This window comes from Zeus faber, assembly GCF_960531495.2.
Source record: "Zeus faber genome assembly, chromosome: 16".
In the NCBI taxonomy this organism is placed as follows: domain Eukaryota; kingdom Metazoa; phylum Chordata; class Actinopteri; order Zeiformes; family Zeidae; genus Zeus; species Zeus faber.
In genome coordinates, this window is record NC_137202.1 from 23967803 (window position 1) to 24110302 (window position 142500).

General features: G+C 45.7%; 2 protein-coding genes across 2 annotated transcripts; one reads left to right on the top strand and one right to left on the bottom strand.

Annotated features, from left to right (window-relative positions):
• Positions 1–28335: 28335 nt before the first annotated feature.
• On the top strand, positions 28336–66129 carry LOC307242112 (VPS10 domain-containing receptor SorCS1-like; the record flags this gene model as incomplete). The annotated part of the gene is made up of 27 exons (XM_080016446.1): positions 28336–28971; positions 38050–38117; positions 38951–39050; positions 39810–39968; positions 43021–43094; positions 44775–44839; positions 45794–45912; positions 46183–46272; positions 46759–46938; positions 48805–48951; positions 50439–50541; positions 50977–51053; positions 53325–53416; positions 53525–53632; positions 53752–53869; positions 54026–54159; positions 55373–55489; positions 55945–56116; positions 56976–57162; positions 59266–59399; positions 59589–59712; positions 60287–60399; positions 60876–61010; positions 62763–62862; positions 63140–63251; positions 64472–64626; positions 66071–66129. The coding sequence occupies 27 exons, from the start codon at positions 28336–28338 to the stop codon at positions 66127–66129; spliced, it is 3678 nt and encodes a 1225-aa protein (XP_079872572.1).
• Positions 66130–72136: 6007 nt separating this feature from the next.
• Positions 72137–119940, bottom strand: LOC307242113 (VPS10 domain-containing receptor SorCS3-like; the record flags this gene model as incomplete). Its single annotated transcript, XM_080016447.1, has 27 exons — positions 72137–72201; positions 73391–73551; positions 73636–73741; positions 74937–75036; positions 75246–75380; positions 78707–78819; positions 79238–79361; positions 79831–79964; positions 80974–81160; positions 81988–82159; positions 82676–82789; positions 83336–83469; positions 83598–83715; positions 83979–84086; positions 87528–87619; positions 88225–88301; positions 88752–88854; positions 89802–89942; positions 91974–92153; positions 92340–92429; positions 98686–98804; positions 99770–99834; positions 100977–101050; positions 101190–101348; positions 101667–101766; positions 104887–104954; positions 119377–119940. The coding sequence occupies 27 exons, from the start codon at positions 119938–119940 to the stop codon at positions 72137–72139; spliced, it is 3603 nt and encodes a 1200-aa protein (XP_079872573.1).
• Positions 119941–142500: the final 22560 nt, after the last annotated feature.

Consider the following 142500-nt stretch of genomic DNA (forward strand, 5'->3'; position numbering starts at 1 on the left):
GTAGTGTCACGTTCAGTTCAGGGCAGAGAAACAGGAATTTGTGGGAAGACGGTTTTTTAACAATTCTGTGTTTTAATAATTTCCTTTAGGGTCGTAAACAGCACTTCATCATAATACGGAGTACATTTAAAAAAAAAGGTCTGTTGTTTTCCCAGCCCGGGCTTTATTAAAATGCTGGTTCACTGAACGCTTCACGATCGAGAAACTTACCGCACTAGTTTGAGCCTTAAAAATAAATTTGAAAACAAAAAGCTCACCATCTAATATACAGTCAGACAGTTTTTTTTTGTTGTATCCAAGAAATAAACAGTCGCAAACCCTGCATTTTTTTTCCGGATTTTTGTCTTTGCAACCATTTTTTACCCGTACAACACATAAAGACGGGTCTGGCGATACTGTCAGCCTCCGAATTTCAAAAAGGAGATTCAACATGTTTTTCAAAGTCTTAGACGTTTGCCCCCGTTGGAGTGCACTGGAGCACAGCGAGAAGCCGCGGCCGAGCGCTGCCTTTCTCAATAGTAAAGCTTATCGTTCATAGCGAGGTTGTGCTACGAGCAGTTGTCAACGACGAGAACCAACGTCTTCAGGGTTTTAAGCCTGATTCACACCGAATGCGTAATCGCAACCGAAAGTCGGATCCGGTTCCCCCTAGTGGATGTCGGATGAACTGTGCCTGAATTTTCGCATCACAAAATACACGTAATGTATGTCGGGGACTTTGAAGAGCACGTTTTTTTTCCCTAGAACATCTTGAGCAGTCTGCTCAGCTGGAAATGTACAGTTTTCCATGGATGAGAGTTTAAAACTCCCTTCATATAAGAGATCTGTTAATAGTGGATGTGGTGACATACGTGACTTATTCACTTAGTTTGAAGTACATTTCCAATAAAAAAAATCTTGACTGAAGTATCTTCCGGTCGTGTAGTCCACGTCCCCGCGGAGCCTCGATCGGACGTGGGAAAGTCCACGGCGCGTCGCGGCTTTTTCCCGGGCGGAATCCCACTCTCGGCAGGAAAGGAGGGACCTCCGGTTCGGCGTCGCCGTTTGTCGTATCCGGTGTGAAGCGGGCTCGAGAGGCTGAGAGAAGTAAACCAACGGAGCTGATCATCAGCAAATCGTCCGCCTTCCGTCCTTTGCGCGCTGCCACCACGGAGCGGCTTCATCGAACGCCGCGCCGGGTAAGGGGTTTTGGCCGAAGCCCATTTATTTGTCCGCGTACAGCATTTAGTGAAGGGGTCGCGGACATAACACCTCGTGTGTCACCTCAATTTGAGGCTATGTATGTCGTGTCACTCCTCATCAGCCTGGCACTTACTCAGCGAGCCGCAATTAAAGCCCCGCGCACGATATCGAACAAGGTGACACGGCTCAGATGACGTCACGTGACCTGCTGCCCCGCCCGCATCACACCGGCTCCATTTAAAAGTAAAAACATATTTGTTCATTTAGAACTAGAACCATGCAGGACCGGTTGGGTGCTGCCCCTCTCAACCGCACCCAGCGTTCAGGCGAACCTGCGCGCTGGTGCCTGATGCGCCGACCCGCAAAATGGCCGCTCCACGCGGGCTCGGTGGATTGTACAGCGATCTCGCTGTCCGTGCGCCGGTGAAGCCGGTGGAGCCGGCGGAGGCAAAGAGCCTGAGGTGACGGCACGAGTCTCCCTCCCGGGTACAAACCCCGGCATGCTTTTGGGCGACAGATGACGATTTTGATGCCTGTTTATGCACACGCACGCAGACACACACGCACAGGGACACACACGCACGCACGCAAAAGAAAGTCATTTTTCTCTGGAGCTGGAGTGTTGCACACCGCCCCAAAGAAACAAACAAACAGAATTGGCCAAGTAACAGATTAAAGGATTATTTAATCAAGTGTGAAACCGCACAATGTGAATATTCCGGAGGCAATAATTATTCAAAGAGACAAATCATTGCCTGGGTTGAACTGTCCATCATGTGAAAAAAAACAACAAAAAAAAACCAACAACTGAGGGATTCTATTTGGTCTCATATGCACAATGAGTAAAAAACTAGAAGTATTTAAGTAAGTATTAAAGGAGGCGTGATACTAGAGATTTAACTTGGTAGAAAATGATTGAGGTATTTATTGAGGTACGACCTCAGTTGTTCTATTTGAGCGGGGTTTATACCATTGCTTGAGAAAAGGTCACAGTACTAGCATTTCACAGGCGAGGTAAGATTTTAGGATCTAAAATATATTTCATTTCATTTGATGTATCTTTTATTCTTATTATTTTTTTCAACCAAGGATTGCTCCCTGAAAACATATTCAGATATTCAGATGATATTCAGGATCATGCCGCGGTGAAACCACGTCCGCGGCAAAGCATTTTATTCTGTGCACCCACACCCGGCGCATTCCTCCTCCGTCCGGTTCGACCCCCTCGCCTCGTTTCTCCTTCACGTGAGGCCGCGGGACGGAGCAGCCGAGGCAATCTGCGCCCGCCATAGATCGAGTAAAGTTGATCGATGGAAAAGACGGCTCCTTCGGCTGGGGGAAACGCCCGCCCCCTGGGGGTCGGGCACCTTATCAGGCCCCGTCATTACCGTTATCGCCGAGGAATATGGTTAAATGAAAAGCCTTAATGCCGCCGCCCCGTATATTGTCTTTGATTCATATTAGCCCGGCGAACCTTGCGGCGTGAACTGTGGTTCCCCAAAGACGGCCCTCCATCATCCTAACGAGTCCGTCCCCCCGCCGCCCGGCCCACATCCTTCCGCTAATACAGTCGGTTGCAAAAGGTATGAATTATCATCTGGGCAATTAAAGAACGACAAACACAGTTAGGATGGCCAAACACTTTTCTGTCCGCTCAACATTATATATTTATACTGTATATTGCTACATATACAGTATATATATAAATATATATATTGCAATTTTTTCGGGGCGTTCCAAGTGTGCGCAGATGCCTGCACCGTATTGGAGTTGGTATTCTGCACCATACGCAGTGCTGCTGCACGAGGCGATCTCGCGCCGAAGCCCAGATGCCGCGCCATGCGCTTTCGCGGCATCCGGCGTCCCACACGAGCGCCACTCACATCAATTCAAAGCCCCGTTTTGCGTGTTTATTTTTATTTTCCTCGCCCTAAAACGTCCTTAAAGTCCCTCTGCAAATATCCAATTTGCGTTTGATGAGCGGGCGTCCATTATCTGAATTTTAGTGCCGCCGCGATGGCTCCCATTAGTGTGACACGTGTGTGTATTAAGAGTCAGATTTATGCCTCACTCAGGGCTTTATCGCTCCGCAACTGACCCGTCATCCAACAAAGCAATTGAGTCGGATTTTGACAGCTCCTCAGCACAATTAAAGAGTCATTATTCATGCGCATTCCAAAAATAACAACATCAAAACTTCACTTTTGTTGGATATCCTCATTTGAAAGGCTTTTTTTTTGTTTTTGGGGGCGGGGGTCCATTGGTACTCAAAGACCTACAGTACAGCATCTGAGGCTGGCAGTGACTCAGTGGAGGCTTATTCCCTTTACAAAAGCTCTATTTGAAGTCGTCGGAGAACACTGCAGACAGCGTTTCTTTTTTGTTGCTTAAGCACACCCATGTGCGGCTCATATTTTATTCATAAAGTTTTGAAAAGTGTGCCACAGAGAAGGGCCAGGCTTCCTACGTCAGAACAAGAAGGAGAAGGAGAAGGAGAAGAAGAAGAAGATAAAAAAACAAAAAAACCCACAGAGGGCGGCTGGATGGTGCTCATGAAATTTTCAACCCCCTTTTCTGGACGGAGGGTTCAGACGTGGTGCCTTCAGTGATTTCGTTTGGCATTAGAGCGGGCCTCACATGCCCAAAATGGATGTGCTCGGTAGTTCAGTTCGACTGATGCGCGAGGGCCGTTCTTTAAATATATGAGACATGTCTGACACGCTTCCGGTTGCATCTTTCGGACCGACCCTGCCGCAGGGACCTGCTCCCCTTTTTCGCGTGAGATGTCGGCGAAAACCGAGAGAGTGAGAGGCGCCGAACATGGCGGTTCAGCTCAGTTTTTGGACTTTTTGTTGTTATTCACCAACAAGTAATGCATTAATAAGTGCTACAAAGCTTTGATACTCATACCACCCCAAAAAATCAGCAGATTCTCCTTTTGATAGGAAGATATCTCCCAGTGGGGCCTGCAAGAAATGAAACCCTTTCATGTGATTGTCACAGATCCATAGCAACAAGGAGGCGGGCGTGGCACGATGATGGGTGGTGTTAATATACAGTATATTAGCCTCTTTGGTGTGACTAAGATGGCCAAATACTGATGGCCTATATTCTTAAATTTGAAAATAAGGCAGTTTTAGTGCTTAGCAATTAAACTGCTGAAATAATCCAGAATGTACGAGTATAGTCCCATAACCAAAATTGAGACTCATTTAAAGAAAAAAATACAAGGGGTAACGTTGGCGGGTGAACTCTGTGAGAGACTTCTCTCACTCTACTCGTAATGACAGAATTCCGTGTAAAAAAGGCAAAACTCCCCAATCAATTATTTACGACCAAACCATTCCAGATGCTTTGTTGCACTTGCACAGCAGGACGGCTGAAACCTCTCATTTGAATACATTGACCAGCGGGGACCACACTGAAGACAATAGCAGCCCTCCTTTGGACTAAGTCAATTATATACACGCAAATTAATTTTCAAAATGACAATAAGTCTTTGTTGTCAAACAACTGACGAACCAATATTAAATTATTATTTATTCATTTTTCTTATTTGTTATATGACGCCTTTATTGCTCCAGGTGATGCGTCAATGTGGGGAATATTTTTCTGTGTTACTTAGAAACTGAGCAGGGACGCCGTGAATATTTTCAAATTTAACCTTAAAATACATACATTTGAAATTAGATCTTGTGTTGCAAGATCAAATTTGCAAGGCTGTACAAATTCCTCAGTTCCAGCTCTCAGCTCTAGTACTATTAGAACAATTTCAATTTCAATGAACGAATTGTTCCTGTGTCTTGCATCTATTAGTAGCCAATAATAATAATAACAATAATAACAATAACAATAACAATAATAATAATAATAATAATAATAACAATAATAGTTGCAATTATAACAATAATAATAATGTTTATAATAATAATAATGTAACATCAGATTTATTTTGTGAGGAATTGTTTGGAAGATGATCTTATTTTGGTATTGATTGTATGTTTTTACATGATTTAATGAATGGTTCACGGTTTGATGAACATATTTATATGTATGTCTGTAGTGATAGACGACAGTGTAGGCGAGGGGGAGTGATACGCCGCACGGTGAAGCGATGTCAGGTCTCTCTTGATAATGAGACCCCGTGTCTCAATGAGATTACCTGTCTAAATAAAGGTTAAATAAACAAAACATTTTGTCAAGGTTGTTCTAGGTGTTCTGGGGTGCTGCTGCTTTTAAAATATACTTAAACACACTATATATGTATACAGTACATACCTACATACATACGTACATATATATATATTTAAAATACACACATTCCAAGGATGAAGCTATCCCTGAGATGTTACTTACCCACGACCTGCAATAGATTAAATCAAGTTATAGTTAACTTACATACGCCAGCGTATGTTAGAGAATAATCGTGAGCACAGTTGTACAAGACATTTTAAGTGGTTCAGAGGATAGTGGTGTGCCATGGGATTGTTTTATTGTAAAAAAAAAGCGAAAACAAGGGTTGGGAAACGCTGGTTTAGAGAAAGTAGATAACTTTCTGTGTCATTCTCTCGACCGAAAATATGCAAAGCAAAATAAATGTGATGGTTCCTAACAGGGCTGCATGAGGCGCTTGTCTAGTTCAATCCAACCAGATCTGCCTTTGCCTGCATCACGTGGCTCAGAGCGTACGACCTACACACATGGAGGTTACAGTATGTTTCCATATCTCGCACCCGTACCGTACCACACAAAGAGCTCTTCAAAGACAATCACTTGATCATAAAAAAAATAAAAATACACTGAAATTTAGCATAATTGTGTGTGATTAAACATCCTATAATTAATATAAAAATGCCTACATGTGCTTTGCCAGATGGGTCATTATTCCAGTGAATTGAACAGCAGACAGGCTGTGTCAGCTCGGGTCAGCGCCTTCCGGGGAAACACACAGTGAGAAATGAAACTCCAAATCATAATGCGCAGTCAGTGGAAATGCTTGACCCAGCTGACATTAGTAGTCTCACTTTATTGCCCTCTTTTCCCGCAGCACACTTAACATGCAGTACTTTCTACAGCCGCTTTCCAACCTGCACTGAAACCAATCCACTGGCAATGTTCTGTATTCGTATCCGTCCATGTCCCCGTAAAAGTCGTTCCTAAATCTCCCCGATCTCGACCCAGTTTCATTTGGGAAAATGTCGCCATGGCTGTGAATGGTAGTGTGCGGAATGGAAGCAGTAACATTTCCGTAAAGTTGGGGTTGAGCTGAATCCAAATAAAGCGCAATTTGTGCGTTTTTACGGATATTAATTTCAGTACAAATATTTCAAAGGTTATTTATTTTCGGGTAGAAAAAAAAACAAACGTTCTGAAAAAGCTGCAGAGACGAGAAACTGTATTTCTCATATTCTCAAATTGTGTTATTTTCCGTCTAAAAAAACTCCACTCGGACCCTAAACGTGTCTTTGACAGTTAGGGGTGCGGTGCGGGGACATCAGGACATCAGCTCAGATCGGAGCGGACAGGGAGAGGTAGAACAGGTGGAGAAGGTTTGTTCTCCGCAGGCGGAGAGTGTAGGACAGGTTGAAAAACGATCACACTGATGTAACAACAGTGGGTTTGAGTTATTGCGTCACGGGGACGGGGGGCGTCTGTCCCCTCTCCGTCAGCGGAGGGAACCGAGTCCGTCCGGGAGGGAAGCGCTGGTCTCAGGGAGGCAGGACAAAAACAAACCAATCCAGGTCGTACCTCGGCTGCCGACAGATCGTCCGAACGCACGTGCACTGGACATAAGGTACCAACCCGAACCCGCTCCGCTTAACATATTTATCCTCTACGGGAAAATGGAGGGTGCGGCGAGTCACGGAGAAATTGACGATTCTCAGCAAGTCAGATATTTACTGTCGCATCAATAATGGAGAGTGAAGATACTGAAAACATCGACCACTCAAAGAAAGTTCTGAATCCCAAGATATCTCAATATACTGTCGGTACCAGGGACTCACGCTCCAGACTTCCACACACTCACTACAGAAGGGCTGTAATCCCTCAGTCCCAGAAGCAGAAGGAGAAATGGTATTTTTGCCAAGTGCCATTTTAAAAGTAAGTAAGTAAGTAAGAAAGTTTGAGATGTTGAGGTTTTGCCGCTGATACATATATTCATCAAAAATGTGTCGTTGACGATGGAATCAATGTTTGGCAGGTAGCTCCGGGAAAGTTGGACCCTTTTTGAAGATCGGGCTCTTTACGAGCGACTGGTTTAAAAGATTTGTTCAATTTGGTTGGATTCCGTCGGGCGTAAATTTTGCGCGGGCGTGACTCGCGGCTCACGGATCCCCGTTGCCGATCCCGTTCGGGAGTTATGGCGCCGATCTCAGTTGGGGCCGCGTGACTCCGGCTACGACTCCCGAGTCATTCAGGAGGTTTGCTCGCTACGAAAAAAAAAAAAAAAAAAAAAGGGTTGGCGAGCAAGCAGCGGTAAAGAGGAACATGAAATAGCTTGAAGATGCATTGTTTTTATGTTTCCTTAATATGTGTGTTTTCGCTTTTGAAGTGCCATCGCCCTCAGCCGCACCGGTGATTCGGCGGCTGCAATACAGGCCCCAACATTTGATCATTTCTGCATTTTGCCGCCATTCGCGACACAACGCCTCGGAGCAGCAGAGTGACCAGCGAGTCTTCATGTTCCTTCATGCCTTCCGTGTTCCTTCCCTGTATGGCGCCAGCAAGCTGGCCAAACATTTCAGGCCAATCCTGGTGATGCTCATTTTGGGCCGGAGCTGCCCCGTTTTCGTCGCCTACCGAAGTGCTCATCTGTGATCACTTGAGACGGCGAAGGCGCGACGCCGCCGGGAACGCCGCGCGCAGGTCCAGAACGGGGCGAACACTCCTCCCGCGCTCCAAAGACGGCTCCAGCAGCCAAGAAAGGATCACAAGTTATGAGATCCGGCTGCGGTGATGCGAGACTCCAGAACGATTTGTTCAAACTAATCTTTTAAACGACTAAGGGGTCAGTAACTCTGCCAAAAGCGTTGGAACTCGAAATGAATTCCTTTGCGAACAGCGAGGAATTAATTTGCTGGGGATCACATTCATGCGAAGAAAGGTGAAGGCGTGCGGCATAACTCCTATTGAATGTGAAGGATTTACACTCTACGTTCCACCAAACGGAATCATTTCGACAGAGTTAAATAATTCCTGTGAGAATTCCGTTCACAGCTCGGACCCCAACTGCCTCTACCGACTCGTTGGAGCGACTGAATCAAAGAACAAAGACAAATGAACTGCATGACCTTCGCTGGTGAAGAGCTGAATCGCCGAAAGGAGACGAACTTTCCACCACTACCCAGGCGGACATCGAGTCATTCAGTGGAAGTTGGGAGTTGTCGTTTCCGTTCCCTCTTTTCTGAATCCCAGAAACGGGGACGCGGGTCCTTCACCGAACAGCGCGTCGAGCGGAGACAAACGTGACTCGGTGGGGGAAAAAAACCTAAGTGACGGGAGGGAAATCAGCCACGAGGAAAAGGGGTTTTGTCCCACGAGCCGCCGCCTTTGATGCCGGGCGACGTCTCAATGCCGTCGCATCGAAAATGTTCTGTGAAGCAGCCGAAAACATCCGACACGTCCCGTCCCACGCGGGACGCGCGGGCAAGCGCCTCGTCTGCGCCGCGTTTTTACATATTTCGTCAGGCGATGAGGCCGTACGCCGTCATTGCCCCCCCCCCCCGGAGTGAATATAGCGGCTTCCAAAAATAGTTCCACGTCGTGACGTCAGCGCATGACTCCTCGGGAACAAGTCATTTGAACCCACCACCGGTGGGTTGCGTTTTTTTTTTAGCGACCGCGCTTTCTGACGTCGCCCCGACGACGTCTCTGTTCCCTCGCACCTCCGCTGAATCTCGACCGAGGGGGCTGCCAAGCCTTTGTGCCGGCGCGCGTTTCGCAGAGGCAAGTCCCCAGGGAGCGCCGCCCACCAGGTCGGAATTTCCCGTGCTCCTTTTTTCTTCTTGCTCTCATGCTCTCCTTTTTCTTCTCCTGTCGCTTGCTGCTCGGCGCAGGCAGAAACCCTCTCAATTAGCACATTCCTGAAAAAGGTGCAGCGGCAGCAGGGGGGGGGGGGATATGCGATTTACCGACGACGTCTCAGCAGGAGTTAAAGCCGGAGCCGGATCGTTGGTGACACAAGATGTAAGAACTACCGGAGACCAGCGCCGGCTGTAGCCACCTTGCCGCTCCAGGCAAGCTGTTGTCGGGGAGATGGGGGGCTGGGGGGGGTGATGGTGATGTCCCCAATTACGCAGGGTGTTGGTTTCATCCCATAAGGAAATGGAGTAAAATAAAATAACCTACGTCTAACCCCAACCCTAACCCGAGTGCCCCATTGCTGGGGCGCCGTAGGCCTACCATACAAAACGCCTTCCCCTCCTCCTCTGAACGCGTCTTTTTGGTCCAAAAGTTCTACGTCCTTTAAAGTATGCCTTAGCTATGCACACTATAACACACATTAACGCCATCTATGCCTTCCTCACCAATCAATTTAAAACACTGATTATCTGCCGGGGAAGAACTGCAAAAAAAAAAAAATAATGGATGATTTGACACATTAAAAGGCTTCCTCCGTTTTGGACACTCCGATGGAACGCTCCATCCTTCAACGCAGCCAAACAAGTTTTGCTCCTGGTGCCTTGCCCCCACGCCTCGATCTCACCTGGCAAAGAGTTGAAATGTGCTGATTTGGGTGTGAAATACCGCTTCAGAAATGCCGGTGTGAGCGGTTTATCTGGCGCTCGGTTGGATTTGTCGGGTTGATCAGGCAATTTCTGATCCGACACACGCGGCAACGCGTGCATGTGTGTGCAACCCAAACGGCGTCCTGCCACGCCTGCAGCCGAATAGCGCCTGCTCGTCTGAATTTTATCTTCGGTTATTTTGGTGCTGTGTTTCTGTTTCTCCCGGTGTGTGCCGCTGCCTCCTAATCAACTTTGCAGCGCTTTCCATGAAACGTGATGAAGAAATGACAAGCGAATGATCATGTATTACATCTAAATGTTGGCGATATAACTGTCTGAGTGATCCAGGTTTTTCAGGGTTTTTTTTGACAGAGAATGATTAAAAATAACAACGACACCCGTCGATCCCTCTCGGGCCCCTCCGCCAACCAGATACCATCTTCATATCTTCTCAAGCGGGCCTCGGGAAGTATTGATTTCTAATGACGCCTTTAATCTGAAATGACACAGCTCCGCGAGGCCCCATTAGGTAAAAGCCGTTCCTCCGGACCCCATTGATCAACGCTGTCCATCCAAACGGCCGCCTTGTGTGGCGTGAGTGTATTTCTTTTATTCTGATACAGAAAGTCGATATCTATCATGGACGCCCGCGCTGTTGTTCTTGGTCCCCCCCCTCCCCAGGGTCCCCTTCGGAGCTCGATATGAAGCGCCCCCGTGTCCGTCACTGCGATGCACCCTGGCAAGTCCCCCCTGCCGCAGGGCGACGCCGAAAGCCTATCCCACAGCGTGGGATAGGCTTTCGGCTTCCCTTTGTTGATGTGCCACTCATGGCAAAAACATGGCTGCTTCTGGGCCAGATCACATGGTAAATGGACTGCATTTATACAGCTCTTTTCTAGTCATATGGCTCAAGGCGCTTTGCGGTGCATGATTAACATTCACCCATTCACACACACATCTATGGCGGCCGCGGTGGCGGCGGCAGCGGCGGCCGTGTAAGGCCCCCACCGGCTCGACGAGAGCAGTCCGGGGGTGAAGGGACTTGCCCAAGGACACTTCAGCACGCTACCAGGAGGAGCTGGGGAGCGAACTGGCAATCTTCCGATCGCTGGACGACCCGCTCTCCCTCCTGAGCTGTGCATTTTGCGTATATACATAATGTATACACGCGTACGCACACACACACACACACACACACACACACACACACACACACACACACACAGACACACACGGTGCTGAGGTTACGGTTTGGTAAAAGCACACGCTCCACTGAATACCAACTGGGAGTAGTAGACACGAGGAGTCCAATATTTATACAATTTAAAAACCAAAAAAGCCCCCGTTGTCATTTCAGACCTTAAGCCATTAAGGTAAAAAACCTTCATAAGTGAAGACTGACGGCGCTGCGTCTCTCTCCTCCGGCAGATTCGCGGATCATCCAATCATTCCAAATATGGTCCCCGAGGCGCGATTCGGGGTGACTGCCGGTGATAGCTACCTGAGCCGGGCGTTAAAATGGGTCGTGAATCACGAAAGATAAGGGCCGAAATGAGCGTGCGGGCATGTGTGTGTGTGTGTGTGTGTGTGTGTGTGCGTGTGTGTGTGTTGGGGGGGGGGGGGGGGGGCACCGGGGAGGGAGGGCCGGTACCTGCCACCCCTCAATAACATATCCTCTCAGGGCTCTAACTCCAGATTGCATACATCACCTTATCAGCATTAGCACGTGCACGAGCACTAATGTTGTGTACTGTTTTGCATCTGTGCGTGTGTGTGTGTGTGTGCGTGCGCGTGCGCGTGCGCGTGGGCGGGCACGCAGGTCACCCTGAAGCCGCCAGCCCCAGATGTGCAGGAGACTTGATTGCGCGGAGTGATGAGCATGAGCCGCTTCCTCGCTGACTCGGCAGACTTTGGAACAATGCACGTGGGTCTCTCCCCCTCTCTCTCTCCCCCTCTCTCTCTCTCCCTCTCTCTCTCCCCCTCTCTCTCTCTCCCTCTCTCTCTCTCTGTCCCCGGCTAATGAGCTCTCAGTGCGCGGAGCATGCGCAGGCCACAACCCCTGTCGTATCTGTCCCCGATCTGACCGAGGCTGTTTTCCTACGATCCCGGCGGGAAGAAGCTTGACACGAAACACGGCGCGGGGCATCAGCGAGCGGCGAGAAGGGGTTCCCAGTTCCCATATCCCATCGCAGGGAGCTATAGGCTCTTTAGAGGCGGCGTTATACTGTATGTCAACAGACGCATAATCACACGGACTCAGATACGGGCGCGCGTATACAGGATTCAATTACCGGAATTGTCTTTCATCCAAAGCGCGGTGGCTCGCAATAAGGACAAGTATTTATAGTCGGTGGTTTATCGCTGCCATCGTCTTCTATTGCGGTGGTGCGCAATTGGTCTAGAGCCTCGGGAGCCTCAGATTGGCTCTTCAGGCTTCGAGCCACCCAGAGATGATTTAAGATTTGAGCCGCTTCGATTTCTTCCCAAAAATGACCGGTGCAGAATGCCATTATATGATGTGATGAAAATTGCGGACCTTTTACGGGTGATAAGGTTAAAAAAAGATCTGTTCAATTTTCCGACTCTTAAAGGGGACCTGTTATGCTTATGCCTTGTTTTCTGTCATACATATACAGTAATGTTACACTATGGGATGTCACAGATGTCTTTACATGGTCGTCGGCTCCATCCCATCCGCTGTGCGTTTCTCCAAAGAGAACCAATAAAAATTTGTGTGTGTTTATGTATTTATTTTCCTTTTTTTATTGCCCGACCTTTACGGGACCTCCGACGCGACGAAATTCAGAAAAAAAAACAAGGCCTCGTAGATATAAAACCAGTGAAGATTCGGCAACTGGATTGCTTATTTCTCAGATTTGTTAGGAAACTCATTTTGGTGGGCTGATAAGGTGAAATGAGTGAAAGCTACGGAGCAAATACAACGAACCCATTAAGCCGTGCTCAAACCCTATTGGCTCACAGAACTCGGGGCCTCGGGGGGGTGGCTCCACCCACTGAAACAGCCTGTTTTCAGACACGGTGGATTGGACGCACGTTAGAATGGCTCTAATGCATAATCTGAGTGGTATTTTCCGCAAAACCCTTTGAAAACATGTTTTGGGGACCCCAGAGACCTACACCGATTAGCCAAATCATCAATATGAGGCAGCAAGTGAACAGTCAGTTGTTGAAGTTGATGTGTTGGAAGCAGGAAAAATGGTCAAGCGTAAGGATCTGAGCCACTTTGACAAGGACCAAACTGTGATGTCTAGACGACTGGGTCAGAGCATCTCCAAAACGCCAGGTCTTGTGGGGTGTTCCCGGTATGCAGTGGTTAGTACCTACCAAAAGTAGACCAAGGAAGGACAACCGGTGAACCGGCGACAGGGTCATGTGGCCCATGGCTCATTGATGCACGTGGGGAGTGAAGTCTAACTCGTCTGGTTGAATCCCACAGAAGAGCTACTGTAGCACAAATTGGTGAAAAAGTTGACGCTGCTATGATAGAAAGGTGCAGAACACACAGTGCATCACAGCTTGATGCGTATGGGGCTGCATAGCTGCAGACCGGTCAGAGTGTCCATGCTGACCCCTGTCCACCACCAAAAGCAACTACAATGGACACGTGAGTGTCAGAACTGGACCATGGAGCAATGGAAGAAGGTGGCCTGGTCTGATGAATCAGGTTTTCTTCTACATCAGAGTCCATGCCTCGACGGGTCAGAGCTGTTTTGGCAGCGAGGGGGACCTACACAATATCAGTGGTTATTAGTGGGGGTTCAAATGTTGTGGCTGATCAGTGTATATTAACTTGTGTAAAAAGGAGCATAATAGGTCCACTTAAAACAGAACGTTCAGAGGAGTCGACTGGCTGTGAGAACCGTTTTTACCTGTCAAAATTATTTATTTGGGTGGAAGGCAAAGTAGGTAAATCAGTCGTTCTAAGTGACTCCCGTGTCACTGAGTGACGAACGGACTGTTCGCGAGTCCTGCGTTACTAATCCACTTTTTTTCCTGGATGTTAAATGCCTGTGCGATACGAGGCCAAAAGCCAGAATAAATAAATAAAACGCCAATGAAACCATACCAACCAGCTATGTGAGCTTCCAAAATACCGTTTAATGTAGATGGCAATACAATATTAGAAAGTGGATGTACCACCAGTCTAATGACTACATCTTCTTTAAACAAATTAGACCCGATAGTCATGGAACAAAAAATACATGTTTGTGTACGCCGCGACCATCTCTCATTTAAGTACCGGGGCGTGCCCGCACGATGAGTCATTTATTTTAACGCTTCGTGTTCATTGTTTCGGGGAGACGCGAAACAATGTACGTTTATGAGATGTACGTTTAAAAGCTACTCCAACTAATCCATAAACAATGGTTTAGCTGCGTTTGAGATTTCTTTATTACATTATTCATTTAATTCAGATTGTGTGTGCCTGTGTGCGTGCGTGCGTGCCTGCGTGTATTGGAACCGTATACGCGGTGCCAGGGGGCCGTGACCCTGACTTGCACCACGGCAGGTTGACGGAGGAGCTGACCTTGCCTTGCACTTCCCTCTCCACCAGCGACTGCCACCGCCTTATAAAAAAGTTGACCCGCCCAAATTCTAAAAATAGCTTTGCTTTTGCGTGTTGTCGGTCGCAAATACAGCGGAGGAAAGCTCCACATTTTATCGTCGCTGGTGAGCTGCCTCAGAAGCTAGAAGCAGAAGATGATTCATCGCCGACAGGGAACTTAAAATGACGTACGACGCCTTGGCTCATCCTGGAACCTTTTTGTTTTTGTTTTTGTTTTTCAAACGAGTCAGAGAATCAGGGGCTTTTAAACCTAGAGTAAATATTTTCACCCGCGTCGGAAACCGCGACAGCCGTTTGGGCACTCGACGGTCCGTTTTGGCCCCGGCGCCCACCCCCCCCACGCGCATTCGGACGGTTATCTGCGGCTGTTAACGGGCGGAATTTCTGCACGGGAGGCAGTTTGGAATGCAAATTTCCCACCCCTGCGCTTCCAATCGCAGCCTGGTAGCAATATCATAAAATATTCATTTTTTTTTTTTTCGCAGGAATCCTATTCTGTGGCGGTGCACAAAAAATAAAAAAATAAAATAAAATCCCCTCTGCCTCTCTGATAGAGGAGTACAAAGATAGACTCGCGTACCCTACAGTGCTCCTCTGCCGTATCGTGTACCTGTCAGGGAAATTACAAAGACTCTGCGCCGGGTGTCGGATTTCAAACGCCTAACCTTTTCCGTCTCCGATTTGTGTTTCTCTGGCAAGTGCTAAATATATGAGATGCCCTCTAGTATCTTACATGCGCGCCGTTTTTTGATCTACTCTAGTCGTGATATAAGCTTTGGTTAATAATTGATGTCAAGAAGGATGTCTCTCTCTGTCTCTCTCTCTCTCTCTCTCTCTCTCTCTCACTCCAAAGCCCAGCCTAAGGTTCAGAAACGACATTCCTGGAGATGAGAGAGGTCCTGGCTGAGATGAAATGTTCCACTTTGTGAATTACTGATACGCTGCGTGGGAGCCCCCCCCCCTCCGCCACCGACCCCTCGCGCCGATCGCGCAAAGTTCAGTGTTTCTCCGTTTGGTCGCTGTCCTCTCCACGAGCCGGGGCCAAAAAAGAATGCGGCGACACCATCAGCTATTGTCGCTGCTCCTGTGGAGTCCCCGTGTTTCTTTTCCGTTGATGGATGTGCGTAAGCAACACAAGTAACCTCCCCCACCCTCCCCTTTTCTTCATACGTATGTCGCACTCCCTGGGTGATTAGTTTAAGAGGAGAATAAAACTGAAAGGTAATACGCTCCTCAAGAGAGCCCAAATAGATGACAGATGAACGAGATCGGATCCGGATCACAAGGCACAATGGAGAGGGAGGATGGGGCTTGGCCGCCATGCAGCTTGTCCACGCAGACTGGGGAGGAGCTAAGCAAGGTATTTAACCCCCTTTCCCCCCTGAATATATTTTACATCAGATGATAGGAAAACTCCGATTATGAGCTGCTGCTTTTACCATCCAGTAATCTCGAATGGCCTCGTTATCAATGCATGCCGTCCACTAGGGGAGTCGATACCCTAATCAGCATATTCTCTAGATGATATCTGCATGACATTAGTGTCAAAGAGAACCGTATCGGATTGAAACGCTAATAGAATATAATAATTAATGAGGACATTTCAAAGGCGTGGGTTAGAATTCATTATCACGCCGACTGACCCTGCAAGTAGAATTGCCAACAGAGGAAACTGTTTTCCAACGTCTTCACAGAGTGTTGCGACGGGGAAAGCAAGTGGGTGTCTGGGAGGGTAACGGGGAGCTCACTCTTCTAAAGCCCCCTTTCCCACATGGGAGAAGTAACATCGCTGGATGAAAAAATATCCGGCAAAGTCAGTAGGTACTCATTCCCACATCGGCCTCCTTCACGGCAAAGTTCCGTATTGAGTCTGTTCCCACATGGGCGACTCTTCCGGATACATTACATCATTCCCGCGCAAGAGGTGGCTGATATCATGCAAGACTAGGCAACAAAATAGTTTTGAGACCAGCGCTCCCCATCTCCCCGCCCCACGGACTCTTCCCTCGGCTGACTGAGAGGGGACAGAGCCCCCGTGGCCAGATGCAACAAACCCAAACCCGATGTTATTAAATCCGTGTGATCATTTCCAACCTGTCCCACGCTCTCTGCCTCCAGAGAATGAACGTTGATAAATAAATATTGGCAACTACCCACTAATTGTGCTTTATGTGGATTGAGCTCCGCCCCTACTTTACGGCAATGTTCCTGCTTCCATTCCCAGGTGCTTCCAATCACAGCCGTTCTGGCAATTTGCCGTAAAATTATACAACATTGCGGGTAGATGTACGGCCTTCAGTGCAAGTGAGAAAGGGGCTTAAGTGACACGTTTCAGGTCCGGAAAATCCCGAGCCGCATCCTGGCCAGAGCCCCCCCCTACACACACACACACACACACACACACACACACACACACTCACAGGAGTGGACGCTTGCAGCTCTGGAATCAATTCAAAGCGATACTTGAAATACTGCATTGTCTGGTCGGGAGCAGGGTCCTTCAGTAAAATACGATTTGGCTGCGTCCTTAAAAAAGATGAATTCACTTGAAACCCGGCCAACAGAGAGGCATTCAGTGAACTAGTGCAATGATTACTCTCTTTTTTGGATCGTTGACCAAAAGTCAGGCGATGGGCAGAGAAACTGTCTAAAAAATCGGACTAAAATGCACTTTAATCATGACATAATAGCGATCCAGCGTAGACTTCATGGTTCCCAATAGTGCCATTGATTTCCAATAGCACTTGAATGCAACGTTTATTGTCCGGGTTTCATGTCTGGCTAGTTTCGTTTTTTTAACGACAAACCGGGATCACATATCTACTAAATGGGCTGTATATCATAGTTTTCAAGGTCAAAATCATCCCATCCTGAAAAATTAAAATAAATGGTTTCCAGACAATACCCCCCCGCCCCCCCAGTGAAGGGATGTTTAATGTGCATGTAGTGGCTTTTCTCCACTATTCATCTCATCTGTTTTCCCCTCTTGCTGCTCCCGGCTTTGCATCGCGGTAGATAAACAAGTGATTATTATTACGGGAGATGAAGGTAATAAAAATTAAATGAGATAGAATTTCAATCAAATAAAATGGCAAATTAAATTAAACATGTCATCGATGGCGCCACCATCAAATTTAATAAACGATTTGATGAAGCAACAATTAATTGAAATAATTGGACACGTATTTACAGATTAAAGATAACCATGTTGATTTAACAAACACACGGTCACCTGAAACAAAAAAATAGAAAATAAAAAAACAACTCAGATACTGGGTTTTAAATCACTTTGACATTTATTTGTTGCCTGACACGTTGATCAATTCATTTGGCTGCAATTCACTCTGTGACCAGTTTTATCGGTTTTTGCGGACACTTCCATCGAGCGCTCCATTGAGTGCGTTTAAGTGCCACGTGTCAAACGACAGGCCCCGCCCACCGACCCACAGCACAGCCAGGGGGGCGGGGCCTAGGGCAGCATCAGCATGGGGCGCTTCACCCCCCGCTCTCAAGTGACTGATTTGATAAAAGCGGCCGTGCGATGGAACCGCAATCAAAGGAATCAATAAAAACGCCAGCGCCTGAATAAATTAACGATACGACGCCTCTGTGTTGTTTTATCGAGTTGACTCTGTGTTTTGTGGAGATGGGAGTACACTAGCAGAGGAGGGACACCGGGGCTGAAGTTTTATTTGTTTTATTAAATAAAAGCGTGGGGGAAGTACGCTGCCTGCCTCTTCCGCGGCGGTCACCTGCCGCCAAACTTCGGTCTTAATTTCGAGTACTGACGAGCAAGGAAACTGCCGCGCCCTAAACTCCGTTGGTTTGCATCGGTTTGCGCCGCGCAGCATCCGCGCGCCGGCTCGGTGCGCGGAGGTCGATGACAATATCCCACCGCCTCGAAGCAACACCCCCTGGGTGACGAGCCCTACGGTCCCCAGCCCACCCTATCCCCCCAAGGCTCAGCCGCTGGCCACAGACACCTTCATCTTCAGCATGTCCTTCCTGGAGTCAGACGACACATTTTTCAAGGCCCCTGTCTGCACCCTGAGTCCCTGGCTCCTGAGGAATCGAATTCCCTTCCTCTCGCTGAGACATTCTCTGGGGCCATGTCTATACCGGTCGTGCTCCGTGATGTGTCCTGTTCTCGCCGGGCTTCCACATTCTCCGGGGACGGAAGAGAAGGCAGGGAAAGACTGGAGGTTTTATAGGACGAGGTGCTGAAGGTGCTCGGTCTCGTCAACAGATGAGGAGGTGTTTCTCCCCAGCCTAGCTCGGTGAGCAATAAAAACATTTGGACACTAGCACTATAGAAATTGTGAAAACTAAACAACTACAAAAGTTATTCCATTAAAAAATTTGTCCCCAGATGGTAGGTCAGAGGACCCACAAGGCTCTGAGGGATGATGAGAACTATTTGTGATTGAGACCTCAGACCATCAGTTACAAGATTGACCTGAGAGGAAAAGCCCAATCTGCCACGAAGACGTGAGGCCAGGGCCCCAGGTGGTCAACGCCTGGAAGAGGAGCATCTTCTGGGAGATCCAGTTTGTCCTCCCGCGGGGCTCATCCGAAAGAAGACACAGGAAGTGCCCCCGCCCCCATCGCTGCTCCGCCCGAAAGGTCCCACATTCACCACCCCGACAAGATATCTGGCGTTGACAAGTGTACGCAAGAAGTACAACCCAACATGTTCCCTTACCTGAGTTTGCTGGTGCCTGGATCGCCACATGTTCCCCATCAAGTGCTCCCACACAGTTTGGGAGGCTCCAGCTCTCCTTGACAGCCTGGACGATCGCCCCCCAACCTGGAGGGAGATGGTGCAGTGTTTCGTCCACCAGGCTGACCCAAATTACCTTGTGGACTATTGGCGCAGTGTCGGTCACTGTGGAGAAACCGACACGGTACCTGGAGGAAATGGTGGTAATGGTGGTGTAGGACTCACCAGTTGCCGGGTATCTGAAATAAATGGTATAATAATAGTGTTGGAAAGTAATGAAGTACAGACTTTTACACCACCTCTTTTCAAAGGACACATCGGCACTTTTGACTGTACTAAATGTAGGGTGTTTTAAATCTGGAATTATATTGTATTTATATCGATGTACATTACTTTAATCAGGATTTATGTTTATATCTATCAAAAACAAGATCAATCAGGATATGGTGGGCACTCATCTGCAGAAAAAAAGGAACAGTAGTACTTTTAATGCCTTATTATAAACTAAATGACTAAACAAATAAAAGTACTTTTACTTAAGTATTTTATTTAAATAGAATCATCTAAATGGTACTTTCAGTTTCCCTGGAGTCATTTTGTATGTGCATATTCGTACTTTAACTGAAGCAATAGCTCTAAGTACTTCTCCCTCCCTCCCTCTCCCTTCTCCCCTCTTCTCCTTTAATACTTTCAGTCAAAATACGATCACAAAACTATCATATTAATGCAATGTCTCACCTTCTACATCAGAGGGAATGTGTTCTAAGTACATAACTTCACTATAATGATGAAATATACTGTAGTTCTGAAAACTGTTCATTACATGTGACAAAATGAGTGTGGGGATTAGTCGGCTGACAACATGAAAAGAGAAGTTTGGGATCGCCCGCAGAAAGTAAAGGAAAATAATTAGAGTCCAAGTCATTTTATTATTTTATTTTCACATAATCACCCGCCTCAGACAAATCCCCCGACGTTCTGCCGGAGAGTTGCCGCCACCCTCGCGAGCCTTGGTCCAGCTCCCCGCCGACAGGCTGTCAAAGCGCTCCCCGCTCTGCCCGAGCCGCACCTGGAGTCGGTCACTGTGGAAGTGAATGCTGAGGTTTTCATGTAACCCGCGCCCTCTTCTTCTCCGCCGCTGCTCTCCTCCTTCTCTGAGTTGCCAACAAGGCTTTCTTTTGAAGCGGGGCTGAATACATTGCCGCAAGACGCTTCCCTCCCCCTTCCGGACCACAACCGCGCCAGTCGCTGCGGCCCCCGGCGGCAGCAGCCGCAAACATATGCCGCGCACTAAGCCAGAGCGCCGCGCATCCGAGACGGTTGTGTGCTTAGCGCCGGCGGATGTGTTGAAAGCCGGGCATCACGGTCGAGGGGCCCCACTCGCCTCAACGCCGTGCCGGAGAAAATGCTACTGCCGCACTTTCACCCCTCCCCACCCAAAAGGTTGCAGCGATTTTAAAATTCAGAAAAGCGTGACAATGTCGGCAAAGTTTTAAGCTGTCAAAGAAAGTGTAGGGTATACCTGCGGTTAGAGTTATGCCAGTGCTGGAGAGTGCACTGTCACGCTGACAGAAGTCTCAGCCGTCTGAGTGACATCTTCAAACCCACGGCAAAGTCTCGGCTGAGAAAGCCGGGATTGGGGTTCTGAGATGTGAGCGGGTCCCGAGGGTAGGCGTTGAGAATACTGCCGTCCCCGGTTTTGCGCTCCGAGAGGCCTAGACCCCGTGCACACCCGGCATTAACATGCGTCTTTGGCGATCTGATCACCAGTGGACAGCTCTAATGCCAGGTGAAAACGCACCCGGACCGCTTTGCGGACGCATTGAGATCCGATGGCTCGGACCACATTCGGAGCTGGTCCGGGCCGCGTGTGTGCGGTGACCAGACGTCCCGGTTTGTCCGGCGCTGTTCCGGTTTCAAGCCCGAGTCCTGACAGGGCACGAGGCAGCTACATTCCGAGCACGAAGATCCCACCGGATCGTCACCGAAGTGCCCACTCGCTCGCCGTCAGTTGTGTGCTTTCGGGTGGTTGTGTGTGTGTGTGTGTGTGTGTGTGTGTGTGTGTGTGTGTGGTTGCAGGGGCAGCACTTCCTATAGGCGACTCCGCCATGCCGTCGTCGTGCCCCCTTCCTCTCCGTCACCTTATTGAACAAAACAAAATCATCACGTGCATAACTGGGACGCTCTCTCAGTCCCCCCACTCAACCCCCCGCCAGCAGAGTGCCGAACGTGCGGTGCACTTGAGGGTTTCCGGTTTGTGGGGGGTTTCGAAAGGCCGCATTCTTTTCGCAGGGAAAACAAGAATGTGTCCTGGGCCACACGGACGGGCTCCGCTCGACTGACGTCCTCTGCGCGAGCGGAAGAACGTACTAATTTGCAAAACAAACGGCATCGTATCATAAGTCTGGTTGGAAAATTGAGAAAGTCCCCCCCGTTCACTAAATGAAGTCCCACGGCAACGGAGGGCAACGGGGAGACGTGCACGACGCGGCGCGGGACACACGTGTTCTTTCGAACTGTGACCGGATGCAGTGGGACAGAGCCTTAACTCAGTTGTGTTTAAAAATGTTGTTTCATACAAGCAGAAACTAACCCAAACATATAGCTCTGGAAAAAAACCAAAACACAGGAAAACCAGAGGGGGCGTGTACGGCGCACCGCTGTCCATACGTTTTAAATTTTTTCCATGCAAATACACGGGACCGACATCTCAGTCTGTATTGCTTTGATTTTGCCCGCACGGCAACATCTTCTCATTTGCAAATGACGCACGATTTTATTTGCAAAATGGGCAAGGAGGTGAGATCCGATCGCAAGCCGTTGCTGGAGATGCATGTGGAGACGCTTTCTCATGCCGGGCGCGAACAGACAGTACTCAGAGCTGGCCACTTGTGACCGCATCACCCAAGACGCATGTTAATGCCAGGTGTGAACAGGACGTTAAAGGAGCGGTCAGTAATATCTTATTCGCCCCTCAGGTAAATCGACCATGACGTAACGGCGAGGTGGGGGTTCGCAAACGTCGCTGATGGACGCCAGTCCGTCCAGCTGTTACCTCCAAGGCTGCAGAGATTTCAAGCTCAGTCACCGCCCGCTGAACTGCCCCCGCCGCTGTGCCTCCATAAACTGGTTTCAGTTTAATTTGCACAAGGACGGACGTTCAGTGACTGGCAGGCAAGACCTCTCTGCTGCGAAGCTTAAAAACATTCGTCCTTGGCGAAAACAGGAGGTGCAGCATTTCAAAGATTTAGAGGGAGTCCAGGGCTTTAAAAAAAAAAAAGTCAAAACCCAGGCGGACGTCTGACCGCGGTGACGTAGCGTTAGAAACTCAGGCTTGCCGTAGCTTGCATTTGTTGTTGACACCGTAAGTCTCTGCTCGCATAGATATGTTACCGCTGAACTTGACATTATTAGGCGGTGCGTTCCACGGGGACACTGTAGCTCACGGGGCTTCCCATAGCTTCCTTTTGCGCCCCACTGACACTGAATGCTCATTACGTTTTAAAGTGGTAATCCTTAACATTATTTTGTGGGGAAAAAAAACAACATTATATACCAACATGCAACATTATATACCTTATTTGTCTGGCACTGTATCAGTAACACCCATTCAATGTATTTTGCATTATGTATCTGCTTCTCGTTATGCTGTTCCCATAGTGGGTGGCATGGTCCACCTTGTCCCGGCAAGAATCCACTGAAGGGGCATGGTCCAGGAGTGAAAGGCAGTTGCGTGGAATCTGATAACCCGGCCAATCTGATAACCACTTTAATTCTCTGCTTTCCTGTTGTGATTCTTACAAGCGCCGGAAGCCGATAACGGGCGTCGGCCCATAACATTACGTTTTTTGAAGTTGAACGAACCAAGATACATATATATATATATATATATATATATATATATATATATATATATATATATAGTTTTTAATGCAGAATACCAAAAACAAAAAAACGACACTTCGATCCAGTCGTCCCGGCGCTCGGAGCCGCTTTTTCAATACTCTCTCCTTTTCGGGGAAACATATTGACCATCGCTGAGCCATATCTTAGCTGTTCTAAAGATCCCCGCTCTCCAGTTGTGATTGCTCGTAGAATCCTCTGACACTCTGCCCGTGCCCCCGTCTGATGGATGCATCGTATCTGACAGGGCGGCGCTGCAAGGGAGGACAATTGATTTATTTCTGAATCTGTAAGGACATGTTGTGTTTGATGCGTTCGGCGGGGTTTCCTGTAACAGGTTTCGCAGCCAGACGACCCTTTGCGACCCCGCCGAATGCAACTCAACCTCCCCCCGCAGGCCGAAAAGCTCCGCGGCGGCCGTGCGGAATATGTTTTGGGGGGGCTTCTAACTTTTAAGGGCGGAGAGGAGAGATATAGAAATGGTGAAATGGGGGAAACGGGCGGAAGCTCTTTGATCCATTTTTGATGGGCGCTGAATGAATTGCACTTTTGAGCCTCTACTTTCGATCGGCCATTAATAGCAGAACCGCCCGGAGGAAAAAAAAAAAAAAAGGACGTAAAATAACACGCCGGTGGAGCTTGTTTTCAGAGCCCATGCTTTTAATGCGTGTAAACGTTTTTTTTTTAATCACCTCACAAACCCCACAGGTCTCTGTAGGAGAGGGATGTTATTTTTTTTTTTTTAGCAGATCTGTTCGTCACCTTTGCGTTTGCACCTCTCTGTGGATAGCGCTCCTGGCGTCTCACTCATTTTGCCCGCGTGTCAGACAACAAAAGCTTTCAAAAAAGATTGCATCACGCACACCCTGCTCCAAAAAAAAAAAAAAAAACAGACAAAGGGATTGGTGAAATGAGGGGGGACGGAGCCCGCGCGCGGGGGGGGGGGGGGCATCATGGGTGGGCTTTTTTTTTTTCTACCTTTCAATAGAGAGAGCCGGTAGACGGAGCCCCCCCTTCACGTCCGTTCTGTACTCGTTCCGCGTATTGTCAAGGGGTAAACATCGCAATAATAACAGGACCGAAATGAGAGATGTTCTCGCCCCGACTCCGATAATACTTAACCCTGAGCTGTGACGGAGGCAGATGTTCGCTGCTCTGGTTGAACAGAAGGGCAAACGCGGCTCACCATGCATAACTAATATCCTGGCTGCCTTCATCCTCCTCCATACTGACGACTGACTAAACCCCCTTTATTTATTTATTTTTTCATTTGTGGTTTTTTTTGTTGTTTTTTTTCTTGGGCAACAGAAGGAGAAATGTTTTTGCAGTGCCTCAAGAGGGAGGACTGTGGAATCGAAGCTGGAAAGGGTTTGCTTTCCAGACGGAAGGAGGCGACACGGTGCAGCCCCCCCGACCGCTCCTCTTCCGAACGGCTGAGTCCGTTTCATCGCAGGTGGACCCCCACATTGAAATCGATGCCAGGGGAGGTAGGATCCTGGGGCCGAGGGGGGCCGAGGGGGGCCGAGGGGCCGGCCTGGGATCGCGCCACCGCTCCCTCCTCGGCTGGCGTGACGGCCTGTGAAGCAGCAGTGTCCTCTGGCCGAGGGACGTAGTGATGCCTTTCAGCTGGCGCGTCGGAGGGGCAGATGCGACACGCATCCAAATACGTAAGATGAAATCTGCCAGTCATGTTGCCATATAAGATGAGATAAGATAAGATGAGATGAGATAAGATAAGATAAGATAAGATAAGATGAGATGAGATGTGATAAGGTAAGATAAGATAAAATAAAATAAGATAAGATAAGATGAGATGAGATAAGATAAGATGAGATGTGATAAGGTAAGATAAGATCAAATAAGATAAGATAAGATAAGATGAGATGAGATGTGATAGGGTAAGATAAGATCCAATAAGATAAGATAAGATGAGATGAGATGAGATGAGATGAGATACGATACGATTTTGGGGACTTTATTAATCCTTGTGGGGAAATTCATGTGTCACAGCAGCAAAAAAAAAGTGCAAGTCAAGAAGGGGATATGAAGTAAAATGGAGATAGAAAATCAAATGTAAGATCAAAGTAACATATAGTATGTACTCATTGTTAGATTTAACATGGCATAGTAGCACTATGGTAACGAGTAGTAGTGACTAATACCATTTTTAAATCAAACTTAGCCCAGGTACCCAGGTAAAAAACGTGGGTAAACCAGCTAGAAATTGCCGATTGACCCCTTTCCCACTGCCAGGAGAAATTAAGTTTTTTTCCTGGTTCGTCACGAACGCATGTGAAGAGGGGCGCGGCACGGTTCCAGTGCGATGGGACATAAGAGCAGTAGAGGAGGCAGCAACTTAAACAGACAACAAGATGAAACCCTAAAACTTAGGGGGAGAAAAAAGTATTTCGAGCCGTTCAAAAGAATCGGATCGTTCATGAACGACCCAGCACTACGGTAGAAGCAGCGGGGGGTGTCCCGGCTGCCTCTTCGGCGGCCGCTCTCCAGGCGCAGAGATGCCCCTCCCATTTGGAGGCGGGCTTGGGGCGGTGCTGGAGTGGCTCGGGGTTCTGCCACGGATCGATCCCCACGCTCAAAACAAGTCATTAACTTCTCATTTTGATTTGGGATATTAAATGGGATATGAAATGATGGAATGATACACAGCTATTCCTGTCTATTTATGCGCCATGGTCTGTAACGTCAACACGCGTCGCATCGCACCGGTAAAGGGGCCAGAATTAGCTCGTCGACCCGGGTGTCCTGTTCACGTCAGAGCCGATCGGAGCAGGGAACACCCACTAACATCCGGCATTTGTCATCGGCGGGAAAGGTAAAACCCGGGTTTCAGTCCCGGGTCAAGTGACCTCGCAGAAGACCCGGGTTTTTACAGTTTTACGTCATTGTCTGTTTAAGTTGCCGTCTCCTCTCCTGTTTTATTCCCCCAATCACAGTGGCATCACGACACGCCCCTTTTCCGACCTGTTTGTGAGGTCGAAAGGTGAGGCACCAGACAAAAAAATTTCTCCCGGCAACGGGAAGGGCGTCAGTCGCCTACAATAAGCGGGTTTATCCATGTTTAAAACCCGGGTAAACCTGCTAATTTTGGTGTTAAAACGGTATAAGTGCAGTAAGTAGCAGCGGAGTAGCGGCTGCAGTGGCAGCGCACCAGCATCCCAGAAAGTGATAGTACAGTGATAGCAATAGTTATAGAAGTGTATAGTCAAGTAATGATTTATAATGCCGAGTGGTATTATAATGACCAAAGTATAACATTATATAGTATCATTAAGTATAGTATAATATAATACATGATGATATGGTAATAATTTAGAATAATAATATAGTATGACATAAAATGATCCACAGTTATTGTAACACTATTAGAACGATTCACACCTAAATCCATACTGTTATTTTAGATTATTTTAGATCATATTGTTCCACCAACGAGGCTAAATCTTTTTTTCTTTTAAGATCTTAAGCCCTGAAAACAAAGAGTCTGCCCCCCGCCCACCCCCTTATATAAATATTGATTTCTATTGATTTCTGAAGACTAGCACTGTCACACACGCACACACCTGCCTGGCTTTTTCGAGCGGAGCAGGAAGTCTACTTCAATCCGGTGAAGTATAAATCTACCTCCAAGCGGCGTTGGGGGTGGAAGCAGAGTTCACTCGCGTTCCATGTCTGCCCGTCAAACGCCGGCTGACAGGAATTCTTTATGACGTCCCGGCGCATTTATCCGGCCGGAGCACTGCATTACACTTCGGAGCGAAGCTTTTTAGCCACCGTCCGCCATGATTGAAATTCTCAATCAGCCATCAGTCTGCATTATAGACTGGTTTCCTCTTGTCTAGTGCGGGGCAAACTGAAACAGATTGAGACAGCTCGTGCACGCTGCATGGCTAATGGCCTCCCGTGAAAGCAGGAGCAGGAGTAAGAGCAGGGGCACGTCCCGGCTCGGAGTGATGGGGAGCTCGATACGGGGAGTCTCCTCGGTATCAGTCACCGGTCAACAACACCCTCCCCTCCTATCGACTACATGTTACCCAGAAATAGAATCTAATCAGAGAGTTTGGCCGGGGCTCTACGTCTGCTAATGGTTTAACATTAAGTCGCTGGATTACAGCCCAAAGCGCAGCCAATTCCATTCCGAATCCTCTGATCTGTAAATTGCATTGTGCACCGGTTTTTAGTTGAAATTATGCTTTTGTTGTTGTTTCCTTCTTCTCAGTATTCGGTGAACAATTTGGAGGTGCTGAAGGTCAGACGCGGGCGTCGCCTATGTCAAATAGGTCAGAAGAGGTTTAAAAATGTCTGATTTTTATATTTGCGATTAACCATTACTGCCGAAGTTCCTTCAGTAAACCATATGTCACACAATAAATTGTGCAACAAAAGGTCACTGAGTTCTGCCATATTCGGTGCATGTGGAATAACATTGTGAATGGGAATTGTGATAATCTACTTATGGGGGCCCCAGGGACAATTCAGAGATTTATCGAATTATTTATTTATTTGAATCCCTAGCTGACATTTTAAACATCTGGATTTCTTCCCCAGCATGGGGCACAGATTTCAAGATTAAGCATTTTTTTGCATCGTTTTCTTTTATAGTCTTATTTTTACCATGTTGTGCATTGTATGTAATGCACTGTTAAAAAGCTTAAATAAACAGTTATTATAATGTACTAATATTATTGTTGATATTATTATTATTATTACTATTATTATCATTATTATTATTATAATACATCCAAATATAATTCTACGTTAGTAATTATGCCATTTAAAGATGGAGGTTTTGTACAGTAACTTCTTAATTACCAAACATTAATATCTGAAAACCAAGGACCCTGGTGGCCACCTGGAATGATCATCACGATGCTGCATAATTATTATTGCGCCAGAATGTAAGCAAATTAACAGAACGAACGAGGTGCCATTCCAATCATTATTTACAGGGCTGCATAATTGAGGATGTGGTGATGAGTGCATGCACCTTTCCTTCCTCCATCCGTGCGGAGCAGCCTGCAGCCCCTCCTCTGATGCGTCGTGGCTGCATCAGTACTTGGGAACACTTGAGCGCGGCACCTTCCTCTTCCACAGCATTCCCACCGTCGGACGCAGCGCGGAGCTGACGTGGAGGACCCTCGCCAGTGAAATGACATGTGCGCTACACCTCATATGAACGCGGAGCAGCAGGCAGGATGGAGCCGAGCCTAGGTCCCAGCCTCTTCGCGAAGTGGATCTCCATCGCGGGTCTCCTTGCGTCCACGTCCGTGTGCGCAACGGGAGCGGAGGCGCGCTGCGTCGCGCCGTGCCAACCGCAGTTCGTGGGGGAAGTGTCGGCCGCGGACCCGCTCGATTACGACGAGACCCCGAGCGACGAGTTTGTTGTTGGATCTGACGAGCTGCGAACGGATCCCGAATCCCGTGGGCAGAGCGCGGAGCAGATCCGCGCGGACGCTGCGGGAGTTTTGTTATTATCATCATTACGCGCCGGCGGAGAAAGTTCATTTGAATCCGCGAGTGGAAAGCGATGCGTTTGTCCCGGAGAGGACGCGTCGTGGGATGGTCAGGAGAAACTTCCTCGCCTTCTCGCCACGCAGGCGGGGGAGGGGGGCGACGGGGCGAGCACGGGGAGCCGGCGGCGCAGACGGCGGCGCGGCGCTCCGGCGGCGGCGCAGAGCGGCGGAGACGCGTGGACCGAGTTCCAGTGGAGCACCGAGGACCCGTCTCTCCCGGAACACGGCGAGTTCCAGCTGGTTGGGTCCACCTTCCCGCTCACCGGGGACTCTGCCCACAACCAGGCCATGGTGCACTGGTCTGGACAGAACAGCAGCGTAAGTAGCCGCCGGTCTGGACGCGGTTGCCTTGGCCGTCGCGGCGTTTACGCACCGGTCTTGTGCCACGGAGGACGCGGGGTGATCGGAGAGCGGCGTTTGGCGTGTGACGCAGTGGGGGTGGCGGTTTTTTTCTGAGCTGTGTGTACTAATTTGAAGTCCAAAGCTGGATTGTTTTGAATGTATATAAGAACCCCAATCCCTTTCTTTACTCTGACCCTGCTCTGACCCTTTCCTCACTGCCATTACACGCCGCACTACACCCTCTTGTACGCACACATACTAACACACACGCACCGGTTTTTCCCCCAATTGGTTTTCACAAACCAAACAACGAACTAAATAATAAAGAATCACAAACACAGAAAACAACACTTGCCAGTGTGACACCATTCTTGACCTCAGAGGGAAACAATAGCTCACCGGTAGAAACACCTCGGAGAAAGTTAACTCAGTTATCAGTCACACATTTTAAAACAATGCGAATGATTTGAGTTTAGTTATGTGACGACTATTTACTTAGTCATTTGTTTGGTTATTTCTTTGTTCTTTTAGATGTGATCTCCAGGTGGCGCAAATGGCACAAAATGTCCATCTCTTAGAAACTACTACTCTATGTGTGTGTGTGCGCGCGTGCGCGTCTGTGCACGTGTGTGTGAGTGCGTGTGTGTGTGGGTGTGCGTGTGAAGTGCGCGCGCGCGCACGCGGCGTTTGTCTTTGCATCTCCTCCTTCCTCCTCCCTCTTCACGGCCTCCAGCGCCGAGACGTCAAACAAAGCCTCGGCTCGGAGACGACGCGGATCGAAATATCCCTCGCCACATGTCAGCCGCCTTCAAACTAATTGGTGTTTATTCACGTTTTCCCGTTGTTGCGCGCGGCGGCGTGCCCGCGGCGAGCGACTCTCGCGAAAAGGTGTCCTATTCTTATTTTGAAAGTGAAGCTCCTCGGCAATGGGAGAAACTTATCTCGTTGTTCCTCACCTTCCGCACGAAAACGCCTGAAAACAACGGGCGAAGGACACATACAAATCAACCTCCCGTGCCCCCGCCCGCGCTCTGTCTTTGGCACAACCTGACATCCTGTTAACCTCCCCTCCAGCTGAATTATAGTAACTCGCACCCGCAGGGTAATTGCTTTGTTTCCCAAACCTTTGGAGGAAACGCGCTCCTCTTGCTCGCGTTGGGCGTCGCCGCCCGTGAAGCCTTCGGAACGATGTCAAAGTCAAACTCCGATAGTTTGACCTTGATAGTGCCTCCCTCGCAGCCGGATATGTTGAAGCCAATATCAGGGTGGAAAACCTGGTCAGAGGCTGGTCAGAGGCTAGCCCTGTCGCCAGCGAGGGCGATATTTTAATTATCTTAAAAAATAATAAATATATATAAATGCATTATATCTGGGATGGAGACGTAATCGCTTCGCTCAGGAGGCTGGGTGGGTGGCTGGGTAGGTGGGTGGCTGGGGCAGTTGGGCGGGGTCCTAAAAGAAAAGAAAAGGAACGCACGCTCTGCTAGACGTCTAATCTCGCCTCTCTCTCCGCCGATTAGAGCCACTCAGAGCCCAGGGGTTGGGGAGGACTCCTCCAACCGAGTTCCGACGGGGTTGGCCCCGTCGCCGACATTTGTCCAAAGGGGCGGCGGCCCGTCCCGAGCAGCGCTTTTCTCCGACTCCGATTGTCGCGCATTTAGAGCTGTCGTCGCTCTGGCGCCGTCGCGTACCGGAGCGCAGCGCATTCACCGCCCCACCCTCCCGCGGCCCCGCCCCACCCGCGCTCGACGCGATGCGACAAGCGCCGCTCCATAATTCATGAGGGGGTCGACCTGTCACCCGCGACAGCACCGGCAGCGGCAACTTCAAACGCTCTCGCCGAGGCTCAACAGCTGCTCGGCGAGGAAGCGTTGCCTTTTGCGGATCAGGTGATGGGAATTGATGTGGCAGACAAACGCAGGTGGAGATTGCACCTATAGCAGGTGCTATTTTTCCACCCCGTGCTCTCATAAAGGAGGTGTTTTTCTTTTGTTCTCTGCCGAGGCCCCGATCGCAGTGTCAATAAACAAGCCAATAGGAATGGACGGTGCTCGCTGGTGCTCTGGCTTTTGTCAGGGGGATTAGCCATACTGTTTCATGTGGGATGGATTTTTTTTGTTGCTGGCGGGTGAAGGTTCATGGCTCATGGCTTTGAAGGCCCGAGATGTACCGCAATGCAATTATTTCTATTTTATATTTTCTGAATGTATTCCTTTGAGTTCACACTGGGATTGTTACAGGTTTTGTATCACCAATTTTTTGAGGCACACAGTAGGAATATATTTGCTATGTGTATTTTATACTTTATCCTCCTAAAGCATATATTTTATTCTTGTTGACATCATTCAAACTAGTGTCGGAGATTCTACTTAAGCATAAAAAACCCCATCCTTGAACAGCAGAGAAAATTGTATAAAATAAACATATAACTCCCAAGTTTCTTGCAGTGAAGAATAATAGTAGTAATAATAATAATAATAATGACTGTAATAATAATAATAGTAATAGTAATAATAATAATAATAATAATAATAATGACTGTAATAATAATAATAATAATAAAAAATATTTGTCCTATGTTTCCTGCTGACAGCACAGGAAAAAATGTCTTCAATTTAATAAATAAATAATTAATTAGTCAATTGACTGATTAATTAAGTAATTTAACTCCCATATTTATTATTTCTATTATTATCTTAAAATGAAAAAAAAGAATAACAAATGAATATAAAGTATATATTCATTTGTTATTATATATATATATATATATATATATATATATATATATATATATATATATAATGTTATGTTTCTATGTTTCCGAATAGCTATTCAAATACAATTTTCAAAATTTAATTTTAACCTGAAACCCAAAACAATATTGCGGTGAGCGCTCCTTCCACTTTCCTTATTCGTCCATACATGAAGTTGTGGCATATTTTGATATTCTGGTCAGTAACTTCAGATACAATTGCCTTTTTATGAAATCATCAATCTGTTTAATTGCGCCGGCTAAACGTGATGACAGCTTTATTGATGAGGCGGCTGAAATCCAACAGCTGATAAGCTCGGATCCAATGGAGGGGTTGGGAATAGATGGTAATATGCACTCTGTCTTTCCTTTAATTTGTCTCTTTCAGATGCTCCTCATCCTCTCGCTAATAGAGTCACCCCCCTCCCCAAATCCCCCCCATACGTCTTGTCAAAGGCCTCCTCACACACACCTTGATTCCATGCTGGTAATCGCTCCACTCCTAAGCCCCTCTCTTAATCCCTATTAAACAGCCCATTTCTTCCCTCAGAGCCACATTTATTTCAGTGCGTTTCTTCATGCATTTTCTTCTTCATCTCAGCGGCTTGGGCGTCGGGGAACCAAGGGCTCGGGAAATCAATTTGTTCGACGTTCTGACGTGTCAAATAACCCTCTATAGAACACCCCGGCGCGTGTTTTACACGCTAACCCACCGTCGTTTCAACCGCTTTCCCCTTCATCTGCATCGGGGCTGCAAATTGACATAGGGAGTTATTCTGTTTCTGTGCGGACGACACGTGCGGTCACGGAGGGACGGGGCCCTTCGCCCGCCGACGGTAGAAACGGCATCAGCGAGATTGACGTGGCTGGGGAAAAAAAAAGGAAAACATCTTTGTGATGGTACTAGCGCAGTGAATCCATCAAATCACCTGGGCTGCACCTTTAACCTTTTTTTTTTTTTTTTTTTTTTTTTTGGCACCGCCGAGGATGCAAATGGCGGCCGACATTAAAACTGGATCCCTCCCAAGGAAATGCATAAAGATAATGGCCCAACGAGAGAGGAGGAGGAAGTGTTCTTTATTTCCGCTGTTCAAAATGAGCCGCACGCATTATTTATCTTCAGGGGGAGAGAGAGAGCGAGAGAGAGAGAGAGAGAGAGAGAGAGAGAGAGAGAGGGAGGGAGAGGGAGAGAGAGAAAGTTTTTCGGCAAAACTTCCGGGAAGCCCTCCTCCCGACCCAAAAATAACCCTATAGCTAATCAAAGCAGAACCCCGAAATACGAACCGAACGAGCGGGGGAAAACCAATACACGCGCGTCGCGCCCGGAAGATCACACAACGCTGTTTGGTGAAATAAATTGCACAGAATAAGACTGGGATGCGACGCCCGCGTTTGGGGATGCGGGGATGATGAAATACGGACTGTGATCGGGGGGGGGGTTGTCGGTGACGCCGTTTTCGGTTTGCGGAGACGTCTCAGAGGTTGAAGCCAAACAGCATCCCATCATTCCGTACAGTAGGTCTATATTTGGCAGTGCTGGATTGTGTGCGCTGCCGCAGAAGGTGAGAACGCATTAAAATGATGATTAAAAGTAGAGGTGCAGCCGCCCTGTGGTTTGTCAAATTACCCATATAATTACTGTCTCAATTATGATGTTTTGCATTCCGCTTCTGATTTAATACTCCCATGGATTCCTTGGCAACCAATCAAGATTTACCGACCTGCAAGGTCAAGGCGTCTGAAAATGACTGCTATCATCGTCTACTGAGTAAAATAAAATAAGATAAAATAACATAATAAGATTTGATAATAGGAGATAGGATAAGATACGATTTCACAGGATAAGATGATATAAGATAAGATAAAATAATATAAGATGATAAGATAAAATTAGATAAGATAAGATTTGATAAGGTAAGATAAGATAAAACAAGATACAATTTGATAAGATGAGATGAGATAATATATTATAAGATAAGATATTAAGATTTGATAATATGAGATAAGATACAATAAGATATTATGATCTAAGATAAGACAAGTTGATATAAGATTTAATAAGATGATCTAAGATAAGATAAAATAACATAAGAGGATGAGATAAAATAAGATAAGATAATAAGATAAAATAAGATAAGGTAACTCTTTATGAATGACTTGGGAGAAACTCAGGCGTTACAGCAACAGAAAAACAGGAAGAAGTACGAAAATGAAAAACAACATAATACACGGGCACTAACAACTAACAACTGCACCAACTGGGGGTGTTGGGAGTGGTATCACATGTGTCTGTAAGGCAGTAATGTACCACGTTACTGCCTTACAGACAAACACCGACCTGCGTATGTGTAGCAGCGCTCGGCGAGGTCAGACACAGTTTGCTTTGCTTCTCTTTATTCACCGACCAAACTGGAAAATGAACGCTGGGGTCGTCAAGCCAAACAGCCACGTCCGTCAGAGTCCCCAAAACACCCACAACATAACCAGAAACCATTACACACATTTTGACCGCACGGAACAACGATGCAAAGCAGTTGCCTACGAAGGTAAAGTCCCTCTCTAGTCAATTCAGTGATTTGTTTCTAAACACTTGATACATGTTAGAAAGTCATTGCTGAAAACTTGAAAAGACTGAACGGTGCAGCCCCGAATTGTGGAGTTAGACCGTTAAACTGTTTCTCACCATTTTTGTGGTCCGGATTTTTTGGGCGGGGCTAAATCGGGACGTGTGATGTAACGGGTTGCTACCATGCATGCCCCCACACTATATAAACACCGGGTTGAAACCGCACGGGGTTCGGTTACGCTAGCATTAGCTGCATGCTAGCAGGCCGTGGAACCCCGACCTGGCCTGCGGAGGAGCCAGCATGGGGCCCCGCAGCCAGACAGCTGCACTTTGAGGTGAGAAACTAGACACCCAGGACAGGGTTCAGCAGAACATTTAAACATGGAAGTTACTCCAATGTAAGCGGTTAACATGATTGGGCTCAGCGTCTTCAGCGGACAAGCCCCTAGCGTCTCATAGCAGAGGGAACTGCCTTTTTTTTTTTAAACCAATTTTGAAAATCCTTTTTTTTCAAATTCATATTTCGCTGGGTGGTTGATAACATATTGTTCTGTGGTGTGTCAAACGCTCAACATATATTTACTTTTTCTTTACAGGGACTATAAATAAAGCTAAAAAACATAACTCTCCAAGTCTGAACACAATGCATGCTGGGAAACAGGGAGGCACAATGCTAACTTTGTGGTAATTACATGACAATGCATCTCAGGCGATGTTGCAGAGAAACGCAAACGTAAGGTAAGGAATTATGTAATAAAAAGTACTTTCTACACAGAGTATTTAGGGCATTTAAGGCATTACTTTAAAAAAAAAAGTAACAAGTAATGTGTAATTCATTACTTTTTTTTTTTTGACAAACCATGTATACATATCATGGTTTAATATACGTGTTAAACTTCCCAGAAAACACATTTTCTCACCTCAGGCACAAAAGCCTTAAGTAACACTTATATATATAAGGTTCTTGCAACAAGCGTTAGTTCATAGTTAATAAGGTCCTTATGGGATTCTTATCAGAAGGATTATTGTGTTAATAAAACCATGTGTTACTAATAGTACTTATTAACAGTTATCTATGCACTTATTAACAGTTAACTATGCTTTTATTTGTTAATTAGACTATAATAGTGGGAATTGCAGCATTTATTAGCAGTTATCTATGCAGCTAACTAAGCTTTTTGCAGCTACCGGATCTAAAGTGGGAACAGTACTTTATTAAGGTTAATACATCCTTTATTATGCTCTTGTTAACAGTTAAATATGCTTTTCGCATCTGGAATTTACACTTGTAGGACTACATGCGGGTAAGGTTGTTATGTGAATAAAAAAAATTACATACAAATACAATATTTTAGCAGTATAGCACAAAGACACTTTAAGGCAGCTCTTTTGAATTTTTGTTTTGTTTTTGTTTGTTTCCATCACTTTTTTCTCAGGTTCTATAAAACATAGCCTCAAACAGCCTTTGAATAAAAAAGTACAATTATAAGTACAATTATATATACAGTATCTTTCAACATTGAGGTAAATTGTATATTGTACACTAATCACATCAACACAAGGTGGTTGGGATATGTGAGCTGTGAGCTGACCATTGCGACCCAAATGCTGATGTGTGTATTTCATTTATTTCATTTATATCGCATCTTCAATTATAAATATTCTCGGAAAGTAATTGAAAATGACTATGAAACAAAATATTTATGAGCATCATGACGATGGAAGGTGGAGAAGGCACAGCAGAGGAGAGGAAAAGACGGAATCAGCGTTGACACATGAGAGAGAAGAGGAAAACCAGGGATAGATAGAACGGCAGAAGAGGGACAGAGGAGGCTGGGAGATAGACGAGAGAGAGAGAGAGAGAGAGACAGACAGACAGCATACTTAAGTGCATAATAAAGTATGTAATAATAAATGTATGATGCTGATAAATATGTTCACTGTGTAATTGTAGTTTTCAATTGTTTTCCAAGAATAGTTATCATTGAAAATGTTGTATAAATAAAATTAAATAAGTGTCACAATGTTCAGCTCACACGAGAAACTAAAAAAATAAGAATACAAACAAAATAAACACGCAAAGAATTTCGGCATAAGTGGAACTTGAACTTGAACTTGAAAGGGATGGAAACTGAAAAAATATATCAACATTTCAGAAGAGCCGTCTTAAAGTGTTTTTTTTTTTTGCTTTCACCCCCAAAATATTGTATTTATATGTCATTTTTTTATTCACATTTTTTTTATTACTTGTGACAGGGTGGAAAATGTCTCCAAAAATGACGACACAAAGAATAAAGTCAGGGTAAAATTCAATAGCTAATAATTAGCAGTAATTAACATGTTATTTATGAATATCTAAATCTATATCATCAACATCTAAATAATTTAAAAAACTGTTTTCTCTATCTATTATCACTGGCGGGGGTGGACAGGTTATGCTTGACAGAACCTATCAAACATGATAAAACATCAAATTATTAATAATTAATAACATACCATAATTTAACACGTTTCGGATTGAGGTCCTCTGAACCCTCGACTGACGGCGCTTCCTCTTTATGACGTCACTGAACTTTCGTCTTGGAGGGAAAATAAGGAGGGAGGCAAATAAATGACCATATTTTAATCAAAAAATAATGCGTTTATATTTGATCAACGTGTGCTGTGTGGATGAGGAAGCAGATCCACGCCGTCAAACGACAAAACTGTGACGGTAATATTTCATTCTGTAATATTTGACACGCCCGTTACATGACCTCTCTCATGCAGTATGTTAATAATTAAATTCATCGTTTTTTTCAGCTTGGCAAACACGTCGGCAGATTATTGTGTTGTATACACTCCATGGAATGACTCAGTGTTCTGTAGGCATGAGTCCTATAGAGCAGAGTATGGAGTTGATGGAAAGGAAATAACCTTAAATACACGTAAACTTAACGCATGCGTCCTGATTGAGGGTTCGATGCCTCCTGAGGCAGAGAATCTCAGTTCTTAACTTACAGGGGAAGCGGTTATCAACATTAGATTCAGCTGATTGTCATTGCACAGAGTGCAGGTACTGAGGCAACGAAATGCATTTCTCTATTTTGCCATCCTCGTAACTGACGTATGCAGGATCAGTGCGCTGCCACGGGGCGACGCCCGGGGAGCAGTTAGGGGGTTAAGCGTCTTGCTCGAGGGCACATCGGCACGCTACCAGGAGGAGCGAACGGGCAGTCTTCCGATTCGCCAGACGACCCGCTCTTCCTCCTGAGCCACTGCCCACACGTCCGGGGGCAATCGACCAAGCCGTCTCCAAATTTACGGCTTTCTTTCGTCCGTATTGAGCGAGGGGGGCGCGGGCACGGTCGCCGAACAACTTCGCTCGTTTACGACACTCTTCAAAAACGAGGCGTCGGCGATAATTTAGGAGGCGTCGGCGCTGGGCGTGACGCAAAGATGCATTGTCTACGCATTTACAGAGCATGCCGATTTGGCGCGGAGTAAAGCCTCTGTCCCGCCGCCAATAAATGGAAATACAAGCTTATTCGCAACACGCTCCGTCCGTCCATCTCAGTTGCGCCGGAACGAACAATAAGCTGAGGAACAAGAATGGGCACCGTTTTTTCCTTTTTTTTTGGTTCTTTTTCGTATTTTCGTACTCCCGAAAGTGAAGAAAAGGAGAGATGTGTTTTTTTGCCATTTAAAAAGGTGTGTGAGCAGCCTGACCTGTTATTCTGTTTGATCCGCTCCGTAGGTGATCCTCATGCTGACGAAATACTTTGACTTCAGCACGGGCAGAGTGACGGAGAGCTCTCTGTGGAGGTGAGAGCAGGACGCTGCTGATAATTCAAATTCCCCGACGCACCTTCTCAGCCTTTTATAGGAGGCGGCAGGTGGTGAAAATGAATCCCTCTGAACTGAAATGAGCCGTTCTGGAATTAAATCATAAAAAAACAACTGATGATGTCACATTGAACAAATTTTTTTTTTTCAAAATGTTATTTATATGCAGTACACTTTGGAGAGTTCACTATAGGGCTCGGGGGGTTTGACAGTTGCTATGGGTTGCTATGGGTTGCTATGGACTCCGGTCGCCATTTGTGGAGGATCACCTCCATTCAATGCGCAGACAATTAAATCAATTTGTAATTATAGAACCCAGAATCGCGATTCCTTGAACTTGCTGACATTTACGGAATGTAGAAAATTTGGAGAAAGGAAGGGAGAGAAAGAAGGCTGGAGGCTTCACACGGGAGGGCTGCGAGAGCTCCCGTGGCAGTTTTTCACCGAAAAAGACTTTTAACTAAAACAAACGCCGACCGACATTCACAGTCGACACGGTTGATCCCACATGGCGGCTCGCTCCAGCTTCACATCCTCTATCGAAGGAAGTCGACGTTTCATACTTTTAACAGAGAACAGGGCGGCGTAATTGAGAGCCAATGGAACGCTGAGAATGGGAAAATCGGTACAAACAGGGGATATTTTTTGTTATTCTTAATTAAAAATAATTTGAAAAAATTAGGACCGCCAATCATCTAGAAAATGACTTTCAGATTATTTTTCTCTCGCAATTTTCTGTTTGCCAGCGATGCTTAATGGCACCCGTCGGCGTTCTCTCTTCCCCGTTGTTTGGTTTTATCATTTCCTTTTAGGTCGACCGACTACGGAACCACGTATGAGAAGCTGAATGAAAAGGTGGGGCTGAAAACGATACTGAGCTACCTGTACGTGAGTCCCAACAACAAGAGAAAGGTACGTACTCACATCTGGACACTCCACCAACGGTGTTTAGCAATTACATTTTTTCTTTTGTTTTTTATTGTTTTTCCTTCATTTTTATGTTTTCGTCTATTGTTTAAGATTGTGTTTATTGTACACGGCCATTGCCATTTTTACTGTCCATTGTTTATTTTTAGATTATTTATCATGTTTATTTCATTGTTTATTGTAATTTTCTTGTCTATTTTGTAGGTTATGTTTATATTTTTGCTTGGTTTACATTCATATATTTATTGTTATTATTTATCCTTAGGTTTATTGTACATGACCAATATTTTTACTGTTCATTGATTATTATTTATTTTTCAGATTTATCTCATTATTTATCGTTCATATTTTAGGTTAATTGTTCATTGCCATAAGTTTCTCGTTTATTTTTTGGGATCTTTTTGCGAGTTATTTCTTAACGTTTAGATTTATGTTCATCGTATATTGCCACATCTTTGTGTCCCCTGCAAATAATTGTGAATTTTGAAGTTTATTCCATATATTCACTTGACCCAATTACCTGGCATGACATCATTTATTGCGCCGCTAAAGATTCCCAAACATTCAGTTTTCACACTTTGAAAGCAGAGTTTACGCCAGCAAGGCCACCTCGCTGCATCTGCTGCTCCATATACGATGTACGTCTGCTCCCAATCGCTGAATTGCACATCGGAGCGGAAGCTGCCAGGGTGAGCACGTCACTCCCTCAACCCCCCCGTGCCCGCTGTCTGGTCTGATCTGCAGATCATGCTGCTGACCGACCCCGAGGTGGAGAGCAGCCTGCTCATTAGCCTGGACGAGGGCGCGTCCTACCGGAAGCACAGCTTAGGCTTCCACATCCTCAGCCTCCTCTTCCACCCCGAGCAGGAGGACTGGATCCTGGCCTACAGCCACGAGCAAAAGGTGACGCCGGGCCCCAGGGCGGGGCCGGAGCGGGCGGATAAGGCACACTGAGTGACGGTCCTCTGGGGGGTGGGGGGGTTTTCGTTTTATCAATCTTTTTTTTTTTGGGCGCCCTGCTGCAGAAATGGTCCGAGGCTCCTCAGAGTCAGAATTAGAATGTGAATCTGTTCATTCTGGCGTGCACTTTTTCATAGATGAGGAATTTGTCGCGGTAAAGATTGGTGCGATAATGAAAGGACGCTTGGCATAAAATGCTGAGTAGTCTGAGACAATAAGGCAAGAATGGCCAAACGTGCAGAAATTGGCAAGTATCAAAATTACCAATTCAAAACATCAAATTATTCTAAACACAAATGTTTAGAATATGCTGAAATCCATTCTATGCCCAGGATGAGTTAAGTTAAAAGTTAAAAGGCAAAGTGGCAGTATGATTTCTAGACTTAATAAATAATACAGAAATATATAAATACATGTAAATATAATGAGCCTGTGTATTGTGTCACTGTAGCCGTGGCCGAGGCAGCTAATCACCTGCCCCTCGCCCCCCACCCAGATAAGCCACAAGGTGCAGCCCTACACACACACACACACACACGCGCGCGCACACACACACACACACAACTTACAGACTCACCCTTGTACGCACATGAACTCTCCCCCGCAAAAAATCCACACAAATGGAACGCCACAGACACACCTGCGGGCGTGCAGACACACACACACACACACACACACACACATACACACGTTTCATTATCCTCAGCTAGAACCCCGCTGTCCGCTCTACTCAACACAACGGTCGTCAAATTCCAAATTCTCGCCGCCCGCTCCTGGAGGAAAAAACACCCCACAGTGAGGGGTTGAAAAGTGAGATAAATGGTACCGCAGGGGGAAGACGAGAGCTTGGTTCAGAGCCAACGACGGACTGGAAATAAAGATAGTCTGAAGAACTTTTGCCTGGGGGCCATGCTGTACTCTTTTTTTTTTTTTCTTTTTAAGTGACATCTGTTTTCTTTTATGTTTTTTCCCCCTTAGTGCCTGAGTGAAATTAATCGTCCTCCTTTACCACCACCACCCCCCGCCCCCACCCTCCAAAACCGTTAATTTATTGCCCGTCATATCTCTGGGTAAAAAAAAACAAAAAAAACCCTTCCACTTAGCCCTCGGATGAGACCAAATGTTGCCAGCAAGCCCGATAAAACTGGTGCGTGGCGGGCCAGCTAACACGGCGAGATGCCACATTTTGGAGTGTCTGGATTAAAGTCCGTCTCCGCAGCGAAGGCAGCCTGATTACATTATGCAAAAATTTAATAAATAAAAGATCACAGGCAGTAAAATGAGCGGTTTCATAACGCCAATTAGACAGACGGCCCGCTGCGCTACAGAAGACAGACACCTGAGAGAGGACATCAGACTGCTCCGTCGAGTCTCCGTTAAAACAATCTATTCCGTTTGATTTCGCATCGGAAGGTAAAAGCGCCGTCAGTTTTGCCGGATGTGTTCGGTGATTGTATAAACAATCGTTCAAGTTCACAATTTTTCAACCCAGGCCTTATTAAAATGCCGCTTTCCGTCATTTATAATTGTTCTTAATACACAGAACGATGCTTTAGTGTTGAGAAAGGCGGCGCTCGGCTGCGGCTGCTCGCCGTGCTTCCATGCAATCCAATGGGGCAAATGTCCAAGCCTTTAAAAAGGAATGTTACATCTCCCTTTTCCAAAATGGGAGGTGTTTCCATGTCGTCACTCAAAAGACAGCCACGAACCGCCCGTTTTGTCAGATGTTTGAGGGTTTTATTGACTCTTGGAGTTTCTCGGCACTGCTCTTTTGCCTACATCCACAATAACAAGACTGGAAACGGGAAGTTGCGACGCTTCCTACTGGTAACCCACTGTCGACAAATTGATTTAAAAACTGTTTTTTCCTTCTATTAACAGTGACGGGGTAGATAGGTTATGCTTGAGAGACCCCATCAAACATTATAAAACGTCAAATCATCAATGATGAATGACATCATAACTCAGTGGCTTTTGAACTGAGCTCCTCTCGAGGCTCAAATGATGATGATGAGAAATGATGTCACCTGCTATTTATGATGTCACTTACAGCAACAGTTCACTCGTTTTGGAGGGAAAATAAGTTGTGTGACGGGCAGGAAAGCGAAAATGAATTGAAACTGAAATAAATGATCATATTTACTTATAAATCATATTTTTTTTATATATTGTATTAATATGTGCCGTGGGGATGGGGAAACAGATTTATTTTGGAAAATAACAAAATTGTAAAAAGTGTTCTGTTCTACCTGTGATGCAACTTCCATGACTCTATAAACGGACATGAAAAAAAACAATAGTCCTTTGAAAAAGTTACAGAAACATACATATTATTCACTTTAAATACAATGTTCTCATAAAGTTTGTTAATAACGAACAACGAGCACCGGCAGCTTGGGAGAAGTGCCGGTGCTCAAGAACAAGTGACGGTACGGCAAAGAGTAAAAATCCAGAAGTGAGTGAGGACCGGCCCCGCTGGGTACTGGCCCCAGGTGAACACCGGCCCCAGCTGGGTACCGGCCCCCCGGTGAGTACCGGCCTCCCGGTGAGTACCGGCCCCAGCTGAGTACTGGCCCCCGGTGAGTGCCGGCTCCAGCTGAGTACAGGCCCCCGGTGAGTGCCGGCTCCACTTCAGCCACTTAGTGAGAGATAAGATAAGATGAGATAAACCTTTATTAGTCCCACAACGGGGAAATTGACATCGTTCCAGCAGCAGAAAATAGAGAGCATATCAAGGTACACGCTTTAAACAATACTTAAAAAAATAGAATTAAAGACTTTAGAAGGAAGAAAGAAGCTCATTAGTGAGCAGGGGCCGCTGTCACAGGCTGCCACTCGCGCGGCGCCATTTTGCCCAGGTAAGTCTAAGGCCTGGGTTGAAAACATATCCCATCCTTTAATTGTCACAGAAATGGAGTCCAGCTGATGAATATGCTGGGGTGTACTGACATCACGCCTTGACAGCCAGCGGCTGCTGTTCCTTCTTTTCTTCCAGCTTTACGTCTCTGTTGAATTCGGGAGAAGGTGGCAGTTGGTGCATGACGCCGTCGTCCCCAACAGATTCTACTGGTGAGATCAGTCAATCTTTTACAAGCGACCCTCTGCCAAACAGCCGCGCTCTTTATGGGATGGAATGAGACGCACGGCCACAATGTGTGAGAGTCCATTGGAAGGATGATAAATAATGGAGAGACATGAAATATTGAGGTTTTATCCTTGAAATCTGTGTATGCTCCATCATATCTGCTTTTATCTTCCACTGTAAATTGTATTGCAGTAAAGATACTGTCTATCTATCTATCTATCTATCTATCTATCTATCTATCTATCTATCTATCTATCTATCTATCTATCTATCTATCTATCTATCTGTCTGTCTGTCTGTCTGTCTGTCTGTCTGTCTGTCTATCTACCTATCTATCTATCTACCTATCTATCTATCTATCTACCTATCTATCTATCTATCTATCTATCTATCTATCTATCTATCTATCTATCTATCTATCTATCTATCTATGTCTGTCTGTCTGTCTGTCTGTCTGTCTGTCTGTCTGTCTATCTATCTATCTATCTATCTGTCTGTCTGTCTGTCTGTCTGTCTGTCTGTCTGTCTGTGTAAGAAACAATTCCCTCCTCTCTCTTCTCAAGGCTGCCGCTAATGTCTGTTTAACGTAATTTGCACCAGAGTAAAACTCGCTGTAAATACTCAAGAAGCTCAAGAAGATGAGAATCCCTGTGGTTCTGCAAAGTTATGGCTCAGATCTTCCTTTAATGTTTCCAAGTCGTCCGGCGGGAGTATTCTAATTGTTATTTACATTTCACTGCCACCCGCGGTGCCTTCATGTATATATGGACATCATTATATTCATACCAGCCCGACGCTGAATTTTGTCAGTGGGTTCGGGTTAGAAAAGTCCTCCACCATCAAGATGTCGATGTCGACTGTGAATCAGGCTTTTTAGGGGATGACGAGCTACAACCACGGCAGACGGGGAGCCGCGTGGGGGCAAGGTTAGGACGATTCTAAAGGCTGACATCATCAATCATTAGAACGTTAGGGTGGGGCCCAATGCGATGTCTTTTCATGGGGCCAGAAATCCCTCGCGCCGCCCCTGACGCCAGATAAGAAGCACGTAACCTTTTTTCCGTGCCTTGAATCACACCCCGCATGTGGGGATGCTATCTCAAAGAATCGACGTGCATAATTCCCACCACACGCCAAGGCGCCACTTGGAGACAGTTAACACCATTGAGCACCGGAGGTCTATTTAAGAACAAGACCTACCATTCGCCAGTAGAGTGGGAGACAGAGTTTGACAGAAAGCCCATTAAAAAGGATGGCACCGGGAGCCAATTACATAGTGCTGAGGGAAGCAGGACCCGGCGCTTTTTATGTCGTATAGTTCGCACACCGCCACGGTATCGAAGATGATGAAAAAAAAAAAAGGAAAAAGAAACGATCTTTGGACTGGATAGCGCCGTACAAGTGGCTCGCTCCTCTCACCCTGGGTTTAACTGCCACCATTAAAAGTCTTTCCCAGTGTACTAGTTTGTAACTTGCCAATAGTGTTGTTCATAATGCCTCCCTATCTAAATCACCAAAAAAAAAAAAAAGAGTCTTTTTCCGGTTCCCTCGGAATTCCCAACCGAACGCACCGTTCGATGTAGGAATTGACCAAATTTGTCCCGGAAAGCAAAGAAAAAGGTTCAATTCCCGCCGCTCCTGACCTATTTGCCTTGCTGCCGCAGGTCCAGACTGGGCTTAGACAAAGAACAAGGAGTGATCCACTTGGAGATCAGCGTGTCTGATGCGCGTGAGTACAAAACACATCGTTAAAATCCTAAAATCCACATCTATTCATGTCTTATGAATGTCTCATGTCTCGTGTGCGTTTTACTACTGTTGCGGGGGGACTCCCGCTTCACGCCCAAATTTGCAGCGTGAAAACTCCTCTCATACGGTTAAAGCGAATTCATTTTTTTGGCGGGCGAAGGGTTGGGCTTTGTGAAGGGCCAGCGGTGTTAACGCCGTGTCTCCTGGGACCGCAGCTCCTTTGGCTGTGAAAGACGGGTCTTCTCCCTCCCTCCCAAAATGCGCCTCCGCTGATTGTCCATTCATTGTCATGTGATGATTACTCTCCACGTGTTCAGTTTGTTCTAGGTCGCACCTACCGTGCGACTACCCCATGATAGGTGGGAGCAAACTTGTCGGAGCATTTTTCCTTTTTCCGCACCGCCGGGAGACCCCCCCCCCCCCCTTCCCGCGAAAACGCTGCACAGGAGCGGGCCCGCGAGTCGTGAATACAAGTCTCACAGGAATCATTTCATTCTGTGGAAAAAAAATTTTTTTGGCAAGAAGTGTAAATCAGTCACATTCAGGATGCTTTGCCAAAAGCCTCGAGCGCTCTTGCTTTGGACTTTAATTTAGTCCTCAGTAAAGATTTTCATTTTTCCTCTGAGAGACATACGTGCCCAGTCTTTTGCCCGAGCGTCTCGCGATCCATTTAAAATTTGGCCGCCGCGGACAAATCGTTCGCGACATCATTACAACCATTAGTGTGGCGTAAAAATAAGCACAGTTCCGTGGGTTTGTCGAACTCAAGTAACCTGGCTGCATTGTGGTGAACTCCTTTTGGCAATAAAGAACGGCCATTTCACTCCAAGTAACTTAAGTAAGTGTTTTTTCTCGCAAATTATTTGGAGAACCACCCCGACTCACGCTCGAAGGACAGATTTATCTATTTTCATCCCCCGTCTTTTCACCGCAGGATCGCAATACATAACGTGCAAGCTGCAGAACTGCTCGGACGCGAACAAAGGCAAGCCTTTCCCGGGGTTCATCGTCCCCGATTCCCTGGTGGTTCAGGATCAGTACGTTTTCATCCAGGTGGGTTTTTTTTTTTTTTTTTTTTAACTGTCAAGGTCTGTCTTCATTCAATTACAGTTAAACGCCATGAAACTGCCGCGGCGGAATCGCGGCTTCGGGCGCGTTGCCTTTCCCCTCCCTCAGCTAATGGGGGTGATACCAACCGAGGCGTGTCCTCGTATTGGAACGCGTAACGTCCTTATGCGCTGTGTTTACTGCTAATCTGGCAACCCCTGTTTAATGAGGCGGATAAACATTTGTGCATAAATGAATTTTTTATTGCTTTCCTAGGTGCTAATGGGTGGTCAATCCGTCCATTATGTGTCCTATAAAAGAAATCCTTTCTATCCGATGAAGCTTCCTAAGTACACTCTACCAAAGGTGAGTTATTTTACAGTGTTGTTGTATTGAACGTGTTAACGGGAACATGGGTCAAACGAAGTGCAGCGTCTGTAATTAATGACGAATTTGAGTATGGCTCCGTTGATAGGGAATAGTCATTTCCAATTGGACAGGCCTGACCTCCCATAAAATAACTTCAATAAATACTCCTTGAACTGAGGTACTTCTGTGAAACTTAGAATTGAAAATCCGGTTCTCTCTAACTATAGACCCTTACGGTGCAGTTTAGTCATTTGAAATCCAATTGGTTTTTAGCATATATTTACATTCTGTTATTAAATGAGAAATTGACCTCTCTGCCATCTGCCTGTATGTATTTTATCTAATTGGATTTTATGTTGCATCAGAAAACCAGGACTTATATTCAAAGCTATGTTTAAATGAATAATTGAATGAAAAAAAAAAAGATAGTGATTCCCCAAATTTCCAACTGACCACAGCTTTCCGGGTTCAATATATTTAAAGGACTTGCAGATAATCAGCACGGACGACAACCAGGTGGTGGCGGCCATTCAGGACTGGCACCAAAACGACTCTTACAACCTGTACATGTCTGAGTCCGGGGGCCTGTTCTTCACGCTGGTGCTTGAGAACGTGGTGAGCAGCGGGGGGCCCGAGGGAAACATCATGATCGACCTCTACGAGGTAAGTGGCGCTGCTCCATGTCAGTGGGTGTGTGGGTTACATTTTCATACAAAAGGAATTTGTCGGGCTAAGGATTGGTGTAACAACAGCAAAAATAAAGCAATAAATAATATATTATAAAACCGTCTTAAAAAAATATACAAAAGTGTACAGAATGTACAAAATGTGATTCTTTGCACAGAATAGATTAAATTAAAAGCCTGTGGCAGGGGCGGAGTGGCAGCATTGTTGGTAGTATTGGTTGTGGTTATAAATATTAATATAGACATAGATGGAATATTCTGCACGGGATGAACATTAATGATATACAGTTATACAGGGCATGGATAACAATGGATGATTAGTTATACATTATTGCTATGTTAATACTTTAAGTATTAGTCTAATAATAAGTCTAATATTAGACTCCCTAAAGTCTTAAGTTATTCCAAGGTATTCAACTTTTTTTTCGTACGAATAATTTATACTTACACTGGCAGGGGTTCCCTATACATGTAAAGCCACTATTAAGGTAAACACTAGTGTTATTTATGAGTGTATTTAATTTTTTTTTTTCAATTTTCCATTCATCGCCGACTTGATGAAAGAGCTGCAACATGTCTGGCGGCGGCACTTTATGGCTCCCTGTTCCTGGGACCCGGTTGTAAATCTCGGCCACGGTTCTGCGGCCGTCCCGCTTTATGGGAGCCGTAAAAAGTTAACAAACAAAACAACATTAAAAAAAAACAAAAAAAAAAACAAACAGACAAAAAAACAAAAAAAAACAACAACCCTTGGAAGTGAGCCATTTTTTGGAGACTCCGCTTGCATGTCAGCTGCGGCTGGCTGCTTCCACTGCGCATCGTCCGAGAAGTCTCACCTCCAGGAAAGGATGGCGCTTCAGTGCACTCTGCTCTGAAAGCATCCGTCTGCCTCCCGACGATTCCTCTCTCTCTCTCTCTCCCTCTCTCTCTATCCCTCTCCCTCTCTCTCTCTCTCTCTCCCTCTCCCTCGCCCTCTCTCTCTCGCTCTATCCCTCTCTCTCCCTATCTTTCTCTCTCTCTTTCTCTCTCTCTCTCTTTCTCTCTCCCTCTCTCTCTCTCTCTCTCTCTCTCTCTCCCTCTCTCTCTCTCTTTCTCTCTCTCTCTCTCTCTCTCTCTCTCTCCCTCTCTCTCTCCCTCTCCCTGGCAACATTACGGTGACCTGAACTAAAACATTTAGCAGCCACTCCGAGGCCACCGGGCGCTCCCGCAGCGTCTGCCCCACCGGCTCCGCCTCATCCCCGCCGCCCGCCGGCGGCCCGCCCTCGCTCCTGCAGCCAAACATGTTCACGTCGACAGGCTCTTGCCGGCTCCGGTGTGGATCATGCTCGGCCGCGCCCGGCAGTGTCACACCGAGGCGGTCGCGCGGGCGAAACAACCGCCCGGGCGGGCCGAGCGACCCCACGCTGAACGCCTCCCCCCTGCGCACCGCATGACACTCACCAGGCCCCCGGGCCATGGCCCCGAGGCCGACGTCGCCGCCCGCCCGGTCCCAAATACGCACACCGGACGTCTCAGGGAGGCGTTCGGTGTTGTTTTGATTCCGCAGAGCCCGACAGACGGTCAAAAATAGCGCTCCGTGTCAGAGAGGAAAAAATAAAAAAACGTAGCCCACTACAGACATCTCTCCCTTTTATAACAAAACCCTCAGCTTTCTGTTTGAATAATTTATTTATTATGTGGGAATAGCGGAACAGTCGAGCCCCCTTCTCCTCCTCCTCCTCCTCCTACTCCTCTCTCCTCCCACACACACACACACACTCACACACACACACACACACACACACACACGACGCACACACCCATACACACACTATTGTTTTTCTCTCCTCTCTCATGTCTACAGGTAGCTGGCTTTAAAGGGTTATTCCTGTCAAATAAAGTCGTGGAGAACCAAGTGAGAACGTACATCACGTACAACAAGGGAAGAGACTGGCGCCTGCTGCGGGCTCCCGAAACGGATCTGCGGGGAAACAAGGTCTACTGCGAGCAGGCAAGTGGGCCGCTGACACCGTGGGTTGATTCCACGCAGGCTGTCTCAATATTAGGAACTGCGAAAAAAAAACAACCCACCATATCCCCGGTTGTATCATTTTTGACGTTTCTTTACAAAAACATGGGCCGCGCTGTAGTCGGATGTCAATCATGGAAAAGTATATTTTCTGCAAACAATAGTTTTCCTTTGATATAACTTTATTTATTTTTTTACATGGTGGGTTACTGTATACTGCCTAATCCGCTGTGCCACGTGAGTCAAACATGAGCAGGGCAATATTGAGAAAATCGAATCTAGAACGTTTTTTTTTTACAAGTACCTCAATATCGTTAATCTCATGATATTTTGGAGATGGCTATCGGTGCACTCATAAAGTATTTTCACACGAGAATAATTGAGAAACAATAATAAGTCAATGTGAAATATGAGAGAGCAGGTGGAATGGTAATAAATTGTGTTCCTTTACTGTAATGCAACTTTAAAGATAACATTTTACTATATCACAATATTACGAGAACCAACATCCTAGTTGATATCTAGAATCATGTTATTGACATTATAACTATGTATCACCCAGCCCTGCTTTGTAGTATACCATATACTCCCTAATCTGCTAAGCAGAGAGAGCAAAACCTCTAAAAACCGGAACTTCTTGGTTCCAGGAATGTTTGTCAAGGAACTAAAAGTTCCTTCAGCCCGTTGCTGTCTGGGTTTCCACCAAAATTAGGATGAAAAGGTGACAGCTTTGAAACAGAGATTTTAAAATAGAGACCAATAAAGGGAACCTGGAGCCACCACAACGAAGGCCAGCTGCTGAAAATCCCCCGCGCGGACCTTTTTTTCGGGTAAATGCGATACCGCAAGCCTGGCGGAAACGAACCTTCACTTTGGGCGGAAACGCGGTGGGCCGATGATGATGTGCCGAAGTGCAAGAACAAAAAACGAACTCTGCATGCAGTCAGTTTGTGGCTGCAGATTTTTTTTTTAAATGGTGGCTGAAATAAAATGCTGCGACTACTCGACCAATCAGAGATGTTCAGCGCTGCAAGCCCCACCCCCGAAGTTCCTGTACTTTTTGAAAAGTCGCCCCGAGCAGGGACTTTTTGGTCCCTGAAATAATGTCCCCGGAACTTAATTTAGACCTCGGTCCCTGCGGTGGACCACGCTGAGTTCTTCCAAAAGTTCAGAGTCCCCGGGGAAAGTTCCTGCGATGGAAACGTAATAAGCAGGATAATGTGCAGCCAGGTCATTATCACAAAATAACCCCCTTCAAAGTGATTCCAAGTCATTGGCTATTGACCAATCAGAATCCTGTATCCCACAGAACTGTGGAATAAAATGAAAATATCGCCCTGGCCCGCTTTGTGGTTTACTGTATCCCAGCTCAACAATAAAAGCCACTAAAAACACAAAGTCATCATAATATTTGACAAATAATTCATATTCTCCCCATCATAGTCATCATCATTGGTCCTGTCTTTCAGCTTTATTGCTCGCTGCATCTGCACCTCCACGTGTCGGAGAACCCTTACACGTCGGGGAACATCGTGAGCAAAGACTCGGCTCCAGGAATCATCATCGCGTCGGGTAAGGAAGTAAATGTTTTAATCGGTGCGCTTCAATTCTTCGTCAACCCTCAGTCCAACGGAGATGCCCGCGGGGGCCTCGTTTCCACCTCGGATTTCCCGATGATTGCCCGTTGTTCCCCTGCACCGTCGCTTCCGTGCGCAGTGAAAATCCATGGGTCGCGCCTTGGTCTCTGCACTGTAGCGGGAATGTTTTTTTTTTTTAATTATTATTATTATTGTCTTTCTGCTGTATCGACGCCGTGCAATTAATAACCCCTTGATTCCCCAGTGCTGGAAAAGACAACAAAAAGAGGCATTTTCACTATAACATTGCCACGATTTTTTCTTCCCGAAGAAAAACAAGCGCAAGAAAAACACCATTAAAACAAGCGGATTATTCAGATGAATATACGGTATAATCGGTATAAAAATACAGTGTCGTCTCACTTCTCAGGTGTGATTGGACCTGAACTGACCAGCAACAACGTCAGCGTTTTCATCACCTCCGATGCTGGGAACACATGGAGAGAGGTACAGTAGGAGTTCCAGGCATCGACGTTTCTGAACCGTCAGAAGAAAAAAAATATATAAATAAAAGGAGAAATATAAAAAAACTTCAAAGAGGGCGGGCGCATCAGATTTTTTTTTGTTTTTTTTTTTCATCCCAAGCCGTAGGATTCCATAAATCTGCAAAGACAAAAATCGAGTGATGAAACACTGACGACAGACAGAGTTTCATCACTTGGTGTAAATGCATGCCCTGTGATGTCGTTCCGACAGTCGTTGAGTTCTTTTTTTTTTAGTTGTTGATTTGTTTAGAAATCTAGAGCAAGCTGTTATTATAGACACTGTGTGTGGAGAAAGTTTTACCGTTATTTTCATAAATATGATTTATGTTTGGATAGACAAACATATTTAATGATAGGAGAGATGGAATGAGTTGTTTGCTTTTAATACTTATTTATTCATAGGCCTTGTCAGACGTTCATTCCAAAACTAACTAATTAAATTTACAGCCACTGAAATAAATTTGAAGATTCGATTTTTTATAAAATTTAAATCTAAAGTAATTTCAAGTTATTTAATTTAATTTAATTTATTTACATTTTTCCTTCCTGTTCTGTGCATTATTCTTCTGTCAAATCAAGTCAAGTCACACTTTATTTATGAAGCGCATTTCATACCAGGGCAACACAATGCGCTTCACAAAGAAATACAATCAAAGAAAGGACATTGTTGTCAGCTGGTCATTTCAAAAGAATGCCCCTGAAACAAAAGCAACAACAAAAGCAGCAGCAACAACAGCAGCAACAACAACAAAAAAAACATCAAAAACAACAACAAAAACAACTACAACTACAACACCACTAGCAACAACAGCAGTGGCAACAACAGAAACAACAACAAAAATAACAACAACTACAACTACAACAGCCGTAGCAACAACAGAAACAACAACAGCAGCAATAACAGCAGCAGCAGCAGCAACAGAAACAACAACAGCATGAGCATGATTCGAGGCGGGAAAAATCCGGGTTTGGGAAAGTAAAACTCCACCCCAGGATTTTGAGTCAACCATGCGGATTTGCTTACAAACATCAACCCAGAGGAGCTGAATCAGTGCCTGGGCTGGAGCAAAGACATGGCAGGATTTTCTACTTCCTGAACCTGGGATTTCCAGCAAAAGAAGTATAGTAGTGCGGAAGCGATTTCCGTTGTGTTCGCGTCAACCTCGAGTGACGAGTTTGCGGACCGAACAAGATAATATTTAAAGAGGACCTATTATGCAAAACTCACTTTTTCAGTGCATGTGGAGTGTGGACGGACATTTGCGACCCTGCTGGGAAAACTAACGCACAAACTGTGAAATAAGAGAAACCCAGTCAGTTTGTTGTGAGCTGCCTCTTTCAGTAAAACACGGCCTCAGGCGAGCTGCTGAGACACATTTGAATTAGAACCAACCTCAGTCTGAGCACCTCCACCCACGCCTGGAGCGCGACCGGCACCGCCCGCCTGGGAGCTCAGAGCCGAGCATGGGAACTGCTCTGTTGGCTGCGGAGACCAGCACAAATTGTTTAAAAGAAAGAGGAATTAATACCAACTGTCCGTGACAAAACTGCAGACGATGGAAATCTCAGTATTTAAATAATGATTCCGCTGTGTGTATCTTTCTTTCTGTGTGTGTGTGTGTGTGTGTGTGTGTGTCTGTGTGTGTGTGTCTGTGTCTGTGTGTGTGTGTCTGTGTTTGTGTGTGTGCGTGTTACGCACATTTTAGTATTTTTAGTATTTTTAGATTTTACAGAGCTTATTGTGCATGAGACTGTGTGTCATGACATTTCACTGCATATATGTATGACCGTATGTATTTGTATGTGACAAATAATCTCTTGAACTTGTAGATCTAACTTGAGCCACTGGATTGCTTATTTCTCGCCTCAAATTTGTTCCGAAACAGATTTTGGCGGAACGATGAGGTGAAATCAGTGAACGTTTACAGAGTAAATAAAACAGAGCCAGGAGTGAAGCTCGAAACCCCATTGGCTTAGAATTAGCAGCTTGGCTGCTCATTTACAATTAAAGCTACACACACAGAAAACAGCCTGTTGTGGAACTCGGTATAGAGGCATGTTGGAATGGCTGGAATGCATAATCGGAGAGGTATTTTCACGCAACAAAAACTTCAAAAAGATGTTTTCTGGAGACTAAGAGACTTATTAACGTATTAACTTGCGTAAGAAGGAGCATAATAGGTCCTCTTTATGCCATGTCCTGGAAAACAGCCTCCACCTTTCCCACCGGCAGGTTTTCGAGGAGGAGTACAGCGTGCTGTTCCTGAACCAGGGAGGAGCTCTGGTGGCCATCCGACACACCCCCCTGCCCATCAGACACGTGTGGTACGTCCCCCCTCCCCCCGCTTTCCCTCTCAAACCAGGCCTCTTTTCTTTCCCTTTGTTTCGACCTCTCCCTCCATATAACCTCCTTCCCCCCCCCCCCCCCCCCAGGCTGAGTTTTGACGAGGGCAAATACTGGGAACAGTACAGCTTCACCTCGTCCCCGCTCTACGTGGATGGGGTGCTGGGGGAGCCCGGGGAGGACACCCTGATCATGACGTGAGGCGGCGGAGAAAATACTTTTTTTTTTTGCTCTCCGGGTTTGAATGCCCCCCCTGAAATGTCCGCGCGTTGATTGTACTCCCCGAAAATAAAGTGTGGCTTGTCTCCCCGTGCAGCATATTCGGCCATTTCAGCCATCGTTCCGAGTGGCAGCTGGTTAAAATCGACTTCAGGGCTTTCTTTGCGCGGCGTTGCGGGCCGGACGATTACCAGACGTGGCAGTTGGAAAACGAGGTGAGACAACGGGGAAGAGTCGACGTCGCCTTTGAGCGAGCGGAGCTAAGGTTGGGATCGGAAGTAGGCGTCGGCTTTCACACACATCTTACCTGACGATCTCCTGTTATTTATCACCCGGGGTGGGGGGGGGTCATAAATAATGGTTTATCGCAGGGCGAGGTCTGCATCATGGGCGTGAAGAGAACCTTCCAGAAGCTGAAAGCCAACGCCCAGTGCATCAAGACCCGGGAGCAGCAGATATCTCAGAAGTCCCATCCCTGCCCGTGCACCGAGGCCGACTTCGAATGGTGAGCCGCACTGTCATGAATCGCCATTGGCAAAATATTTTATTTTTAAATATAATAATAATAATAATAATAATGATAATAATAATAATAATAACAATAATATGCTAATAACAATAATAATAATAATATAATAATATGATGATCATAATATTAAAAATATAATAATAATAAAAATATAATAATAATAATAATAATAATATAATCATAATAATAATAATACAAATATAATAATAATAATACAATAATAATAATAATAATAATAATAATAATAATAATAATAATAATAATAATAGAATACCGCCTAAAATCGAAATGCTTTTCACGTACTTTTCACCACCAAATTAATAGATAATGAAAATTCAGTCTTGTGTTGCAAGATCAAAATTGCCTAGACTTTGCTAATTCCTCTAATTCCAACCAGTTCCTACCAGAATGGCAGCTCTGTGTTCATCACATCGAGCTCAGGTTTTACATTGAGAGTGAGAACTATTAGTAGTGTTGAAAGGTTCGACCCTTTTAGAGATTCGGTTCTTGACGAGTCACTCAGTAAAGAGAACAGAATGGTTGATTCAGTTTGTGTAGTGCAGTACTAATATTAATTATGCCAAATGCCCAGAATTATTTTCCCCTTGGACTTTAATTTGGTCCGCGTTAATTATTTTCAGTTTGGCTCGCCGACTCATTTGCCGGGGTGACTCCAGCCTCCCGAGTCATTTCAAGGATTTGTTTGCGACTATGGAATCATTTTTCCAGTCTTGCATCACTAACTACTAGAAGGGGGAGAAAACAAGCACAGTTCTACATGTTTGTGGGGTTCTTAGTTGTTTAGGATGTGGTGAAGCGGCGTGGGATTGTTTCATTGTGAAACGTGTGCCGTGGTGGAAAAACATTTGGGAAACTGTCGTATCACGAACGACGTCTGCCCTTCAAAGCGCCCATGACGTGAACATTACATTGTTTTTGTTCTCACGCTTGATTTGGAAGAAAATTTCAACATCATGTGAGCTGAACGCACTGCTGTGCTAACGAGCCGCCCGTCGACAAAAACACTAAATGAATCCTAACGAATTCCAGGCACCGGGGCGGTGGAAACGTTTCATTCTCATCTTCGATAAACAACAATTAGTGTCTGAGCAGCGGGCGCGGCGCGCGTGCCGCGCGGCTAATCACCGTCAAGTGTTTATTAATTCCCCCCACCGCCAACTCCCTCCAGCGACTACGGCTTTGAGCGGCAGGGCGATGGAAGCTGCGCTCCCGCCTTCTGGTTCGTCCCGGCGGCGGCGGCGTCCAGAGACTGCGTGGCGGGCGACACTTTCCTCAACACCACCGGGTGCGTCCGCCGCCTTTATCCCTGTTGACACGCGAGAGAGGGAGCGAAATCTCAGCCGCCTTGATGAGAATCCCAGCCTCTATTGTGTGTGTGCGTGCGTGTGTGTGTGTGTGTGTGTGTGTGTGTGTGTGTGTGTGTGTGTGTGTGTGTGTGTGTGTGTGTGTGTGGAGAAACGGTTTGGCACATTGCATTAATCATGGCCGATCCCTGAGTATTCACAAAAACAACGATGTCAAAGGTGTCAAAATGTGCTGCTGGATTTATTATTCAGGAGCTGAAGTGAATGTATTTTTCTCCATGTTATGGGGAGTGCAGATGTACTCAGAAGTAATCTGTATTTTTGGGACGTTTTCTTGAGTTTGTCAGGATCAAATATATCTTCTCGTGTGCGTGCGTGCGTGCGTGCGTGCGTGTGTGTGTGTGTGTGTGTGTGTGTGTGCGTGCGTGCGCTGCAGCTACCGCAGGGCTCTGTCCAACAACTGCACCGCGGAAACCCCGTCAAGGTACGGCGCCCGGCGGCAGAGGTGTCCGAGCCGGGCCCCCAGGGGCCTGCAGCTCCTCACCAGGGAGGGAACGCTGGTGGCCACGCTGGAGAGGAACGTCACCTTCCTGGTCTTCCTGGAAGAGGTGCTCGCTTTTACTGACGGGCTCAGGTTTAGGTGCCAGGATATGCTTCATTTAAAGTGGTTATCCAGAAGGTTGTCTCTGTTGGGCGGATTATGTTACAAGTCCGTTCGTCACCTTTTTAGAAAGTTTGACATCTTCTGATCAGTTGATTTTGGGATTTTTTTCATGGTCCCTTGAGGTGGTATATGGATACTTTTTTGCTCTTCTTTTTTGTGAATGTTCCATCTCAATCCATATCGAGAGTTTACTGACCACGGCTAGATATGCTGCTTCATCCAAATATCACATTTGTCACGTTTTTGCCGGGCCGAGGCGGACCCTGCCACCACCAAGGTCAGCAGCGTATAGTGGCAGCTACAAAATGTGTCAAATATTGGATTTAGAAGAAAATAACGGGACAGATTTCCACTTTATATCGGGTGTTGAAAGCATATGGGTGAGCGATCCTTTGTGAGTGGCGGACCCTGCCACCAACATTGGGAACAGCATACAGAGGATACATAACACAAATGCATTGAATGGCTGTTTCATAAAAATTGCCAAATAAATATATTATGGGATGCATGTCAAATATTTTTGTCTGAAAAACAATCTGATGGATTACCACTTTAAATTCCACTGGCATACTTTGTACTTTCATGTAAACTTTCACACTGTGTACTTTCACGCTGTGTACTTTCACACTGTGTCTACTTTTATGTAAAACATAAACCAAACAAAATAAAAAGACATCATGAAGAAAGGCTCTATAGGGTGCTGGCAGGTGGATATCCTTGACTTTGGTTTCAGTCGACCTAAATCACGGGAAAAACAACCGCGACCGCGCCGGTGCAACGGTGTGATTGTGTTCTGTCTGCAGGGAGTCGGCTCCACCACCAGCATCACGGTCGACTTTGGCGACGGAACGGCCGTTTCCTACGCCAACATCAGCTCCATCGAGGACGGTATCAAGCACGTCTACGGCAAAGTGGGCATTTACCAAGTGTCCGCCACCGCCCGCAACAGCCTGGGCTCGGACGTGGTCACCCTGTACCTCCACGTCTCCTGTGAGTCCAGGAATCTTTCTCAATGTTTGTCGGACTTTAAATATCTCCTCTGGGTCTTCCTGCCAGGTTTCATATCAGGCAGGCATCGGGTGTGTGTGTATAAAGACAGAAATAAACAGAAAACGTCAAATAAGTAAGCAAAACTTTATTTATAGAGCGCTTTTGAAAGTGCTTCACAAACGGACGGGAAAATAGAAACATCACGGAAAATGAAAGCTGCGCGCAGTGATGACTGGGTCCTCGCGTTTGCGAGAGTAAGGAGCACGAAAATGACCAAAAACTGATTAAAATGCTTTTTTCGAACATGAAATTCAACGCTTTGCCACTCCCACGTCTGACAAAAAGGCAACCTTTTAACAACATTTAATCGTGGAGGTGTAGACACTCGTTGCGGACGCTTGGTGAGCGCCTACAACGCTCACCAAGCGTCCGATCGAGCGCCGGGCCGAGCGTCCGTCGATCCGATCAATGGCCTCGGAGGAGTTTGCCAAAGTAGAAAGCATAAAAATGACCCAAATAGACCAAAAAGTGACTAAAATGTAACCTTTAATTAAATATGGCCGACTTCCTGTTGGGTTTCAGTCATGGCGCCATTATATTTTTTTTTAAGTCTAGTGATGTAACCTACTGTATGTGTACCAAAATTCATGACTTTTTGTGGGGGAAAAAAATGAATGGGTTTGATTTTTTTATTTTTATACGAGTCTGGCCCCCCCAAAAAAGCTTAAAAAGGCTGAAGAATCGGAAGAAGAATTAATGGAGCAATAACAAAAGGGTCTCCGCCCACCTGCTGCGGAGCCTGATGAATGAAAGCAAATGAAGAAAACATGCAGAATATCAGCAGAGTCGGCATAAAAACAAAAACAAAGCTCTATAAAAGTTGAACTTCTTACCTTTTCCCATAGTTGGAGGTGGAGCGCCACATCAAAGTCACAGATTTCACTCTACAACAAGACAGTTTTATGTGTGCACTGAAAAATGAATGAAGATCCAAGTACACTGTTCCTCACCTCAATCTGGTGTTTTTTGTTTTTTTTTAACTCAAACTAATGTTTCCTAATCCCAAATCCATTTACTCAATTGACGACTTACGGATATGAAGTCAACGCAGTGGGATCCGGTGACGCCCCAGAACAGGTTGGGCGGAGGCGCCCCTGCTTCACGAAGCTCGGAGCCAACGCGCTTCCTCTCTGTTCTAACCGTTAAAACCTTAATCCAGTTCTCACTGAAGGTTTCGCCACAAGCGGCGAAACGCAGTTTTCGTTGCTTTGGGCGAAAGCGTCGGCGAAACGGCTCCGTGTCGCGTCGGAGAATTGTTTGCATATCGAGGACGGAGGCAGAATTGGATCCGGCGGCCGCCGGGGACGCACTCTGTTGAATCTGTTGTTAATTCGTCTTCGCGTCTTGACACAATCCGGATATATTTGCATAGCAGGTGGATTTGGATTTGGATCTCTCACGGTGCCCATCACCCTTCCCGTCACCAAAATGTTATTCATGATTCATGGTCTCAGGCAGGGATTCCCAAACGGGTGTCACAGGGGGCCTGCAGCAAAATGTATAATATAAATAGTAATATCATATTATTATTCATATGATTAATAATTATATATAATAATTATAATATACAAATAAAAAAGATTCATTTTTATTATTGTTATTTTTTATTATTTTATTTTGTGTTTTTGAGTATATTTACATATGATTTAATATAATTTTATTTTTGTTAGATTTGCACTTGTTGTCATTAAGGTTTAAGAAACATGTTAAGAAACATGTATGAAACGTATATCCAAATTATCATATCAATAAATGTAATTATTAATTATAAATGTAATTATTATCTATCTATCTATCTATCTATCTATCTATCTATCTATCTATCTATCTATCTATCTATCTATCTATCTGTCTATCTATCTATCTATCTATCTATCTATCTGTCTGTCTGTCTATCCATCTATCTGTCTACCCATCCATCCATCTATCTCTCCATCCCTCTATCTCATGCCTAATGGAGCTGTAGAAATGCCCTAACAAGCTTTGCCTCCTCCCTCTCTCATTGTTGAGGTGAGTGATTCAGTGTTTCTTCTCCCACTCAAGGTCTCCTGGAGCAGGTGCAGCTCCTGGCTCCCTCTGTGGTCGTGAGGAACAAAGCCGTGAACCTCAGCATCGTTCTGCATCCCAGCAGCGTGGGAACGGTCACTTATTACTGGTGGTTCGACAACAAGACTGAGGTCAGCCTCACTTCCGCCTCCTCTCGCCCTCAGTTTTTTATTTCACTTTTTGACCCGCCTCATGGGCTTCGCCCATTTCCCAGGCCGCGCTCATGAATTATGAATTTGTTTCTCTGTCTCTCTTTTCCCCTGCCTTGCTCGGTTTTTCCCTCTGTCCCTCTGTCTGTTCGCTCTGTCGCCGTCTTGCAGCCTGCGGTGACCTTGAAAGGAGGGATGACCTTCACCTTCGATAAAGAGGGACTTCACACCATCATCGTTCAGGTCGGCGTCGGAAACACTGTCTATCAGGACAAGAGAACCGTGGCAGTCTACGGTGAGTCCTGGAGGAGCCAAACCAGCTGACATGTGGTAGATGATCAGAAAGACAGCCAGACAGCCAGACAGCCAGATAGATGACAGACAGACAGACAGACAGACAGACAGACAGACAGATAGATAGATAGATACTTTATTCATCCCCTGAGGGAAATTGCAGCATCAGCAACAGCTTACATAAAAAATAAGCAAAAATAATAATAATAAAGTTAGGGAATATAACATAAAATAAGAAAATGCAAAATGTGGAAATATTGTTTAGCTGTACAGATGGCTGTACACAACAATGTATGACAATATACGCTAAACCTAATAAAGTATAAGTGACCCAGAAAAAATAATTGCTGGACAAATGTGACAAATCACTAATGAAATAAAGCTTGAAGTAAACCAGAAAACTGAACCTAAGATCAGAAAAAAGAAAAACAAATAAATAAATAAATTGTATGTATATTTATATATATATACAATATATGTACCACAGTACGTACCAATACAGCAGACGATCTCAGACTGTCTCCATTGCAATAACTGACTTGTAATTCAGCCTGACGCTAAGTTTTTTCTCTCAGATTATTTCCGCTCGCATACGCTGGCCTTCTCCTCCAACCTGGACGAGCTCAACCCGGGCGTGGCCGAGTGGGCGGAGGACGTCGGCAGAGTGGTCAAGAGATCCGTGGTCGAGGTGATTAACGTCGCGTTCGGGAGAGACGGACCCAGATGTTTGAACGGCAGGTCATGTGAAAACACCTGGACACTGAGACGTGCATCAGGCGGGACGCCCGGATATGAGACACTCCCTCTGACCTTCCGTCCTGTCGGATACCGGCACGGCGCACGGCGGGAAACTGACAGCAGACCTCCGGCAACGCCACAAATGCACTTAAAAGCCTTGCCCTTTACCAAAGCCTGTCAGGTCGGACTTGCGTGTCCCGCCTGATCCGTGCATTATACCCTGACAGTGACGGGTACTTAGGAGAATGATATCTGAAGCAGAAAACTCCGGTCCCAGTTCGAGTGCAGGAAAATCCGAAACCACTCAAACAGCGTTCCGAAATAATAATCACGACCGCAGAGAGAGAGAGAGAGAGAGAGAGAGAGGGGACGAGGGCGCGGCGAGGATAAAGAATAACAGCGTTTCCTTGATCCTGGCTTTCTCAGGCGACGGGGATCGGCGCGGATCAGCTCCTGGTCACCGTGTTGGCCGGCACGCCCACTGCAGCAGAGATCTTCATCGTGCCCGAGAAGACGGCGAGAGACGGAGCCGGCCACGGGCAGTTGGCACACCTCGATCAGGTAGAAAAAAAAACGGCTTCGCTTCCGGGTCATCATAACAAAAAAAAAAAGAAAAGATCCGTAGCTGTTTGCCGAGTCGCCCACAATGCTGTTCTGAATCTCACTAAACGACATTTTGTCCCCGGCGAATGACGTTTGCCACCTCAGCGGAGCCGAATACACTCACCACTGTTTTTAAGCATTTGATGGAAAGGGATTCTATAGAAGGTCTTTGTCATTCTATTGTGGGGAAACTGCACGGTCAATGAGCTGCAGGCGGCGATTTGAGTTTTAATCAGGGGGGGTTGTGTGTTCATTGGTTTGCTTACATTGAGACCAGCGCACACCAACGTACTTTTTGGGGATTTTCGAGACCTCCGGCGGGTCACGGGCAACTCTCTGGTCTTGGCGGACATGACCTGCCATCTCCCTTCCCTGCCAAACCCCACTCACCGTGGGGTTGTGTCTGGGCCTGTCTTTTGGTGCGTCACACGCCGTGATGCTTACGCCACCTTCCGCCACTAGAGGGCAATCTCTCCCCGTGTACGCGGAGCACCAGGGGTAGACCAGTGTTTCCCGCACGACGCCACGACACAAACCCAGGGCAATTAACCCGGCCCATCCACATCTTCAAGCGACCACGCCTCACGTGTGATATTGTAGTGTCGGATTTTCCGCGCGACGTTCTGGTTCCCGGGTATTCTGGGTAACGCTTTCAATATTTATCACTTATCATGTATCAAGAGATGGGTATGAAATATGCATGAGCAATAATAAATCAGAGCTCATGCCATTACTCCAGATAGAGTCTCCCGGCGTTGTTTTTCATCATAACAGATAACACCTCAGACTCCGAGGATCATATGCAAACACACTTTTTTTTTTTTTTCTTTTTTTTTGCTGGCTAACAGTTAGTCTTCCAACAAGTTAATAGGTATTTAATTATACTGATGCATCGTGTAATTGCCGCCGTCGAACAATGGAGACAAACTGCGTGGCGGGCGGCCTGAATTGGGAATTGCAGAGATGTATTTATCTGAGGGCTGTCTGATTACCTGGCAGAGACTCACACACAATAGCATCATAAATCTTCAGCTCACTGTTGCTCATCATCAGTGAATGACTTGGTGTGTGTGTGAGTGTGTGTGTGTGTGTGTGTGTGAGTGTGTGTGTGTGTGTGTGTGTGTGTGTGCGTGCGCGCGTGCGTGCGTGTGCATGCGCACGCGTGTGTTTGTGCGTGACGTCTGGAGCTGCTTATTAAAATGTTTAATAGATTTACTGACCCTGATATGCCACTAGAATAAAAACGTAATTATTCATACTGTGTGGAGCGGTCTAATTTTAACCAGTGGAAAGATGTTAAAAAAGGAGGGAGATGGAATTAGTGAGGCGTGGCTAAGGACTCAAATGGTCTCTGGCAAGGCAATTTGGCCTTTCGTTAAATGACTGCTTCATTTGAGTTTGGACGGCGAGGCAAAGTGAGGGTTCTTTGTGGAGAATAACAACAAAAAGCAAAGAGCAATTTTGTATGACAGCGCGCTTTGATCAGCCGAGCATTTTCCATTGTATGAATGCATGTATTATATACTTATATATACTGTCGGCTGTGTCTGGGTTGGTTGAATGGCCGCTGTTTTGCTTTTCCTCCCTCGTCGTATCAACTTTTCTCCTCTCGGAGGAACCGAAATGTGTGATTTTTTTCCCCACCGGCGTGGGTGGACGAGGTTGAATGCGGTCGAAAGATTGACGCCCCCGGAACGTCTTCTGCCTCAGCTCCTGCAGGTCCTGCTCGGCGCGCTGAACCAGGACCTGGTCCAGTTCTCCCTCAGACCGGGCGTCCGGGTCACCGTCTACGCCACCCGCCTGTCGCCGGGTGAGTCCCCCCCCCCCTCTCCCACCCGGAGTTACAAAAAAAAAAGACAGAAAAAAAAGAGGGGAGCTCAGAAATTCAGTAATTGCCTCCCTCTAGTCGTCCATTTGCAGCCGACAAGAACGTTGGTGATTTTCCTGCGTGTTGGAAAGTGTGAAAGTGACGTTTTCCGTTATCTCACTTTAACGCGGTGTTTCCCGACTTTAGTCTGTGGTTTCATGATGGATTTCAGATTTGTGTCGCCTCGAAGATCTCAAATTCCTCTCTTTTTGCGTCACAGCGCCCCTTGTGGACAGCAGCGGTAGCGGAGGCCACAACGGCGCCGCAATCATCATGCTGGTTTCGGTGATCCTGGTGGGCCTGGCCGTCTTCGTAATATACAAGTTCAAAAGGTGCGGTGACCTTGGTGTACTCTAGCGGGGGCGGGGAGGGGGGAGGTAGAGCACTTTAAGAAGGCAGTCGGCGGCCTCCCCGACTCGCATCACTGCAAATGTCGATGATGGGATGGATTTTTAGTGTAATGGCCGACTCTGATAGTCGGGAGTCGGCCTCATTATCCAGGTCTCCACCTCTCTCCCCGACTCTTTAAAACTTCCAGAACTATCCGGCCTTCCGTGTGTCTGTGAGTTATGGACGCCCGCAACACAATAATAGCCCCGGAGAACAAGACAATCCTCCTCTGTCTCAATCTGCAGAATATTACCGGGAATGACAGTCTAATCAATTCTCCCAGAGTGCCGAACGGGTGTCGGGAGTCCTGCGGTTATCAATATTCATCTATCAGACAATGTGAGGGTTGACCTTTCGGAAATGCTAAACACAGTCGTTGGGCGGGAGGCGCAGCGAGCAGAACGGCAGGAAAGGTTGAAGAGATAAGTCCTGAGACAACATATTATACGGGTGCGGTCACGTCAAGCAAACACAGCCCTCCACCAGAATGGAAAAAAAAAACCCAAAAAAACCCTGGAGCGGGGAGACGCTTTATTCCCAACCTTGTTTAAAGCGTTTTGTTGAATAGTAAGTAAAACGTGAAACTCGTTGGGGTTTGTTTTTTTTATCCCGTCGAAAAAAAAAACGCCTCAGAAGTAAACAAAGCTCGAGTTTCAAGAAATCAAATCAAAGAGGATCTGAAATCAGCGACGGAGGGACGCTATCTGAAATAGAGTTGCGGCCGCATCTGAGACGACGGAACGGTCGAATTGAAAGCGAAGAAGTTCTGTCGTTGGCGGAGCTAGTTCTGTCGGGACCACTTGACCGCGCCACGCGCTTCCACGCCCCCGTGGGCCGGCCTGTTTGAGCCGCCACGCCCTCCTGCCCCGCCTGCTCGAGCTCGTCGCTCCTATGTTTCCATCTCATTAAGTATGACCGTGTTGGCTGCGCAGCTGGTTGGAGTGATGAGCGGTGGAAGCCAAACCCTTCGGGTAAATCTCAGGGTTTTCCGTCGGGGATAAAAACAAACGTCAAAGCGAGAGTGAGCAGGGTCCGGTGCGAACACAGAGCAGCCACCCGGCGACTCGCAAACGCTCCGTTGCGGCGCAGCGCGCTCCGGGAGGCCCCCCACCCTCGGAACAACTGAGCGCCTCCGTTCCCTCTGCCCCCAAAAACCCTGCAGGAAGATCCCCGGCATCAGCACCTACACGGCGGAGCAGCCGGAGAAGGAGCAGGAGGTGATCCCCACCGTGGCCTCCCTCGCCGGCCCGGGCGCGGAGGGCGAGGCCGCGACCTCGCTGGAGCGTGTGGACGTGAAGATGGACGCCCGGGGCAGAGGTACGCAGGCGTCTCCTCTCGTTTATTTTTTAGGTAACCGAGCGGGACTCCTCAGCCGCGGTGTGGAGCGTGCACTTCTGTGCCGTCGTTGACGTTAAGGACTTCAAGGAAGAGCTTGCCGCGAATTCATATCGTCATCGATATTGAGACAGAAATCTGCATTCTGCTGCATTGAGAGCCTAATAATCCACACCATGTCTTTGTCAAATTTAGTTTGTAATGTCTCTATTTTCGGGTTTTGGAAAATTTGAACCATACGGTGAGAAACTTACCTTAAAATGATCTCCTGGTCCCGCTGACATCTATGTAACACAATTTATTTTTGTCTAAGTCACTTAATTTGGCTGTGTTTTGTATTTGTTGATTGCATGTCAAAGCAGTGGCCCTGCTAAACAGACACACACACACACACACACACATTAATATATATATATATATATATATATATATATATATATATTAATGTGTGTATATATTGCTACCTACACATTATATATATGTATATAATGTGTAGGTAGCAAAATAATGCTATATATAGTATATATATACTGTATATATAAAAGATTGGATTGGAGTCATTGGATCAACTTAAAAAAATAAGCTTTAATTTGCTAAATCTATATATATATATATATATATATCTTTATTTTATAGGCTTTCTCAACTTCAGATGTGCATCTTAATTTCTCAATGTCAAGTCGGAAACACAGATGAAATACAGATTTTACAATCGAAAGCAGTTTCTTTAAGGTGGATTCAACAACTCCGACCCTTTCAATGTTCAAGGTTGAAAATCAGCAAAGTTGTCTTCTGACGGCCTCTTCAAAGACGAACCCGTTCGGTCGGAGCCAGCTCCGGCTTGCAGCTTCCCGCAGCAGATTTCCGCCGCGTAGCCGCGCGCTGTGACGTGTTTGCTGATACATTCGCGCCGGCAGCCCGCTTCCAGGAAATCAAGATTTCCGCGGCGTTTCAAGCCAATCACGTCCCGTCTGGCTTCAAAGAGGCTCCGGCTCTCGCCGCGCCGGCTCCTGCCACGACCAGACGCTGCAACCCGGCCCGGTAAAATGAAAGGGGACGAGAGCGTGAACGTCTGCGCGAGTCGCTCCGTCCATATCAATTAAATTGTGCGCCAGGGAAGCTGCCGAGCCGCGAGAAGCGTTTTTTTCTTTTTTTTGTTGTTTTAAATTTTTTTTTTTCCCCTTCTCTCCCCCCCGTCGAGAAAACACCCGCGCGGGTTTCCACCCGATTTATTTGACTTAAGCCCCGAACAATGTTCCCCGCCGCCTCGCGAGACGGATGTGTGCTTGGAAAAATAATGCTGGTATGTTAATAAATCCGCCGCTGCTTGAAACCCCCCCCCCCCCCCCCCGTCTCTCTCTCTCTCTGTCTGTCTGTCTGTCTGTCTGTCTGTCTGTCTGTCTCCTCTCTCTCTCCCCCTCGCCAGGCTACCTGCCATCCCACGCAGGCATCAAGCGCGCCGATGAAGCGCCCCGTGTGTTTTAGCGCGGGAGAGACTGCGGCCGCCGCGAAAGAGCAATACATCTTCCCTGGCAGGCGCCTCCAGCGGGCTCCGAGTGCGCGGTCTCGATGAATGCTCCTGAGTGTTCGGCTCCTCATGCGTGGACAGATCGGTTCACACCGCGCTGCCCGAAAAAAAAAAAAAAAAAAAAAAAAAAAAACCTCCGAGGAGACTGTACAGATTTATACTCGTTCCTCACAAACAGAAACAGAGACAAAAACAAAAAAAAAAAAAAAAAGATTTTTTTTTTTTTTTTTCTGATGTATTTTTGGAAGGACCGTGATTTGGGGGGGGACGGGGGATTAAAAACGACTTTGTCTCACTTCTGTCGGTTTGGGATACGCGACGAATCGCCCCGACGAGATGAAACGGGCGGGACGGAAAGCGAGGGAGGATAATATTATTTCAAAGTCCGCTCCCCCCCCCCCCCCCCCCTCTGTGAAGTGTGTATAAACTTTGTGAAAACAGGCTTATCTACGACTGCGGGGGGGGGGGGGGGGGGGGACCAGATTCATTAAGCTCCGCGCCAATCGGTCGATCTGATGGCGGCAGATTGTCATCAAATGGAAGCTTGTAATATCCCGGAGAGGAGGAGGAGGAGGAGGAGGAGGAGGAGGAGGATGCGGTGCTCCGTCAAGTCCCGGATTTGTGTGTTTTACCCAGCCGGCCTTGGCACCGGCACCCAAAAATGTGCGATGACGAAGGAGAGCCCTATTTCGGGAGTCACACGTCGGGCCGAGCTTTGGCGATTTCCGATTTCCGCTGTGTCATCGACGGAATCAGAATTGTATCCGACAAAGTCCCGGGTCGCGTCCAAGCCGTTCAGCTCCTGTTTCGCCGGAGGCAAAGTCAAATCTGTCTCTCTACCTGTTATTGTTGAGTGGTCTTGATGTTCACCAAGAGAATACCATCACAAGAGCATGAATGAATTCATTCCTGAGGAAAACAATGTGCATACCAGCAATTAGACAGCTCCCTGAGTTACGTTACGGTGTATTGCTGACACATTTACACGCTGCAAAAAAAAACCCAAAACCAATTATTGAAGATCTTCCAAAAAAAAGAGATTATAAGCCTTAAAATTCGTATTAACACACCATGTAAATGAAAAATAGCCCAAAAAAAAAAGATCCCTTCAGTTTTATTTTTATTTTATTTTATTATTTTTTTGTATAATTCGAAAACAAGTATTTTATTTTAATTCTTTTTTTACAGTGGAGTCTTTTCAGCTTTCGGGTTTTAATTGGAACGTGCGGTACCTGTATTCCACCCAAGCGGAAAATTAAAAACAACAACATTGTTCGGTGTTCCTGGATTGCAGCGTTGTCGACCTCTGACTCTTTATATTCTCCCCCGGTGTAACTGTGACTGTAGGTTGCCACGGGAGACGCGTTGCTGTCCGGCGGTTGTTTTTTCTAGGGCTCGTCTCCAAGGACTCGGTGGGCGGAAGGCTGCGGCTGCGTCCATCTCCATGGCTGCGAGGGACGGGGGGAGAGAGAGAGAGAGAGAGAGAGAGAGAGAGGGAGGGAGAGAGAGAGAGAGAGAGAGAGAGAGGGAGAGAGAGAGAGAGAGAAAGAGGGAGAGAGAGCGAGAGAGAAAGACGTATCTGCTGTCAAGGCGGCTCGGCCCACGCCATCGGCGCCGGCGCCCGCTCCTCCGCCGGTCGGCCGCCGCCTCTTTGGGGATGAGCGGCCGAAAAGTTCCTCTTCATCAAACTTTGCCTTTTTTTTCGAGTGGCGTCAGCACCCGGCGTCACGAAGACAAATTGACTGGAAAAACTCCCCCTCCTCCTCCTCCTCCTCTGCCGTCGCCGCCGCCGCGTACCTCCAAGATCCAGCCCCAAGCGTAAATACACGCACGTCGTCTCTCGGGAGATACCGCCATAGAGATGTGTCTGTATTCTGTGGTTGTTATTTATAGAATTTATGTTTTGGGTTTTTTTTGGTTTTGTTTGGGCTTAATCATGCAACCGTCGAGAGGAATATTGTACATATCTGCATGGTGTTCTGGCCTAGTCTCCCTGGAGCGAGTCTTGGAATGTGACACACACACCTGACGAACCACGGCGGGTTTTCTGGGTTTTTTTTTTATATATTTGCTAAAAATAAGGCTGACACATTTATTACGAGTGACGTCGTTTTTCCTGTGAAGCTGTCATGTCATGTTCCTCCTTCTTTTGGGTTTTATCGCACCGGATAATAAAGCAGAAATGCAACTCGGGGCAGCAGTGGGCTGGTGTGCTGTCTCTCTCTCTCTCCCCCTCTCTCTCCCTCCCTCTCTCTTCCTCTCTCTCTCTCACCCCCCCCTCCCCCCTCTCTGTTTACCGTCCGTCCCAGAACTGTCGAGCCGCCCGAGTCAAGTCGTGTTTGACCTTTCATTTAGTCAATCAAGGCACTTAATGAAGGACACGAATGTGGAACTCCATTCATCAGCATCCAGGGTGAGTTTGTCAACCCAATGGAAAAAGATTGATGTGGGGGGTGGGGTGGGGTGGGGGTGGGGGATTGGGGTGTCTCAAATTGTCACATCCGCCGTCTAGCCCGGCAGATGTAACGAGTGTTGCCCAGCACGATTTGCATAATACCGCGGGGGGCCCGAAGCGTGCAAAGTGGCCCCGGAGTGATTCTAATAGGCCGGCTCGGCGGCTCTCCCACCGCGCTAACAATTAATTATCCCCTCTCCAGGAAATCAACACATGCGCACTCCCCGAGAAAAAGGGCTGCGGCGGGGAGGGTCGCACCTCGAATGAAAAATGTCCCACAACAATAGCCGGCGGCCGAGATTGCGTTAGCCCCGGTGTGAAATTGATGAGTGTGTTTCCTTTCATTGAGCAGCGCATTACGGTGTCTCCACGCGGCGAATCATCCATTAGTGATTGTCACCGTTCAATTTGATTGCGGGGCCGCCACGCGTCCCAGGGTATTTGGAAGAAGGACCCGGTGTTCCTTTACAATCAGAACAGGAGAGTGTTGTTTTGGGTTTTTTTCTCGGATGTGTGAGCGCGTGCGCTTAGGGAGTCGACGGCTTTGGGAGGGATGAAGATTGGTGTGTGACATTAAGTGGCCCGCCAAAAATATGGAAAGAAAATTGCGGCGGGCGGGGCGCCGTCGCTGCTGCGGCAGAGCCGGAGCCGCTCAGGTATGTCGGCCAATAAAGACACATGTCCCCAACTTTCTTCGACCTTTTTACCGGGCTTTTGTAGCCGTGACACCGCCCGGCGTCCTACGGTGGAGGGCAGGGGCGAAAGCGAACACCGCCCGGCTCGACTGCTCCTGCAGCGGTTAAAGGGGGAATTAGTTTGGAGCCTGGGGAGCTTCAAATCAGGACCCGAATGAGTAGAATAGAGGGACTGGACACGGGCTGCGCCGCCTGCACCGAGGGGCGATACCACCGGGGGCTTAATTGCCGGCTTGTGCTTTTGAAATAGACCGTCTGGAAAGAGCATTTGAACACTTCAGTGGAAATGATGTTACCGTCCGGTTTTTGTTCTTACCCGTGCGTGCGGATGAATACCGATCATTCTAAATCGGTACGTACGCGCATGCAATTAAATTAGCATACCGTCACGCCCGACCTCTCCATATAAGGAAGTTCCTTTTGCAAGGCTGCGAGATGAGCCCGGAGGACACGTCTCGTGCAGCGTCGCACACTGACGGACCACAGACGTTTGTGTATAATACCGAAGTTCTTGTTTCGGAATTTGGAAGCCAGAAAAGGCGGCGTTTTCTCGTGGCGTCGGCGACTGGAGTGACTGGCACAAGGAAAGAGGAGGTTTGTGCCGCAGTGGCGGAGGCAGTGGCATGCAGTGTCCCCTGAGGTTTCGCACTTTGGCTGAGATGAAAAAAAAAAGTTGATTTTTCTATTTATAAATTGAATGGAGAAGGCTGGATGCCACTCTGATGTGCACATGGGTGAAAATCTGCTGCTCCAACCAATCGTGATCGTGTCGGGGACCCGGCAATAGACCTAGACCTAATAATAATATAACACTGATATAACAATGAACTAGACCTAACAATGATATAACAATGATATAACAATGATATAACACTGACCTAGACGTAACAATGATATAACAATGATATAACACTGACCTAGACCTAACAATGATATAACAATGATATAACAATGACCTTGACCTAACAATGATGTAAAAATGACCTAGACCTAACAATGATCTAACAATGACCTTGACCTAACAATGATATAACAATGATATTACAATGACCTTGACATAACAATGATATAACAATGATAAAACAATGACCTTGACATAACAATGATAGAACAATGATATAACAATGACCTTGACCTAACAATGATATAGCAATGATATAACAATGACCTTGACCTAACAATTATATAGCAATGATATAACAATGACCTAGACCTAACAATGAGGTCATGGGGGAAGAAAAGTCCTGGGTTTAATACAACATAACAAACCCTGATTATGGGGATAATTTGGGAGAAGGGGACTTTTTAAAATCAATGTGACTGTAATTAAGGAATCCATTCATCCATGTACCTTCATTAGGGGTTTTGGCTTTTGCAAGCAAAGATAACAGTATTGCATGCTCCAATTGGTTTGCCACAAAGGGCAAAGGAGAGCAAATGAAACCAAAATAATGTGTACGTGCAAAACGGGGGGGAAAAGATCATTCCATAAAAAAATACATTTATTTGAAACAATTTGAAAACAGTAAATTGTTCACAGTAAGAAATATGATCCAAAACAAGTAGATTTTCACATTGTTAACAAAAACTGAACGATGTGGTACATCATGCACAACTGCACAATTAGACCAAAAGACAAAATGTTGGATAATATAACGTCTTTAGTAAACTTTAAAATCATCACAAATACTTGTGTGCCCTAAGATTATTATGGTTTGGACAGATTAATAAAGGCGTGCTACAGTAAAAAAAAAAAAAAAAAAAGGGGCTGATATCATATTGTATGGTGAAATTGAATATCACAGAAGCAGTGTCCGCCTGTCTAGCTCTTGCAATAGAACAAGAAATAGGATACTGAAAATATTTTTACATTCCGTCTTCCTCTATTTACAGTGCATGGTTCTCATTTAATCCAAATAATAGAACCGTTTTTCAACCCAGGCTTTATTAAAGTGTTTGTTCCCGTTTTGTTCTAACCAAAACATTCAAAACATAACAAACAATCACTTATACCTGTTGTGCTTTCGCACTTCCCGCAAATCAGATTTTATTTTTTGGCCACATCCGCACCAACGGAATACCAAAACTAAGACTGAAATCAGGACGCTGCGCCGCTTCGTCCCAGCCGACGTCACACTCCGGCGCGAAAAGTAATAAAACGTGTCGTTAATGTTATTCAAAACACGTTAGAAAAGACACCCGTGACAATAACACCAGTTTCCCGTTTTTGAAAAGTAGGCTCTTAAGGTTTTTTCAGGTTTTTTCAGTTTTTTTTTTAGTTTTTTTTTAAAGGCTTGAAACCGTTTCCCCATGGGATCACGGTGAGAAGCTGCAGCAGAGCGGTACCTTCCTAAAAGTAAAGCGTCGGTGAACAGTCATAAATTATGGGAACCAACATTTTTAATAAGGCCTGGGATGAAAAACAGCCGACCCATCGTTTTCACGAACCACACGGATCCGTCCGTTTCACGGCCTCTGAGTTACAGTCATGTTGAAGACAGTCTTCCATCGCTCTGCTATCCAACAGAATCCTCCATCGCACACATCATCTCCCGTCCCGGGGCATTGATACACATTCCTGCACAATCTATATATTTACATCTGGGGAAAAAGCCCGGCTCTGTACAACACTTTTTTTTTTTTTTTTTTTCTCCTCCCTCGATACTGTAAAATCCGTGATATATGTGTCCGTGTGTTTACAATACATGACTTTGAACGGCGGCTACCGGCGTTAAACGAACAATGCCGGCAAAGCAAACATTTTCAACACAATGACAGCACGCAGCCTGTACTTACTCTCCGCCGCAGCGTGCCTTACACATTAGTACAGTTTGGAAACTCCCTCGTAATCACTCTCTCCACATGTCTTCCAACTCCTCCTGGAGATATGCAAACACACAACGGAACGGACTCAAAAAAAAGAAAGAAAGGAAAGAAAGAAAGGGGAAAAAAAGGGGGGAAACAGCTGCTTGGATATCATACTCACAAGTCATCATTTGCAGGGAGAAAAAAAAAAAAGCATGAGCGTACGCGTATCCCCCCGCGAAGAAAACAGTCGCTCATTGTTTCGGGCGCGCTTCCTACGTACGCGATGATTTAGCCGAGGCCGAGACGTCGTTTATCATTAAAACTATTTTAATATTGATTCATACGCAGTGCAGTAAATTTGGCTTTGACACCATTTGTACTGGTGCCAGACATTGACTACACCGCCACAGCGAGCCGCAGTGGTAATGAACTGTTAGCAGCCATTTGGCTTTAGATTTAATCTCCCCCCCCCTTCCCCGCCGAACCCACCCCCACCCACCACCCCCACCCCCGACCCGATCTTAAATCAAACGTCCCGTGCTGCTCTGCCCTTTGTGAATAAACAGTTTCGAAAGGCGAGCCCAAATGGAGTTAATTTGATTCGGATCAGCAAGGTCTGAAGGGAAGGGGGTGGAGGGGGGTGGAGCTGAGGAATGAAGAACGGGGCAAAGTGCTGAGTGCCAGGAAAAAGCCCCCGCCCCCCGGCTCCACCCCGTCAGGGGGCTGCGGTGCTGCTTTTGTTTTTTCTTCCGTCGAACACAATCCACCGGTCCCGCGGGGACAAAAGGCGGCTTCCCCCGCGGGGCGACGCGGCCGTGGACGCCGACCGTGACTTGGAGGAGTCCGCCCGGCAACCCAGCGCCTATTTGTTGTCACTGAAGCAGAGAGCGCCGCCCGGATACCACTCGCTTCAGCCGCCGGGCGCGGATTTCATTTGCTGTTTCTCCGCCGAGCGCGGACGTGATAACGAGCGGAGCTTGGCAGGCGCGGCGCGCGCTGACGGCCATCGCTCGCTCTGGTGATCAGTCACCGGGGGCGGGCGCCGGCGCCGTTCGCCGGGGCGCGGAAAAGAACGGTCGCCACCCGCCGCTAACCCGCCAAACGACCCCGGGACAAATGGAGACGAAAGACGCGAGCCCGTGGCTACGGCTTCACGGAATGATTTCACCGGTTGCCATTTATTTCATGAGGGTTCATCCGCCCGCGGGTCCCTCCGGCGTGCGGGGCCAGGCGGTGGGCGTGCGGGGCCAGGCCACTTACCTCTGCTTCTGGCCTCCAGCTCTTTGTCCACCAGGTCGTTCTGGGAGGGGAACCTGCTGATCTGGACCTTGGACTTGCTGTCGTTCTGGCCCACGGTGCTGATCACCTCGGGCTCCTTCTCGTGGCTGTCCTGCGCCTGCGCGTGCACCCAGGGGATTTTCCTGACCACAAAGAGAGCATCGTTCGTTATAACGGTCATTTTGGGAGTGGGGGGGAGTGATGGAAAGAAAGGAACGAATCGGTACCTTTTAAACTTGTAGATGAAAAACGCCGCCAGGCCCACAAACACCACGCAGAGCAGCATGAGCATGGCCGAGCCGCTGTGGAAGGAGTTGGAGTCCACGAGCGGCGCTGGGGAGGGGGGGGGCACAGGGCGGCAAAGGCGTGTTTAACGGAGGCGTCCGGCGGAGAAAGCACTCGAGCGTTTCCAAAACCGTCACTCGACAGCAGCGACTCATCGGAGTCAGATCCCAGATGCGTCGAACTCCGACAAGTGCACTCTCCGAAATACGCGAGGACTTTGTCGCCACCCAGGCGACGGGCGTAAAAGTGAAAAGAAGCTTAGAATTTGAACCCCCCCCCCCCAAAAAAAAAAGAATCAAAATGAAGCCGAATAGACAAATAAAAAAACAACATCAAGCAAATGTACAAAAATTCAAAAAACGATTCTACACACAGGATAAGTTAAGTTACGATAAGTTAAAGTAAGCTGTCTGGCTGTGGGTGTAAACTAGCAGATGGATATAATAATAATAATAATAATTATAATAATAAAAATAATAATAATAATAACTAAAATGTATATAGCGCCTTATACTGTATGGGATGAATAAATAGGTATCCAATAATAACTTGCATGGGTTACAATGAATGAGAACGTCTAAATTATTACTATGTTATTACTCGATTCTTATTGTCATTACAGTACTGCTACAATGAATTCCTCGTCCCAGGCGACGCTTTGAACTAATCTCCATCGCCGCGGGAAAGGGATCGTTTAGGACCCGTCGCCCGGCCCTCCCTGGGGGTTAGACAGGCGCTGGCTCATGCTTAGTCGTAGTTTCATAAGTGCTGAGGCGCGTTATTCCAGGAACTGCACCTCAGCGCCCGTCCCTCCGCCCTTGAAGGAGAAGCCCGTGAAGGGTGTGACCTTTGTGGATCCTTTTTAAAGGCGCCCAGACCTTTGAGCGCCGACACAAATGAAGACGGATCAGTCGCCGGATGAAAAGGGTAGCGCGGCGCCGGGCGGATCGACACGTTTTCGCGATATGCTAATACCGCCGCCGCTGCCAGCCCCCACCCCCCGTCTCCCCCGCTGCATATCAAACGCCGCGCTCGTCGATCTGCCCATTGATTATCCGATATCCAAGACGCCCGTTATCTCGCAAGGTGTGTACCGTGCGCCTCCCCGGCGACGCAGCGGAGGCAGATCCAGGGATATTCAAACCGTTCGGTTGAATGCGACGTCCGTCGGCGTTCGTCACAGTGTCCGGGGGGGGAAAAAATGAAAAATCGTCGCGGTTTTGGGGGCGCGGCCGACACTCACCGAGCGTTTGCTGAGTCGCGTGGGCGACGATGCGAATGTCGGCTTTCAGCTCAAACTGGATCAGGCCTTGGTTCAAGACGTTCACCAACGCATCTGATATCTGTTTTTGGTGAAGAACAAAAAAGAAACACGCGCGGGCGCGCACACAATCAATCATAATCATCAGTCTGTTCAATTCTTCCGTGATATTTGCATTGGACTGTTTGTTGGATAAACACATTTACATATATGAATAATTAACGTCATTAACCAAATGCTCGTGTAATTAACCAAAATGAACCGCGGTTGTAATGAGCGCGTGGCTCCTACCCTCTCCAGGGCGTCAAAACTCTTCTTGCTGTGCTGGAAGTGCGTGTGCAGGTCGGGCAGGATGAAGACCTCAGCCGCGGTGGGGAGGCCGGGGTACAGGGCCACCTGGAGCTGCCGCTCCGGCGTTCCGGAAACCTGCATGGACGCCGAGCAGAGGTTTTTTTTCCCCCTGCCGATGTGACGTTATGCTGCCACCGCAGCCGGCGAGCGGGACAAAGCCTGCCGTGCGTTTCTATTTATTTTTTGTTTTCACCTTCTTTTTTTCCCCGACTTACCAGAACAATTTCAAGGCAGGGAAATTGAAATGATAATAATAATAACAATAATCGTAATCATATTAAAGACTATAAAATAAATAAACAAATACATATGGCTGCAGGCAGCAAAACACGGGGTCCAAATTGACACCAATTTCGAAATTTTCGAGTTCCCATGGAATGCAGATCCACTTGTTGCGTGTTATGACTTTATCCCAAAAATGAGAAGGTGTCTGTCTGCTACGTGTAGTCCACAGAGTCCTGTCTCACTGTGAGGTGTCCTTGTGGAAGTTCCCAACAACAGGGTTCCATTCAAACGGATTGAGCGCCCGCATGGCCCTCAGAGAGATTTCCTCAACTTTTTCAAATTTTTGGAACTAAAATAAAACATGACATGATTCACAGCCGTTGCTCTGGAGCTGCGAGCCAACTGCATTTGTGAGGTCACAAACACGGAATATGTTTTGGACCGTTTTTCGACTCCTACAGTTTGTGTGTTACGACCCGCTGTAATGCTGCAAAATAACGGCACGGACACGGACCCCACGAGCATGGACCAACAAACAGTGGTGCACACGCACGCACGCACGCACGCGCGCACGCACGCACACACACACACACACACACACACACACACAGTTTGTAACAACTGAATGAGACATCCTGGTTCTAACGAGACCTCAACCGGGTCTGTGGGTCCATTGGTTGTCATGGGCCTGACATTTTTAGCCTGTAAAATGCCAAGGAGAATAATAATAATAATATAAATCTGCGGGCTGGACCGCTAATTATAATTATAATCATTTTAGTACTATGAAATAACGGCCACATTCTTCATGAGAAATTTCATTATAAAAAAAGTGTGATAATGAAAGTATACATGTATGCGACAAATAAACCTCTTGAATCTTGAAATCTATCTCTGAAAAATCTGAAATCTTTTGAGTTCTATGTAATAATGTTAAGTGTAAGTAAGTATTTTCATAGACTATAAGAAAAATATAAAATGTATATAAAAAATGTTAATATATGAATAAAATAATTTAAAAATTCCGACATTAATCTTTTACATCGATAGATTCCATTCAAAATGAATGGTTCAGCCCATTTTACAAACGGATTGTAATACCTCTTACACACAAAAGTAGTTGGGTAAAAAACGAGATGTTCTGTTTGAAATGTAGTGGATTAAAAGTGTATAGTACCCCCAAAGAATAATGCTTGAGGAAAATTATTGGGTTATCGCGCGTGCAGAATGGATCGACACAGCCATAAAAAAACCCACTAATTTCACATTGTTGTTTCCATCTAACTGCATCAGTTTGAGCTCAAACTCCAAAGGTTTCAACTTCATTCATCCAGGTTCATTCAGCTGCGCAGCCGCACCTGGAAACCCCTCCAGTCGTATTACCTGGAGTTGACACTGTCATCACCGTGCACTGCTTTGTTTTTGTGTTTCGGAAATGGAACGCGGAATTGGGGAAAATTGCCACTTCCCAACGTTTATATTTCTCATGCGGGAGTTTCATCAGGGCCACCCATCCTCGGTAAATTTGTCCCTTATCGCGTTTTTTTTTTTTTTTTTTCTTGAAACGGCAATAAAACGGCATTCTGTTAGATGTGACCTCTAATGTGAAAACAAGACGTCCTCAGGAAGGGACGGGGGCGTTTGATTTATTGTTATGTTTATTGTTATTGCACGTTATTACCTCCCGGGTCCATCAAATTATTCGGTGTCCCCCACAAAATAAAAGCACGTCGTGAAGCCGGGAACCAAGTCGCTTTCTTAATCACTTGACGGTTAAAGCCAAACTACACAAGACACACTTTATCTACCCAGGGATGACTTCACCTGACAAACGCGCACTAAAAGGCGATCTGCGTGGAATTAGTGGTCGATTGATCAAAGCGGACGCTAACCACGCGGCGGGCGTACGAGCCCGCGTTCCAGGGACGGAACACCTTTTGGGCGTAATGTGCCTTTAAATAAGATCTTAAAAAGGCGTTAAAAGGTGGAATGCGCGCGACGCGACGCCGGCTCGGGAAAGATAAATCCAGTTACGCTCAGAAGACACATAATATGGGCAAATAATTATTATTGATTCGTGACGTAACATGACAGCAAAACATTCCTGGAGGGGGAAAAAGGAAGAGGGAGAACAATCAGATTTTGCATAAAATACACTTGTGAACCGACTCTCAGGGCGTGAAAAAAAGAAAAAAAGCGGAACATGGAAAATACGGAAGGAAAATGTTCCTCGCAACAACAACACACAAGGCGCAGTTTAGATCGCGACCAAAACTGGGTTTCCAAAGCGGGATGCCAGTGAGATAAATAACCCCCGTGTTTGAAGGCGGAAAATGCTTCAAAAACGGAGCACAAAGGCTGAGTAAATCTGACAAACACATCCCCACCTGGGAACCGCTAATCGTTAGATTGAAACTCCAGCGTGCGGGAGGAGCTTTGTAATTCTTCTTCCTTCATTTGACGAAAGAAGAAAATGTTGGGAGAAATTAGCGCTTCCATAATGTTATCCATGTATTCTCCCATTTTACAAAGTAAAAGTACTCTGTTACTACACATGAGTACATTTTTAAAGTATCCGTGCTTATTTAAATATATTCGCTTTTGGAGACTTTGGACCTTTGCTCCACTTCGTTTTCAAAGCAAATATATTTATTTTTTATTCTCGTCTAAATCAAGATTTATATTTATACATATCACAATAACTAAATCAGGGAGTGGACCTCTAAAAATGCTGATTTAGGATTTTTCATCAACTGTATTATTATTATATATTATTATTCATTTGGTCCATATCCTTGAATGACTATGACACCATCATTAATCATGATAAGGATATGAATCAGCATCATCTGCAGATATGGCACGGTAGTACCACGCTGTATTACAGACTCTGTTAGAGTGTATCAGGGCAGTGGATATAACAAATACTTTTACTTTTAATACTTTCAGTTTACTTTTTGTACACTTAACAGCATGCATGGTGTCATAACTCTGCGATACCTTTAGAAAGGAGTGGATTTGAATCCCGCCGTCCAGTGGCATGACGCCGCATTTTCTGCCGTTGGGTTTTTCCGCTATATGGATAAAAAAATTGCTGACCCTTACGGTATCAAAAAGCAATGGGACCGGGGAGCGTCCCGCCGCCCCCAGAGTGGGTGGGCGGCGCCGGCCCGTACCTGCGACAGCGCCGTCCGCAGCACGCGGCCCACGTCCTCCCTCCACTCTGGGATGTCGGGGTTGTGCTGGTCGAGGGCCGGAGAGAATGTCAGCACCAGCGACTTGAAGAACTCTGTAGAGGGGAGACCAGGGACCGCGCCTCTCAGAATCCAAATGCCTTTTTTTGTGCACCGTTTGATTTCGGATGAATACCGCGGGTAGTTTTTTTTTTTAGTTTTTTGTTTTTTTCCCCTCTTCCTTCTTCCCTCCGACCCCCCCATCCCCCCACCACCACTTAGCTTCACATCAGAAGAGTCAAACTTAATTGCTCTTCAACATATCATGCTCGCAAAAGCGTGACATTTGGTTTATTAGATAAGCTCGCATTTGACATTAACATGGCAGCGTTTGCGCCGAGGACCTAGGCACACGGCGCTTCGGATCCGCGGTCCTGGGTAGCGGCTTACATATTCATGCAACATCCATCGGTACCAATTAAAAGGCTTTTTCCGACCCCCCACCCCCCCGACCCCCCCTTCCGCCTCACTCACCGGTAACGGTGATGACTTTGGAATCCTGGACGACGCCGCTCCCAGAAGCGACCTGCACCGTCACCTTGTTTGTTCCGCCCGTCAGAAACGTGTGAGGGACGCTCCCTTCCAGCGTGATAACGGGCTGCACAAGCACGAATACACACAAAACACACAATTTATATCGGGGGGGGGGACGAAAAAAACATCAAAATCAGTTCGGCGTACACCCCTGGACGTTTTGCATAATGATGCGCCGCGCCGGCGTGTACAATCAACATGGGGAATAAGTGGGAGTCGTCGGCCTGGGACCCCCTGCCGTGCCCAGCCACGGCGCTCTCAGACGGAATCGCAAACACCTCGTACGTGACACGGTGCGAAATCATCAAAGGCAACATTCTCTCTCTCTCTCCCTCCCTCTCTCTCTCGCTCTCGTCTATCTCCGTGGACAGATGGAGAGGGGTAAAAAAAAAAAAAAAGAAGAAGAAGAAAAAATAAATAAAAATGAAATAGCCCACGCGGGATCCAACTCCGAGAGGAACGCGAGGAAGAGGAGGGAGAGGAAGAGGAAGAGGAGGCGGAGGAGCAGAGGCGGACGGGGAGAGCGTCTTCACCTCGGAGCTGTTTTGGAACCACCAGAAGAAGGTCAGCGTTCTGGAGCGGTCGGGCCACGCCACGGCCGTGAGATTAGCCTCCTTCCCCCTGACGGCTACCATGGGAGCGGAGAGGTAGACGCGCTCCAGAGGACCTGCGGCCAGGGAAGCACACATAGATGGACCGACAAACAGTAGTGCACACACACACACACATGCACACACACACACACACACGCACACACATGCACGCCCACACACACACACGCGCACACACACACACACACACACACACACACACACACACACACACACACACACACACACACACACACAGGGACATACACTTTAATAATGACGGGGAAGACAAACACACTGCCTGAGAGAACTTCCTCGGCCTCACCAGACAATATGTAAAACAGCATCACAAATGCGATCGAAGACCAGTTGCCGCTCAAAATGGCGGCTGTCGCTCCCTACGAGGAGAAATGGGACTCGATTCGCGCTGATGTCGGCGTCGTATCGATAAAACGACTCCCGATACCGACCTCACGCCCCGGCCAAATTGTGTCGGATTCTCACGTTTTCACGACCACTCGTGGAACAGACGCCCGGCCGGCGGAGGGGGGGGCGCAGCGCGCTACGATTTCATCTTCGCCGCGACTTCGAACCATCGCGCAGCATCCCATAATAGAATAACACAAAAGAATCCAATTGATATTCGCGCATAGCGGCCTCCGCTATCGTCGCATCTTGACCCGAGCTTGTTGCACCGCGCTCCGCACTACAGGGCGCGGCACGGACCTGATGATGTCACACCTGTTGTCATGTTGTCAGACGCGGCAAAGATTGCGTGATCGAAAAGAAAAAAGAAAGAAGAAAAAAAAAAAACCAAGACGCACACGCACAGTGATTCGACGCCAAAAATTCTCCTGAGGTCGGTGCAAATTCCCGTGAGGTCAGCGTAAGCAGATATTGATGTCAGATTCCATTTCCTCTGTTTATGAGACCTTTGAGCGATTTCTCCCTCCCCTCCCCCCGCCCCAGGATCATAGTAATTGCGCTCATGTTTAACCATCAAGCGCGATGGTCCGCGAAGTAAAAACAGCTTCCAGCCACACGCCCTTCAGCGAGAATAAATAAGGACATTTCTCATCCACGTACTGGTGATGTGTAAAAACATCGAGCTGCTGTCAGATCCCCGGCTGTTTTCGGCGTAAGCTGTCACTCGGTAAATCCCGGTGGTTCTGTAGACATGCTTGATTCCATCGTTGGTCCTGCTCAGATTAGAGTACGTGATCTTGATGCCGTCCCCGAAGTCTAGATGGATATTGGTCCTGAGTGAGTCTCCCTGTTGACCGAAGGTAAGACATGGCACCTGTCAACATGGCTTAGGTCAGGACGCACGCTCTCAGACAGGGCGCGGCCCGGTCCCCCGAAGTGCCCGGGACGCCATCCCTCCGGCGGCGTTAAGGGACGCCAGAGCGACGCTGGAGAACAATACATATGGCGGGGGAGAGGAGCCTGTACAAAGGTAGAAACCAGGACAGAACAACTACAGTTTTTTTGGGGTTTTTTTTTTTAAGATTTTTTAGATGTGCTGCTTTACAAACTCATCTTTTGAGATGCTGGAAGGTGTATTTCCCACATTTCACTGGCGCTAGGCTTGTTGACGCCAACTGTGGCCTTGCATTGAGCTAACACAGTTAGCATGCAGACCGTCACTACCTTGGCACTGGACACAAAGGGACGGAATCGGTACTGACCTTCTTGATTGGCGGAGGGAAACTAACACACTATTTTTACTACTACAGATAATGCTACCACCATTAGTACTTCTGCTGTTATTATTGGTAGAAGTAGTGTCATTGTAGTCAATGTAATAGTAGTGGTTGTGTAGTTATTATTATTATTATTATTATTGTCATTGTTATTATTATCATTTTTATTATTATTATTATTATTATTATTGTTGTTGTTATTTTTATTATTATTATTATTAGCAGTAGTCGTAGTAGTAGTAATAGTACATCATTCCTATTATTATCATTATAATTATTAACAATAAGGATAATAATACTTATTATCACTATTATATGAATATTAACAGCAGTTCAATATTATTATAGGTACTCATGCTGCTAAAACTGGAGGTGTGGATGGTAGACAATGACTCACATCATCCAGAAAGACAAGGAAAGTGACATTGGTTCCCACGGCGGCCGTGAGCTCTCCCTGGCTGGTAGACAGGCGGAGGCCCTGGGGAGGCCTGAGACGACAGGCCTGTCTCCGGGGGGAAAACACGTTCTTTCCCGCTTCTTTGCAGTTATTGGACAAAACCTTCCGATACCTGAGAAACACGTACTGTCAGTCTGCCGCAGAGCCAAAAAAAATCCATGATAGTCCCAACAGAGTTTTCAGTTTTTTTTCTACTTTTGACCCTCAACCCGTCTTTATTCAACATGGGTTCTTGGAATGAAGGATTCCTGACAGTGCTGAATGAATTTTGGTAGTTTACAGTGTATTGTGGGTGTACTGAATTTTATGAGACTGAAATATTAAATTTAATGTGATATTAATTGGAAATTAATTACAGAAATTTGATTGTTAATCCTGACTTTTTATATACAGTATATTCTGATATATCCTTAAAGATTGATAGATGGATGGATGGATGGACAGATAGAGAGACAGACAGACAGACAGACAGACAGACAGACAGACAGACAGATAGATAGATAGATAGATAGATAGATAGATAGATAGATAGATAGACAGACAGACAGACAGACAGACAGACAGACAGACAGACAGACAGACAGACATACAGACAGACAGACAGATAGATAGATATGGAGCCACTTACCCTGTGCTGTTCAGAAAGCTTTGGCTGGTGCTGCAGCTTTGTGTAGCTATCATTGAATTAAACCAAAAAGCAGGGGAGCACTTGCTGTCAGGTTGCCGCTCGTACCCATAATCACTGCCAAACACAAGACATCGCAAAACACCAACTACTCAACTTACTCCTGGCTACAAACTTCTGCGGTCGGGGAAAAAGCTTCCGTGACATATTTTCAGACTGCGACCAGCGACATGATTGTCAGACATGCGGGATCAAACGGAATTTCAGACGCGGCGGGTAAGGAACATTTAAAATTCATTTTGCAATTCATTAATGATTAATGGGATTCTAATAAGTCATTTAACATTATGCAAATGAGCAAACCGAACACCGACTTTGTTACTCACATTCACAATTATGGAAACGACTAATTAGCTCCACCAAACGGGGGGCATGTCAGCTATCCGGTAAACACCCGGACTCTGGGCCTTTTTCAGACTCATACCTCCACAAATAGCGAGAGCACAGACGTCTGCGCACGACCCATCGCGACAAATGACCGAACAAAATGCTTTTCCCGGATTGCAAACGACGTAAGCGTATCAGGAAAGAAACAACGTAGGTACGTAAGGTTACCACCCCCCCACCGGGCGCGGGGGCGCGGGGGACACGCGGCGCAGTTACCATTCGAAGTCGTAGGCTCTGCAGAGGCAGGGCTCCGAGGAGTAGATCCGGGAGTAGTCCTGGGTCAGCATGCAGCGGTTGCCCGGCCTGCGCTTCATATAGATCTGCTTCTCGCCCATCACGCAGGGCTCCCCCTGAGGGGAGAGAGGAAGGAAGGGCGGTGAGGGAGAGAGAGAGAGAGAGAGAGAGAGAGAGAGAGAGAGAGAATCAGTCGCCGCTGGTAAACGAGTGAACCCTCCGTTGCGCTCGCTCCGCCCTTCACCTTGTTGTGCAGGTGCCAGGTCTGGTAGTCTCCGTCCATGCACCTCCTGGTGAAGATGTCCTTGTAGTCGATCTTGATCAGCTGCCACTCCGACCGGTGGCTGAAGTGTCCGAAGAAACTGCCGAAAAGATTTACACCCGACGGAAGATTCATGAGGATTCATCCGGGCGGGGCACAGTGCGTTACCAGGGGGGGATGACTGTGCGGCGGCGGGGCTGGTGAACCCGTGTGCGACGTAAGCCTCCCGATGCGAGGGCTTTCATATGGAGTCCGGAGACAAATAAAGAATAATATAAATAAAGAAAAACCCGACCTCCATATTTATTCTATTCCTAGGAGGCTACGCTTTCTTTTTTTGTATTTTATTTTTTTGTCACTTACGTGATAATGTGATTCTCTGCTTCCGGCTCCATTAAGACTCCATCCACAAACAGGGGCGCGAGGGAGAAGCTGTGGCGGTTCCACTTCTTACCTTCGTCTATACTGATCCTGCACGCAATGTAATCAGAAAGGAAGATGAGGTCGATCTATTCGTCTGTCTGTCTGTCTGTCTGTCTGTCTCCGTCTGTCGAGTGTCTGTCCGTCTGTCCGTCCGTCTGTCTATCTATCTGGTGGTGACCGATATTTCTATATTTATTGGCTCTTTCTAATATATTGGCTTTTTGGGATTGGCAAAGTTGCAAGGTAACTGAAAAAAGGGTGTAAATTCTTTGCGATAAAAATGTTCTGAATTTTTATATACAACATTAAACTGTACGATTTTATCCAATTGCATTGTTCGCGAACAATTCAAATCTTTTGGGTGAAAAGGGGGCGAACTAATCACTGATTCGGGGAATCACGTTCGCTCGCAACTGAGCGAGAGCTCAACTGAACTGAGCGATGAACAGATCGTTTCAGGAAGTGATCCAGTTCAGTTTGTTCACCAAAAAGATTCTGAATGTTCGCAGACCCCACCCCACTCTCACGGAGGCGGTAAAAGCTGTTTTCTCCGGAACATCGCACTCACGGCCGACATAAAAACGTGGACTGGTATAAAGGTTGATTTTCCTGTTTATTAATTGCATGGAGGAAGCAGGTAGAGGATTTGGACACGGTGTTCCGACGCGATTGGTCCGTGATAGTTGCGGCTCCAGGTTGTTACTTGTATAAATTCTTATTGTGGTGTGGTGGGGATGGTGTGGTTGGAGCAGCCACACCTGTCCTGGGTCTAGATAATTGGGGGCCCAGGATCAGTGTGGCTGCGTACCTGTTGCTCACTGATTTGTATAACGAGGTACAGGTAACAGGTAACCTCCCCCACAGACACACACAGAAGGGAAGTCCTCGTCGTGACACGTGTTCATCTGCTCCTGGGCCTCTTCCACTTCTCCCCACTCTACAATTTACTTGTGTGTCTGCTACGCCCTAGTCTGTCTCCGTGCCGCCTGTGGCAGGAAAAACTGCCACACTTGTATATAATATATATAAGTGATTATATCATTATATATACCATATGTAATTACAGACACAAAATAATTTAGTTTAATATATTTAACTGCAGATAAATCAGTGCATCTGGTGTAGCTCACTTCCGTAATGTGGCTTTGTGGTTCTGTTTTCTGTTAATGCATTTTTGTTTCCCTTTAATGCGGTTGTGTTTTCTATTAATGCGTTTGCGTTTTCTGTCAATGTGTTTGTGTTTTCTGTTAATGCGCTGGTGTTTCCTGTTAATGCCTTTGTGTTTTCTGTTAATGCGTTTGAGTTTCCTGTTAATGCAGTTGTGATTCTTATTAATACATTTGTGTTTTCTGTTAATGTGTTTGTGTTTTCTGATAATGCATTTGTGTTTTCTGTTAATGCTTTTATGTGTTCTGTTAATGCGTTTGTGTTTCCTGTTAAATGCATTTGTGTTTTCTGTTAATGCCTTTGTGTTTTCTGTTAGTGCAGTTGTGTTTCCTGTTTCTGCATTTGTGTTTCCTGTTAATGCTTTGGCTTTTCTGTTAATGCGTTTGTGTTTCCTGTTAATACAGTTGTGTTTCCTGTTAATGCGGTTGTGTTTTCCGTTAATGAGTTTGTGTTTTCTGTTAATGCATTTGCATTTTCTGTTAATGCAGTTATGTTTCCTGTTAATGCAATTGTGTTTCCTGTTAATGCAGTTGTGTTTCCTGTTAATGTGATTGCGTTTTTTATTAATACATTCGTGTTTTCTGTTAATGTGTTTGTATTTTCTGTTAATGCTTTTATGTTTTCTGTTAATGCGTTTGTGTTTCCTGTTAAATGCATTTGTGTTTTCTGTTAATGCCTTTGTGTTGTCTGTTAATGCAGTTGTGTTTCCTGTTCCTGCATTTGTGTTTCCTGTTAATGCTTTGGCTTTTCTGTTAATGCGTTTGTGTTTCCTGTTAATACAGTTGTGTTTCCTGTTAATGCGGTTGTGTTTTCCATTAATGAGTTTGTGTTTTCTGTTAATGCATTTGCATTTTCTGTTAATGCAGTTGTGTTTCCTGTTAATGCAATTGTGTTTCCTGTTAATGCTTTGGCTTTTCTGTTAATACGTTTGTGCTTCCTGTTAATGTGATTGCGTTTCTTATTAATACATTCGTGTTTTCTGTTAATGTGTTTGTGTTTTCTGTTCATGCGTTTGTGTTTTCTGTTAATGCTTTTATGTTTTCTGTCAATGCGTTTGTGGTTCCTGTTAAATGCATTTGTGTTTTCTGTTAATGCCTTTGTGTTGTCTGTTAATGCAGTTGTGTTTCCTGTTCCTGCATTTGTGTTTCCTGTTAATGCTTTGGCTTTTCTGTTAATGCGTTTGTGTTTCCTGTTAATACAGTTGTGTTTCCTGTTAATGCGGTTGTGTTTTCCATTAATGAGTTTGTGTTTTCTGTTAATGCATTTGCATTTTCTGTTAATGCAGTTGTGTTTCCTGTTAATGCAATTGTGTTTCCTGTTAATGCTTTGGCTTTTCTGTTAATACGTTTGTGCTTCCTGTTAATGTGATTGCGTTACTTATTAATACATTCGTGTTTTCTGTTAATGTGTTTGTGTTTTCTGTTCATGCGTTTGTGTTTTCTGTTAATGCTTTTATGTGTTCTGTTAATGCGTTTTTTGTTTCCTGTTAAATGCATTCGTGTTTTCTGTTAATGCCTTTGTGTTTTCTGTTAATGAGTTGTGTTTCCTGTTCCTGCATTTGTGTTTCCTGTTAATGCTTTGGCTTTTCTGTTAATGCCTTTGTGTTTCCTGTTAATACAGTTGTGTTTCCTGTTAATGCAGTTGTGTTTCCTGTTAATGCGGTTGTGTTTCCTGTTAATGCAATTGTGTTTCCTGTTAATGCTTTGGCTTTTCTGTTAATACGTTTGTGTTTCCTGTTAATGCAGTTGTGTTTCCTGTTTATGCGATTGCGTTTTCCGTTAATGCGGTTGTGTTTCCTGTTAATGCGTTTGTGTTTTCTGTGAATGTGTTTGTGTTTCCTGTTAATGCGCTGGTGTTTCCTGTTAATGCCTTTGTGTTTCCTGTTAATGCGTTTGTGTTTCCTGTTAATGCAGTTGTGTTTCCTGTTAATGCCTTGGTGTTTCTTATTAATTTGTTTGTGTTTCCTGTTAATGCGGTTGTGTTTCCTGTTAATGCCTTTGTGTTTCCTATTAATTTGTTTGTGTTTCCTGTTAATGCGGTTGTGTTTCCTGTTAATGTGGTTGTGTTTCCTGTTAATGCATTTGTGTTTCGTAATTTGCTTGTGTTTGGTCTATTTACATCTGTTTTCTTAAGTTGCAGTGTGCTGAGCTGTCAGGGCCACTTTACGGAGGAGACGGTGTGACAAGGAGAGAACTTAAGCCAAACGGGCCTCAACATATTTACAGTAAAAATAAAAATTAAAAAAACAGCTCACGCCGTAGAAGTCGGACTGCCCTGCTGTCCACCTGTTAAGATAAGACGTTCTTCCTAGTTGCCACCTACCAGAGGTACCGTATCGGTTCAGGCGCGTGCAAAACCGCCAGCAACGCTCCCCCGTTGTCGAGAAACCAAATGTTGTGCTCCTCCTTAAAAATCTAAATAAAGCAACACAGCAAACACATTGACCCCATTATTAGTATCGACATCTAAGGTTAGATATTGAATATTAATAATAATTGGAGGCAAAGAGGGCACTCAAAGTGCCAAAGTGTACTGCTACTGCAGGGATGATCTACTTGAGTACGAGTAGAGGCGGCAAGGAGGGAAATGGAATTTGTTTGATGACAAAATTACTCATGGATTTTTATTTTTTTGCCCCGTCTGTGGCTGTAACACAGACAAACACAATGAAGTAATAAACTCATTTGATTTGACTCCCAAACAAATTCTCTCATTTAACGAGGGAAAGAAAGTTAGTGGTTAGTTTCAACTCCACTCCGTTTAAAGACCATTCGGATCAGATTGGTGAAATGACATACCTCCATTTCTCACTCTGCAATTGTATGAAAATGTAGTATTACTGTGTATGCAGTGAACTTAAGTAGAGAGTAGAACTACCAGATAACAGTTATACTACATGAAGTCAAATTAATTTAAAGCGCATTACAGTATCACCCACGGGGGTCTCAACACACTTCAAAAAGTGATGATAATAATGATAAATGAATGCATATTAATGCACAGAGGGGGCCCATACTACCTGTCTCCAGCTATTCCCCGCGTCAGATGTTATAAACATCCCAAGGTTGGAGGAGGAGAGTTCGGGTCCGATATTTCCTAGGTTCAACGAAAAGACGAATTATACATTTGCATTGCAAAAGACCGGCCTATGACTGAAGAGAGATACCGCCGTGCATACACAAGCATCGTCGACCAAAACTTTTGCATATTTGTTTTGTGAAGTTGAAGAATGCCCCCCCACCGGAGGACAGCTTTGTAGCTTCATAATAATATAATGATGGCATCCCGAATATTAGATTCAGAGGCAAGAACGTGAGGTTAATATTGTATAGGTATTCATCAAAAAAGACAGCATTCCATGATTCAATTTGTGCTTCATGTTGTCAACACCTCGGCTGTAAAAAAATAAAAAGTAAATAATAATAATAATAATAATAATAATAATAATAATATTTTTAAAAAAATTGTAAAATGCAAATTCTACCATTTCCTTTCTGCCGGGGCGTTAACTCCCATAACTTTGACCGATGCTTCGAGCGATATTACCTGTAGCCACGATGATCCCAGGTACCGAGTCTTTGCTGGAAATGCGGCCGGACGTGTAGGGGTTCTCTGACATCTCCAAATGCAGATGCAGCGAGCAAAATGGCTGGCGACAAAAGATGAACTCTCATCAAGAACAAACCCAAATGTGAATCAGCACAAATCTTAACTGATGGAACCATAATTGGCTTCGCCTTCAAACTCCACTGTTTTTCCCTTTGAGAGAAAAGTGCCGCCAATTTCAGAGAGCGTTTGTTAAACAAAGATGCCTTCCTCCCCTGGCCGCATCTCTCCAAAATGAAAGTGGCTGGGAGGACAAGGAGGGCATTCAAATTGTCTAACTCCAAAGCAAACAAGACATGTAATTAAAATTCCCCAAGATGCACTGATAAAACTGGCAAATTTGATTCAAATCATGTTGCCTTATCTCTGAGACGCGCTTGAATAAAAACATCAATACGTGCGTTCAAACAACTAAGGTTGAAGGCGCGTCTGAAGCCGGGTCGGTAATGCACATTTTGCACGTTGACATGGAAGAGAAAAATAAACTTCTTATCACAAAAAATTTAATAAAAAATCAAACATGCAACTTTTATCCCTTTTCGTACGAACAGTTTCCGAAGAAGTCGGCGGCTGGATTAGATCAAGTCAATATCAAACCTTCTCATCTTGCACATAACAAGACCGTGGGCCCCTTGCTGTAATTCAGTGTAATCTAGCATTCATTAGGCAGGCGCCGACAGTGAGGGAGTAAATTGAATTTACTCGGGTTAATGGAGGTCAGAACCCCCGAAACAAAACGTGCCAACGCTCAGCGCGGCACACTAAGGCGCAGGCATTCAAATGAGGTGGATCTCATCGAGCATTCCTTTGGCCATTTAAGAGGCGACGGAAAAGTTGAATTCCTGCGTTGGGAAAAAAGAAGAGAGGGGCAAAAAAGGGGGGCGAGCGACCAGAAGCGCTCCCGAAACGGAGCGGATTGGGGCTGCAAACGGTTGGTTTTGAGCTTTACCCAAAAGGCTCCTATGCGAACAAGCGGGGAGGCGGCCTCACCAGGACGCAGCGGTTCCCTGCCGCATCGGTGTCGGGCGCCGGCAGGAGGGCCCAGGTCTGACCCTTGTTGTACGTAATGAAGGTTTTCACGTGGCGATCCACGATCTTGTTGGCGAGATACATTCCGTTTATCCCTTCGACCTGGAGGGGAAACAGAAAACCAGCAACTAACATACAAGCAAACGGGGGGCGGATCCAGACCTGCCCACCCTGGGAAAATATTTTGAGGACCACCGTAGTGTGACGGGGAGTCTCCGTGGCGTTGGAGTTACTGCACCTTAATGACTCCATCAGTTATTCACACCGTAGCCGCCTCGTAACGACGCTAATCACATCGTATTGCGAGATACTACGGCTAAATATATACAGTATACAAATTCCTATCATTAGGATGTACCACTGATATGCATCATCTCTTGAAGTTACCAAATATGTTTGCCAACAATCGAAGACACAATTGTTCAATTGATCATGCATTTCAATTGTACGTTAATAATAAAACATTGACATTGACATATCAAATATCGTTTACATTGTCGACCGATCATTTTGAGTTCATATCCGTGATCGGAGAAATCACATTTTCTTATAATTTGGTCTCATTGGGCACATGTGCTGTACGTCAATGGCAAACACATCACGTGACCTGATCAGGACAGCTGCACGTACGGACCACAGCTACAAAAATTGTTCATTATTCACTATGGAACCATAATAGAACATTAAACTGTATTTTATTGCAACAAAATAAGACATGCTTACCGAGTTCCAGTAGAATAGAATTTGTGACCGTCACCAAGTTTCAGTACAAACTGGCCAGTCTCTATCACTTTTGAGCGCAAATATACCTTTCTATTATGTTATACGGTTCTATGGTATCATTCCAGAATAAATGGCAATCATCGCCAATTTATTTTTTTATCTGCCTTTTATTATTTTAATAATAATAAAAGGCCGCCTCTCCTCACTCCCGTTCACTGGAAGTCCTCCTTCGCTCACCGGGCATTAAACCAACTGAATCAAATAGAACGACTGTTTTGACTGAGTGACTCGTCAAGAACCGAGTCTCAAAAACGAGTGGAACCTTTCATCAGGAGCGGAGCTTGTGCACCACGAACAACCAGAGCAGACGCTCCGCTGTAGCGGCAGCGACAGATAAGTCATTGATCGGATCTTCTTCGTTTATCTTGAAGTACCCACCAAACAGCCGACATTTTCTTTCTCTCGCTCTCTCTTTTGAGCGTCAGCCTCGCAACTACGTTACATTACGTTGGTATCAGGTTTGAGCATCGGAGGATTTTTACGAGCGCATGAGCACAGTGTGAATTTGACCGGCGCAGAATCGGAAAAGATATCCGACGCTGATCGGCCGGTCAGCGGCCGTGACCGGCCGATTCCGGTCACCAGCGGATCGGTGCGTCTCACGTTTTATATGTAAATTGCAGTCACGTCTTTGTGCTTGACTATTACTCCCCCACTTCCCATTTTGCCTCAGCCGTGCAGCGCTACGCCTCGGTGGATAACAAAGTGCCGCTCGGTGCGCCGCGCATGAGTGGATGCTGAGTGCGTTAGAGGAGAGGGAGGGGAGGGGTTACAGAACCACAGGTCGTAGCATCTGGTCCAATCCCAGGGATGTTGGTTAAATACCCAAACAATGTACTGTACTGTTCTGTATTGATGGATTGTTTCGCATAATTAAATTACAATTATATATATATAGGATATATAAATATATCATGTTTTCTTTTTGCATCATTTCAGCTGGCATCTCGTACCTGCGTATTTTGACCAAGAATTGCTTGTTTGGTACACAAAATGCGTGCAGGTTGGCAGGTCTGCGGATCACTGTACGGGGAGGCACGAGGGGGCGGGTCACGAAAATGTATCCGCCCCCCCGCGCGTCCCCGCTCCGCATGGGGACGTGCAGGGAGGTGGATCGCTGAACTGTCTCTTTTTCTGATCTTATTACCGGTGTTCATTGCTCAGAAATAATAACGTAACAATGTTAAAATAAATAACTTAAATGAGAAAGATAAAATTCAAACTGTGCAATCGTAAGGACAGTTCAGTCGCGCATGTGAGAGGAGCCCGAGAGGAGCTCCCCGCAAGCACCCGCTTAGCGTTCCCGGAAGGGCGGAACATGGAAGTTCATCTCCACGACATCCACGCCACCTTATAGAAGTCCACCAGGAGGTTCCCGGTGGGGCCTCGGCTCGTTCTCAGGTTTTCCAGCGAGAGGGCGAAATACACCCCGGGGGAGTCGGAGATGTAGAGGCTGTACGTGCTGTTCTGATTCCACTCCTGGACCGCCGCAAACACCTGCTTTTCATCCGTGCTGATGATGTGCATGTCCTGTTACCGGGGTGAGAAAGCGAGAGGTTGATACAGTGATGAAATGGGTATGTTACACAATCCAATACACTGGGTTTTATGGTAACCTTGTATAACAGATATTACCTAAAAAACAGAGATAGGCAGACAGACAGACAGACACACAGACAGACAGATAGATAGACCGATAGATATACCGTTGCTTACCTTGGGTAGACAGTATTTAGGTAGTTTCATCTTTTCGAATGATTCTCTCATATAGGACACATAATAACTGGGTCGTCCCGACTTCGTCACCTTGAAAAATAAAAAATGTCAAACAAGTCAAAAAAGCTGCGCCCGTGTGAAACCGAAAAACCTACACAAGGTGACAATTGTGTTTTCCACCCATCCACTTCCTCGGGTGCAGAGACATACGGTACATCGGTGGACTCGACCTCGAGACGTTTCCACGACTTTCCACTGAGACTGCTCCGCTCAGCTCACAAAATTTTCTCCAGCTCCAAAATACACAACTATATAGTACTGTATATAGATATCATATATCTATATACAGCCCAAATTGTTATTCGCCCAATGCAATTTCTTCCAGCCCAATGTGATCAAACGTAACCCAATTGGGCGGAAAACGGCCCGATCTGGCAGCACCGGGTAAGGATCTGTGCGTTTCTCCACAGACAATTAGCGCAGGAAGTAAGACGTTGTGGAAAATGAAAAAAAATAATAATAATAATATGAATAATAATTCACGTTATAAATGATAAATTTATCTTCTGCAGAATGACGAGCAACCTTGAGGAATCCCTCCGGGAAATTCCCCGGGAAAGTGAAAGGAAAGCCCCGTTTGGGTTTTGCCTGTCATTGAACGCGAAGGAATGCGCCTCCCAGAAACCCAAACGACTTCATTATTCCCAAAAAGCCTTGCAGCTTTGAGACGGCGACGACAACAACAACGATGATGACAACGACGGCGGCGGTCGTCCTTATCTTTATCGTCTGTAAAAAGATCTTCATGCACTCGTCCTCCTGCAGGCGTCGTCACACCGCTTGATTGCTTATTTTCTAATCAACCAGAGAGATGGTGTTTGTCCCCCGCCCCCAACGCACTACATTAGGGCCCTAATGGAATAATCCATCGAAAATCAATGGGTCGCATTTTCCCAAGCCACATTTCTTGAGGATGTTGCACTTGGCCGTTCCTCCTCTCCCAAGAGACTTTGGAGGTGTTGAAGACTGCTTATTCCGTTGTAGCCCAATCGATAACCTCATTACTCTTTGTCAAGTTAAATCCAGCTGCCCCGAGCCATGAAAGTCACCAGAAAGTCGCACCGGAGGTTCACCAGCTGGGTCTGGCTATTTCTTCTTTTTTTCATTTATTTTTATTTTTGGCTGTATCGCCCCCCCCACACACACACACACACGCACCCCCACTGCAGTCTGAACCGCGGTCAATCTCATCTCGCCAAAATTCAATTCATACATTTTTGAATGACAGTGGTTTTTTTTTGTTTTTTTTTCATCTTTAGATTGAAGCCGTTCCAATCAAGTCAGAAAGAGTAAATAAAAAAAAGTGTTACTGCCGGGGGGGGGGGGGGGGGAACTGGGTCAGCGCTCCGGCGCTGCTGCCGCAATATCTTATCGTATCGGCAAAGGAATTTTTTTATGGATAAATAAACATTTATTCACATTAAAAGAGTGCAGATTGATTCACTCCAAACCCTGGGTCCCCACCAAAAACAGCCATTTTTGCAATTTTGTTCCTAATTTAAGTTATTTGGGCTCCGCGCCTCAGAGAAATGAGCGAGCGCATGGCGGCCCAGCAATATGAACGCAGAACTTGTCGGCTGCAGATGGAAATCAATGACAGCAGAGGGCACTTGAAATTAAATCTTTAATAATGACACTGGCCGCCCTTGACTAATGAGAGTCAAAGCCAGTGTGAATGGTAATAGGGACACTAAACTGTCAATTCACAACTTGTCTGGCATGTACTGTCAGCTGACACACACACACACACACACACACACACACACACACGTCAGTGGTTTGCAACAGTGAACGGAGAACGAAACATTTTGTGTGCCTTGACATGGACAGGACAGAACACAATCACAGTGCACCGTGGGACCGCGGGAGTACAGGTGTGTTTGGAAAAGCCATTATGTAAGCCTTGATGGAAACAGAGGAATTGGCTCCACGCGGAATGAAAAATAGTAAAGTTGGAGGGAGCAGCAGCCTGGTGTGACTGGCTGAAAAGAACGGATCTGATGTTATGATCAACGGGCTTAATAACATTAATAAGCACATTCAAGCAGTAAACTTATCATATCACTCCATCATAGATTAGATTAGTATAATATAGTATAGAATATTATAATGGAGGTATTGTACAGATTAGGGAGATAGTATAGTATAGTATAGTATAGTACAGTACAGTATAGTATAGATAGTAGTAGTAGTAGTAGTAGTAGTAGAAAGTAATATGGTATAGTCTAGTATAGATTAATATAGATTAGTTAAAGAAACCCTATGTAAAGTTGTATTAATTATTAGTAAAGTATTAGTAGTTTAGTATAGCATAGCATAGTGTAGTATAGTATAGTATAGTAAAGTATAGTATTGTATAGTATAGTATAGAAGAGTATAGTATAGATAAGTATAGTATAGTATAGTATAGTATAGTATAGTATAGAATAGTATAGTATAGTATAGATTAGTATAGTATAAATTTGTATCGTATGGTATAGATTAGTATAGTATAGTATAGTATAGTATAGATTAGTATAGTATAGTATAGATTAGTATAGATTAGTATAGTATAGTATAGATAAGTATAGTATAGATTAGTATAGTATAGTATAGTATAGTATAGTATAGTACAGTACAGTACAGTATAGTATAGATAGTAGTAGTAATAGTAGTAGTAGTAGTAGAAAGTAATATGGTATAGTCTAGTATAGATTAATATAGATTAGTTAAAGAAACCCTATGTAAAGTTGTATTAATTATTAGTAAAGTATTAGTAGTTTAGTATAGCATAGCATAGTGTAGTATAGTATAGTATAGTAAAGTATAGTATTGTATAGTATAGTATAGAAGAGTATAGTATAGATAAGTATAGTATAGTATAGTATAGAATAGTATAGTATAGATTAGTATAGTATAAATTTGTATCGTATGGTATAGATTAGTATAGTATAGTCTAGTATAGTAAAGCATTATTAGTATAATATTGTGTAGTATTAGTAGTAAAGATTAGTATAGAAGTAGAATACCCATCCCACACAGGAGCGGTGGGCAGCCGCAGTGCAGCACGGGGACCATCTCCAGCTCCTTTGCCGGTGCCTTGGTCAGGGGCACTGCAGGTGTATTAACACCTGTCACATACGTGTCTTTTGATGGTGGGAGGAAACCCACACAAACACGGGGAGAACACGCATGCAACTTCCTCGCTCCAGCGTTGAACTTCCCGAAGAACCGCTTCTTCCCTGTTTCAGATGTTGTCTGTAGGTCGGGAGGAGAAGAATGGAAGTGTGACCCGCCTTCCCAAAGGCAGGGCGGGGGATGGGATTGTAGCCGTCCCGTAGTTGAGAACAACAGTGATCAAGAGTCTGATCAGTCAATGTGCCGGTAATATTTAGGCAAAACCATCCTCATATTAGCCCTATGGAAGTCGCCAGCAACAATACAAGCCGCCTCAGGGTGAGTGTCCTCTAGCGCGCACATTTAACCCGCCAGCGGGGGTTTGTACACTGCTGTGTATTCCTGGGGGAGGTGGAAGGCACAGACCTCTACAGTTAAGAGCTCGGGGTCTGGTGAGCTGTGTGTTGAAAGTACTGCTACATCTGAACCCCAGCGACCGCCCCAGCCGCTCCGTTCACCTGACTCTGTGGTTCTGACCCGCCGGAAGATGGACAATCTCACCGGGGTAACGGCCGAGTCAGGCACTGACGGTTCCAGCCAGATCTGCTCAAAGGTCAGCCTTTTATTGTCCAGGGACTGAACATTTGCCATTAAAATGCTCGGTAAGGGGCGGATTGTAGTATCTCATCTGAGATCAGCATAGGGTACCTGCACGTTTGCCTCTTTTCTTTCTCCTCCGTCGACGAGTTTCTAAACACAGCGACGGCAGGACAAAGGAATCCCAGCACATACTCCAATAAGAAAAGTCTGTGTTCAACAACTAACAAATATCCAAAAGTACTTTTATATGTTGTATTAGGAGTACAATATTGTGTATATATATATAGTATAGCATATAATAGTATAGTAGATATTAGTATAGTATAGTATAGCACGGATTAGTATAGCATTGTATAGTATAGTAAAGTATGAGTAGTATAATATAGTATACTATAGTAAAGAATAGATTAGTATAGTATAGTATAGTTTAGTATAGTATAGTCTAGCATAGTATAGATAAGTATAGTAGTCTAGAGTAGTATAGTATAAATTTGTATAGTACTCTAGTATAGTATAGATTAGTATAGTATAGTCTAGTCAAGTATAGTATAGTATAGTATAGTATAGTATAGTATAGTATAGATTAGTATAGTATAGCATAGTATAGTAAAGTATAGTTTAGTATAGTATAGATTAGTCTAGTCTAGTGGTCTAGTATAGTTTAGTAGAGATTAATATAGTACAGCCTAGTATAGATTAGTATAGATTAGTATAGTATAGTATAGTATAGTTTAGTATCGTATAGTATAGATTAGTCTAGTCTAGTATAGTATAGATTAATATAGTATAGTCTAGTATAGTATAGACTATACTATACTAATCAATACTATACTATAGTATATAGTATACCATAGTCTATAGTAATTATCTATACTATCTTGTATAGTTTAGGTTAGTATAGTATAGTCTAGTCTTGTATGGTCTTGTAAAGTATTTGTAGTATAGTATAATAGTATAGTATAGTATAGATTAGTATGGTATAGTCTGGTCTAGTATAGTCTCGTAAAGTATTAGTAGTATATATACAATGTATATAGAATATAGTGTATATAGTGTATATCATATATATAGCGTATATAGTGTATGTAGTATATATAGTGCATATAGTATATAGATTATATATAGTATAAAGAGTATATAGTATATAGTGTATATAGTATATAAAGGGTAATGAGATGAGATGCTTGACGCTGAGACACCGTGGTATTATACACAGTGTACAATGCAGACTGGTCAGAGAGCTGGTTCTAAATCTGAACGGTCGTTAAACAGGTAGGTTGTTAAGTGAGGAGTACCTGTATTGTATTGTGCTGTATTGTATTGTTTTGTATTGTATTGTTGTATTGTATTGCACTTTACTGTATTGTATTGCACTGTATTGTATTGTATAGTTGTATTGTATTGCGCTGTATTGCACTGTATTGATTGCATTGTAGTGCTGTATTGCTCTATATTGTATTGTTGTATTGCTATATTGCACTGTATTGTATTGTATTGCATTGTATTGCAGCATTGCACTGTATTGTATTTTCTGCATTGTATTGCTGTATTGCACTATATTGTATTGTATTGTAGTGTATTGTTGTAATGTATTGCTCTATTACACTGTTTTGTATTGTATTGCACTGTATTGTTTTGTATTGTATTGTATTGTATTGTATTGTATTGCACTGTATTGTTTTGTATTGTATTGTATTGTATTGCACTGTATTGTTTTGTATTGTATTGTATCGTATTGCACTGTATTGTTTTGTATTGTATTGTATTGTATTGCACTGTATTGTTTTGTATTGTATTGTATCGTATTGCACTGTATTGTTTTGTATTGTATTGTATTGTATTGCACTGTATTGTTTTGTATTGTATTGTATTGTATTGCACTGTATTGAGTGTTTCAGCTTCAGTTAGTTGCATGGTTGGATTGCATTTCTTTATTTTAATATTGTAATTCTGCTTCTTTCAGTGGTCGCTCTGGCCAATTTGCTCCGCCAACTGCGCCTTCCAATGTGAGGGTCTCAATTATCATTGAAATGTTTAATAATGCAAGTTTAATGAAATGAAGGATGCAGGCGGGGAAATTGCGGGATGGGAAAGCAAAACATTTGATTTAAAAAATAGAGCTTGCAACACATGTTCCAAACCTTGCTCCATGCGCCTCATGGAGAGCTGAACACTTTGAATTTTTTCCCTAATTCGTGCAGTACATGCAGAAGCTCTTTGTATCTTCATCATCACTCTTCTATCTCTGGATGCTTGTTCTGCTTGTTGTTGTTGTTGCCATAGCATTATGCGTTATCCCCACTGGGCTTTTGACAATTTTTAAGTTGTCAAAATGTCCCCGCGACACCGTAAAAGCTGAGAGCAGCGAGGGGAAGGGAAGGGGAAACGACTTCATAGAAAACAGTTTGCTCCGTCACGCCCCGAGCAAGTTGCTGCCCAGGGCAACAGCCTACATCAACCGCCGCAGGAACTACCACTGACAGCATTATACAAAATAAATGAATAGAAATACTCTCTATCGATCTGGCTATTGAATACATCTGAACCGTGGAGTGGTGGAAATGGAGTTGAGAAGAATTCATATACAAACCTGGGTGAAAACATATTCGTCCTGCACCACCAGGGAGTTGGTGTCTACGTGTCCGGGGAAGAGGTACTGCCGGTTGGCCTCCGCGCACCGCTGGGCCCGGCACTTCACATAGCGGGCACCTGGTGGGGATAAAAAGGGGGTTATCAACCTGCCGCCTCAGCGCTACATCTCCAGGAAGTAGCTTGACGAACAATTTTAAAGGTTATCTCGTAATTTTTTTTTTAACAATTTCAACATCTGATGTGTTTACCACTTTTTTTTACTACCCTACTTTTGCTACCCGCACTCAAATGCACTTACCCCGCTTTTCCACGTTGTTTTTCCTTCCAAAACAGATAAAGGGAGTCGAGTAGTGGTGGTTGGTAACCCTTTTCTAAACAACAGCAGCCCGACGGGCCCGGCCTCAAAAGACAGATTTGAGGCGGAGGACCCGCTCGACAGGCTGCAGCCGCTCCGTCACAAAGGGACGGAGCCAGCGTGAGAGAAGAGGTTCTATTTCAATGTGAGCAGCCACTGTCGGCTCGGCCGGAGAACAATTCTGCTATTTGTCAAAAAAAGACTGAGGCGGCCTCGAGGTTTTCCCCGCTTCTCGTTTTGCGCCGAAAAAAAAAAACCACGCCGGCGGGTCGCCCAGGCGGCACGGAACGTTATTGTGTCGAAGATAAATTTACTTTGATTGGGACGCTGATTAAGTTAAAGCTTCCATCACCGCGGGAAGCAGATGAGCCTTCCTCCCTCCCCCGGTGGGAAAACAATATAATTGTTTCTGACGGAGGGTAATCCTGCGGCTTCAGCAGCGAGCGGGAGCCGGCCTCCACTCGGACGGTGCACCAGGGAGCGATTAGGAAGAAAGAAACATCCATCAAGCCGCCATAACTCTCTTGTTTTTTTGTTTTTCTTTTGTTTTGTTTTTTCTTTCGGTTTCAGGGGACTCCTATTCTGCTTTCCAGGACTCCTGAGGGACTAATCTGAGCGGGGTGGGAGCGGGGGTCTCATCTTCCCGGTGACCTCGCGCTAAATGAGGGGCGAGGAGGGGCGCGGCGCGGGGCCAGCTACGTGGACAAACAGCGGTGCGGCAACTCACGGCCTTTGGCGATGCGCGTCTCGATGTGCACCACGTCCGGCTCCCTGTCCAGTCCCATAACCGCCCTTGAGAGAGAAGGAGGAGGAGGAGGAGGAGGAGGAGGTGGAGGAGGACGAGGAGGAGGAGGGAGAATGGGGAGAATCAGGAAGGTGCGTGTCGCTCTTGCGCTCCTCTGTGCAAACCTATCACGCGACGTCTAGATCTCCCCGTCAATCTTCTCGTCCCGCGCCGCCCATCAAATTGTCACCGTGAAGCCGCTCTGCTGTTAATTAATTTGGATTACGTGGGGGGAAAAAAAACAAAAAAAACAATAAAGTGCAAGGGGCGGAGCGATGTATGTATTTACAAAATGAAGGGAGAGCGGCAATTTGCGTCAACATCCCCCTGCAACAAGATATCATTTTTTGTCTGGAAAGGATCACCAAGCGCTTTATCCCACCCTATTATTGCATAGGTCAAATACAATGGTTCCCCATCTATCCATCCATATATCCATCTATGCATCCATCCATCTACTGAATGAAGTAGATGGATGGATGCTTGGTAACTCTAGTTGCCAGGCAATTGATGTAATTCAAGTTTGCAAGAACATACAGTAAATTGGATTTCAAGTTCAGGACAAAGATACTGTAAGTGTACTCCATTAATGTGCTGTAATTTCTTTTTTTCCCACATGGAACAACCCTTTAATTCCGCATGTTACTTTGATAGTCCATGCTATACTGCACACCACAGTAGAGCAACGCCGACTGCAAATGGCGTCGCCCGAGCTGTAATTGTGCTCTTGTCTGTCAATACCGTGGCACTTTGTGCGTGTGTCGAGGACGCCCTCCACACAACGTCCCTTTCTTACTCCGCTTAAGAGGCACTTGGGCTTGATATATACCATGACAAACAGGGAAAAAAGGGCCCCGCATCAATATTCTCTACCTTTTCGCCCGCACAGTGGAGATTACCAAATGACAGCGACCGCACAAACAGCATGTCATATTTGTGGTGTCGAACAGAGGAAAACACAAAACTCATTCTGCACCGGTGTGAGATGAATGTAAGTGGCACATTCGGGGGGGGGGGGGTGGATTTGTTTTGGACAAAACCGTGACCACACACTTTTGACAGCCCAATGTCATCAACGCCATTATGAATATCACAATCAATCACGGCGCCAGTCTTTCATTTGTTTGAAGCAGAATCCCTTTGGCCGTACCAGTAGAACCGCCCCGGCATCACGTCGTCGTGGACCAGCATCCACTTCCTCCCGAAGTCCATGGAGCTGTACAGCTGCAACGAGACAAAGCGTCCGAGCATTTGTTTACCTACCGAGCCGTGATCACCAAACAAAAGTTGTATTTCATGAACGCGAACATAACATAACATTTTCGTAAATTTTCGAGCGGCTTCAATTAAAAGGTGCCGCTACCTTGCTGTCGTGGCTGTAGGCGAGAATCCAGTTCTCCTGCGCCGGGTGGAAGAGCAGGCTCTGGATGTAGAAGCTAATGGGGTGCTTCTCGAAGCTCGCCCCTTCATCTGAACTGATGAGAACAGCACTCTCTACCTCTGGGTCGCTAAGCATCATTATCTGGAGGACAGAGGGCCAGAGCAAAGATACAGTATTAGAGGGAGAGAGGGAGAGCGAGAGAGCGAGGGAGAGAGCGAGAGAGAGAGAGCGAGGGAGAGAGAGCAAGAGCGACAGAGAGAGAGAGAGAGAGAGAGAGAGAGAGAGAGAGAGAGGCAGACAGAATGACAGCTACCGTAGACAGATAGTGAGCGAATTAAAACTGTAAGGGATTGTCAGAGAGACAGGAGAGAAGCGCTTTGAAAAGTTGCAAAGTGAAAAGTGAAAAGCGAAAAGTGAGGACGAGACGGGGGAAAAAAAGATGGTGATGATGTTATTCACCTTCCTCTTGTTGGTGGGACAGACGTAGAGGTAGCTCAGGACCGTCCTTGAGCCCACCTTGTCGTTGAGTTTGGTGTAGGTGCTCCCGTAATCCACCGATCTGTAGGGTATAGGGTTAGGGTTGTGGTAGGGGTAGGGGCAGGGGTAGGGTTGTGGTAGGGGTAGGGGTAGGGGTAGTGTTAGAGTAGTGGTAGGGGTAGGGGTAGGGTAGGGTAGTGGTAGGGGTAGGGGTAGCGTTAGGGTTTTGGTAGGGGTTGGGATAAGGGTAAGGTTAGAGTAGTGGTAGGGGTAGGGGTAGAGTAGTGGTCAGGGTAGGGGTAGGGTTAGGGTTTTGGTAGGGGTTGGGGTAGAGGTAGGGTTAGGGTTATGGTAGGGTTAAGGGTAGGGGTAGGGGAGTGGTAAGGATAGGGGTAGGGTTAGGGTTTTGGTAGGGGTTGGGGTAGGGTTAGGGTTGCGATAGGGGTAGGGGTAGGGTTAGAGTAGTGGTAGGGGTAGGGTAGTGGTAGGGTTAGAGTAGTGGGATGGGTAGGGGTAGGGTAGTGGTAGGGTTAGAGTAGTGGTAGGAGTAGGGGTAGGGTAGTGGTAGGGTTAGAGTAGTGGGAGGGGTAGGAGTAGGGGTAGGGTAGTGGTAGGGACAGAGTTATGGGAGGGGTAGGAGTAGGGGTAGGGTAGTGGTAGGGTTAGAGTAGTGGGAGGGGTAGGGTAGGGTAGTGGTAGGGTTAGAGTAGTGGGAGGGGTAGGGGTCGGGTAACAGGAAGCATTATTATGTCTGTTAGAAGAGCTGGACATACCGCAAAATACCGGCATTCTCTACCGTAAATATGATGTCGCCACATCCTGTGAACCAGTGATTCCCAACCTTGGGCGCAAGACCCCCAAATGTGGACGCCAGAGATTTAAAATGGGGGGTTTGGTAACTGGTTCTCCGTTAAGAAATTGCGCTGCTATAAAAATATTGGTTCAGAAATCCAAATGAGCGTTCGTATAGTACAAATTGAAGCAATTTCCATGACTGTTGTAATGTACTGTACATCCTGATAACCTTGCTCTCTCTACCACGAAAATAGAACCAATTCAGCCAGAAACGGCAGCCGACCACTAATATCTACATGAATAAAACATATATTGTCTTTTAAATAGGGGGTCTCAGGTTGCATTGTCGGTTTGATTTAGGGGTCACCCCTAGCAGTTAATTGTAAAAACAACTGTATAAACACAACTACAGTAACATGCGGTAAACACAGAAATAAATTACATACTGTACTGTATATACCAATAAATATATTAAATGATATAATTATTATCATTATGAATAAAAATATTATATGATATACACTTTAAAAGGTTAAAAACATTTAAATAACAATAATAAGCTTTGTTTGTGTAGAACCTTTCATACCCAAAATGCCACTCAAAATGCTTTACATAATAAATATTAACAATAATAAAAAAGACAAACAAGCAAAATGCATTTAACTGAATTGAACAAATATTATACTCTCTCTCTCTCTTCTCTCTCTCTCTCTCTCTATATATATATATATATATAGAGAGAGAGAGAGAGAGAGAGAGAGAGAGAGAGAGTAAAACAAACACATATATATACTGTATGTATAGTATGTCGGAAACAAGCGTGGACCTCATGAGGTAAACCCTTGGTGCTCCAGTAGAGGAGGGATATTTATCTCATCTGCAGACAATCCTGCATTCCATGACAGGAGAACATTTGCTGTTTTTGTTCTTCCTCTCTCTGTTCTCTTTACGCTTAACGTTCTCTAAACAGTCGATCCTTTCCCTCCCTCTCTCTCCCTCTCTCTCTCCGTCTCTCTCTTTCCTACTCGCGTGGTTCTAGCAGAGTGCCTGCAAATGTAATTCCGCTGCATAATTGGATAGATACCCACTGTCTGCCATCATTGACTGTGCATTAAGCTGAATCATTCAATTTGCTCTTGACATTGTTTTCCAAAGCTACACCAGCCCCGCCTCCGCCCCCTCCTTTCCATCCGCGCGTTAACGTTTCCTTCGTCGGACATATTTGTCTTCGCGGCGGCCCGTGGAAGACAGCTTCTTAAATGAAATTATTACAGTGTGAAGTTACTCCCGCGGTTAAAGGCAGTCATCACTTTATCCTAAAAGGGAAACTCAATGCTTGTTGGCTACCCCGCCCCCGCCGAACCCCCGAGGTCTACATTGATCTTTACGTTGCAATTTACCACAAACAGTTGCCCGGGGCTACGCCCATAAATAACATATGTTGTTATAAGTCACTTTCTTTTTTTTTTTTTTTGCTTCGTTTTTTTTTTTACGCTGACATTCAAGCCTCTCCGTCGGTGATATCGCCGCGAGGAAAAAGTGCCGAGCCGCCGCCGCCGGAAGTAAGCTCGGGTTTACCGCCGGCGTCGTCGCCCGGCGGACACCCTGACGATTGAATATACCGACCCGACACAATACGGGATTTCGGGAGGCGTGGAGCCGCCCTTGAGTCTTTCGCGGTCGCCTGCCGTGAGACGGATATCGGTTGATGCCGAGGGCAGCGGGAGCCGGCGTATTTTGAAGCGAATTGAGCTTTTTGTGGCGGGAGGCTGCCGAGGAAAAGGTGAACCCCAAAAAAGGAAAAAAAATATATATACAAATATGACATATCGGAGGACAGGAAGGGGCTCCGCAGCGCAATAATGAATGAATTCCATTGTTATTTATGATGTGACAGGGAGCCGGGACTCGCCTCGCCACGGAAAAGCAGAAGAGCTTCGCTGCGGATTAAAGCGGTTCACGTCAATCGCTTCTGAAACAAGGACGAGGGTTTTGAGGTTGTTACGGTGATGTTGTGGATTGTTTCTCATGAAACGGTGACTTGACAACGGTGAGGGGTTCTGTTGCCACCCCGCCGACACACACACACACACACACACACACACACTGGAGCATGAGGAGAGGATGCAGTGCTGCAGTGTGTGCTGTTTTCCATTGCTTTATTAAAGCGCGGTTTATATTGGTTTTCCGGCATGGCTGCGGTTGCTCACACTCCGAGCCAGGAAAGGGAAGAGAGCTATAAATCACACTTACTGTAAACTTCATTCCCTATGAATATATTATTTGCGTACTTCATCTTTTGCATTTTTTTTTTCTTATTTTTTTCAATTTTTCAATTGAAACGGAGAGGTCAAATAAAACACACATATCGAGACTGAATACATGTACGTCCATTTTAAGCGCTTACCTCCACAGCGAGCTCTCTGTGACGGCCCCGAGATTGAAGTCGTACAGCTTTGTCAAGATCAGGATCACCTGCGTACACACACACACACACAGACACACACACACACACACACACACACACAAACACACAACGGTAATTACATTTAAGGGCGTTATATGCAGATGATATGGTGTCTATGAGTGGAACATTACTATAGAAATTCAGGTTTCCTGCATCACAAGTGGCGGTGACAAGTGATCCCCGTGTTGTCAAGAGATGCCAGTCTGCTGGTGGCAGTCATCTGAGAGAGGTGCGTGGGCTGTCTGGGAGTTGTGCTCCTATCTCATGTGGAATGATACCTACATGACAGCGGAATCTCAAAATTGTTCAGTGAACAATGAAATGAAATACAGACAATGGCTGCTGCTCCCAAACTCCAGTTTCCTTTCTACTTTCTTTCCCCTTCGTCGCCCTTGTATCCCTATATATTCAGTATATAAGTCCCTTTATGTAACCCTATATATATATATATATATATATATATATATATTTTTTTTTTATTATTATTATTATTTTTTTTTTTTTCATTCAGACACGGATTTCCACTTCGTTTCGTCAAAACACTTTGTTTTATTATCAGGTCTGCTGATGGTATTTGTACTAGGTGTCTCCAAAAGGGGCCATAAAAACCTTGCCCGGTCAAAGAAGCCGGCGTGAAATGGCGCGCAAAAAACACATCATTGTTCCTCCGGCGGCATTATAAACGAGCTCCAACGGGGATCTATATAAATCAGGATAAAAAGAGAGCTGGCGGCCGGAGCTCGCAGGGGGGCGGGGGTTCGGACGCCGGCGGACGGCAATCGAGCCCGAGGTGGTGAAAAAACTACGGGGATGAGCGAAGAAAAAAAAAACGCGGCTGAAAGATAGGTTGAAAGCTCAATTACAGTGAGTTTGAACGCATTAACCTTTTGGGACCCGCGGGACGAGTCATTAAACGGCAAAAAAAAAGAAAAGAAAAGGAAAAAAAAAAAAAAAAGAGAAAGAAAGAGCCACACAAGCGTTGCAGGAACAATGGCGTGCCTCTGTGCCCGCTTTGAAAATGATAAAAACCCAATTGACCCACAATTTAGCCTTCAAACGACAAATGTTCACGGCCTGGACTATCTGCATCACAGGTTAATTAACCAATCACGCGGAGAGATAACCATTTGCATAACTAAATGCACCATGTCTGCAAGGACCGACGGCAGAGTCTGAATCAATTTGGAGTTAAGACTTAGTTAAACGACTATGATGTTCGCCTTAATTGCCTTCTTTGAAAAACAGGACAGGAGGGGAAAACTGTTGATCGCGCCGTCTCCTCCTTCTCGTCGTCGCGAGCCGCCGTCACCGGAGCTCGTGCACCGCGCCACAAATTCAATCAGCCACCTTTTCTGATCAACGTTAACCCGGAACGGCTTGTTACTCCTTCAACCCGGCGGTGAAAATCTCGGCTCGTTTCAGAGACCCGTCGCTTCGCGCGACGAACGACCCCTTCGCTCATTTCATTCCGTGGGTGTGAGTCAGAGTCAGTCGTCGTGAACGCGATTCTCACCAGAATCATTTCATTCCGTCGAAACAAATGATATACTTTGGCGGAATGCAAAGACTAAATCAATTCAACATGAATTATGCCGAATGCCTTCGGCTTTCCCCACAATATTCTTAATCCTCAGTAATTACTTTCTGTTCACAAGTAGAAGATTCGCTCTCACGCTCTCTCTCTCACTCTCTCTCTCTCACTCGCCCACCCGCTGACCCCGTTGGGCTCGAGGCGCGGCGCGCGCCTGCGTGTCTGGCGGCAGTTACCCGGTCGCCAGGCGAAAGCGACGGCTCTTTCGGTGAAGTGACTCCCGACTCCCGGGTCATTTCAAAGGTTTGCTTCGCTACCGACAAATCCTTTGTGAGTCTCGCATCGCTACTTCCAACGCGCACCGATGCCAACCACCCCCCCCCCATTGCCGTCACCACCCCATCAAATAAATTGCTTTAAAAAAAAAAAAAAAAGATTACCAAATGGACCCAGGTGGTAGAACATCACCGAGAGCGAAGGGACGCCCCCGGCAGAACAATAACACACAAAAAAAATAAAAATAAATAAACGCTCGATGGATCTCACGGGGAGTGGAAGCCGTCGATGGGAGTGCCGCAAAGTGTTGGTTTCTGCACCGTCAGCTCATTAACAAAGAGGCCGACCCGCCGGACGGGGGGTGTCTACGAGGGTCCACCCCACGGGACCCACAGACGGGCGGGACAGATGAGCGTCCCCCCCAAAATTATGGGCGGGGCGGCGCGACGGTGGTTCGGGTCAACGGGGGGCGACGTGAGCCCACGCGCAAGAAGGCTTGAAACCGAGAGGAAGGGGGGGAACACAGGGTTTCGGGGTGAAACCGCGCACTAATGATAGTAAGCAGAAGTCGGAGCGGGTGGAGTCGATTCCGGACAAACAGTTTGTGTTGTGATATCCCGTTTATGTAAATGGGGGAAAGAAACAAATAAAAAAACAAACAAACAAACAAACAAACAAGAATGGCAGCTGGAATTATTTTGAGCCCCACAGGTAAATAGGATTTTCCATGCATATCATCGCTCACCCGCACACATGAAATTAAGTAAGGACCCTGGAAGGCCAAAAGCTGTGCATTTATTCATGTTTATGTTTTATTGATGCGAGGGGGAAGAGAGTTTTGCCGCGGGAAAGTCAACCAATCATTCCTCAGATTGGCCCGCGCCCTCTGAGGAGTTGAGTTCAGTCATCCCTTTATCTCAGCTTTCTTCTCTCGTGGGTTTTTTTCTGCCGCTTTTTCTTAGTTGTAATTCATTCTTCAATTTCTCAATTTTTTTTTGTGTGGGGGGTGGGGGGGGTGGTGGTGGTGGTGGTGGTGACGGGGGGGGGGGGTGTACTCCCCAACTCACGACGTGGTGAAAAGATGAAGTTCGGCCGCGCCCGGATGTGACTTTCTGCTCGCGAGATGGCTGAATAGACAGAGGCGCTCCTGACATGATTTAATCACACACACGCACGCACACACACACACACACACACACACACACACACACACACACACACACACACACATACATACAAACAGGTACACAATAAATCATGTATATGCACACATGCGAAAACACACACACAAACACATTCACGCACAATGACAACCAATTATATTTCTTAAAAAACCCAAGATATCTAAGATTTCTAACCAAATATTTATCTCATTCTGACACAAACAAATACAACAATTCCATATTAATGCACGTGTTGGAATTTCAATGCTCAGTATTGCTCTGCACTAATTCTCTGTGCAGAACGCGCAATCCGTCGGAAAACGCATGATCGCGTTCCGAAACCTTGCTCAGCATCCCCGCCACCGCCCCCCAGTGAAGTAACATTAAGATGGCATCCCTAAAATATTATTCCCCTCTAATTGGGCAGGCAGGGGAGAGATGGAACCATTACTCTAAACAGATTACACGGCACACCTCCAGATTCTTGCTCCCCCCACCCCAGCCCGCCGGCTCCGCGCGCCCGTTTGAACTAACAATAACAGGAGGGGACAACTGTGCCGGAATCTAAATTAATTTCCAGGGGACGCTCAGGTGGATTTTTAGTGAATCATCTAAGACTCACAGCGCCGCGCGGGATGATGGCTCGCTTTGCACATTGACACGTTTCCCTGCAACGACGGCAGCGACAGCGGCGGCGGCAGCAGCAGCAGCAGCAGCAGCAGCAGCTACCCATTGCATCCCCTGAAAAAGTTCACCATAAAAATGATCTGCATTTACATCTCATGAATATACACGGGAAAATACACATATAAATTATTCTCTAAGGGAGATGTCCCCCTGTATATTCAGCTATTCGGCTGTCACGAGTAACCGCGTCAATGCGCGTGATTAATTTAAAATGTGATTATTTTTTCTTTTTAATCCCATTAATTGCATTGATCCCACTAAGCCTTTCGCAGTTTCTTGGCTACCTGTAGACGTAGCACCACGTCATATCAGCTAAATCAAGAGAATCGGAGCCAGCACAGCACATGCACGCAGCCACCGGCTGCATGTTTGTGACACCGAGCCTGGAAGGGTTCGGAAGGATGAGTTGGGGCTGAAATACACGATTTTGGTTTTAGTTCTAGCTTCTTGGCCACGCCGCGCGCCTGATTAACAAGGTGCCGGTGATCAATAGAGAGTAAGATAAGATAAGATAAGATGACACTTTATTAATCCCCGGCCGGGAAATTCAGGCGATGCAGCGGTGGCGGCAAAAGAAAGAAACGGCGAAGTCGAGAGAGGGATAAGAATAAAAATTAGATATAACACAAGGCGTCTATCTGAGTTGACGTGAAGCAGCACGGCGGTGACTCGTCTGCCCAAGATGGACACGTAGCAGTCAGTCTCCAGCAAGTAGAAGTTGCAGTATTATACTGATGAAACTTAATATTATACTAACAGCGGCAGTAAAAGAATCAAGGTTAACCGCCAAACTCTGCCGGATGGCTCGGTGTCTCTGCGAGAGCTTGCACTGCCAAGCCTTTCCTCTGGCAATTTCAAGTTTCCTCACCTGCTCGCCTACTGGCCTAAATCGACTAAAGTATATGGGGCAGTGAAGATCGACTCCCTCCCTGGCGGTGATTAGTGGAAAAGTCTGTCTCTTTTTCGGAGATTGGGCTCTTTACGAGTGACTCGGTGAAAATACCCCTCCGATTTTCCAACTCTTTTATTTGTTTGATTCACTTGGTGCAACGAGAAGAGTCAGTTCGGCTCCGAGTAATCAGTGGAATTCTAACGACAACTTTGGGTGGAATCTTCTTCTTTCTTCTTCTTCTTTCTTCTTTGGGCTGCTCCCGTCAGGGGGCGGCTACGGCGGATCCTCCGCCTCCAGCACCTTCTGTTCTGCGCATCTTCCTCCCTGACACCGACCGCCTGCACGTCCTCCCTCACCACGTCCATAAAGCTTCTCTTTGGCTTCCTCCTTCCCTCTGGCCTGGCAGCTCCATCCTCAGCCTCCTTCTCCCCATGTAACTCTCATCCCTCCTGCACACGTGTCCATCTCAGTCTGGCCTCTCTCACTTTTCCACCAAAATGCCCGACCTGAGCTGTCCCTCTAACGTACTCATTCTCAATCCTGTCCGTCCTTGTCCCTCTCAATGAAAATCTCAACATACAAAGTGTGAATGGGTCGTATCCGTTCACCTTTTATTTTTTCCCCCACGTTAATTTCCCCCTCGGTGGATATTTCCCGCCCTGGAGTCGCGCGGGGCTCAGGAGTCATCGCCTCGGCTCGACGGCGCCCGATGGGTCACTGGTGACTCGCCTCCTTTTTCGTCGCCGCCGTCACGGCGACTCGCTTGCCGACGCGGCTCCCGTGACTCCCGAGCCATCGAAAAAGATTTTGTTCCCGAAACAAACAAATCGTCGCGCGAGCCCGGCGTCGCTCGTCCTCGGCAACTGCGCCGTCCCCTCTCCGGCCGGCGCTCGGCGCTGCGGCCCCCGGTCACAAAGCGCACCGCCGATTGACTCCGAGGTGGTAGGGCCGCCTTGGGAATATGCGCGCGCGCACACACACACACACACACACACACACCTGCGCCGACCTCGCAAATGTGATGCGGGCCTTGGGAGTTTCGATGTAGACCTGGACTTCACGCTTTGTTGTTGAATTGGCCGCCACAAAATATCACGTTTTGAGTGTGTGTGTGTGTGTGTGTGTGTGCGTGTGTGGGCGTGTGTGCACGCGTGTGCCTGTGCGTGCGTGTGTGTATTTTCCACCGAGTGGGAAATGTTAGAAAAAATAAATAAGAATTGCACCGGATGACATTTCCAACATGTGAGACAAAGTGCAGCAGACTCTAATTAGAGTTTTGCATTGTTTTCCCTTTTTTTTTTTTTTTTAAACCTCTCTTCACCTCTCCTCCACGTAGCTATTCTTAGCGGGAACAGGAAGGGAGTTGTTTGAAAAGGATGAACCGAGTGAAATTTGCTCGTCGCTCAAACGGGCGGCCAAGAACACCCTGACGCAAGAGGCGAGCAGGGGTTCTTAATGCACCTCCGACCCTCAGCAAACACAAGTTGTTGGCAAGCGGCGAGCGAGAGAGAGAGAGAGAGAGAGAGAGAGAGAGAGGGAGAGAGAGGGAGAGAGAGAGAGAGGGAGAGAGGGAGAGAGAGAGGGAGAGGAAACAGCTGGGACCTTATTTCTTTATTTCCTTCTTGCCTCTCACATGCTGTCCTGGAACACCCAGTCCCCTGGACACTAAAAGTGGGGGCACTTTTTACACAGTGCCAAAGAATCTTTTGTTTTTATTTATTTATTTTTTCCTTAACATCACCACCTGGCCCCCTACTCCGGTGGTTTTTCGACCGCCGTGCCACGAGGGTTTGCATTTTTTCAAATTCGCAAGGCTGCACTTTGCTTCGCTATGCAGACATATCACCGGTTCGCGCCAGAAAAAGCAGATCCGGGGGAACGAGTTTCCCTGCGACCGTGAGAACTCTCCTCTCTTTGCCGGGATCCGGCTCCGGACAAGTTGCTCGGTCAAAAGAGTCGTTTCCGGGCAGGTGTGGCGCGCGGCGCGCGAGGGAGGAGAACGAGTCCGCTTGGTGATTTCGACCGAGTCGTTCAATTCCGTCAAAATGATTTATCTCGGCGGAATGAAAGAGTAAATTCAAAAGTCACGTTCAATATGAATTGTGCCAAACGCAGGGATTTTTTTGCCTCCTCTTTCGCAGAGCGACTCCGAACTCCCGAGTCATTTCTGTTCGCAGGGAACGATTCGTTTGCGAGACGGTAGACCATAATAATAAGTAGATTACGCAGGTTTCTGGCCTCTTTAGCGGTTGACAGTGTGCTGTGGTGGCAGAAGGTTGGTGAGGAAACACTGCCATCTAACCAGTCAGACTTAGCCAATATATGCTACCAATATATGTTTTTTTTAATCTTGCGTTCCATGAGATAAGGAGGGGGAAAAAAAGATTGCGACTCATGCACACTGGTAAAGCCATAAAAACTGAAAACGCACATCCCGATTGTGGCTCGGCGAGGATACCTTCAAGGTAGACCACTTACCGGGGTAAAAGGCAACCCTTGTTTGAGAGAAGCCGTGTATGAAGGGCCGCGCTCCGTCCCCATCTTATCTGTGGACTCCACTGATTGTTTGAGATCTTGCCGGCGAAAACATACTCCGGGGTGGATGCTGTTTTCATCAAATAAACTCCACTAAAAGGTCCATTGTGCATTAGTCTGCTTCTTTCAGCGCCGGCAGTGTTTGCCTTCTGCCTGCGCCGCCAAGCCCGGGTCGTAGAGCCACAATCAATTCAGTGCATTTTCAGGGCGAAATTGATGGAACGGGGGTGAATTTTTAAATGCACTCACATCAAACCCGGTGTTATTGTTGCCGCGCTGTGTATCTCCAAAGACAACGACATTCGGAGAAAAGGTCGAGATTGAAATGCTGCAACCGGCGGGAACAAAAGGTGAGGGATTGGTAAATATATGCCACTGCATTCCTCTTCTCTCTGAAGGTGACCAATAAGAAATAGATAATAAGTGGTTTGACCCGAGAGAATGCACTTCTGCACGTCTTCTTTCAGAATGGGAGTCTTTACGGACCCTTGTGAAGGAAGGACATGAAATCCACTTTTGCAGGTTTGGGATTATTTCATTGCTTGTCTTTTCATTTTTCTGGCTGTTTGGCTGAAGTAAGTTTTTTTTTTCTATCAATTGCATTTTAGAAAAGAAAAATCCAATGGCATATTTACCTTGTAAACATCCTGCAGTATTTGATTTTCTTTTTTCTTATATGCAAGTGAAGTATATGAGTCAAGCATAATAGCCAGAATAAGTCTTTAATGAAATATAAGACTTAATCTAATGGCTGTGTCTGAACAAATAATTTCACCGGACAAGTTGTGGCCAGGGGAGGAACGTACGCCACCGGTGCTGCTGCTGCACCACCAGACAACCGTGTTGAAGCCACGGGGATCAGAGGCGTTAGAGGGGAAATAGCACCAGTCACTTCAAGACCTGCTGAGCTGTGACTGACTAGACAAGACTGCAAAAAACCTCTATGTGTTTGTATTGGGAGTTGTCTACATCCAAGGTTCTGACATACATATATGCAAATTATGTTACTGCATATATAGGGACGTCATGATTGGGTAATTCCATTCTTAAATTGGATTCTCCCATTCAAAAAATTCTTAAATGCTCTTTAGACCACGGGACCGGTGTGCTGCGTCCAAAATGACATACTAGTATAGTATTTAGTGCGCTAACTGAGTGTTAAGTGTCCAAAACCGTAGTATGCTCAAATAGTATGTGAATAGTACCAGTATGGCATAGTGCATCAGGTGAAATATCATAGTGTGCCAACACTGCAAACTATGCTGGCAAGCGTATCCCACAATGCATTTCCGAGGGCATTAATGCATCAAATAATCATCAAATAGCAACGGTGTTGTCAAATGGAATGATGATAGAGTCTTCTTTTGACTCACATATGTACGAAAATATGCTGGAAGTAAATTCCAGATGCAGGAGTGGTGTTTCAACATGTTACATTATATATACTGTATATATATATATATATATATATATATATATATATATATAATATACAATATATCGTATTGTTTGACTGTGCTGCGACGATTTTCACACAGCATCCCTGTTCACCATGGAAGATTTGACAACAGAATTTCGGTCAGAAGACATCATGGATGACCCGCGTTTTGTAGCATTCGGCAGAGTCCAACACTCAACCGTACTTCAAGGGGTTGACATCCAGCTCCGGCAGACGGAGCCACTCATGCAAACAGAAAGATCAGGGGGTGGCTTGAGAATTTTCTTTTTCCAGATCCCAAAGGATAACTGGGAGAAACTAGGGAAAACCAGGCGGGACCCGGGAAGGAGTATGTCTGTAATGCAAGGCTATGTTTTGTGTGTCCTCATGCTAAAGGTGGCTGCTCAACACCAGCTCTAAAAGCCGAAGCGGCCGAGGCAGCTTCTAAGAAACCCATGAGACGCCGCAAAACGCCCACATGGCCGAGCGCCCTGGGTGAGCGTCTCAAACCAGTGGGCGGGCTGAACCATCGTTGTCTCCAGGTGATTTTTTGAGGGTTTTTTTTGGGGGGGGGGGTTTTCTTGATCCATTGTACGGCGAGACAACGTCTGACAGGATTTGATCGCACAATAGATCGCCTTCCGCAGCCGAACAGACTGAGATTTTCCTCTCTCCTCTTATTCCGTCGCGGGGGATAACCCCCCGGGGGAACGCTCCGCTTGTCCGACGTGTCATCTCGCGTTTAAAGTTTTAATCGTGTGCATCAATAACCCATCACGTCTCGCTCCGGGGCGGGGCCCGGGTATCTCACAAAAATGCGGGGAAAGCCATTTCCATAAAACTAACACATTCTTGTCTTGGGGAATACCTGCGTCAAAGCATGATCGTCAGCTGGCTGCCGCCTTGAGAAATCTGAGTAATCTTTAAACATGATGTCAGCCGCTGCGTTGCTTCAGGGGCAGATGAATGACCCTCTCCTGATGAGCCATCGAGCGTCACAGCATCATGTTCAGATGCCTCGCTTTTCCTGCTTGGCCTGCTATTGTGCAAAGGTGAATTGAGTTTAAAGAGTCAATGCTAAAACTTTATTAACACTAATAATAATAATAATATATAATAACCTCAGTATGTAAAATGCCATCATTTGCATTTCACTCTCTCCGTGATACTTATTGCACCAAAGACCAAAATGCATCTACAAACTGATTCCACTTTTATGATTTCACAATCATAAAAAAAAAAGCATAAATTTGTCTTAATAACCTAATCACAATTATAGTAAAGGTCTACATTAGCCTGCTGTGACAGCTATTAAACTAATTAATCACATGCAAACCTGTCAAACATGATTCTGTGCCTACTTTATCACTTTGATTAGATCCACAAAATAAAAGTGTGGAGGGGTGAGAGAGAGCGAGGGGGGGGGGGTGGAAAGAGCCACGGGGGAAGGACAGAGGGAAAGAAAGGAGGAAATAAAAGTGGGAGACGGAAAGAATTTGGAGGAAGATGAGAGAAATTAGAAGTATCCAGGAGTGAGAGAGTGAGAACACACAGAAGTCGGGCATTTATTCGGTCCTTAAAATGCACTTTGTGCGGCAACAGTGCAGTCTGAGTGCCAGGGAAGTGCCGGGAGCCCATGTAGATGCGATGTATTATGGTCCCCAAGCACAAATCATTCATGAGAAAAGGCACACATGCATGTCATTTCGAGGACTAAAAAACTAGGATTCCGCTGAATTATTCCTGCACGGAGAATGCAAATTGTGCTCCCGTGTGTGCGTGCGTGTGCGTGTGCGTCAAAAAAAATACAACCAGAAGTAGTACTTCCTGATTAATAATTGTTTCGGCTTTTTTCTCCCCAATACAACCTCACAAGCGGTATATTTTGCTGCGACTTGTAGCCGGGCGTTCCACCGCTGGCGCACACACACGAGTTCCATGCTGTTTTTATCAGCATCCCGGAATCACATCAGCGGGTGATGTGAGTGCGACCCTTGAGGCTTGCGAGCTGGACTGGATTAATGAACGGGCGCGTGGGGGCCCAACACCCCGGGGCCCAACATGTCTGGCACCGACAAAATGGCCGGAGGAAAACAAAATTGATCTTCATATTCGCAATATTCAAGCCCCCTGATTTGTATTTAGTCCAGCTTTGCTTTCGCGCCATGCGTGGCGCTCTGAGCACGATGACGGCGCTCGGTGACATTCGCAAAATCTATGAGAAGGTCCCTCCGCACATTGGACCTGGGAAGACCCCGGGAAGGCTTTAAACCCTCCAGCGCGGGTTTTGATGGCTATTGATTAAAATCCTTTTGACAGATATTATCAGCTAAAGTATAAACACGTTTTTTTCTTTTAGAATCTGAATCAGAATCCTTTTATTTATTTGGCCCAGCACATTTCCATATACGAGGGATTTGTCGCGGTGAAGATTGGTGCATTTCTGTGAAAACAATCGGTATAAAAAGGGAAAACGCTTAACATTGACAGTACTTTACTGAAAATAAAAATATATAAAATAAACAAAAACAAAGGAAAAATATACAGACTATACAAAAAGCGATTCTTTGCACACTACACAGGATACGTAAAGTTACTGTAGGATACGTTCCACTGAGCTGGGCTTAAGTTGAAGCATGGGTATAGTGCTGTGTATAGTGTATAGTGCTACTGTACAGGATGAATAAATATGTATACAATAGTACAGGCACAAACATGAACGAGTAGCTATAAATTATTACTAAGTTATTACTAAATTACAAATTCATAAGGTGACGTGGAAACGCGTCCGCTCGAATGATATTTTGGGAGCCCCGCTGTCCCCCCGTTCAGAATTGAATTTCAACCCATCGTGAGATACCAAAGCCTGGGGGCTCAGGCTAAAATGGAGGCGTTCTAATGATAAATCATCCCATAAACAACGACGACGACAAACACAGCGGCAAACAGTATCGCCGGTTTTAAACATCAAACATCTCATGGTTAGCTCATTACAGTAGCCGCCTTCATTGGGCCGTGTTTCCTCATCTCCGTACGCCCACAAACTCCGGTCAAACACCTCTGTGAATTGGGGGCCCAATCCATTTGATTTCATGGATCAAGGAGCTCCTGTGCAACCGGGTCCAACGCGTTAAATGGAATGGCTGTCTATCTAATGAACCAATTTGAAGCACAGGTGTCCCCCAGGGCAGCGCTATTTCCCCCTCCTTTATTGTCTATTTATAAAAATGAGATTATGTGCAACAATAACCACCCGCCGGCTCTGATTAGGTATGCAGGAGACACTGCCCAGGAGGCCTGTCTGGGTTTCCATCTAGTCTCAGACGGCAACAAAGCAAGGAAAAGAAAAAGTGTTATACAAGAGACAGATTGCGATGACACTCGCAAACCCTAACCCTAACACCTTAAAACCAAAAAAAGAGTGCGGCTGTGAGAACAGCTCCACTCGAGTCCCTGCGGTTCGGCGGCGGAGAGCAAAGGCCGAGTGAATACCTTCGCCGCCGAGATTGGACCGACCCCCTGCCCGTCGCCATGAGTGGAGGCTGTTTTACAGGGAGGGACGGACGGTGCCCTAATGTGGACGCTTAACTCCAGCTTGCTGCAACGTCAATAATTGCACCCATCGGGTGCTGCGAACCTGAAAGTGGTGTAAAGCCGTCGTCTAATGTCTAAAACCAGACAGGAGACAGCTGTTCACATCAACCCCTCTGACTTCACAATATGGAGGCTTCCCCCGCATCAAAAGGTGTGGTTTTAAAAGATTATTTACCCATATGGCCATATCAAAGCTTTTGCACCCTAGACGGTGGAGAAGGAGGGTATATTTTTATTTATTTTGCCTTCCAAAAAGGTTTTTTATCTATATCAGCCATTACCAAACTTAAGAATGCAATCTTAAATTTGCATCCAATTTGAAATCTGAATATCTTCTTATTTCCTAAACAGAACAATTGCAGTGCAAATTAGTAATCCACACAGACACACATAAGAATTTGTAAAGGAACACATTTTAAAAGAGGGTGAACAAATAAAAAAGCTAGGTCAGATAAATGAAGAGTAACATGTCATTTAAATCCCATGGCTTTGTTTCATGGTCATTTCAATCTTTATTACAAAATTGAAAATTAAAAACGTATTATTTATTTATTGTCAATGACTTCTGGCGGCCCACCTGCAGTACTTTCACAGCCAACCAGGGGGCCGCTGCCCAGACTTTGGGAAACGCTGATCTATATTATTAATCTAATATCACTGATTCCCCTTCACTTGATCTTCAAAGTCGGGATAAATCACATTACTACGCGTGAGCAAAGGTAGGGAACAAGGAATTACCGGTTAAGATTTAACTATTGTGCCAAACTGTGGGTGGGGGTATGTGACCTTTTATACTCAAAAGACACTTTCCCTCTATCCGAGTTCACGCCAGTGCCAGGTGCGTTTGTTTATCACCAGGCCCCACACCAACCCCCAAATGTTTATGTTGGATTGGTATTTTTCATCGCTGTGACTTCACTTTGCATTTAAAAGCCTGTTGTCGTCGCCCTCGGTAAATCTAATATGCCCGGCTTGCCTGAGTAACTTAAAATCACATTAGTGCTCCAGTAGCACTCGCACTCAGCCATACGAAGGTCTGCCTCTGGTCAGGAGACGTGGCGGGGGAAAAAACTGCAAAACAGATTTGATAGAGTCATCAGGGGAGGGGGGAGCTTCTCACCGTACCAGATCTCACAAATTTCATTTCTAATATGTTGATGATAACAAAAGGCACCTTCCAAAGCCCTCAATAAATCAAACTCCGATGTCGCCGTGTGTGTTTCATGGGCCTGTATAGTCATGTATGTTTAATGCACACCTAACGCAACTCCCCAAAAGGTAATTTAAGAACGCAAACCCCAAGACAGGGGGATATTCATTATTTTGGGGACGTGCGTGCGTGCTGTAGACGGCTATATCGCCCAAGATAAATCTAACCACCACACATCACTGTTATCCCATAAATATATGAAGCAGCCAACTTCGGTGACACATATTTCTCTGTTGCGGTTATCACTCCCAGGCCATCTGTAGTTTGTCAAATGGAAAGAAACATTTATCAAGATGTGGAGATGTAAATTACAGACAGTGGGCACACATGCCGTGCATGTCGAGCTCCCCATTTTGAAGTGCAGGGACTGCGGGGACTTTCTAAACGGACATGAACTGTATTGTGATGCTGTATTCAGACAGACAATTAGACCTCTATCAACGGACCAACCCAAATGTCAGAAGACAAGGGCATACCTGCCTCATTTAGCAAAAGGTCACACTGAGTGGCATCAGTGTCGCACCTTCACCCGTGAGGTATTTAATTGTAATTGCTGCACCATCCCGAGAAACATGGCCTGATTTTCCCCATGAATAATGAATGTGTTTTGATTATTAACGAATCATATATTCAGTGTGAAGGTATCTCTGGGTATAGCTCGGTGTCAAAATGATCAAGGGCTGAATTTAAATAAATAAAAATAATTGAAAGAGAAATAATTGAAAGAGTTCAAGTATATTTATTTGTTTTTAAATGGAAATCCTTATGCAAAGCAACAAAGCGTCATACAAGTGCACATTCAATACGCCGATATCAGCAGGCGCGTAAAGCGTACTCTGTATTGGGCACATATCCGCAAATCTGAAATCCGAAAAATGCAATATTAAAAAGTGCACAGACAGAATGGTGAGTTCACCTCAGTGTTGCAAAATGTGATAAATAAGAAAAACTCCTCCATGGCCAGAACCGGACGCCCTGCATGCGTGCGTAATGGTGGTGCGTAAAGGGTGTCGACGAACGCAACGAAGAGCGATCGTTTTCAGGTTAGGGGCACGGGATTTAGCGACGCCTGTCAGTGTCGGGGTTTGCGCGTGTTCAACTCACACTGCTGTTGTGTCCAGACCGGTGCACCATGGCCTGGTTGTGCGCGGAGTCTCCGGACAGAGCGAAGGTGCTGGTGTCCAGATGCGGCCCGGAGCCTCCCCTGGTGTCCTCCCCGGAGCGCCGGAACTCTGCCCTCGGCTGCTGCGCCGTCTCCAAAGACGCGTCTCTCCTCTCCAAAACCTCGGCGCGCGTTTCCCCGGCGCTCCGCGTTATCCTCCTTGCTCCCCCGCGTGGGGTTTCATCCGACACGACGCCCTGGATGTCGTACCTTTCACGGGATGCCCCGAGACCCCCGTAGCCTCCGTACCCGGGCGCGGCGCCTCCGTCATTCCCAAACCCACTCCCCCGGTCCCTCGGCGTCCCTCCGGCGTAGCGTGGATCCGCGGCGTCGGCCAGAACGGTCCCAAAGAAATCGGAACCCGTTCCAATGTCATTTTTCGAGACGTGGCCCTCCGTCGCCCGCAGACAACGGTGCGCGTTTTTGGATCTCGGGGAACTTATCTCAGCGTGCGCCACGAGGAAAGCCAAAAGAGAGAAAGAGCGCAGTGACCACAAGCCCGGCATCGTTTCACCTGGCTTACATGTGACCGGGGGGGAAAGATCAACTTCCTTAGCGGTACTTTGTCATTCAGCTTCCCCGAACGTAGCGCGGGTGTCACCATGGGTCTGAGGAGTCCGGTCGGAGGAGCCGCTCTGCTCCAGGAATCCGTCAAAGTGAGAGAGCAAGTTGGGGAGGCGCTGCGCGTCACACGCGCACACGCACGCACACGCACGGGCGGGCGCGCGCACACACGCATACACACACACACGCGCACACACACACACACACACACACACACACACACACAGCACACAGGAGGGATACTTGGAGACCCGCGGAGCTTGGATCTGAAAAGCGACAGCAAAAATATATACTTATAGAGCCTAAATTACACCCATTTCGTGAAACCCTGTTACCCATAATGCCAAGGATTGCGATCACAGTGGAGTTGTGATTGGCAACAGTTCACTGGGTGCTTTTGCCCCTCATCTGAGGAAATGGATCCTTAAAAAACTACTAAGAAATGGCTGAGCAGCTCAGTAGGCAACGCTGCAGGTGCGTTTCGTGGACGCGCTCGTGTGCGTGCATGTCTATGGCACCGTGGAGCGTTTTAAAGTGGTAATCCAAGAGTTTTATAAAAAAACAAAAAAAAAACATGTTTGATATTCATCCCATATCTATTTAGCTGACACTTTATAAGAAACAGCCGTTCAATGAATTAGCCCTCCTCTATGCTGTTGCTATTGTTGGTGGCGGGGTCCGCCAAAAGACGGCACGGCACACGGCACGGCACACGGTCACTTCAAGCACCTCTAACCACAACCTTGCTCTGCGGTGATGGTAAGCAGAGCACTGCGCGATAAAGGAAAATAAAATCAGTTGATGAGCAATATGTAAAGTGACATCCCTAACAGGTACTTTTGTTTTTAGGCCGGCGACACAATAAAATAGCTAATTAAAACAAATTAATTAGGCCACCAGCATAACAACAGAAGTTCAATGGATTTACTGTTTAAAAATAGCCCAAAAAGGCTGGTAGCTAATTACGCTTTGATGTTGTGGTCTGCACACCAGGCTTGTGTGTAGGCCCACTTCATATCATACATTTATTAATTGCATTGTATTAAAACTTCACTTGTTTCCTGTTTTACCTGAATGTTCGGCTGTTTGACTCGACTGTTTCGCTCCCTGTGGAGATGCCATTTAAAAAGACATGGAAGAGATGATCGAAAATCCTCACTGGTACCTTTTCTCTTTATTCCCCTATATTTCTCTTGCAGTATCTTAATTCCCGTTCGGTTCGTCCTCTAACTGCGTCTCAGTCTTTCACTCCGTGTCGGTCTTTGACTTTCGCACGTGAAGTGACCTGATTATCCGGACATTGTCCAGAGTGGAGCCGGCCTTTCACACACGCAGCACACCGCTTGTCCGTGTCGGACGCATTCACACCCACTGGAAATACTCCGTTCGGTTTAGGCGAGGGGCGGCGCCTGGGTAGAGCGCTCAGGAGGGGGGACGCGATGCAATGACGCATGACGCTCCGGAGTCTTTACAGCACACCCAAGATGGCGGACCAGGCTGCAGACATATGAGTCATTGTGATTTTTTTTTTTTTTTGCGCTGAATGTACCCAATATAAGCTTACATTATGTCCCTTCTATGTCCTCGTATATCATGGCGGTAAATGACCCTTCTTCACCCTCGGCGATTGGGCGCGTTGATGACGTCTCTATCATGCGGCAGTCGCAGGATGGAGACGTCATCAACACGCGCCACGCCCACTCGCTGTCAATTCTCCGGGTATGTCCGGGTAAAGTCCGTTTAATGTCCGGTCCAGCTGATCCGGACATTTGCGCTCACGGGGCAATGTCCGGATAATAACGCGGTGCATGGATGAAAGCAGCTCGAGGTTCTCAGGTGCCATTCGCACGTTGAGCCGCAGGTACAGGGCAAACCTTGTGTACTTCATGTGAGGACAGATGTGAGATGGAATAAACCGGCGGGCTTACTCCATTCAGATTATTGTTCAGATTAAATCCGTGAGATCTTCAGCGTTACGCGACGACTCCCAGACTCAGATGAGCGCAGCAGACAGTTGTTTACTGAGTAAACCATTAACAATGAAGTGTGAAATGTAACTAGTACGTGCTCCCGCTACATTGCTATTGGATTGTTACTAAAAACAGCACCTTCCAGTGTAGGCCTACTGCAAAGCGAGTAAGAATAGATCCAAGATTCAAGATTCAAGAGGTTTATTCGTCACATACATATACATACTTTCATACATATATGCAGTGAAATGTAATAGAGCGGTAATAGAGCGAATAACACTTCTTTTTTCTTTTAAGAGTAGCCACATTATTCCCACCAATCCACGGCAGGGTAAGAAAAATTGTGCAGGAACAGTGTCCTTGAAAATGTAACTGGGCATGCACTAAGCAGAAAAAATAAATAAATGGATAGATTGGATGAAAAAAAATAAATAGAGGGAAAACAATTCAGCAGGTAGAAAACATGCCATTTGTAGCTGACATTGAGTCAGTTCATGACAAGCACCACAGCGCCGCATGACACTGCTGATCTGCCAGTGCCTCCTGCAGTTAATGCGTGGAAAACAGCAAAAAAAAAAAAAAAAAAATGAAATCAGCAAAAAAAAAAAAGACCCGAAGTGGGGGGAGAGCCAACGTCGCTCTGCCCTCATTAGAGAGCTCACTTTCTGGGAGCGGGTTTTTATTCTTCTTTTTTTTTTTTTTTTTTTGGCAACAAACCGCGCCAACAAATTGAGATTCATACAGCTGAGGGCTGCGGGCAGCAGGTGCTACTGTCGCAACTCTGCGTCCGACACAGACAGTTCTCTCTCTCTCTCTCTCTCTCTCTCCCTCTCTCTCTCTCTCTCTCCACGGGCCAATTCCCCACTGGGCCGTGCGCCTCCTCAATAAGGGTGGGTGGGGGATGGGGGAGGTAATTGGACTGATCACATTCTGTTTACCCATCATGCTGCATAAATGAAGTGGGCTACTCCCAAACACACCCTGACAGGCCAGGGAGGGTGGAGCGGGGGGCGGGCGGGGCGGGATGTGGCGGGATGGGGGGTGCGCGGTATCCCTCCATCAATGACACATCTTTTAATCTGTACTAACCTTGGGCCAGGGAAGGATCGGATGTGTGTGCGTGTGCGTGTGCGTGTGCGTGTGTGTGTGTGTGTGTGTGTGTGTGTGTGGCTGTTGGACATTCTGCGAGTCAAAAGTCCCCCCCCCCCGTGTCCCTTTTGGCGAGGACATACATATGTATTTCTGTGTGGTGTCGCCCGATGCCCCGCTCTCCTCTCCGGTGCAGATCATTAGCAAAATGATCAGGTCTGGTCGTGTCGATCGGGGGTGGGGACACACACACACACACACACACACACACACACACACACACACGCACACGCACACGCACACACGCACGCACGCACACACGCACGCACACACACAGCATAACTCAGATAATCCAATCCCTGTAAACAGCCGCCGCTGAAAGACAAGGCCACAAACCCAGAAGCTTTCAGGACAAAAATCCCATTTGTGCATCCGCTGTCTGCATCCCAAGCTTGTTAGTTCCAACACTCCAGTGATCCCGGCGGAGCGGGCGTGCAGGCAGTAGCAGGAACCGTAATGGCCATCACCGCCCAGACAGCTCCCACTCACATACAGGAAGACAAACTGCAAGGTGCACTGCACTGCACTCCCATGCGCTCAGACTCGCGCTATTAAAATAAAAAAATGGCTGGGGAGGGGGGGTCGTACAATTTTTTTAATTTATTTTTTTTTTTTATTGCAATAGGCAAAACACCCCCCTCCCTTCTGTTTTATTGTCTTCGTCATGCAGGGCATTTTACAATCTCAGCGGGAGGAGCAATTTAAGGACCGGTTTACCAGGGCAATAAACTGGACTTGGCAGCGAAAGCACAGAGCTCATTGGCGGAGCGCTATATCTCATCGTTATCGCCCTAATGCGCTTGTTCTTAAAGCTTCCTGTGTATGGATAAGTAGATAAGTAAGAATAACGGCGTCTCCCGTCGGGGAAAACCTTCACAAAGTATTTGAAAAAAAAACGAACAAACAAAAAAAAGGGATTTACTTGATTTCCCATGGCTGGGGTGTCACCAGCGGTGTTTCTATACCCAGAGAAAAATAAATCCGAAGAGAACCGGATGAGTGCCTCGCTCGTATGTTGTTTATGTATTATAAAAAAAAAAGAGCGGCGGCGTCCCTCCAATTGTGGCGGGGTACCTTGCAAATCAATCAGGGATCCATCGGCTTCTCCGGAGAGAAAACCTATGTATCTCCGAATGATTGTTTCGAGTCCTTCTCCTCCATTGAACATGCCGCAGCATGCCACAGCAGGAAGCAATTGACTAACAGATATGATAACACAATTATGAAGCGGGGCCCACTCCACTGCAATGAATGCATTTGTTTACTACCACAGGAGAGCGAATGCCATCTGTCAATGAAGGGAAATTCTTTGACCCACTTAGAACGTACCAGATATACATAAACTCTTTCTGATCCCTCCATCGTGGCGAAAGATCAGAGAATTGTTTACCTCTTTAATTCTCAGTCAGCGGTCATATGGAAGCCTCGATGGTATGCTGGGATTCGTGTCCCTGTGACGCGGTTCCCCCAGGTTGCTATATTATTGCGATCGTTTTTGGGTCGTTACCATGAAAAACATGTAAACAAACAAATGATTCCCTTTCTTTAGGTTAGACGTTATCTTGCCGTCTATAATGAAGTACAAACGTAGATAGTGTTGAATGGTGTGAATTCACCAAAGGATTGGGCGGCTTTTGCCCCCGGTGAACCTGTGCAAATAAGATAAAAAAGAAAACGTGTAATTCTCAAAGCAGCTGCAAAGGGTGAAACCCCCTGACTGCCCTGCCAGGCACAGAGCGTCTCGGTGCGCCGGTGTTGTCCGCGCGCATCCTAACATGGTTTTATTCCTACAACATTGGCCCCTTTCTATGTAAATGAGCCCCATTGAAAATAACGCCCAAATCACAAATGCCGGCGCGTAACTTCTGCAGAGAGTTGGTGGTAACGAAAGCGCCTTTAGGGGGGGGGCACACGATCAGTGTAGGGGCCACATGATGAGTGTGGCCCCTACACTGACCTTTCTGTATTGCTCTCTGTACTTTGTGTATTGCTTGCTACTCTACACCTCCGCCATGGTAATGAAGCGGCATTGTGGATAATGTATGTTTTTATTTTAGATGTATTTTATTGTGGGTAATGTATGTTTTTATTTTAGATGTATTTTATTGTGGGTAATGTATGTTTTTATTTTAGATGTATTTCATTGTGGGTAATGTATGTTTTTATTTTAGATGTATTTCATTGTGGGTAACGTGTGTTTTATTTTATTTTAGACATATTTCATTGTGGATAACCTTGGGTTAAAAATTGTGTGTTTGTTATTTTCGATGTATTTTTATCTTCCTCTGCTTTGAACAAAATGATGCCCCCCCCCCTCCTCGCTCCACAAATATTGACAACAATGTTCCATAATTATATTCCATATCCATATCCATCCATAAATAATAAAACTGAAAATATATAGAAGGAGGAAACAACTAAAAGTTATAGGGAATGGTAATGAAGTGGTCAAAATTGGCATTGAAGCACAGCCTCAACCTGTTGGAAACCCTATTTTTTCTTTTATTGGTGCAAAACATAAATGAATAAAGCTCCCCTACATTTTTGAAAATACATGAGAAAAAATGAGAAAATATGAATAAAAAATAAGGTTATTAATATACAGAAGAGTACTAAGGCCCCGCAAAAAAAGGATGGTTCGGTGTTTCGAGAATAAACTCGGAATTCCGACGTTAAACTCGAAATTCCGAGTTCATTGTCGGCACGGAAAGGAAGTTGCGCTGCTTTTTATCCTTCTCCACCAAGATTGAGCGCGCAGCCCCATCCATAAGGCAGCCGGTACTGCTCCGACATCTTGGACACGTCACGTTTGAGCGTAATGGAGAAGTGACACATAATGCTGATGTCGTTTCTATGGCTTCCTTTAGAGGTCGCCATTTCTCACTAATTGTTGTCAATTTCTCGAAAAAAAAAAGTCTGGCGTGAACTTGACAGAGATGAAAAACTTCGGGTGAATTATTATTCCACGGTGTGGATGGGTATACAATTCCAACTGTTGTCTATTGATGATTCTAAGCGAATTGTGCTCACACATGATAATTTGACAACATGAGTTTGTGCTGTGCAACGGAGCAATTTAAGTGTTTCTTGTAATGACGTGGCGTCCCATTCAAAGTAGCTTCAATAGCACAGAACGCCGAGCGCTGCGAGGAATATATTATTCACCATAATAAAACAACCAGCATGACAGCGAGTCCGTCCAAATTGCACAAAGTGCTATGGCTCATTGTTGGTGTAATTGCTATAGCGTATATATAGCTATAGCGATGGGACAGATTTATCGAAGTATAATTGGGAAATTAGAAGATGTATGCACGTGTGTGGAATGAGGATGGAAGCAAAATAAAAAAGAAATTTAAAAAAGAGAGAAATTTTAAAAACGTCCTCACCCAGCCTCACGCATTCTCACCGAGCACCAACATCATAAACAAGTAACGGTTGGATCAGTTTACTGTCGCGTCATAATTTATGCTGACAAGAGTGTAGCCGGAGGAATGATATGTCTTCTCGATTATGGGTTTTGTCTCACATTTGCACTTTCACCATAAAAGGCTGTGTCTGAAAGCTGAAGGAATCTTCCCTCAGAAGTTTTTTGGTTTTTTTTGGTCCATGGGTGAGCCTCGTAATCACACCTTCTCTCTGCGCGCGCGCACGCACAGACACACACACACACACACACACACACACACACACACACACTTATTTTGGTCTCTCTCCATTCTGGTCTTATTGTCTCTAGCTGTACGTCGGCTCACCCCCTCCCGACGCGCTTGGCTCTTTCCCTCCCCTGCTCTTTTCCCCACCAAAGAAGGAAAGGAAAGGGGGGAAAAACCTCTTTTGAAGTCTGAGACAGCTCAAAATCCAACTCACTTCAAGGGCAAATGGTTTAGAGAGGGGAGCTCAAGATCGATTATAGCAGTTAATCAAAAAATCTGCAGTGCCAGGGTGGCGTGATGTGTAAAAAAGATTTTAGTTCCAGTCGTTCCATAGTTTATAGGGCCAAGTGCAATTTTCATGAAGGAATTTGTCTTGGTTGGTGCATTGCAGGGTAAAAAAAGATAAACAAACAAACAATTAAAATGTTAATTAAAACAGACATTAGGATAGAAAATGAATGCTAAATGTCACAAAAAAAACAAAAACGAAATACAATTTATACAGAATGTGCTGTATGCACCTGATGAAATTAAGACAACCAACCAAAGTCTGTGGCAGGAGTTACGTGGAAGTAAGATTAAGTATTAATATTACATTACATCACATTTAGTCATTTAGCAGACGCTTTTATCCAAAGCGACTTACAAGGGAGAATAACATTCAGCTACATTGCGACAGAGATTAGTGTAATAACAACATTGGTATAACAATAAAAAATATTGTTAATAAATAATATAACATGTTTAATAAGTATTATTAAGTATTGAATACTAAAATACACACTAAATACACATTTTAACATAGTTATATTATTATATAATATATATAATATTAAATTATCTCTATATTATATATTTCAGTGATACAGTATGGACACTGCTAATAACGGATGTGCTAGCATAACTTACAGTGTAACAGAATATATCACATTTTCATATGATCATATATTTTGGGATGATTCGCTCTCTTTTTTTCTGTGCCATAGCAACAGTTTGTGGAGATTTTGAACATGCCGCGTCATCACCTATACGGTCCATTAGCTTTCACACTCCTGCAGGGACGGCAAAGCAGTGGTCCAGTCCACGTGATACGCAGGTATACAACGTACACCAGCATAGAAAGCTCCAGTGTACAGCATATCCTCAAGTATATTCTGTATACCCACTGAAAATGTGCAAGGACGTGTAACAATATAGTTTTGTGACAGAACTTTCACTTGAACTGATAATTCGTTAAACAGGCAGTGGCAACAGACAAGTGCAGCAGCGGCATAAATGCGTAATGGAGAGGGAGCTGTCTCCACTCCGCTGAAGAGCAAGAGGTTCCCAACCGTCGGGCCACGGACCGGTCCGCGAGAAGGTGGGCTGGAGTTTTTGGCGGAGCGGCTGTGTGTTTTTATTGTAGATGTATGTTATTCACTCAGTTTTGTTTAATTCACACAATAAACTAGACTTCCGTGACACGAGAGCGGTTCGGCGGCCACCCCTGTGTTATATCGTGCCACAACAGCACATTCTATATTGTGCGAGGCGATCGAGAGAGGCAAACGAGGAGAGAGACAAAGGCAAAGGTCAAACGTTTACACTTTGAAAGCTCATTAGCTCCAATAACAACTCATACAGTATGCGAAATAACTTCCTCTCCTTCTGAAAGAGTATATAAATAAGCGTTTATCTACAAATTTCACAGCATTCAATAAGTGTGCCATGTCTTTGACATTGACGCACAACGTCCAAATCATCTTCAGACAATTTCTTTCATCTAAGGAATGAAAGAACATGAATAAGTAAAGGAACAATTTTAATTTGGTGTTTCACCAAAGTGAAAACATGGTCGCCGGAGCATGGCTTCGCGAAAGAAGAATTATTCATGGCGCGGAGCTTTTAGGGCCGAGGGCGAAGGCAGCTCGGGTTTCCCCGAGCTCAAACCGCCTGCTGGAAGGGCCAGTGGCTGAGTGATATCCAGGATGACACCGGTTTTACTCTCCCGATCCCTCGACCGGCTCGCTGATGTTGAAGTTCAACACTGCGCATCATTTAAAGATGGGGGGCGGCACACAGGAGGCTAAGCTATAACATTAGTCCCATCACAACACCGAGTCGGAAGCACTTCGGCTTACATCCGTCACACGCGTAACGCCGAAGGGATGGCAGGCTAGTTGGGATTAGCTTTGGACCAAGGAAGTCCCAGACTAATGATTATTATTTACTGTAACAACCAGGCACGGGTGGCTCCGCTCCGCTCTTTAAATGTTGTCTGGAATGACATAAAGACGTAAAGGTAAATCACACAGGTCCACACAATTTCCCTCGAAACACCTTTTAAGAGAGTTAAAATACGGACTTTAAGGTCCCGGGGAAAATGATAGAAACATACGCAACCACCTAAGAAAAAAAACTCCCCCCCCAAAAAAAACACATCCTCACAGCACCGTCGACGTCAATAAAAGAACACTTAAAACTGCACACCATAAAAGAAACAAGTTGACAGCTGAGGCCCTTACTTTAATGGAGACCAGTGCAAATAAAGCCCAGAAGGGCAGTGTGGATCTTTCGCCGGCCACACGCCACCGGAGTGGCGTTTTCAGGGCCCTCTGACATAGAGACACAGGTGATGGAGTGGAAACACATCAGTTGTATTGTGGTGAGTGGGCTAGGTGGAACAGGCCTGGAGCAGATCAGATGTAAAACATGTCACGACAAGGGCTCCTCGGCTGTGTGCGTGGGGGTGGGTGGGGGTTTTACCTGTTGCCCGTTGATTGATTAACGAGCCACAGGCGTACGGCCCCACCGATCCTGGGCCCAATTACCTAGACCCGAGGCAGGCGTGGCTGCTGAAACTGGGCTGGTCTCTGATTGGCTCACGTGCAGTCAAGTGGGCATCAGGTAAAACCCAAGATGGAATATTCCCACTTCAAATGTAACGGGAGTTTGTTTTTCTATTTCGAAGCTCGGATTTTCAGATTGGGGTTTTTCCCAGGCGGAGGCTTGGAGGAACCCCTCCCTTCTCGCGACAAACGAAACAACCCTCCACACCCCCCCCCACCTCCTCCCCTCCTCCCCCTCCTCCTCATCCTCTCTCCGCGCTCCCGCCCCGCCCCGCCTCGGCTTGGCTCACCACACAGTAAGATGGAAATATGACACAGTTTGCCGTCTCTCCTGCCTGGGCGCGGGCGCGACACATTTCCCGGCGACTCGCGGACGCTCCCAGAACAGCTGCTGTGGACTGTTGTGACAGCGCAGGAATCCATCTTCCTTCCACTGCACTTCAATTCCAGTTCAGTCACTCCCTCAGTCACTCCCCCCCCCCCCTGCCCCTCTTTCCAGAGTTTTGCAAAGCTGTCATTCAAAGGCGGCTGGATGAGGTTTGTTAGGCTGTGGGTGGGGTAAGGACATGAAGTATTACTTTATTTTTTCTTTTCGTTTTTAAATTGAGCTCGGCAGATATAATTACGGTGTTCCATAGTCTCCGTAGCGCGCCACGCGGCCTCTTCACGTTTCCTCCGCGCACGGCCCCGATATTAAGAGAGATGCTTTTTGATCTCCCATCTCCTCTCATCATCGTTATCTGCGGCTTGACAGCGTTTCGCCATCCACGCAGGTGTGCCTTTCCGACAAATCTGCCATCACACGAGGAAAATAGAATGAAAGGTATTTGTTCTCCTCCGTTTCTTGTACTCATTAGTTTGATGAGCAGCAGAAAGGAAAAACAACGTGTCCTTCCATTGAACTGTGAGTGGGGGGGGGGGGGGTGTTAATGTTTGACACAGTAAATAATTTTAGAATAGACACCTGTTTTTCACCGGCGAGGGTTCTCTGCACTGACTGAAGCGGCAACATCGACGCAGCAAAAAGTTTTAGAGTCAAGATGTAAATCCCAGCCCCCCCCCCCCCACAAAAAATGTGCTTGCTGTCGGACATTCTGAAAGCGTAATGAACTGTTTTTTTCTTCTTCTAATAATCTCTCTTAAACAGATGGCATTCATGTTGCACTGGAATTGTTTAGCTTTGGGTAAAAGAGCTTAAATATTTAAACAGCAAGTACATATACCGTGTGTGTGTGTGTGTGTGTGTGTGTGTGTGTGTGTGTGTGTGTGTGTGTGTGTGTGTGTGTGTGTGTGTGTGTGTGTCTGTGTGTGTGTGTGTGGAAGGCATGGGGATTAGCTTCCGCCCTAGGAGGCGACCGAAAACTTTCTAAAAAATGAACAGACGCCAATTATCTGTCACAGTTAACGGTGCAAAGTTAAGTAAATACGCTGCAAAAATATGCAGAAATGCTACAGTGAAGCTGCAAATAACAATTGAGTATTTCCCAAACCAAATAAGGTGCAATCAAATACAGCTCAATACATATTGGTAACTTTCCTTTCTGGTTCTAGGTTTCATAGCTTTTGTTTGAAGGAAGCTTTTTATCTCAAGCACTGTCTGGTATCCTGACATCAATTCTAAGCCTAGGTAATCCCTGTAGGAACCCTTAGCACAGGCAGCGTTAGTACCAAGAGCTACCCATTGAATAATAATGAATCCAAGACATCTCTGTTGTTCTTGGCGAAGGAGCATTGCTACTAACGTGCTCTTAAAGGAACTGCTTAGGCGTGTGGTTAAGTTGAGTAATAGGTGAAGACCACCTTCCAACAAATAAACTTCCCGCTTCGCGGCTCAATATATACAAATGGGGGGGGCGGGGTAGGTAATGGAACGCCACACATTCTGCAACACCATGGCAACCGCTGGGTAAAAGGCCCCTGATCCCGTCCGACGCTGCGGGCTGGTGTCAATAATGAACGGCAAAAGCAAATACTCAAATTAAAGTGGAGAGGTGGGGGGATTTATCCCGACCGCCTAAATAGACTTGTCGTCAAAAAGGCTGTAGTTGCTCAGTCGCAAAGAGGCGGAATGAGGTCTGAGGAAATAGGTTTTTTTGACGGTCTGCGAGTGAGCTGGATTGGATAATAATATGTAATTTTCTTTTAACAAGCACCGTTTTAATAAGGGCTTGAAACTTTGACATATTTGTGTGAAAATCAGTCATTCATCAAAAAAGAGAGACCGTCTCCGTTACGTGCAACGGGGAGCGAATCGGCACTTAGGGGTGCTTGCCGAGGCTGTAGCCCCGTCGGGATTTTGCATACAGCACCCCCAAGGATTTCCTGCCAATTTTACAAATCAAAACGATTACTGTCCAACAATTATTGTAAGTTTTATATTTATTTAAGACTGATGATTAATAAAACAGGCAAATGTAGAGCAGTGGGGTAGATGTGTAATGGAGACACTGGATAACACATTTACGCGCTGCCCGTTTCCTGTTTCTCCAAATATTTTAAATACAAATCATTTCCACCTCGGAGATTTTCAACAAAAAAATGTTTTACAGATAGGATTTACAATATAGAGCTTCTGTTGTCTAAAGTTTTTGATGACTAAGAATTTAAACTTACCTCAATCTCCCGACAGGACTCATAAAGTGGCATCTTGTATCAATGTTATCTTTAGGTTGTTGCTTACAAATTAGCATGACATGATATGGTAGCTTGATTGTAGCTGCTTGCTAGCATAGAAGATTTTATCATGACTGCCAAATCGGGGGCAATTGTGACACGGTTGCTGTATCTATCATGTGGTAGACTTATTATACTTATATTCTAATTACCATTACATTTCGCGTCACCTTCTCCTGATTTCCACAATCTTCACAGTTCGCAGGTGCGATGGGAAAGCAACCAAAACCTCTTTTTTTTTTTTTTTTTTTGTTTCGCGTTTCAGAACGTTCCGGGCCTCAACGGTTCCTTATTTCGTTCCTGCGCCTCGGTGGAGAAGCATCTTTTGTTGCCAAGAATGGAACTTGATTGTCATCCAGATCCAAGACGCTTTGATGAGTCTGGCATTGAAAATCTGGATCTATCTACTGATGACAGCACCGTCACAGACAAAGCACACATCTACCACCTAAATCCGAGAGGGATATTTTCAAATGATCTGACGCCTAACTGGAGAAAAGACCCAAACATATCGACACGCAAGTATCGGGTCAACGCCGTAAAGGCTGCTTTGGCGTTGCTCGACTACATGACGTTGTGTGTCACCAAAGATCCTTAGAGTCAAAGTCCACGCAAAACTTTGAACTTTTACATCGAGAGTTTCAAAATGCTGGTGTGATCGGGATCTTAGAATTGAATCAATAGACTAATTATTAGGAAATTAGATATAATAATATTGAAGTAATATTTGGTTATGGATCACTTATGTACCTGTATTCACGTGAAATCATGCCTTTGTAAAATACAATTTCTGTTCCTCTGGCTAAACTCAACCGACCATTGTAGCAGTTGCATTTATGTAATATAATTTTGGGATACGTAATATATTATGTTTATATATATTAAGATCATTTGCCGATCTTTTATTTTTTGATACATATTTTCGCAACGCTAATAGATGATGTGTGCCTTGAGGAACTCGTTTCCGTCAGACATCTTGGGAGCGCCACACGCTTCCACGTCCTTTTGGGCCGGCTTATTTAAGCAGCCAGTCCCTCCTGCCCCGCCTGCTTTGCTGCGTTGCTGCGCCCCCTCCACCTCCCCTGCATCCACATGTTGGCCTCCAAGCTCAACACTCCTTTATTTCTATCTCACAGAGCAAGATTATGTTTGCTGTTCGCCTCGCCAGGAGTGATGAGCAGCAGAGCCCAGACGCCAACCTCACAATGCATGTTAAATGAAGATAAGCATTATATAATAATAAGTAAATATAGTCAGTGATACTTTTTTTCAATGTCAGTTTTTTTCCAATGCCAAATCCTAAAGTGATTTTTCAGACTCCACATGAGACATATGAGTCGTGAGATCTAGCAGGATCCGCGTTCGGCCACAATAGATATTTTGTCCCGTATATTTTGTGCCATATATTTTATTCCAATTATGCAGTGCCTACCCCACACCTAGCGAAGGGTGGGTTCATTAACCATAACGTAAAATGCTCCCCGATCAAATACCCTACAAGTTAAAAATCTGTGTTTTTCCCTCTTCACATCCCCACCCCCGTTCTGCTCATTCTATCGCCTGCTCCTCCCAATTCCTTTTTTCTCGCACACACCAGCATGAATTGCATGCCCATGTATTATGGATGGGAAAATATAAACAGAAAGCACGAGGCATTTATTTGACACACTTGTGAGCTCACAAGACAGAAGAGATTAGAATGGTCAAATGAAGCAGGAGGAGGGCGGGCAAAAGAGATAAAGGAGGGAATCTGGCTCATTTTTCCTGCCGAGTCCCTCTGCCTGCTGTCTTGTAACCAACTGCATGAAGCGACCACTCTTGCCGGGAGTCTATTAAAAAGCGGGTCCTTATGTTATCCAGGGCTTATGAATGCGTTGTTGTGAAAATGACTCCTCTCATTAAGGGGGACGGCACCTCCATCAAGCGCAGGTGAGCTCCAGGGGACCTCCCCTCGCATCATAAATTACAATAAAGATTAAATTGATTCAAATGAAAGATCACTCCCAAAGGTAAAAATTGGGTCAAAGGACTAACTTTAGACTGAACGGATGCTAACTTTATTGCTTAGGTGGTAATTTGGATATCAGAAATCCAAAGGATAGTTAACCCTTGTGGTCATACAATATTTGCACCTTGATATTTTAAACACGCGCTATCCCCAGACAACGCCCTCATTCGTATTGTAATACAGATTACACGTCGAAGTCTACATTTGGTTTGAGAAAAACTTGATCTCCTTTCGGGTCTCCGGATTCCTCCAAATGCCTATGGAATACTAATGTCGACTAAAAAGATTTCTCTGTCTTTCATGATGAGACAATAAGCCAAGAATGAACTTGGCTTCCTTAGCAAAGGCTCAAAGGGTTAGGGTTGGACAGAGTTTCTCACTCCGTGGCTGGTAAATGCACACTTGTAATGCCTCAGGTAAGTTATAGTGTGTATGTATGAGACTATCGAGCTAAAAAGAGTTTAGCATCTCCAACAAACAAGACTTCAGTTGCACTGCATTCAAGTTCCGCCTGTTTGCATTCAGCAGAACAAGCAAGGCTTTTAAAGTAAATATTAGGGTTGTGAAGAGAACAGGACTCAATAAATTACCCCGAAATCCCCGTACAGGTGCATCTGAACTATTTTTGAGACGACTCGAGGATTGATAACATCGGAGGACACCGACTGACGATATGATATCCAGGAAATATCAAGGCATGGGGAGAAAATTACAGACATCAACACAGCAATATCACAGCCAAAGGGAAAATAGTACGTCTGCAGTTAAAAATAAAGCTATGAATATATCAGTGTGTTGGGTTACAATTTCCATGAGGGCCCAAGTGAATATAAACACAATGTGCAATACACTATTGATGGATTGAATGGTGGATATGACTACCTTTCAGCAAAAATGACATGAATGCCATAAATCACCAAAACCTGAGATATAACCGTTATCAAAAAGTCCTCTACAGCAATATATTTTGTTTGACTCTATCGCAATAAACACGTTATCAAATCTAGTGAGTTGTACACACTTCAATTGTGTTAACTTACAATAACAATTCCCAGTATTCTCTAAAGAGGTCAAATTACCCCATATTTTCTTTTTGGAATTGTTTTTTCCCTTTTCATTACCACAGCCAGCGACACAGCGGATTTGATCGATAGAGCAAAACCACTTAACGTTTAGTGGCAAAGTCAATACCTTATACAGGCAGTCCCCGCGTTAGGGAAGGGTTGGGTTTTCAGGTCTGTCTGTCAGTCCAATTGGCATGTAAGTCGGAACAGTTACGTACGGTTCACATCCAGCATCGATTAGTCAAATGTTTGTCTCAATGTATAGACTATATTTTACCATATATTATAATAATAATAAAGGTAACTACAGTACAGTACAGTATTTATAATTAAGAGAGAGAGAGATAGAGAGGGGGCGGGGGGGGAGCGACCAGTGCCTTTGCCAGTGCCTTGGTCCCCTTGCCAAGGCACTGGCAAATAAACGACTGTGGTAAAAGTGAACGTCACTCATTAGAATACTACTTGAGTAAAAGTCTTGAAGGGGCTGATATTAAAGCTATCTATCTAAGTATCAAGAGTAATTATATGGTATTAAATGTACTTAAGTACCAAAAGCAAATGCTGTGGAGAAGAAAAAAGCCACTTTGTTTAATTTGCTATAAGCCCGTTTTTTTTTTTCTTTCTTTTTTTTTGCTCTGATTTATTAGATATTTTTTAGATAAGCATAAGAGGCATTTGGTAAGACGCATCTTTCACTCTGACATAAGAAAACATTTGTGGTAAGTATGGCCACGGCGGATGTTGGTCTCCATCAGTCCATCAGTCTTAGCGGGTGCAGGTGGGGCAGCACCACCGCTGGAGGAGGCCGTCCCTGTGGGCGTGGCTCTCCAACACGCTGCTCTCGTCGTGGCTCTCTGGGACACGCCTGTGCTTGTTCAGTACCAGTGCTGCAAAAACTAAACTGAACACGGGCAAGGTTGCCAGGTCTCCAAGACAAACCCAGCCATGCCCCAACCCGAGGGAAAAACAAACAAACAAAAAAAAAACCCGCTTCAACACTTAAAAAGTAGCTGAATACTCTGAACACGGGCTGCACTTTTATTTTGTAGTGAGTAACGAAGGTGCAGAGGGGAAATGTATTGGAGTAAAAGTTAATGCTTTTGGGGCTAAATGTTGCCAAGTGAATGTTAAAGTTGAGAGAAATATAATAACTCAATAACTCAAGTACAGTAACAAAGTATTTTTACTTTGTAACTTTACACCATGGATTGGATGGATTGTAAAATCTAAATAGACACGGTGAAGTTGGAGTTTAGTTCAAGCTGACTGTTTTTGGACATTGGAAACCACGGATTAGTTGCTCTATCCAGTTACAGACATACCACGCGTACAGCTCTTGTTTTACCAGAAGTAGTTTAAGAATACACCACTTTCCTCTCACACAGAAGCAAGTTAATACACCAAAAGTTGTGTAATGTACCTAGTTTGGTGTTCGAAGCCACCACAACATATTGTCAGACAGGGACAAACCTGCATAGCCGGCACCATTTACAAGTTGCACTTTCCTGGCACTACAACTATAATTTCGATTGCCAACTCGACAGACCACTCAGAGTACAGGGGCGGGGTTATTAGCCCCCTCCCTTTTGGGCCTCCCACCCGAGACCCATCTCTTGAGACTACACCCTGGAACACTTACAGTGACCCGTGTACCCAATCAGGATCTCTTTAATCGCTTTGATAAAGTAATGAAAATCTCTTTGCCCTTTACTCTCTTACGTACTTTCCTATGAAAAATATGTTGAGGAAACAACATAGGAAACCTCCAACATTTCTTACTGTGCCCCCCCCCCCCCAATCAAAGCTTTCGGGCTCTCTCTCCCCAGTGGTGCAGGAGCCTAGAACGACCACACTGCTGGTGCAGCGGATAAATGATACTCAAAGGTCAGTTTTGAAGCCAGGAACTTAAAAACAGAGTCGGGAAGCGACCGCACCCCTGCCAAAAACATCTCCAGAGTAACGCACCTTCGAGTTGCCGGTGCTGGCAGTCCATCTCACATTCATCCATCATTTTTCATTTTTCTTCAGATCTGGGATCGGACAGGGGCTTAAGGACAGCAAGCCGAGGGGGAAGAAGCCGGTAGCTTTTTGAGGGCTGGTTATTTGTTGCCCTGGAATGTTTACCTCATCAGAGCGAGCCTTGAACTTGAGCTTTCAAACAATTTCAAACCCTTCAACTTTCCTCTACCAGAGTCTCGGCCAAACAAGGCAGACAAGGGCTGCATGGTAATCTGCAGTTATCTACTTGAGGTGGAGACGCAGCCCTTAGACGTGGTGCTGTTCGATTCGAGAAATGGGCAACATCTTCGCCGCTGGTTCCCGTTCCCTCGTTCCGTCCAATTTTCAGGTATCAGAAAAAAAGAATTCTCGACAGGATAACGATCATCTTTCTGACCGTACACTGGAGATGCAACGGCACGCGGTACGTTCTCGAGCCGTTCGGTACGCCCCCTGCGGTTCAACACGCACACGTGAACCGTGGTGTTACGGTATCAAGGCAGAACTCCGCCGGACGCGTTGGCGTAGCGTACGGGCGCGGCGCGGCGTGACGTAGGCGCTTCTTCCTATTGAATCCACCGTCGCCGGCCTCACCGGCCACGTCAGCCGTGCGTGGGCTCCCGGCTACGCAGCCCTTTCAACAGAAACAGGAGATAAAACTAGATAGAAATGTTTTTCGTAAACAGTACAATCAATCAGGATGTCCAGTCGGAAAATAACCCCCTGGGGTGGGCCTGTCCCTCTTTATTACGGACCACTCTTGAACGGTTCTTTTGTAGGAGCGACGGGAACCGAGTCTCGCCGGAAAATGTTTCCCCTACTGTGTAAAGAGATGGCCGATGCTCCTCCCTCGCCTCCCTCGCCAGAAGGCGTGCTGGCTGGAAAAGGAGCGCGCCCACCGCCACGGCAGGTTCACAGAGCGAAGGCACACGCACTGGTCTGACTGTGAGGTTCTGTTTCAAGAAGTTATTTTACTATTATTATTTATGTGTGAAAAATACTGTTTATACCTGTTGTACACAAAAATAACTAACTACAGTACAGGTTTTATTTTTATTGTGAAAAGTTTTTTAAATTATATATGTAATTATATATATATATATATATATTAGTGACCGGAAATTAATATTTGAATTATCCATTCTCCTGGACAACTCCACTCTAGTCAGATGAACTTATGCAAATTCAAACAACCCACCAATGAGCTTGAACCCCACCTCCCCCCACAGTCACACACAGAGAGCACTACACCACTGTAGTTATTTGTGGCAGACTACTATGAAAATGTTTTTCACACCTTTTAACTTTTTAATCTTTTTATTTTATTTTCTGAAATATAAAGATACCGAAACCATACAGTTACCATGGCCCCAAAACCGTGATACGTACCGAACCATGAGCCCACTGTAATGTTGCATCCCTACCGTATACCCACAGTATGAACAACTCATACAGACTTGTCAAAAGTTAAAACAGTGGAAATAAAACAATGTTTCCAAAAATTGCTGCAACTATTTGAGCAGTTAGGGTATGGAGTAGATGATGCACTGGCCAATAAAGAGAAAATTGGAGAAACAAAATATTCTTCCACAAAAATTTGAAAAAAAAAAGAAATCCCGTTGGCATTTTTTATGCAATATCAGCTTATCAACAATATTATGATACAAAGTTATATATATATATATATATATATATATATATATATAAAGAAAATTTCACCATGATGTGGGATGTAGAGTAATGGTATAGTAATCTGCACACATCATAGAATTGCATGTCAATGATTTTGGTGAGAAGACATTAGGTGACCATCTAAACAGAAAAACACCTGTCAGCTCAACATTAACCACAAACTATACAAGAGCTCAATATAAATCAAAAATGAGTGGTATCATTTTATAGAGCAGTGCTTTATGGGGAATTATTGACCGTTTGGAGGCATTTCCCTGTATGCGAAGGATGTGGTTATATAAACACAGCAACGGTGCCACATTTTATCATAATTACTATTATTACAGTAATGCATTATTTATTATCTTAGATTTTCAGATTCCGAGAGGCAAAAAAAGCCAAGCAGCCCCGTGACACATTCCTTGCAGGGCACGTGACGCCTCAGAACTCGGAGCGAAAAGGGGGTCCGTAAAAAAAAAAAAAGAAACGAGACAAGCGGCTCCCTTTCTTGCGTTAACTCGGCACCTTGTGGCCACGTAATATCAAGATCAGAGTCCAATATGCCGCATCGACTGGCTGAGGAGATCTACCCGTTTCCAAGCACCAACCGCTGTGCCGCCTGTCAGCCGCATGACAAATAACACTCTAGGGTCCTCAAATGCAGCAACTTTACAAAGTTGCATAGAGATGAATCCAAGTTCTCATTTATGCATAATTCATCACCGTTATTCTCTGTATTCTGTCACTCGGCAATATATTTGAGTTCAAGGGCAAAGATGAAATGATAGTACAAAGGGGTTGGATAACTCACAGTGGTAAAATGGCATTATATCTCATGTTTAAAGTTTAATCAACACTGTCACTGAGCCCACACAAGACTCAGTCAGACTACTCAATTTCAATGACTTACTGTGCTCCTTCCTACAGTGTATATGCGCGAGTGAACGTGTGTGTGTGTGTGTGTGTGTGTGCGCGGGAGTGTGTGTGTGTGCGCGTGGGCGAGTGTGCATGCGTGTGTGTTATTGTGCAAGCCTGCTTGTGACCATCCATAAAAACTAACATGTCCTAGAAACTTTCCCTTCACCGAGTGTATTTTTGGTACAGAGAAAGAGCTGAACATTTACCAATTAATGCAATATGTTCCACATACATATTTCATAATTGCTTTACCAATTAATTTCATAAAGTCCTCTCCCTCTCTCTCTCTCTCTCTCGCTCTCTCTCTCTCTCCGAAGCGGCTGTACCAAACCTGGTCTCATTCATATATGCAGTTTATTCCGCCATGGAAACTACAGCGGAAATCTTATTACTGTTATTACTGCACCACATTTCTTTTCCTTTCTTTTTCTTTTTGAAATCTGAAATGACCACACTTTGCCCGACTTTCCTGCACATGTACAGTAGCCGAGTCAGATGTCACTCTCCCGGCTTCCGAACAGTAATTCACCATTCCACACCGTGGAACACTGAGAACCATGGCATTTGGTTGGGTTCTTGCTCCTGTGATAGTTCCTCATTAATATGCAAGAGTGAAACAAACTACACCCTATTTATGATATAGCGATAACCCCTCTGCTTATAAATCAGGGTTAATAAAAATGGTTTATGCGTTGCTGGCTAATTATTTTCTTTTGTCTTTGATGCGGAAATAGAAGCACCGGGACGTATCCTTGACATTATTCGCGATCGTTACCGCGCAGGTTTACGGGGGTTTAGCATGCGGCGCTGCTCATGGATCTTATCCGGGCGCCGCCGACCACTCTGGTGGGAGATTTCGGGATGGCAATATAGAAAGTTATTACGTTTGACAAGAAAATATCACTATAATTTTCCTTTCAGAGCCATTTTCTTGAACTCAAAACAAACAAGTCACGGCATTACCATATACAAGGCGTCGTGGAGAGGGGGGAGATTATGTCCTCTTGACAAGCCCAATTTAGCTGTGTGCACTAGAACACATTACACTCTTTATTTACCGTCTCCGAGGACATTAAGAACACTTTGCGGCCCAGAGTGCCAGCCAGATCTATGTCTCGTTGATGTGTGCTTAAGATTCCGGGCTGCGAGTGGGTACAATTTTCATTGAGGATGACAAGATTGCCAATTTGAGAGTACATGTGTAAACAGCATTCTCTTAATCTTCAGAGGTGCGCGTGGTCTGCGGCTGCACGTTGTATTCCCCTCCCTCCCGGATCGCTTAATGAGGGACCGCTCCAATTTGCGCTATTAATTGCGCGTGACTTTCCTCCCCTCATTTCTCACGGGGGCGCTCGCTTCGGGGAAAAAAAGGGGGGGGGTCGAGATGCAACGCGTTACTTCTGTTTAATGTCATGCAAAGTCCATCTCTCTGAGTAGGGGCCAATAATCTACTGCTACATGAAGTGCTGCTGGCAGCGGCCCCCCGCGCACTGGCGGTGACGGGGAGCGCCGGGGTATCAATCAGCGTGTCGGGGAACGTAATGAGAGAGAAATAATCCCCTGTGGTCCGGGGCGAGCCTGACTCCTTCCGTCGGCGACACCGGAGGGTGCCGGGGGCCAAGGTGATCCCCCCCTCCCCGGGGGGGGGCGCATCAGAGCCATGGCAACGGATGTGACAGCAGGAATACCGAAATAGCCTGGATTTAATCACTCTGACATCTTTCCAAATGAAAGAAAAAAACCTTCTTTGGGTATTTTGAGTGGATCTCACCTGCCCACATCGCCTCTGTCGCTGTTTACGTTGATGCCCACCTTATCAAGTTTGGGATTTTTTTTTGAAAAGCAGTTATTTGCAGGTGTGTGTTTGGAGCTCGCTCCTCAGAGATCCAAACAGCGTCACCGCCTGTGTGACGTCACTCAGTCGGTGGCTAGCACCTAGGCCACGCCTCCGTAAACAATTTCGAGGTCACCGGGACACATGAATGCATGTATTTGAATGCACGGCGGGTAAAAAAACACCACGTGCGCGCACACACGCACACACACACACACACACAGGGTTATCCATACTCAGAATTCTGCCAACGCAAGGGCTTTCAAAGGTGGGCCAAAGGCTCAATCATTGTGTTCGTTCGGCGATGGACGGTGACTTCAACAGACATTTATTTAAATGAAAATCTTCGATATTGGCACTTTAACGGCAATTGGTACATCGATATTTGTAACCCGCTCTCAATTTCAGGCGGTCATTTCAGTAGGAACAAGCTAAACACTTGGTCTCAGTTCATTTGCATCAATTTGACAGTTTGCTGGCAGGATCCTTCTCTCTCCATCTCCCTTCCTCTATCTCTCTCTCTCTCTCTCTCTCTATATATATATATATAGATATATAGATATATATACATACATATACAGGTATATATCACATCGAAGCAGCAGACTGAGCAGGAACCCTGAGTTTAAAAACAACTTCTGCAAACTGAATGCTGGCAGATTAAATATTTTCGTTTGTATTTCTCTTCAATCATACGTCATTATATCCATCTGGTTGTTGATCGTCGCTCGCC